Source organism: Nelumbo lutea, chromosome 1, assembly GCF_056320005.1.
Source record: "Nelumbo lutea isolate HS-2025 chromosome 1, American lotus-T2T, whole genome shotgun sequence".
Taxonomy (NCBI): Eukaryota; Viridiplantae; Streptophyta; class Magnoliopsida; order Proteales; family Nelumbonaceae; genus Nelumbo; species Nelumbo lutea.
The window spans coordinates 11,194,983-11,339,161 of record NC_142684.1 but is presented as its reverse complement, the minus strand read 5'-3'; the positions used below and the strand labels follow the sequence as shown (position 1 = coordinate 11,339,161).

The window sequence follows — 144,179 nt, the reverse complement described above, 5'->3', positions numbered from 1 at the left end:
AGAAGGGTGAGGAATCTGTTTAGAAGCCTAATTTATAAAGATCAAGTTCCCCCAATTACTAACTCTGCGATGTATCTTTAGGCCCCAAAGTGTTCTGTTAGACCTACATTCATGACTATAACGTCCAGGGCTTTGTAAACCTTAGAAGGAATTACAAGGGAAAAGACATTCCCAGGTGCTAAGAGAAATGACTTGAACCACCAAATTTAGAGAGAGAAGGGGGGATACAAATATCTAGAATTTGAACTGGCTGAATGGATGGAAATTGACATGGCAACTGGACAGCCATAAACATCTACATCTGCTAATAAAATTTGAGATGTAGGAGTGGGCTACAAAGCATTCTAGATACAAGTATAAAAAAAAAAAAGAAACATGATAGTTTATTTTCAAAACCAGTGTGTAAGGTACATAAACAAGGTAGATACCTGAGTCTGAGCATTTATCATCTCCTTTGACAATGTTTCTAACTGTTCGAAGAGCATGTATGACATCTGTATGTGACGGATGACTAGTATAAAAATTAAATGAGAAAAACTTAATCAGTAATAGTAATTTAAGTACTTCTGGAATATAAACATAACATAAACAACTGAAACAAAACCAGCTCTTTGGAGTGGGGTACAAAAATTATCATGCAAGAAGCTAAAACAGTTCGGAAGATTTGTAAACAAGCACATCTCAACCGTGTATTGGAAATATCTCTCAATGATAACTTCTGGAGATGTTCCCAATCCATGCTAAGCTGTAAATGTGGGGCGGAGGTGTGGACTCCCACCTACCATCCCACTCTTTTCTTTCTTTGGTAAATGGTAGCTAGCTACCTTGTACTTAGGGTATAGTGACACTTAGCCCTCAAACTTTGTTTTGCAACAAAGACTTCCTTGAACTTTTGGATTCCAACACTTTAACCCCGCCATTAGCATTCTATTAATTAACTTCATGGGATATTTTGTAAACATTTTAAATCCCCCATAAACTCTGAAATCCAACGGTACCAAGATCATCCAATTCCAACACCGTTAGCCCCTCCATCTTGAGACCCGAAGTTAGACTCGATCCGAGCCCTCCGTTTAGAATCTTCTTCACAATAACATCGAACCTAGGGCATTTCACGACCCAAACTTCCCCTCAACTTCTAGAAACATCTTAAAAATCTAAGAATTGACCAGCTATGGCTTCCAATTAATCAAGCCAATCACCTAAACTTGGAATGTCCAGTTCAGGTAAATTGGTGAAATCTTTCACTCTTTGTCTTGATATATTGAGAGAATCTCTCACAAAGCTGTCTTGACATCCCATTCTCTCAATCAATCTCCCTCCAAAAACCATTCAAGCATCAGCCATTGATCTCCCTTATTTTCCATCTCAGCCCTCCATTCCCCACTCAAAAAATATATAAATACTACCCCTTTCTCACATCCAAAGCACACAAGAAAGCCCATAGTGATGGACTCAGGGGTTCATTGTATTTAGTAGTGAATTCGGCCAGACCTTGTAACAGAGGCTAGGCTGAACCCATGTGGCTGATGTGTAGACCAATGATAAGGTCCCACGCCATACAAAGAGAGCCAAGCTAACCAACATTAAAGACGAAGTGAGCCTGAAAGCTTAATAGGCCTAAAAGCCCATTTCGAATTGGGTTAATTAGATTAATTAAATAGGGGTGGATCTGGGATCTGGATCAGTAGATAAGATAAGGGATTTTCCTTATCCACTTAAAGAGTCCATATCCAAATAAAGATTTGGTTCAAGGAACTTCTAATTTGATTAGGAAGGTTGATCTTTATTTGCAAATAAGATAAGAGATTATCCTTATCACTTAAAGAGTCCAGATCCAAATAAAGATTTGGATCAGGAAACTCCTAATGAGATTAGGAAGCTGTCTCTTTAAGGCTATAAATAAGAGAGTAGGGTGGACCTGAAAAACACACTCACTCAATACAGAGAGAAGACAACTCAGTTAGACTGATCTTGCCTTAATTCTTTTTCTTCCTACTCTTGTTGCCCTACCCTGTTCGATCTCCAATTCTTGGATTTGATCAATATTTGATATTGATATTGTTTATTGCCAGGATAAACAATTTAGAAGTTGTGCTCACTATCCCATTTGATTCTTGCTGAAGAATCATAAGTTCTTGGTGAAGAACTACCTACTGATCCTACCTCATCCTAAGTTGTGTCATTTTCAGTGGAGGGAGGATTTGGTACACTCTTTGGGTGTGAACACTTATGTTGGGAGGAGCATTCTTGCGTGGATTCCGTATCAGGTATATCCCTCCCTAATTTTGGTTTCATAGTTGGTCCGATTTGGTTACAAGAACGAACCTTAAAAATGCAGTTTTCTAAATTAGGAATAGGATTCCTAGATGGGAGTAAAGAAATTTTTGAAATTTCGCCCAAGCTTCCTATAGGGTTCGGTCATCCATATGATGGATTTCCCATCCCTTCACCATCGGCGTCACCCTAGGCATGTTCTTAGGCTTCGTCATTACTCAAAGAGGCATTGAGGCCAACCCTGACAAGATACAGGCCATACTAGACATGGCACCCCCTCGGTCGTAGAATGAGACTCAAGGACTCACCGGTCGAATATCTACTCTCAACCACTTCATGTCGAAGTCGGCTTACCGTTGCCTTCCCTTCTTCCATGCCATAAAAAAGTTGAAGGATTTTCAGTGGACAGAGGAATTCCAGCGTGCCTTTGACGAGCTCAAAGTATACCTCACCTCCCCTCCCCTCCTCGCTTGGCTAGCCCTAGGAGAAACACTATACTTATACTTATTGGCCGAGGATGAGGTAGTCAGCTCAGTTCTGATAAAAGAAGACGAAATGCAGAAGTTGATATACTACATCAGCATGGTCCTCTGTGACGCCGAACTAGATATCCCGAGGTGGAGAAACTGGCTTTTGCCCTCGTAGTCTCGGCTAGAAAGCTCAGGTCGTATTTTTAAGCTCACACTATAACAGTCCTAACGAATCAGCCTCTTAGGTTTGTCCTCACCAAACCCAAGACCTTAGGGCGCTTAACCAAATGGGCCATCAAGATGTCTGAATTTGACATACAGTATCAACCAAGGCTTGCTATCTAAGCACAAGCCCTAGCAGAATGCACTTTCAGTCGAACCCTTTGCCGAGCCCCCGAAAATGTTGAAGGGGACTGCCCAACTGAGGAGGCCCACCCCAAATGGACACTCTTTGTTGACGGTTCATCCAATGCTAAAGTGGACTAAGACTCATCCTCCTCACCCCAGATGATGTAGTCATTGAGTATGCATTAAGATTCGACTTCCTGGCGTCCAACAACGGAGTCGACTTCCTGGTTTGCAGCTTGCCAGGGACCTCGGCTCCCAACATGTTGAAGCATTCAGCGACTCGCAATTGGTGGTGAACCAAGTTAACGGCGAGTATGAGGCCAGAGAACAAAGCATGTCCAAATACCTCGCCAAGTTCAAGAACTAGCCTGCCACTTCTAGTACTTCGCCTTGCTGCAACTCCCGCGAGTCGAGAACACAAGAGCCGACATCCTTTCTAAGTTGTCAAGCACCTCGGATGCAGCCCTCAGCTGCACTATCCGTGTGGGGAAGTTACCTCAGGCCTCTATAGAAGAAGCCTAAGTACTTCTAGTAGAGGCCAAACCATCATGGATGTACCCCATCATCAACTTCCTACTGACAGAATGATTAACCGATGACAGGAACGAAGCCAGGCGAATCTGACGTCAGGTATCCCACTACACCTTGTTGGAAGGAAAGTTGTATCGAAGATCCTTCATCTTGCCCTACCTCCGATGCCTCCATCCAAAGGAGGGAGAGTACGTGCTCTGAGAAATTCACGAAGGCATTTGCAGTAGCCACCTCGGCAGCCGAGACCTAGCCCAAAAACACAATTAAGCTGGTGCGGAAGTGTGACCAATGCCAGAGACATGTCAACCTTTGCCATTAGCCAACCACAACCCTCTCAGATCTTAGCAGCCCCTGGCCCTTCGCCAAGTGGGGAATGGACCTCCTCGATCCTTTCCCTTAGGCAAAGGGGGGCAGGAAATACCTCTTTGTCACCATGGACTACTTCACCAAGTGGGTAGAAGCCGAACCCCTGGCTACCATCACAGCTCAAGCAATTCAGAGCTTCTTTTGTAAGAATATTATTTGCCGCTTTGGCCTCCCCCACATGCTGGTCACTAACAATGGGAAGAAATTTGATGACGCCATGTTCCGGGAGTGGTGCACCTCCCTTGGCATCAAACAACAGTACACCTAAATAGGCTACCCCCAAACAAATGGCTTAGCCGAAGTCACCAACAAAACTATACTGGATGGACTGAAGACCAGACCCGACCAAGCTAAGAGCCTATGGGCTAACAAACTAAGCAGTGCACTTTGAGCATACCGGACCACACTTCGGGATGGCCATGAGAGAAACCTCATTTGGCCTAACCTACGGTATGGAAGCTGTTATCCTAGCAAAGATTAGTTAGTCGATGCTCTGAATTGAAGCGTACGGTGAACAACAAGTGGCCCGTTACTACAACTTGAGGGTAAAAGAGAGGCACTACAAGGAGGGAGACCTCGTCCTCAAGAAAGTCATGGTCTCTGAGCCAGGTGTGGGAAAACTCGGTCCTAACTGGGAAGGCCCCTATAGAATCAAGCAAGCCATCGACCTCGGCACCTTTCGTCTCGAGCACCTAGATGGAAGACCCGTCCCTCGAACGTGGAACTCGGAGAACCTCCGGATTTATTACCAGTAAATGCAAATTTTGATGAATGAAATGCAAAGTTCCTCTTCGACCCAGTGTTTAGTGCATGTTCTCACTAAGTCCCCTTGACCCCTCGGCTTCATGACTGGTTGAAGAGCGAAGCCTCTCTCGAGGACCACGCACTCGTGTTGGATCGTCGCCAGGGCGCATAACTAGTGGCGAACACCCTAACTTAATGCCTTGCTAAACTAAAATACATCAAGACGATCGAGGCATTGAACGCCTCACCACCCGCCTCGACGGCGGATGGCCTCCTAGTCGTATATACTTAGCGTGATTAAATAAACGACAGCCTTAACCAACTCGACAATTTGCCTCAGCCCAAGTCCCCGACCTCCCTTGAGCACTACCTCAGCCTCGCCGAAGTAACCACTTGCGAAAGAGACCAGCCAGGCGAGCTACATCTTGGCTTCGACTTCCCACCCATACTTCGGCAGACCACCTTAGCCTAGCCTAAGTAAACACTTGGGAGAAAAATGAGCTAGGCAAGTTGCACCTTTGTCGCATACCTATGCCTCGGCCTCGGCCCCCTCAACAATCAAAAGCGAGCGTGTACCTAAAATGAGCCATTTTTTGAACTGTGATCTCTTCATTGGGATGGGCAGTAACCTCTTGGAAAAAGAAAAAGAAGAGAGAAAAGGAGAAAACACATCGTACAAAAAATGCTTGTATTTTTCATTCCATTCACTGTAAGCATTTACAAAAAAATTATGACCTCGAAGGCCGAGCACATTTACATCATAAAAAGGAAAGAAAAAACAAAGACAGGAAGAACCCCTCTAGGCTCCACCACCAGCCGGGGGAGGGCAAAGTCATTAGCAGCCTTAGTCTCTTCGGGGGAGTCAGGAATCACCTTCAACCCCTCAACATCAAAATAGGGCATCACCTGCGAGAGAGCCTTCTTGGTGTCCTTGATGCCATTTAGGTATGATGTGGAGGCATACTCCGCAAGGGCCTACTGGTACTCTAGCGACTTCTTGAAGGCCTCCACCACCTCGGCCACCGCCTTAGCCATCCACTTCTCTATCTCGACTACTACCTCCACAACCCTCTTCTCCACCTCGGCTGCCCACTTCTCAGTCTCAGTAGCCCGCCCTTCGGCCTGGGTCACCCACCACTCAACCTATGTGATGATGCTGTCGAGGCGGTCCCTCTCCTCTTGCTCATGGGCGAGGTGGGCCTGCGACGCCTTCATGTCGGCCTCTAGCTATGTCTGGAGCAGTTGCTCATCCTTGTGAGCCTTCCTCAAAGTGTCTCGCTTGTCCTCGGCAGCGGTGACAACAGCCTGGAGCTTCAACTTCTCCTTCTCAAGCCTACCCAGGTGTGCCAAGGTAAGGCTCATCTGGTCTCCCAGACCAACAAAGTGAAGACAGGCTTGTAACAAGAGTTATCAATAAGGATTGCAACAAAGAAAGAACCAAAAGACAAAGCAGGAGGACAAAAGCTTACCTCGGCCAAGTGGAAAAGCCCTTTGTCATGGACAGATCGAGGATCGCTCTGCATCATCCTGAAGCGATCCCTCAAGAGGATCGCCCTGCTCACCAGGGCCTACATGACCCCTTCTTCAGTTATTAAGTCCCCTCGCAAATTGACCACCGGGGAAGGAAGACCTTAGAGGATTTCTTGGCTCCTTCAGCAAGTTCTTGTGCTGACAAGGGGGGTGGATGAGGGCCCTGTGTGGTGCCCCTTAGTGGGTGTCTTCTTTGTAGTGTCCCTAACGAGACGCTCACAATGGGCCGCCTTCTTTGGTGGCTGCTCTCTCAAGGCCTCTTTGGCAAGCCTCTTCTTACCCACCTCAGCTACCTCGGCGGGCTTCTTGGCCCCCTTAGCCGACCTCTTCCCTTTGTCCTTGCGGCCTATGGGGACTTGTTGAGTGGCTCCCTTGACAGGGAGTTGTTGCTGAATGGCCCCCTTGGTGGGGACCGACGTTTGCTCATCCCTCACAAGCACGTTCTCGACAGGCCTCCTCGGCGTCTACCCTCCTGCATTCCTCCCCACCTAGGCCCTCTATTTAGTGCGGGCACTCTCGAGCAACAACTTCTTGGCAACCATTGGCACCTCTACAAAAGGAAGAGAATGAATCAATAGCATAAGACGAGGACGAAAGGAACGTGTTAAAGAAAACTATGAAACCTCTCCTACCAAGGGGGGTAGGATTGAGCCCCACGAACACCAGGGGAAGCTCCTTCTCCACCAAAGCCTTGGCCTTGACTGTCCCCAGCACAAGCAAGTGAGCCACGACAACTGCCTCCTCGTCTTGGAGCAGACAGTGACACTTCTCAACTGTCGTGCAGGCCTCCCCCTACCTCGACCTAAATGTCCAACCTTCGGTTGGCCTGTACAAGGCTGACGCGTATCGAATAGAGGGTGCCAACATATGTGTACCATGAGGATGCTCAGGGTTACCCGACATGGACCAGGTAGACTCAATCGTAGAGTGTTGTGTGGCTCTAGAACATCTTGCTAGGCCCTTGTACGGCTTGCATTTGGACCATCTGAGCCAGGCTACCCCCTGGCAGCTCTGGCTATAAATGCAAGGCACCCCCCACAATGTAAGGGATTGGAAACCTTTGTGATATCTAGTGCTCTCTCCTCCAAGGACTTAGCACTATCTAAGACCTTGTTTGGACCCCTCGGCTCCAGACTCACTACTTACCTTGCATGCATACTAACTTGACTGTCGGAGTCCTCGTCTCGGGTTCTCACCCAAGGCCTCTAACACCTCCTCCCTTGCAGATTCATCACTACGGGAACAATACTTCATCTTCCCTCGGAAGTCCTTCTCAGTACTAGCCCTCGACTTCTATAGTATATGAAGGAACGATTTGCCTTGGCCTCCAATCCTTGGCCTTCACTCATCACCTCTGGACCCTCAAAGCCTTCGGCCTTCCTTCGAAGCTTGGGAGTGAATTTACCTTGTTGCCCTCGGCCGAACCGAGCATCAACAAGAAAAAAACCAATAATTTTGGTAAAAAATTATTGATTTGGACAATCAATAACGGTGACTATTCTAACCAATCTAGAAGCCCACCTTCTTACCCATCGTAGTTTTAGATAAGAATGCAATCAAATTGAGCTTTTATCCAACAGTTTGCATTCGAATTGATGATGCACGATCTGGAAGCTCCTAGCCGGAGGGTTGTCTAGACATGCTCATGTGGTGAACTGGATCAATCTATGAAATAAGGATCAGAGAGATTGGGGTGGAAGACCCGGTGAGGTTGCTCTAATGCTTAAGTCAGTAATATGTTGTGGTTGCAAGCTAAAGTTTTGGATGCTAGAGAGCTAGAATGTAAACAATCGTGCGTCCCTGGGCCCTAGAGGGGTTGTTGCCCTTATATAGCTGAGCTACCGTGGGTCTCACGAAATGGTCTCGAGTTCTTCGGCTTGAGTAGATGAGACCCGTTTCCGCTTTAGTCGGGGAGTAACATATTAGTTAAGGAAGTCTATCGTCTTTGTCTAATTTGGGAGGGGAGAGGATAAGGCCTGCCGTTATGTGGCGTGATCCCATGAGGTTCGGAATTCGCTGGGCAGCTTCTGGATTCAATGATGTGTCACTCCCGGTCTTGAGCCTTGAACTGGATTAGGTATCGAGATGCCTTTACACCGAGGTGACTCTATGTTGAGGTGACCGAACACCCAAGTTCTGAAAATTGCTGATTAGGCTCCTTTTGCTGAGTTGTCACCCTCCGAGTAGATCGTGTCCACGTGGTCTTTACTCACTAGGACGTGTCAAATCACCCCTCATCAATTGCCCTCCACTCCTCTTGCCAGGGGTCCTGACCCGGTTCGGGGAGTTCATGACGAGCCCAGGTGGATTTGGTGCGAAGTCTAGGTGATATGGAGGGCGGATCGCTGGTCAGACCTGCTTGACCTTTTGGCTCAACCAGGAAGTGACCTATATCACGTATCAGGTACACGTGGATGTCAAGCCAATTATAGTCTTGGCGGATGGTAAAATGCACGCTAAACTAATTTCAACCTCGGGAGGCATGTAGCCTGTTTTCCTAGGAGTCGTTGGATTGTGCATATCTCAGCCATTGATTCCTGGATAAACTGGTTATAAATAGGGGCAAAAGGACACATTTTCTTTGCCAAAAACCACAAATCCAAAGTCCTTGAGGTCACGTTCAAGTCTTTCAGCTCGGTGTTAGCTATTCCTGGGTCCGAGGTCGTCTTGCTCTTTTTGGTATTCATTTGGTGAGTTTGTCTTCCTTTACTTTTGTTTCCGTTGTCCTTTCTGTTAGAATGTCTAATGCTAGCTTAGATAGCCTTCTAGGCAGGAGCGGTGAGTCCGTTGGGGCCGAGGTGGGCTCCTCGGTACAGGCCGCGGAGCCTTATCCTACCGAGGTGGCCACTTCGACATAGGATGTGGATTCCAATCCATCCAAGGCGGACTCACCTCAGTGAGAGCGAGAGGCCTCCAGAAGATTGGCCTCCACCTCGCATCGAGGTCGTTTGCTGGACAGCTTCAGTCCGTCTACCATGACAGCGAACAGGCTCCTATCTCTGGTAGCTCAGTACAGGCTTCCCGACGACATGGTATACAGTATTCCTTTAGAAAACTTCCCTTTCGACCATGATCATGACGAGATCGTGATCTTCGACGAGCAGCTCATAGCCGGGCTGCGTCTTCCACCTCACCCTTTCATAATCAAAGTGATTAAGTTCTTTGACATTTCCATAAACCAGCTACATCCGAACTCTATCCATAACATCATAGGTGCCATTGCCCTTTTCCACAATTACAACCGACCTCTAGACCTCAACATCTTCTCTTCGATCCTTTCCATAAAAAAGAATTTGTCTTGTGTTCTACCTGAGCACAAGCAAAGTTACTATATGTCTCCTTGCCCTAGGTACAAGCTATTGCATGAGCTCCCAAACAAGGTCCCGCCCTGGAAGATATGCTACTTCATGGTCCGTAACACTGAAGGGTGGCCTTTCCCGACTCACTGGAGGGCAGCCATCCAAGACCCCATTGTCAGACTGGACCCAAAGACAAGGGAGGAGGTCCGATCTTGGGCGAAGATCGACCTGAAGTTCATAAACTTTATGACCAAGGAGAAGCTCGTGCAAGTCTGTCTGAGCCCTCCTGGTAGGTCGCTAACTGTTGTACCTTTTTCCTGTTTGTTTTACTCCGGTGTCATATCTAACTTGGCTCGTCACTTGTTACAACTATCATAGACGACATCCCTGCCGATGAACTCTTCGGGAGCATGTAAAAGGGGAAGAAGAAGAAGATGGCCTCCAAGAAGGCTCGCCTTCACACCAAGAACACCACCTCTGATGCCGCTGTCTCTGCTCCCGAACATCCACCGATCGCTGAATAGCCTTCCGTGATTGACCTAGTCGAGGAAGACCCAAACAAGGCCACCCAACCCCGCATGCCCGAGGAGACCACCTCTTTAGAGCCTCAGCCCGTACCAACAACTGTCACCTCTTCGAGCAGCGATACTTCAGTCCAAAGCATTTTGATTCTGAAGTTTAGCCTTCTCAAGAGCAAGGACGTAATGTTTGCTGAGGAGGTTGCTCATTGGGCTGACTTGCCGGTAGACCAGATCGGGGCCCGAGCGGCCACGCACTGCATGGTGGTACATATTTGGCCTTCAAATTGTTTCATACTTAGATTTTTCTTCAAACTTATGCTTGTTTTCTTCTTTCGGAAAGTGAACTCCTCTATCCACGCCTTGGCCAACTAGTCCAAGGTGAATTTAAAATGAGCTCTTGAAGCCAAAGAGTCCTCCCGAAGTGCCCACTCCGTGCTCAACTTAGCTTGTAGTGAGATCAACTAGCTAAAAAATAATGCGCGAATTGCTGCCGCAGTTGGTATCAGAGCAAGTTGGCTAATTGCAGCCGCAGTTGGTTTTCAGTAGATTAGCCCAGAGCCAGCTAAAGCGGTCATTATGACAAGCAGCATTTTGTGGGGTGCGGTCCCTAGGCACTTCCACCCAGGATCGAGCAGAATTCATATCAGGCCTGGCAAGAGGCCATTCATTGTTCGTGTCCCCATTCCAATGACACTAAAACAGCTTCCCTTGCAGGGGTAGACGCATTGGTTGTTGTCCTCATGCGGGGGTAGACGCATGAGCCTTGATAGGAATGTGGGCACACTGTCTGAGCAGATTGCTTATCAGGCCTAGCAAGAGGCCATTCATTGTTTGTGTCGCCATTCTAATGACCCTAAAATAGCTTCCCTTGCGGGGGCAGACGTATTGGTTGTTGTCCTCATGCGGGGGCAGACGCGTGAGCCTTGTTAGGAATGTGGGTACACTGGCCATTGAAGCATGGTGGCCCTACACCGGCAAAGTATCAGGTGGACATGCTTAGTTTTCAAGTGGATCACTTGTAGTTGCCAGAGCTCATCACAAGGCGAGTGCATGTTTGGCAACTCATGGGTAAAAGTTGCCACACTCGTGTTTGAAGTGGTTAGGTCTCCTTGAGGCAGTAGCAGTGGAGCCCCCTCGGAGTGAAGATGTAGCCCGAGTCGGCGAGGCGAAGCATAGTTTCGAGGGCCAAGAGAGTATAAGCCATGGCTAGGTTTGAGTAACCTGAATCGGCGAGGTAAAGTCTACAGGCCAGCATGGTGAAAGGGTACCCAGGTCATCGCCAACATGAGGAATAGACCTATCAGCGTGTTCGGTAGCATCACTGAAAAGCTACCAAGAAGACGATTGAGCCTTGAGGTAATATGATACATGGGGCAGACCTCCATGAAGCACCACACACATTTCTTTGAGGGCCCTTCTTTCACAGTTCGACGGCATAGCCATTGCGCGGTTTGAGTAACCTCAACACTAGGAGGTGAAGTCCAGGCAGGGCGGCATGGTGAAATGGTTCCGTCCCCATAAATGGACACCAACATAGGCAAGACCCGGGCTAGCCAGACGAGCCCTAGAACTGGCAAGGAAGTGGATGGCGCGGGACACAGACGCCCATTCACGAGGAAGACCATTGTCGAGGACGACAATGGATTGAGTGGGGGAGCCTGTTATGGTTCGACATCACCGTCATTTTTGCTTGTAAGATTTTTGGGAGAATTGATGTTATCTTCAAGCAGACCACCAAAAGCTTAACGTACTCTTTGAGGAGGGGTGGTCGACCTCCTTGGGTGCCTAACCTTGGCACTCCTAGACCTTCATCCCCTTGCGGGGCGGCCCTGGTTAACAGCTAGCATGGCTACCAGGGTTCCTCATGGGCGCACACTTGCTCATGGGGATAGTGTTGGACCAGCACTACGCTCCCGATACTCAAGGGAGGTTTGGCATGCGGGTCTGGCTCAAGCATGACCCTTCACTACGCCAGCCCCTTGCCCAAGCTGAGTGAGCTATCCCGTTCCCTCTAGCACACGGGTGTGTTCCGGCCCAAGCGGTTGCCTATCATCATTGGCATACAGGAGACCCTTCACATCGGTGCCAAGTCACCTCATCGGTGCATAGTCGCCTTGCATTATGGTTGTCCCCTTTAGCACGTAAGAGAAGCCTCCCAAGGACCGGTCTGAGCCAGGAGAGTGCCCCGGCCATTGGACTTGAGGTCATAATCTAGTGCTACTGACTTTGGTGGAGCCATCCCATCGGGCAACTCCTAGCCTCTAAGCGCACAAAGGCTTGTCCTAGCCTACCTTGGTCTGGATGCTACACGGCTTTCTTCCGCTGTAAAACTACCCTCGTGATAGTTGGTACAGAGCAAGTTGGATAATTGCAGTCGCAGTTGGTTTTCAACAGATTAGCCCAGAGCCAGTTGAAGCGGTCATTGCGACAAGCAGCATTTTTTGGGGTGCGGTCCCTAGGCACTTCCACCCAGGATTGAGCAGAATTCATATCAGGCTTGGCAAGAGGCCATTCATTGTTCGTGTCCCCATTCCAATGACACTAAAACAGCTTCCCTTGCGGAGGCAGACGCATTGGTTGTTGTCCTCATACGGGGGAAAATGTGTGAGCCTTGATAGGAATGTGGGCACACTGTCCGAGCAGATTGCTTATCAGGCCTAGCAAGAGGCCATTCATTGTTTGTGTCCCCATTCTAATGACCCTAAAACAGCTTCCCTTGCAGGGGTAGACGCATTGGTTGTTGTCCTCGTGCGGGGGTAGACACGTGAGCCTTGTTAGGAATGTGGGTACATTGGCTGTTGGAGCATGGCGGCTCTACACCGGCAAAGTATCAGGTGGACATGCTCAGTTTTCAGGTGGATCACTTGCAGCAACAGAAGCTCATCACAAGGCGAGTGCTGTTCGGCAACTCATGGGTAAAAGTTTCCACACTCGCGTTTGAAGCGGTCAGGTCTCCTTAAGGTAGCAGCAGTGGGGCCCCCTCGGAGTGAAGATGTAGCTCGAGTCAGCGAGGTGAAGCATAGTTTCGAGGGCCAAGAGAGCATAAGCCATGGCTAGGTTTGAGTAACCCGATTCGGCGAGGTGCCCACTCTGTGCTTGTCGTAGAAGACGGAGCTTGAGGCAAAGAAAAAGTAGCTCAAGGAGCGCAAGGCGGCACTAAAGAGAAAGAATGAGAACCTCGAAGCTCGTGTGAAGGAGTGGACTGAAATCCTGCTTCAAGTGATGGAGGAGGCCAAGGTCAAGGTGGTCGAGGATCATAACTCTTCAACGGAACTTCAAGAGAGGTTGGTCAAGGCTGGGACAGCGGGCTACTACAAGGGGTTTAAGCTCAGTAGGTGGTTGACCCGACATGAATTTCTCTATCTCGACCTCAGTGCCATCACCACGTCCAAGATCACCAAGGAGATGGCTGTTGGTGCTACCAAGGATCCGGATTCCGAGGTGGAGAGCGACGATGACCTACTAGACAATGAGACGGTAGGAGAGGGAAAGGAGGTTGATGCTACCAAGGACTGCATGGAGACAGATCCGCCTGCTAAAGCCTCTGTCGGGGATGAGGAGCCCCAAGCTAACTGATGCCTCTTTTCTTGGACCCCCTTTTGTTAATACTTGATGTCTCAAGCCTCCGAGCTCGGCTAAACAATTGTGATCTTTCTTTCTTATATTTTCTTTTCTATGTACTCGAAGCATTTTATCAATGGATTATAAGTATTTTGCAAAGCACCTTATGTATAAACTTTTTCTAAGTGTAGATTTCTCTCGAACTTGCGAGCTAGACCATATAGGAGCAAAATTTTTTGAAGTATAGGTCACTCCCGAACTCGAGGTTATTCTCGAACTTGAATAGGAACAATCATTATTGTATGATGGGGTGGGCAAACACCATAGGGTATACATGCTCAACCTATCTGTACCCGGGCTACTTTGCCCTACCGATGCCAAAGCAATTGGGATTCAATGAGCCCATGCCGAAGAGACGACTGGGTCTTATACAGCCTATGCTGAAGAGAAGACTATGACTTTTCTGCCCTTGCCAAAGAGGTGACTGGGTTTTATATCGTGCCGAGGCCTTTGGTCAGCTTGGCACTATAGTCCTTAGGCTTCTGGTTGTGACATAAGGTCCTCTCTCCAGTTCATCGTCCATATGATCAGCTCGGTGATCTAAGGACTAGCCGTTTTTTGCTTGCGTTGAGATTTATAGGTAGTATCTCCTTAGGTTGTCACTGTTCCAAGATCGAGGTACCTATTTTACTTCCATGGTCTCAAGCTCATAGGTTTCTTCTCCGAACAGCCATCTCACCCGGTAAGGACCTTCCCAATTTGGACCAAGCTTACCCACACTTGGCTTGGGTACCATTACCTTGCGAAGGACAAGGTCGCCGGCTCTGATTAGTTGCTTCCTGACCTAGGCGTTATAGTACTGAGCTACTCTTTGTTGGTAAGCCGTTGTCCAAATGTAGGCCAAGTCCCATACCTCTTTTATCAGCTCCAGGTTGGTACGAAGCTCATCATCATTTGCTCCCCTATCGTAAGCCTCGAGTCGCAATGTTGGCACTTCGATCTCTATTGGGATCACTGCCTTTGTACCATAAGTGAGGTTGAAGGGTGTTTTACACATCGTGGTCTTGATGGTGGTTCAGTACACCTAAAGGACACTAGGCAACTCATCCACCCATAATCCCTTAGCTAAGGCCAGTTAAGCTTTCAGTCCACGGAGAATCACCCTGTTTGTTACTCCAGCTTGTCCTTTCGCTTGTGGGTGTGCTACCCACCTTGGCACACTAGTTCTGGAACTTGATGTCTTCGAACTACTTCTCGTTATCGGATATTAACATGCGAGGTAGTTCGAAACAACATACTATATTTTTTCAGAATGTAACGGTTACCAAGGGCTCGACCTCTACCCACTTGGTAAAGTAATCTACTACCATGACCAGAAACCTCCTTTGCCCGGTTGCTGTGGGGAAAGGTCTGAGCAAGTCTCTTCCCCATTAAGAAAAAGGCCATGGGCTGGTGAGGTATTTCAGATCGACAGCAAGTAGCCGAGGGATGTTGGCATGCCTTTGGCAGTTGTTACACTTCTTGACGAGCTCGAGGGCATTTGCCTTCATGGTAGGCCAGTAATATCCTTGACTCAGTGTCTTCTAGGCAAGTGCCCTTCCCCCCAGGTGTCCTCCATACAGTCCCTCATGAATGTTGCATAGTACTTGATCCACTTCTGAAGGCCGCAAGCAACGTAGGTATGAGAGCGTGAAGGATCTCCTATACAGCCGCCCATCAACCAGAACATATTGGGCTAACTGTCGCTCTACCCTCTGAGCAGCCTTGCATTTTGCTTGCAGGGTCCCGTGGAGCAGACAATCGATGAGTGGGTTAATCCAACTCGATTTTGTTACCGACACAAGAGCGACCTCTTCTACCCCCTGAGAATGCTAAGGTATGGCAGGTCTTTGATATATATTGCCCACTTCGTGTTTTCGCTGGTACTGGCCAATTGAGATAGTGCATCATCCTCAGCGTTCTTGGACCTCAGTATCTACTCGAGGAAGCAAGAGTGGAAGTTTGATAGAATCTCCCTAATCTTGGTAGGTATGCTACCATGGTCTGGTTGTGAGCCTCGTAAGCACTGTTAACCTGGCTGACCACCAACTGGGAATTGCTGCATAGGATGAGGTGTTTGGCTCTCATCTCCTTCGCTAGGTTGAGCCCGGTGATTAGTGCCTTGTACTCTGCCTTGTTGTTCAATGCTTTGAATCTAAACCAAAGGGCGTACTCCAGCTTCACCTCGCTTGGCCCTTATAGTATCAATCCGACACCACTTCCTCACAGATTTGACGAGCCATCTACGTGGAGGATCTAGGGCTCCTCAGCCCACATCGGCCCAACCCTGATGGGGACTGGTGCCGCACTGGTCGATGCCTCCGACATATTGGCAGGATCAGTCAATTCCGGGGTCGGCGTGCTGAATGTGCATTCTGCAATGAAATCCGCAAAGACTTGGGCATTGGTCGCTGCGGGTCTCAAATCGGATGTCGTATTCACTCAGTTCGATGGACCACTTTGTTAATCTACAGACACCTAGGGCTTGAGCAAAATCTGCCTCAGAGGCCTATTGATGAGGATGACAGTAGTGTGGGCCTAGAAGTATGGGTGTAGTTTCCGAGCTTCTATGACCAGCGCGTGTGCTAGTTTCTCGATATCAAGGTACCTGGTTTTGGCATCCTACAAAACCTTGCTAACATAGTAGACGGGTTGTTGAACCCGATCTACTTCTCTGATCAATACCTAGCTGACTACCTCGTTGCTCGCGGTGAGGTACAGCTTTGACTCATCACCTTCTTTAGGTCGGGTTAGAACCAAAGCAATACTTAGGTACCATTTCAACTCGTCAAGCGTGAGCTGGCTCTCCTCGGTCCATTCGAAATACTCGTTCTTTTCTATTGCCTTTAAGAAAGGTAGGCATCGACCTGCTGACTTAGACATGAATCGGCCTAGGACGACTACCCGACCAACCAACCTCTGGACTTTGTTTATTTTCTGGGGTGGTCTCATATCTACAATAGCTTTAATTTTTTCTGGGTTGGCTTTGATGCCATGCCGGTTCACTATATAACCTAGGAATTTACCCGATGTGATCCAAAGATGCACTTGTTCGAGTTTAATTTCATATTATATTTTCTTAAAATTTGAAAAACATCATTTAAATCAATTAATAAAGAGTTTAAAAATTGGGTCTTCACGACCTTGTCATCAACATAACACTCCACTTTATTGCCAATCAATGGCTAAAAAACTTTATTTATTAGTCACTGGAACGTTGCACTGGCGTTTTTCAAACCAAAGGGCATAACTTTATAACAATATAGCCCAAGTTCAGTTACAAATGCGGTCTTGTCCTAGTCACCTGGGTCCATCCTAATTTAGTTGTAGCTAGAGTAGGCATCTAGAAAACTCAACAACTCGTGCCCTGAGGTCGTGCCACTTTCCGTTGCAATCTTCCGGGCAGTGGGAAGCAATCTTCCGAGCAGGCTCTGTTCAGGTCGATGTAGTCGATGCACATGCGCCACTTTACGTTGGCCTTCTTCACCAGCATCGGGTTAGCAACCCAGCTCAAGTAATGGACTTCCCTAATAAAGTCTGTGGCGAGGAGCTTCCCGACCTCCTCACCGACTACCCTCCACCGCTCCGGGACGAGGTTGCATTTTCTTTGTCTTACTAGCCTGACTAGAGGGTCCACATTAAGTTTGTGAGTTATTATTTTAGGGTTGATTCCGAGCATCTCCGCCACAGACCAAGCAAAGATATCTAGATTTTTGAGTAAGAAATTTACAAGTTGAGTTCAAAGTGGTTCGCTGATCAAGGCACTGACCCCGGAAAAGTGACAATAGACATTTAGGTTCCTGGTCGTCGGGTCTCCCCGTAGCCTGGGTGGCCATCTAACGATGGAGGAGTCTTTGATGGCCATTAGGATCTCTCCTCGCTTCGTGTTTAGGGGAGTATAGTTGGTTCTCGCCACGGACAAGGTCCTGGAACGCTGACCCGACCTGTAACTTTGCGAGGGGGACTTACCCCTCGAGCTCGGGGACTTGCTTCTTTGCTTAGGGGACTTGCTTTTTTTTTTCTTTTTTTGTTGCTCATTCCTTCTTCCTTTCTCTTCCTCTTTTCTCCTGGCTGGTTGTCGGTTTTTTGTTTTATCTCCTCTTTTGTACTGATAAACTGATCGGCTAACTTGAGGAACTCGGTGATGTTGTTCGGATTGTTGGCCATGACATGCCACTTGAACTCTTTGTAAGTGATTCCTTTTCACATTGCGGTGAGACGTATTGCTGGGTCAAGGTCCGGTATCTGCAAGCATGTCTCGTTGAAGTCTTTCATGTAACTTCGGATTGACTCTCCTTCCCCCTGCACCACGTTTAGAAGGTTCTCCTGTGACTTCAGACACTTCTTACTAGTGATGAAATGGGTTGTAAACATGTACGCGAGCTGCACCCAGCTTCTGATGGAACCCAACGCAAGGTTTCTATAATAGGTCCGAACTACTCCTTTAAATGTGGTGGAGAAAGCCCATGCACATACAAGCATCGTTGGCCTCGATGAAATGCATCTGGGATTGGAATGCGTCTATGTGATCGTTAGGATCAAAAAACCCATCATACTTGTCTTGTGACGGTACCTTGAAATCTTTATGCATTGGGGCAGCTAGGACCTCGGGTGACAGGGGGATGGCCGATTCAAAAGAGCAAGCACTGTTCTTGTGTCCACTGAGCTCACCTCCTCTCTTTCTCGACCTTGATCTGCTGGATGGCTGGGCTTCGTTGGTTGATCATTCCTTACTGGTGAACGGCGAGTCTTGCGACGTCGCCACTGCTGCTTCTTGGTGGTGCAGCATTTGTTCTACCAGACTCAGTATTCTCAGGTACTTCGATCTTACTCCGAATGGTAGGGCGAGGTGGTTTAGGGGCTTTCCTCACCACCTCTTCTTCGTCACGTGTTCGGTGCTTCTTGTCGCGAGGAACCGCGGGGTCTCTTCTTGAGCCCGCACCTCGGGCCTCGAGCTAACGATCCATATGTGGAGTTTGTTGACTGAGCCTCTCGGGCTAGCTAGGTTCGGGCCTATCCCTCGAGCTCTCTCTTCGGGAACTAGGGGGAGTATGCTAGTCGCCTACTGTGCCCCACGGTGAGGTCCGTCTCAAGGGAGGACCGGTACCTGCGAAGTTCTCTCACTATGGGGGGGAGACTAGCAAACGTTCTGGTGAGCCTAGTGCTGATTCTAGTTCTGGATTTGCCCTTAACGATGGTTTGTCAGCTGGCTTGGTTGTAGTGGTGGAAACTATTGCCGATATTGCTGATAAAAGTAGTATTGTTGAAACTGTTGGAACTGATGGATCTGCTACATTTGGATCTGCATCGTTTGAATGCTCTAGATGAGATCGTTGAACTGGGAGTGCCCAACCCCCGGGGGAATCACAGAAGCCTCCGAGAATGCGATTCTCACCTGGGGGAGCGGGGAACTCACCTATTGGGTAGTGTGGGGCACAGACAGTGATAGGACCCCGAAGGTAGTTAGGGGAATGGTGAACTGGCCAATAGTTACCAAGGGTCCTTGGGGAACAACTGTTTGCTGCTCTTGCCCCCAGTAGTGTTCATGTCACTCTTTTTGTTGTGGCTGGATAATGCCATTGAGGTTCAAACTGAGACTGAGACTATAACTAGGATTGGGATGACCTATCGATTGTTCCCACAGACGGTGCCAATTGATGATATGCGATCTAGAAGCTCCTAGTTGGAGGGTTGTCTGGACGTGCTCACATTGCGAGCTGGATCAACCTGTGAAACAGGGATCAGAGAGACCGGGGTTGAAGACCCGGTGAGGTCACTCCGATGCTTAAGTCAGTAATATGTTGTGTTTGCGAGCTAAAGTTTTGGATGCTAGAGAGCTAGAATGTAAACAATCGCGCGTCCCTGGGCCCTGGAGGGGTAGTTGCCCTTATATAGATAAGCTACATTGGGTCTCACATAACGGTCCCGAGATCTTTGGCCTGAGTAGATGAGATCCGTTTCCGCTTTAGTCGGGGAGTAACATATCAGTTAAGGAAGTCTATCATCTCTGCCCGATCTGGGCATGGAGAGGATAAGGCCTACCGTTATGCGACGTGATCCTGTGAGGTTCGGAGTTTGTTGGCCAGCTTTTGGAGTTGATGATGTGTCACTTCGGGTCTTGAGCCCTGAACTAGATTAGGTGCCGAGATGCCTTTACGCCGAGATGACTCTATGCCGAGGTGGCTTTGTGCCAAGGTGACTAAACACCCGAGCTCTGAAAACTGCTGACTACGCGCCTTTTACTGAGTTGTCACCCTCTGGGCAGATCACATCCATGTGGCCTTTTCTCACTAGGTCGTGCCAAATCACCTCTCATCAGGAGGGAATGATCCATTTCCATAGTCTATTTGGTTCATACAAGAATGGGAATGAGAATTAAAATCGGTAGGAATGGTATTTTATTCCCAAGGAAGGGGCAGGGAATGGCCATTCTCTCAAATGGGGGAATGTCATTCCAGCAGAAATGGGAATAGAATTCCGATTCCTCCCAACCAAATAGTTAGAATTGAAATAAACCATTCCGATTCTGATTCCAGACCTCTATTCCAGCGAATCAAATGTGACCTTAATTAATTTTCAAAATTTGAATTCAACAAATAAAATATTTGATTTGAAAGCTCATGATCGTGGTTCTGGTGTAAGATAAAGCATTAATGTTTCTATCAGTGGACCAGAAACATTGCTTAATCTTACACCAAAGAATAAGCAAGGTCCATCAACATGGTTCAAGATACATTGACGGGCTTCTGTCATTGAATTTCTTTGTAGTAGCTCTTGAGACTACACTGAGGAGTGAGGACATTTTACTCATGGCCAAGGATCTATCTCTATAACCTTCTAACCCTGTTGCTATAGACATATATTGGCACACAGTCAAATTTGATGCTTAGTATATATATAAATATTTTTTGTCATGTTTCCCGTAATGCAACATTTGAGAGATTTCAGGTGATAAGCGAGACTAATCACAAGAAATCTGGGTGAGTCAGTTCCCTGTAAATAGAAAACCAATGTTTTCCAACCGCCATTGACTACTTTAAATTTGTTTTTTGGTCAAAAACCGTTGAATTGGTCAATGATTCATTGATTCGAATGGTTGAATTATCAATCCGTTGATTTGTTCAACATTTTTTACTATTTTTTAATTTTAATTATTTTTTTAATTTTTATTGTCAGAACGGGTTGTTCGTTCGAACCAGATAGTTGAACCAACAACCCGAAAACCGATGGCCAGAATGGTTCTATTTTTGGATCATTTTTTAAAACCATGCATAAAACATCTCAACTAGGATGAATTTGGGCATAGGGGTGTAAACCGATCAAATTGGAATTGGATAAGTCAATATTTGAATTTGAATTTGATTAGAAAATTTTATATTTGATGGATATTGAAAATCAATTGATCGATTAATTATTTTAAGCAATAAATAAATATATAAAATAAATATTTTATTTATATAAATATATAAAATTATTTATATATTTTAATTATTATATATATTATATAAAATATTTAAATATTTTATAAATTATATATAGGAATTAAATAATTGGTGGAATTTTAATAATTATCAAATCAAATCAAATCTATCCAAATTTGACAGATTATCTTATGTCGAGTCTCAAATTTGAAATTGGATTTTCAAATATGATTGGCACCCCTACTTAGGCAATCCACTTATATGGTTGTCACATGAATAGTTTACATAAGATGAGGTGGAGATATCATAATCATTGAGGTAAGACTCCAAACTGCTATATGGATTTATATACTAAATACAAAGTAATTTCATCCAACTAGCAACGTTGGATTCATTATAGGAATTTTGTTACTGTCAATAGCAAGAAACACTCAAATGCTTTTTTAGGGTAAAATACAAAAATCTCCCCTAAAATTTCTGACAATCATGAAAATCTTCCCTGTAGTTTTATTTTAACGAAACCTTCTCCTAAATATTTAAAGATCTCGACAAAAACCTCCTTTCCTTCCATCAGTGATTCAGACAAAAAGTTGATAATTAAAATTATGAAATTGCCCCTGCTTCCACTTCCTGTCGCAATAGAAGGGAATAACATTAAATTCTTTCCCCAATGATTTCTCTCACTGTCCCCGGTTGGAACAACCTGAAAGGCATTATTCATCTTCTTCACGGTGGCAACAACTATCAGCGGCGTCGTCCTTGAAGCTTTCATGAGAACTTCAGATTTTAGCTAAACCTATTAAAAATCAGTTTGAAGCTGCCACCCAGCATGAAGCAACAGAAATGAGTAGTGGACAAAAAAAAAAACCTACAATTTGCAGCAACGGCAACGAGTCCGTCACTACTTTGCCCAAGACCCTCCCAACTTCTTAGCAATATACAAGTCCTCATTCCCAAGAATCTATTGCACTGTATCTCTGTCACCCCTGGCCAACTCCTAAAGCATTTCAGCTACAGACTTCAGAAATCCTTTAACCTGATCCTTTAGGCTCTCTACTTCAGCACCATAACCTTAGATCCCCTCGACACCTATAAAATCCGCCCTTCCGTCGCCGGCGTATCTTATCCTTGTGTCCTCCACAAGGCTTGCAAGCTCCTCTCGTCATGACTTCGATGCTGTAACTTCTGACATTTATACAACATACACCCACAAACACCTAATTACAGGATCACAAACATAGAGACGACGCAGAGATGCCAAGTCGATAGCTAGAACTCATTTTTAAGCTGAAGTCGTACATCAATCATCGTAGTAGTTCCATTAGCGTGATCCAAAAATACATAAGCAGAAACCCTAGCCGACCAGCAGTTAATTAACGGACTAGATCCCTCCAAGTAAGTTAATACAAAATGGCTAAAAGGCAAAAGTATCGACACTCATTTTCTTCCCTTTGGACGGATAGACAGAGACATGGATGCTAAAATCGTTGCTGGCTTGCTGCAGGTCTATTCGTATCGAACTTCAACCGTCATCGCCATTAATGGTCGTTTAAGCTCTTCAACACTCTGATGATCAATTGCTGAAACTCTATTCACTGCCACCGTGAAGAAGATGAATAGTGGCTTTAGGTTGCTTCGACTCAATCAACGAGAAAAACCAGTTAGGGGAGATTGGGGGAAGGATTTCACGCCATTCTCTGAACCACTGACGGAAGGGAGGTTTTTGTCAAAATCTTTAAAAATTTTTATTAAAATAAAAATTCAAGGGAGGTTTTTTGCGATCCTTACACTAGCCAAATACATCTCCAAGAATTTTATACTGGTTGTGTTAATAGAGAGAGAGAGAGAAGTTGGATAAAATGCAAAAAAAAAAAAACCCATAGTGGTTTTTTAATCTTGAACCAGTTTTTCACAGTTTCGGGACCAGGCTTTCCCGGTTCTCCTCCGACCAAGATGCTTGGCCTCAAACGCATGCCTTCCGGCACCTTCTTATCTTTCATGTCTTCCACTTGCCAAACTCCAGGCATGTCCACGAATTTAATGTTGAGGTCTGTAGATTCAAGGATAGTTTTCCCCTCAGATGGATTAGTCGGAGAGAAAGTCTGAGTCTGTAGATTCAGACTCAGATTCGGCCATAGCTTTTGGCTGAACAATGGACACCACAATCAACAGACATGAGATAATTAGAAATTTAGTCCCCATGGTCCAACCAAATTAGCAAATTAAAGGTCTGTAGCTACAATTAATACTCCAGTTCCGATAGCTATGGAACTAGAATTGCGATATGAGAGGAGGGAGGTCGGCACTTAGCCACTTACCTTTATATATATATATATATACACAGCCTTCAAACTTTACACTAGTTGAATTTTCCTCCAACATTCAAGCAGAGTTTTGCGAAAGAATGTGTCAAAAGGGCTAACAAAACCGTTCATTACATGGACAAGTTTTATGTGGTGTTTGCTTGCGCTAAAATCGCCCCAAATTGCTTAAAAGCAAAAGGATGTTAACAATTGTTTGCGCTTCGTAAGATATATAGGAATTGAGTGATCTCAGGGTCAAGGATTATCTTGACATTGCCAAAGAGGTTCTCTCATGAAATACCAAAGATGACCCTCAATTAATTAATAAACTAATAAAAAAGCACTAACAATTATTAAACATATATAGTATTTCATAAATTTAAATAACTAAATAATTAATATAATTGCATACTTAATCTAAAAGTAACTAGTTAAATGAAAACTCGATTTTATAATTAACAAATTAAGTTAATAGAAATGAAACTAAAAACCAACGTAACCCTTTAATAAATAATATAGTAATTGTAGTTTAATAAATAATACATTATCCATTTGATCATTAATAATTTAACAGTTTTATTGTTAATTTCGTAACATTACATGAAATATAAATTATATTTTGTCATTTTATTAACTAATTAATATTAGTTAATGAATTATTTTGTTCATCATCATCATCACCATCCATGCATGCGTCATCCCAACTATATTGGGTTGGTTACATGAATCTTGTTTTTTCAATCCATTCTATTTAAAACCACTCTTAAATTATTAATGCTTAAATCATTTCATATTACTGCTACTATTACCACTATCAATGTTCTTTTTGGTCTACCCCTAGCTCTTTTAGCCTTTTCGACTTCTAACAAATTTTACTGAAACATTTTTGTGGCCCCAAACTTTACTCGAGGTGGAAGGGCGACCATCTAAAGCTTTTATTAATTAAACTCAAAATGACAGCATAGAACAAGGGAGGACTTAACCCGCCTTATCCCAAAACCCAAGGTTACAAATCTCCCCTTCACTAACTCATCCCAGCCCCATATAATCCAAAGACAAAACTTAATTAGATCAGTTGAAAAGCAGAATCGGTGGGCTAGTTGGTGGCTCACCGAATCAAGCAAATGGTGGCCCACCGAACTGAACTCACCACTTAATTGGTGGCACACCATTTGCAAACCACCGATTAATGCTACTTAGCTATAACACCCTTTATACCTCTCAGCTCAAGTATAAATAGGGGTCTCTCCTTTGTTATTTTTCGTTCCATTCCATTTCATTTCATTGTATAGTATATACAGTGGGTTGAGAGGAGTGAAGTGTTGGGTGTATTGGGTGCTAGGTACGGGTGTGATTCTGGTGAAGTCATTTTTGTATTTTCTCTTGTTTATAGTGAGAAGGAAAGCTCTGAACTGCTGTCCATGGACATAGGCAATTTGGTCAAACCACGTAAATCATGTGTTCTCTTTTCTTTCTTTCTTTATTACTATTTGCTTTTGTTTCTTTTTGTGCACATATAGATTACGCTATTTCCGCTATGCAATTCCAATAATTGGTATCAAAGCTTCACAGTTATGTTCTAGGATTCTGCAAAAATCTGTATTTGCTGTACTGGTATTGCACGTGTTGAAATGGCAAGTTTGATCTCTACCCGATTTGACATATTGAAATTCAACGGATCCAACTATGCAATCTGGAAGCTGAAGATGCATGCTGTGTTGGTGAAAGAAGATTGTGCAATTGCCTTAGAAAGAAAAGAGAAGAAGGCCGCTGATATGAAAGATGAAGATTTTGAGAAGAAAAACCAGATAGCCACGACTGATATTCTTCTTGCTTTAGAAGATTTGGTTCTATTTAATGTGTCCGAGGAAACCACTGCCAAAGGTTTATGGGACAAGCTGTGGAATCTCTATGAAGGGAAATCAATGTCCAATAGAATCTTTCTCTAGTGACGACTCTACAATCTGAGGATGAAGGATAAAGCCTCTTTGCAAGAACACTTGAATGAATTCAACACTCTAGTAAGCAAATTAGTAGCTGTTGAGGTACGTATTGATGATGAACAAAATGTTGCTCTTTCACTTTTCTCTACGTTGGACTCTTGGGGTAGTTTGATAATGAATTTGAGCAATACTAAAGACCTATTATTAGAATCTACTATTTCTATGTTGCTTACGGAAGAATCTCGTAGAAAAGTTGGTGAGAATTCTTCAAGTGATGAAATGATGGTACGAGGTAGATTGAATGAGAGAAATGTCTCTAACAGAAATCAAATGAGATCCAAGTCAAGAGGAAACAAGAAATGACTCAAGTGTTGGAACTGCGGTAAGAAGGGGCACCTTTTGAAAAGATTGTCGGAAATCCAAAGCATATCAAAATTGGCCCAACTTTGACAAAGATCCGGCTTCAAATAATTCCCAAGGAAACATCGTAGAAGGAAGTGATTCATCAGAAGGTGGTGAGGTACTGTCTATTGACTCATGTATAAACTTAAAGCATAACTAGATATTAGATTCTAGTGCTTCTTTCCATGTGACATCGTGTAGAGATTGGTTCTACACATACCAATTGTGCGATGGTGGGGCTGTTTACATGGGCGACAACAACACATGTAAAATAATGGGAGTTGGAGATGTAAGAATTACTATGTTTGACGGCATCACTCTTACAATCTCTAGTGTATGGTATGTTCCTAAACTACAAAAGAGTCTCCTGTCATTGGGAAAGTTTGATGAAGATGGTTACAAGTTTTTCAGAGAAAAAGGCCAATTGAAGATTAGTAAAGGAGCTATGGTAATTGCAAACGGCAAATTACAAGGAAAGCTATACCACTTGATCGGGGATACCATGGTTGGCGATGCCATCATTGCAAATGTTGTGACCGATTCCATCATGACTTGGCACAGGCGTTTCGGTCATATGAGCAAACAAGGACTTAAGGTACTTCTTGATCAAAATCTACTTCCTGGTTTAAAATCTACTTATTTGAATTTCTGTGAAGATTGTTTATTTGGGAAAGAGCACAAAGCTAGTTTTCCCATTTTTAAAACTAGAAGTAGAGAGGTATTAAATCTAATACATTCTGATACATAGGAAGCTACTATGGAATCTCTTGGAGGTTCGTTATACCTTGTCTCTTTTATTGATGATTTCTCTAGGAAAGTATGGATGTATATGCTCCGAAGGAAGAGTGGTACTTTTTCCTATTTTAAGAAATTCAAAGCTCTAGTTGAAAATTAGAAGGGAAAAAGAATTAAGTGTCTGAGAATCGATAATGGGAAGGAAGTCAAAAGTATGAAAAACACAATAGTGATTGTATTGTGTACTTTATACTTTTTGTTTTTATACTTTTAAAAGTATGAAAAACCCCAAAAGCACCAAGTCAGGTTTTTATATTCCGTGCTTTTGGCGAAATTGTGTTTTTGTTTTCGTGCAAACAGGTGGTTACCCTTTCGACCCTACCTCCATTCACCACTGCTAGAGTTGGATAGCCATCACCAGTCTCTAACCCCAAAACCACCAAAAACAGTGACTAAAAGTACAAACAGACATGCTTTTGCCAAATAGAAAATGATACTTATGTTTTGAAAAGCATGTTTTTCAAATTTTTTTATTCAAATGGTTTTCAAAACAAAAATATCAAAATAAAAGTACTTTATGTATTTTATACTTTGATATTTTTAAAAGTACAAAAGTAGAAGTCTATCCAAACAATGCCTAAATTTCTTTATGAAGAAAATACTCACTGCCATTTACGCTAACTGGATTACATTCAAAGACGAAAATTATGGATTTTTTTTTATATTTATAATTTAGCAATCTGTTGCAACTCCCCTTGGATTGTGGGGTGTGATTTCAATTATTTCATTGATTCTACTAAAAGATTTAGGGTACAATGGTTCGAAATCACTTGGACAAGTGGTCACCAGAATTGACCGAATGCTAGTGAATACCTTGTGGTTCAATTGTTTTGTTGACACTTCTGTTGAACATTTGAATGGGACTTGCTTAGATCACTCTCCTCTTATTGTTTCAATTGAAGATTGATTATACAGCAAAGGGAAAAAGTCTTGGAATGTTGAGGTAGAAGGCAATATTAATGCTCTTTTAGTTTTCTCTTACAAATTAAATAAGTTGAAATAAGGGTTAAAGTAGTGGACTAGAGAGGTCTTTGGTGATGTGCTCAGTTCAATAATATTAAGAAATCCGAATTAGAGGTAAAAATTGTTGAAGATTCCATTCAAGAAAACTTGTCCCCAGAGAACTTAAGCAACCTCATCATGAGAGCAAGAGAAGCACTAAAAAAAGATGAAAATTCCTAAGACAGAAATCAAGAATAAAAAATGGTTAAAAAGGAGACATGAACACTCATTTCTTCCACTCTTCTCTTCGTACAAGTAAAAATAGATCAAGAATAAAGAAATTGAAATAATTGGTGAGCTCACAGATGATATGGTTTCATTAAAAATCATGCGGTGGATTTCTTCTCAACCCTTCTTACAGATGAGAGTAGTACTAATCATGATATAATGCTGTGATGTATTCCTCAATGTATTTTTGCATATGATAATTTTAATGTATCTAAAGTTCCTGAGGTGGATGAAATAAAGAAAATTGTGTTTCAAACGAATGCTGACTTAGCGCTGTTGGGTGTGCCCACAATCCTAAAATTTTCATTTCCAAATTTTTGCCTAGGTACCTACTTATCCCTAAAGATGAAAAATCCTAAAATTCGTGGTTTTAAAAAATGAATCGGAAATGGAGTCATTCTAGCCACTGGTTTTTAGTTTGATGGTTCGACCATCCGGTTCAAATGGACGGCTCGTTTTGATAAAAAATTAAAAAATGGCCAAAAACCAGTGAATGGGTCAACGGGTCATTGACTGATTCAAAGGTTTTTGGCCAAGGACCGGGTTTGGGGCACTGTTTTCAAAACCGGATTGGACCGGACCAGACCGGATGGTCGGACTGGAAAAACCGGGAATCGGTTACCTGACCGGTTCTATTTTCCTCCAAAACCGCTTTTTCCCCCAAAACCGTTGATTTTGGTCAGCAAACCACTAAACCGACCGATTAACCATTTGAATGGCTATGATGAAGGTGTATGGCTGATTGAATTGGGTTTCTTTGATCAAAGTGTTTCAAAATTTTGGTTTTATGATTCCTGGATTGGTCTTACCAAAATCAATCTTTCAGTCTTTCTAATTGCTGGTTTTCGATGTTAATCAATGGATCTCTTCTGAGTTATTTCCATTTGACTAGAGGGTTGAGGCAAGGAGACATGATCTCCCTCTTCATCATAATGGAGGAGGTATTAAGTAGGGGTCTTGGTGCAATATACAACAACAATTTGGTTGATTATTTATTTATGCCAAGAAGTACGATCCCTTTTAAATCATAAGTTTATTTGTTGATGATACAATAATTCTTGTTGGAGGTTTAGAAAAGGGATTGCAAAATTTTATAAATTTCTAACTTGCTTGAAGAATTCTTGGGTCAAAAAATAAATAATAAAAATTCATGTTTTATTGTCTTCGAGAACACTCTAGAAGAATATATATGATCAAAGAAGTGACTAGGGTCATGTTTGGGAGTGTTTAAAAATAAGCATTTATTTAAAATAAGTACTTATTTGGGTAATTAAGCACTTATTGGTATTTGGGAAATAAACCCAAAATAAGTGTTTATTTTAAAAAGAAGGGCTTATTTTTTAACCCCAAATTTTCATCTTTTTAAGTGTTTATACAATAAGCATTTATTCAATTTTTCTTCCAAAATTATCCTTAGTTCAATTTTAAAATACCACTTATAAAATTATCCCTAGTTGAATTTTATAAAATTACTTTTATGAAAGCATTTTTACAAAAGTACAAAAAAGTAATTTTACGAAAACACTTTTAAAAAAGTACTTTTATAAAAATATTCTACAAAAGCACTTTTACAAAAACACTTTTACGAAAGCACTTATATAAAAGTACTTTTACGAAAATACTCTTATGAAAACACTTTTACAAAAATAATTTTACGAAAAATACTTTTATGAAAACACTTTATAAATGTTTTATAAAGATAATGTTTCATTTTGGTTTGACAATTGAACTAATCATGGACCCATGTACAAACATGCAAGAAATTCTGTTAAGGACATTTTAATGCAGGATGGTGGTTGGCACTTTGTTTAATGATAGTCCTAAAAGTAAATGAGGAAATCCTTTCCTCAAAAAGTGTAGTTATAATATAACGGTGAGGATAGGTTGATATGGACTGAATTTACTAATGGAAATTTCTCTTTTATTTCATAATAAAACCTACTTAGAAGTCAAGTGAAATTGTGGATTGGTATAAATATGTCTAGAAATCAAGCCTTCCTCCTAAAATATGTCTTCATGTGTCTTTTTATGCATAAAAGTATTACGGTGGATGAGAATATTAGAAAAAGGGCATTTATATGGTTTTCAAATGTGGTGTTGCACTTGGATTCGAATCTTTTCATCATCTTTTTGGCAATGAAGTTCTATCCTTGAAATGTTGGAAGCTGGAACTACTTTAGAAGTATTTTTGGCACATCCCAACAAAGCCAAGTGTTAATAACTTTTCTTCGATTCTACTTTGGGAAGTCTGGCTTAGGAATGGCATCGAGTACGGTACTCATGCAAATTACCCTATTCATTCCCGAACTTATCTATGTACTCTTGATTCCAAACCCATTTAACTTTTCCTCTCAATTTCCTAAATCCATTAAATCTATCCCGACCTGTTCCACCCCTTAAACCCCCCTGATCCCAACATTTTCTACTAAAAAAGGTTTATTAACGCTTACAACATGACTTGAACACAAATCAATTAATCATAGCACTTAATCTCTTAACACTACTTTAAGCCACTAAGCCATCTCACCTTTTGTGTTATTTAATGAAATAAATTAAGTTTTATTAACTTTTGGTGTTCATACAAACAATCAACACATATATAATTAACAATTCCAACTAAAAATTAAATGAAATGATATTTAAAATTAGCATTTTATAACTAAATAAAATAAAAAATCTATCATATCTAAATTTACATCAAATGATGATTTTAATACCAAGAAATTTATACAAATAAAATATTAATAGTAGAATAATTATCTTAGTACTTAAAATTTATAAACTTGTGTATGATATATATCATGCAAATTTTATATATTTTTATAATTATTAGTTGATATTTTAATCTATATTAAATAACATTATATTTGTCATTTACAAAAAATAAAAAAAATTGTTTACAAAATGTTCAAGAATATAATATAAAATTGAATCTATCAAATCCACTAATTTATATTTATATGAAAAAATAATAATTTTTAGTTTCAAAAAAATTATAGAAGTTCAAATTTTAATAATGAAATAATTATTTTAGTAATTAAAAATTATCAATTTGCATATAATATATATCTTATAAAAGTTAACAGATTTGATATATTTTGAGTAAAAATAATATATTTTTATAAATCGTTAAATGATAATTTGGTTAACCTTTTTGTTAATGTTAAAAAGTAAAAATAATAAAGTAGAAAATAATTGATATAATAATTATGATAAATATAATAGGTTCATATGTTTTGTATCTTGGACTCTTAGACCTGTTCTTGGGCCGGGTAACCCAACAGGCCGGCCCGACCCCCGCATGGGCTTGAACTTGCGTTTTAGCCCATGGGCTTGACCTCGGGCCTAAAAGCCTGAGCCCAACAATTTTACGAGTCGAGCTCGAGATTTGTCAAAAAAGCTCAACCTAACTTTTGTAAAATTTAAACCCTAAATTCCTAAACCACCAAACTCTAACCCTAAATTCTTCTCACTTTTCTTTTCATTCTCATTTCTCACTCTTAGACTCTCATAATTGGCGAACCTAGGTGCACTGTTTTCACTCTACAAACTCAAGCAATCAAGCATCGGCGGCTGGTGCCACTATAACTAGGTCCTCTCTCTCTCTCTCTCTCTCTCTCTCTCTCTCTCTCTCTCTCTCTCTCTCTCTCTCTCTCTCCAGCCGGCACCATTTTCATCTTCTATCTTCTTAGTTCTCACTTTTCTTCTAATTCTTAGTTTCTCACTCTTAGACTCTTAAAATCGGTGAACCTAGGAAAACCATTTTCACTCTTCAAACTCAGGCACTGGTGGTTGGTGCCACCAAAACTAGGTCGTCTCTCTCTCTGATGGTGAGCTCTCTCTCTTTCTCTCTCTATGGCCAATGCTGTTTTCATCTTCTATCTTCTCACTTTCTCAATTTCCATTCTCACTCTCAAACTACCAGGAATCAGCGAACTCAGTTCAGGCACCATTCTCTCAATCTCAGAGGCGAACTCAGGCACCGGTGCTCAAACTCCCAGATTGGGTTTTGGGCTTTTTATGAGGGTCGGTCTCAGAACCAAGTTGTAGGCCCATTGGTCATGCCAGGCTTGGGTTCGGGCCTAAAAAATTTCTGTTAATGAAGAGTAAAAGCTCGGCCCGGCCTGGCCCATGAACAAGTCCACTCTTAATTAATGTATTGTTTGATATTTATGTGTCATGCTAAATATAATAGGTTCATATTTATGCATCCCGGGTATTGGGTATCGGATACCTTAAAGTCAAAATCCAAATCTGTCCCAAACCCTATAGGATTTTGATAAACAGGTACTATCAGGGTCAAAACGAGTCGAATTCCCAAAATTCTCGCAAATTTACCATCACCAGTCTAGTTTTAAAAATGTTGAAGAACTTATGAAAGCATTTATATAACAACAACCAAAATTCATTGAGAAAATCAAAAGATGGATTAAGGAACTGGTTCCTCCTCATTATGAGGAATCAAATTTTCAGTTGTTTTATTTAATCCAAGTCACAAGAAAACCACTTTTAAAAAGAGCAATGATGTGGGTAAAAGGGATACCTCCCTCAGATGGTTTTGCCAAGCTTAATAGAGATAGAGATTGAGGTAATCTATGACTCTCTTGAGGAGGTGGGATCATAAGAAAGCCCAATGGTAACATGGTTCAAACTTTCTCGATGCCTTATAGTTTTTACTCTTCAATTCAAGAGGAGATCTTTGTGGTTCTATATGGGTTAATTCTTTGCCACCAACTTCAGTTGCAACATGTAATAATGGAGAGTGATAGTAAAACTTTGGGTAAAGTGATGAATGGCTTGACCTCAATTCCATGGGTCATTCATTATACCCTTCTCAAGATTAAAGATTCGGATTCTTCTATGGATGTCACTTTCATTTACACTTTCTTGTAATAATGGAGAGTGATAGTAAAACTTTGGGTAAAGTGATGAATGGCTTGACCTCAATTCCATGGGTCATTCATTATACCCTTCTCAAGATTAAAGATTCGGATTCTTCTATGGATGTCACTTTCATTTACACTTTCTGTATACTTTAGCAAATACAGGTAGCCCCCAAAAAGAACCAGAGTTTCCTTTTTAGAGGATCAAATTGGTCTTCATTTTGTTAGGATTAAATGGATGTTGTTGGAATAGCACAGCGGAAATAGCATAATATGTATGTGCCCAAAAAGAAACAAAAGCAGATAGCAATAAGAAAAGAAAGAAGAGAGAACACCAGATTTACGTGGTTCAGCCAAATTACCTACATCCGCGAGCAGCAGCTCAAAGCTTTCCTTCTCACTATAAACAGGAGAAAATACAAAAATGACTTCACCTGAATCAAACCCATACCTAGCACCCAATACACTCAACACTTTACTCCTCTCAACACACTGTATATACTATACAATGAAATGAAATGGAATGGATGGAATCGAATGAAAAATAATAGAGGGCCCCTATTTATACTTGACCTGAGGGGTATAAAGGGTATTATAGAAAATATGTCTTCATAGCTAAGCAACATTAATCGGTGGTTTGCAAATGGTGTGTCACCGATTAAGTGGTGGGCTCAGATTGGTGGGCCACCGTTTGCTTGATTCGGTGAGCCACGGACTGGCCCACCGATTAAACTTTTCAACATTCTCCCACTTGAAGACTATTTTCACAATGAAAAACCCTCTTGAGAATAGCTACGGATCATCTCTTGTTAGGTGGCATCAAGTCCTAGAGAAGTTTTGCACTAGATGAATTTCTCTCTCATCACCAGCTTTGTCAGCATATCAGCAACGTTGTCGTTAGTGTGAATCTTTTGTAATGAGATATGCCCATCCTCAACTACCTCATGAACAAAGTGGCACCATACATCAATGTGTTTAGTTCATGCATGAAAGACAGGGTTGCTTGCTAAGTGTAATGTGCTTTGACTGTCACAATGAATCGGCACCACTTCTTGCTTGATGTGAAATTCTTCAAGTAACCTCTTTAGCCAAATACTTTTTTTACATGCTTATGTAGTTGACATATATCCTGCTTCTGTTGTAGATAAGGCCACCACAGATTGCAATTTTGATGCCCAGCTAACTGCACCATTAGCTAAAGAAAACACGTAACCAGTAGTTGATTTTCTATTATCACAATCTCCTGCATAGTCTGCATCCACATAACCAACTAGCTTCAATCTTTGGCCACTATTAACAAATATAGATTTCAGAAGTACTCTTCAAATAAAGAATGACTCTTTTCACTGCAATCCAATGATCTCTTCCTGGATTTGCCATGAATTTACTGATTGCTCCCACTACTTATGCAATGTTCAATCTAGTGCACACCATGGCAAGCATAAGGCTCCCTACTACTGATGAATATGGTATGTGGGACATCTTTGTGTTCTCAGCTTCAGTGCTAGGGGATTGTTCTGAAGACAACTTGCAACCAACAAAAAATGGGATACTGGCTGGTTTGGATTCTTGCATGTTGAAACGCAACAAGATACTTTGAACATAACTTTTCTGAGTTATCCAGACTTTCTTGTTCTTTCTATCCCAATATACCATCATCCCAAGAATCTAATTAACCACCCCCAGATCCTTCATGTCAAACCCCTTAGGTAAACGAGCTTTCAGTGTTAAGATACTTCCTTTTTTAGTACCTGCAACTAGCTTGTCATTAACATATAATAGCAAAATGATAAAGTAATCATTACCAAAGTATGTGTAGGCATAATGATCTGCTTCGTATTTGCTAAAGCCCATGCTCACAATGAAGGAATCAAATCTTTTATACCAACACCTTGGCGCCTGTAAACCAGATCCTTTTTGTCATCCTCGACAAGCCTGCAAACCAGATCCTTTTTGTCATCATCGACAAAGCCTTCATGATTACCATGCAAAAAGATAGTCTTAACATCTAACTTCTCCAACTCCAAGTCAAGTACTACAGTCATACTCAATAGAATACGAATAGTACTTATTCAAACAACATGAGAAAATATTTCGTTGAAATCGATACCTGATTTTTGAACATATCCTTTTACAACTAGTCGAGCTTTGTATCTTTCAACATTCCCGCTAGTGTCCTTTTTAAGTTTGTACACCCATCTACAACCAATGGCCTTTCGATCCTTTGGTAGTTTGACTAACTCCCAAGTTATGTTTTTCTTCAAAGCTTCCATTTCTTCTTCCATAGCCATTTGCCAATGATGAGAATTTGGACATTTGCATGCTTCCTGAAGCCAGTCAGGAGGTCTTCTAACTTTCCTCGGTTAACCTTGATCATTGTGAGTCTCTCCTTCAAAAATTTCAACGTGATCTTCAGGTACATCAATAGCAGAATCAACTTGTTGCTCATGAATCTTTTGAAAAGATTCCACTTCAACTTTCTCCATTGCCTTAGTGTTTGATTCTTTCTACATCGAATTTTCATTGAAGACAACATCTTGACTAACAACTATCTTGTGGGCAGTGGGATCCCAAAATATGTACCCTTTTGTACCTTCTACATAGCCAAGAAAAATACACTTTTTAGACCTTGCATCTAGCTTGGTCATCTGCTCCTTTGGAATCTAGACATAAGCACCACAATCAAAGGTACGTAGGAAAGAATAAGCAATAGGGTTTCCTAACCATACATCTTCTAGAATTTTGCAATCAAGTGCCATAGTGGGAGAGCGATTTATTAGGTAACATGTCGTATTGACTGTTTCTGCCCAAAAGCACTTCCCTATCCCGATTGCACTTGATATGCTTCTAGCTTGATCCATAAGTGTATGGTTCATTCGTTCAGCAACTTTGTTTTGTTGTGGAGTTTGAGGAACTGTATACTATCTCAAAATGTCGTGCTCACTACAAAAATCTTCGAATTCATTCGATGTATATTTCTTCCCATTATCGGTCCTCAGACACTTAATTCTTTTCCCCTTTTAATTTTCAACGAGAGCTTTGAATTTCTTGAAACAGGAAAAAGTATCCTCAGATTGTAGAGTTGTCACTGGAGAAAGATTCTATTGGACATCGATTTCCCCTCGTAGATATTCCGCAACTTGTCCCATAAACCTTTGGCAGTGATTTCCTTGGACACATTGAATAGAACCAAATCTTCTAAAGCAAGAAGAATATCAGTTGTGGCTATCTGGTTTTTCATCTCAAAATCTTCGTCTTTCATATCAGTGGGCTTCTTCTCTTTTCTTTTTAAGGCAATTGCACAATCTTCTTTCACCAACACAGCATGCATCTTCAGCTTCCAGATTGCATAGTTGGATCTGTTGAATTTCAATATGTCAAATCGGGTAGAGATAAAACTTGCCATTTCAACACGTGTAATACCAGAACAGCAAATACAGATTTTGGTAAAATCCCGAAACATAACTGTGAAGCTTTGATACCAATTATTGGAATTGCATAGCGGAAATAGCATAATCTATATGTGCACAAAAAGAAACAAAAGCAGATAACAATAAAGAAAGGAAGAAAAGAGAACACTAGATTTACATGGTTTGACCAAATTGCCTACGTCCATGGACAACAGCTCAGAGCTTTCCTTCTCACTATAAAGAGGAGAAAATACAAAAATGACTTCATCAGAATCACACCCATTCCTAGCACCCAATACACCCAACCCTTCACTCCTCTCAACACACTGTATATACTATACAATGAAATGAAATGGAATGGAATGAAAAATAACAAAGGAGGAACCCCTATTTATACTTGAGCTGAGGGGTATAAAAGGTATTATAAAAAATATGTCTTCATAACTAAGCAACATTAATCGGTGGTTTGCAAATGGTGTGTCACCAATTAAGTGGTGAGCTCAGCTCAGTGGGCCATCGACTGGCCCACCTATTCAGCTTTTCAACGGATCTAATTAAGTTTTGTCTTTGGATTATATGGGGATTTGTAATCTTGGGTTTTGGGATAAGGCGGGCTAAGTCCTCCCTTGTTCTATGCTATCATTTTGAGTTTAATTAATAAAAGCTTTAGATGGTCGCCCTTCCACCTCGAGTAAAGTTACGTTAGTTTTTAGTTTCATTACTATTAACTTAATTTGTTAATTATAAAATCGAATTTTCATTTAACTAGTTACTTTTAGATAAAGTATGCAATTAGGTTAATTATTTAGTTATTGAAATTTATGAAATACTATATTATTTTACTATATATGTTTAATAATTGTTAGTGCTTTTTGATTATTTTATTAATTAATTGAGGGTCATTTTTGGTATTTCATGAGAGAACCTCTTTGACAATATCAAGATAATCCTTGATCCTGAGATCACTCAATTCATATATCTTACGAAGCTCAAACAATTGTTAACATCCTTTCGCTTTTAAGCAATTTGAGGCGATTTTAGCGCAAGCAAACACCACCTAAAACTTGTCCATGTAAGGAACGGTTTTGTTAGCCCTTTTGACACATTCTTTCGCAAAACTCTGCTTGAATGTTGGAGGAAAATTCAACTAGTGTAAAGTTTGAAGGCTGTGTATATATATATATATAAAGGTAAGTGGCTAAGTGCAGACCTCCCTCCTCTCATATCGCAATTCTAGTTCCATAGCTATCGGAACTGGAGTATTAATTGTAGCTACAGACCTTTAATTTGCTAATTTGGTTGGATCATGGGGACTAAATTTCTAATTATCTCATGTCTGTTGATTGTGGTGTCCATTGTTCAGCCAAAAGCTATGGCCGAATCTGAGTCTGAAAAGCAAGCGGTGGTAGATACAGAAGGCAAGGAGCTGGAAGTTGAACAGCCCTACCATATTCTTTGGGATATCACACAAATTGGAGGCAGCGCAATACCCTACAAAGTAGATGGGGCTACGAAAGTAATGCTGGGTAGCGGTGGCGAGTTTAAAAATTTGAGTTCGCCGGTGACTTTCTCTCCGGCTAATCCATCTGAGGGGAAAACTATCGTTGAATCTACAGACCTCAACATTAAATTCGTGGACATGCCTGGAGTTTGGCAAGTGGAAGACATGAAAGATAAGAAGGTGCCGGAAGGCATGCGTTTGAGGCCAAGCATCTTGGTCGGAGGAGAACCGGGAAAGCCTGGTCCCGAAACTATGAGAAATTGGTTCAAGATTGAAAAGGTCGAAACCAAAACACCAAGTGCCCGACCCGGACAACACTACCGGCTTTATTACTGCCCAAATGTGTGCCCCCAGTCATGCAATGTTGAGTGTGGGAACATTGGAGTATCAATAGATGATGAGACGGCGGGGCTAGCGCTCTCACTTTTTCGTGAGAAAGGGTTTCCTTTCGTGTTCATGAAGGCCAAGTAATTAGTAATTAGGCCAATGTAATGTACTAATAATTAAGCAACTTCATGGCATGAAAAAACATTTAAATAAAGAAAGGTTCCCTCTAACCTGCACTAGAGGCATCTGGTTATGATAAACATTCTCTCATCCAATACATCTTCTACATTTTTACATCCTTCTCTCACCGAGTACTTTATTCTTTGAAGTTATATATGTTTTCTTGTTTTTTATTTTTTTTTTCGCATTTCATCCAACTCGTGTGTGTGTATATATTACCTTTTACATTACTTATTGTATACATTCAAATATTAAAGTGAAAACAAATGATCAAATCACTTCAGTAACTAAATGGGAAAGCCAGACCATGGCCGTTATAACCATGAGTACTTGGGTTTAAATCTTTACATTCCCAAAGGTATTTTGGGGTTTATTTTAGGGCATGTTCGGTTCCAAGACAGGTTCCACCAAGGCCAAACAAGACTATTTCATCAAGTCAGTTTAGGTAGAGTAAACCACTTGACTTAGACCCGGCTTGGGTGGGAGCCATTTCCAAAAATTTAGAACCATAGCCTACTCTACAACAAATTGGGTAGGGACAGTTCAAGGCAAATTTGAGGTCAACTCCTTTTAATTCTGGGTAAAGCCCATCCCTTTACTCACTCCTACTAAAGATGTAAATCGAGCTGGATCGCCTGCGACCCAGCATGAAATTGGACCGGCCTGGCACAACATGGCACGACAGCCCGTAGGCCGTACCAGGCCTGACAAGATGGTCCATGTCGTGCTGGGCTAGGAGTTCGTAGTCCACAGGTTGACACGGCACGCCACGATTGTTCAACAAGAATAAGGCTTACTCAACTAGCTCAAATATCTCAAATTGGGAGGCTTGGACGTTGAAAGGATTTAACCATTGAAATCAAGTTGGAATTCTGAACCGGCAATCCAGGTAAGTCCAATTAAATTAATTTTTTATCTTTTTAGAATTAAAAAAATGATCGATTCTTCCCAAAACCGATTCCCCAACATGTTCACTGTTGACGATATTCAATCGCATCATGATAGTGTTAGCACTGATGCTATTGTTATTGATGGAAGTGGAACTTTCACCCCTGGTACTGATACTAGGGGAAAAAAAAAAAAAAGAGGGCCTCTAAGTTGAGTAGCCCAGTTTGGAAAATTTTTAAAGTAGAGGATATTGAGGGGAAGGGAAAAAGAGCAGATTAGCAAAAATGTAGAAAAGATGTTAGCTAGTGTAGTAAGGGTTGGGTACGGTCATTTGAGTAGACATTTGATCACACATGAGAAGGAAGAAGAAGAAGGGAGAGAAACAACACAAACACAAATTAGGAAGGGGAGTTTTGGTACATTTAAATATTCATAAGAAAAAATGAGGCAAGAATTAGCAAAGTATATTGTACATGTAGAACAACCATTTATATTAGCTAAAGAAACTAAGTTTGAAAAATGGTTGTGTAATTCTATAAATCCACAATATAAAAAAGTCTCTTGGAATACTATTAGATCAGATGCTTTAAATTTTTTTTATTCATATAAACAAAATGTAATTTATTTGTTATCAAATCTTAATTCTAAAGTTGCAATTACTTCTGATGTTTGGACATCTAAATTTAATATAAGTTATATTTGTGTTACCATTCATTTTATTGATGAAAATTGAATTTTAAATAAAAGGATTTTAAGTTTTACCAGGCTTGAAAGGCCACATACTGGCTTAGCTATTACTTCAAGTATTTTAAATACTTTACATACTTATGTAGTTTTGATAATGCCAGCAATAATGACTTTGCAATAAATATTTTAAAATCTCAATTAAAACAATGTTTAAAAGGTAAATTATTTCATATCAGATGTGCATGTCACATCTTAAATTTATGTATTCAAAATGCCTTGAATATTATTTCTACTCATATTTCTAAAATTAGAAATTGTATTATATATATTAAAAGTTCAGGGGCAAGGAAACAAAAATTTAAATATTTATGTCAAAATTATGGTTTAAAATATAAACAATTTATATTAGATGTAAAACATATGTGAAATTCTACCTATGCTACGTTAGAAAGTTGTATTTCTCATAAACAAATTCTTACTGATTTTTATAATGCAAAAATGCCTACTGATATTATATTTGAAGAAGGCTGGGAAATGATCATTTGTATAAGAGATTTTTTAAAACATTTTTATGATGCAATTAATGAATTATCAAGTATTTATTATCCAACTAGTTATAATTTACCTTATCAATTTATGATAATTAGTTATTGTTTTGCAAAATATAGAAATAATCCACAATTTAAATGTATTATTGAAAAAATGGAAAATAAATTTAAAAAATATTGGGAGAACATTTCTCCCCTTTATTGTGTAGCTACAATATTAGACCCTATGATTAGGAAATATGGTTTAGATATTTTACTTGAAACATATTGTGAAAATATGAATATTGAAATTAGAAATAAAAAAAGAAGAAATTAATAATTTGTTATTTGAAATGTATAGTTTATATGAATCTAAAATAGTAGGAAATATTCGGACAACTTGTACATCATCTTCCACTTTTGATCTTGAGCCTAGTAGTAGAAGAAAAAAACTTTTTTATTTAATAAGTAGAAGGCAGAAATCTGCTACTTCTAGTCTTCTACAACAAGTTCATTTACTGAACTTAATTTTTATTTACAAGCAATTTTTTCTAGTCTAGGTGAGGGAACAAATAATTTTGATATTTTAGCCTGGTGTTGTGAACCTTCAAAAAATTATCTAGTTCTCGCCGCCATGGCATATGATCTACTAACCCCTCTGGTGTCTACAGTTCCATCAAAGTCTTGTTTTAGTACAGGTATTAGGGTGTTGGATGACAAGAGAAGCTGTATAAATGATGAAAATATAGAGATGTGCATCTGCTTTAAGGATTGTCTAGATGCATAAGATAGATTACAAGATAAAGGAGGGCATGATACTACACCGGATATTTCACCTGAAGCAGATGATTAAAATCATGATTCATGAAGTTGACTAGTTATATAGAATTTTTTTTTCAAATTATTGTAAAACTTTTTTAATTTTATTTAATTTATTTGCTATTTTTTATTTTTTTAACAATGTAATTTTGTATTTTCAATTTTTAACTATATTATATTTTTTATATTTTATTAATTTATTCCATTTTCATATTTCATTCATCCAATGATCCAATCATTGTATTTGTAATTTGTATCATTTAAATTTGAATGAAATAAAATTCCTATTTTTCTTCCAATTTGTTATTACATCATTCTTATTTGGTTAAGCAATTTTTTTTCATTTATGTGTTAGATAACTTAGATTTCCCATTTCTCATTTTTTAATTTTTCAAATAATTCCCAAAGTTCAAAGGAAAATTAAATATTTTAGTTTTACACTTTTACTTAGAAAATAAATCAAAATTTAAAAAAAAAATGTCAAAAAAATCAGTTTATCCCGGTTCGGCCCATGCCCAAGACCCACCCTATGGCCCATCCTGACACGGCCTATAGCCCGGCCCAGCCCAGGCCTATGACATGACACGGGCTTGCATGGACCTGGGCCGTGGGCTGCGCCAGACCGACCCCCAAAATTTTCACCGGGAGGTAGGAGGGAAGCATGGCCCACTTTACACCTCTAACTCCTGCCCCCAATCATGCATGTTGAGTGTGGGAACATAGGAATATATCTAGACAATAATGTTCCATGAGAAATTGGTTCAAGTATTTGTCAAAACACGTAAGCAAAGGGTTACCTCTAACATGCACTAGAGGTACCTCGCTGTCTGCATGATACTGTCTCAAGCATAGATATCACATAAGAAAAACTTTCTAAATAAAGTTATTAATTTGTTAGAGAAATTAATTATAATTAAATTCACTGTATCTTAAAATAACTTATTTGTTTTTAGAGGACAAAGTAAACTAAAGTTCTTGTTGTATTTTATGAGAACTACGTACTGACCGTCTGTGAGGAGATAAAGAGAGACCAACTGCTCAGAAACCCACTTGTTGCAATCTCCGTGATCTCGTAGATTTACGAGATACAATGCCCCTTCTTTGTCGCATCCAGATTCCCCCTTTTGGTTAGGTACTGACAGTCTGTGAGGAGATAAAGCACTGTTCATCTTCTCCGTGATCGCATCCAGATTCCCCCTTTTGGTTAGTCTATTTAAGGCGGTATTCCTGGGCCTTTCCTTGCATGCGTTGATCTTGATCAGACTCGGCTCTTCATTTTCTGTGTATATACACCTATTTCATCTCTTCATTCTTTTCTGTGCGCGTGTTGTACTAACTTGGATCTCCACATCCCATAGCCCCTAGTTTGATCAAAGGATCTAGAGACCTTATTGGGGTCACCGACGATGGACGGCCATCGTTAGTTACTCTCAATGGTTCGAATTTCGTTGCCAACGGGCACCCCATCCTCACAGGTGTCCCTTTGGATATTGTAGCGACTCCATCTACGGACAAGGCAACAAACACGGTCGGTTGTTATGTGGGTTTTGATGTCTAAGAATCGAAGAGTGGCACGTCGTCTCTCTAGGCAAGCTCAGGGGAATTAAGTTCATGAGCATCTTTAAATTCGAAGTCTGGTGGACGACGCATTGGGTGGGAGACAAAGGCAGCGATGTCGAACACGAGACCCAGATCATGATTCTGGACAAGTCGGACTTCGGCCGTCCTTATGTTCTTCTGCTTCCCCTCATTGAAGGGTCATTCCATGCTTCTCTCCACCCAGGCGACGACGACAACTTGGACATTTGTGTAGAGAGCGGGTCGACACAAGTGACAAGCTCAAGCTTCAGGAGCTCACTGTACATGCATGCCGGAGATGATGCATATAGTCTTGTTAAAGACGCAATGAAGGTGGTGAGGGTTCACCTAGGAACCTTCAGACTCCTCCAGGAATAGTAGACAAGTTTGGTTGGTGCACCTGGGACGCCTTTTATCTTAAAGTACATCTTAAAGTACATCCCGCCGGGGCTGGTGCTCATCGACAACGGATGGCAATCCATTTGCCACGATGATGACCCATCTTTGTAGCCGCTGCTGTTCCTGAATCGCGAGGTTGAAGAAGATACACGGTACTTTTCTCCCCTCGAGTATTTATTATAAGGGTATTATGGGGATTAAAACGGTAGATTTTAACCGTAAATTAACATAAATTAAGAGGGTCTTTGTCTCACGGTTATAGTATAAGGAGATCTTTATCGCAACGCAAAGTACAGGGGGTTTTTATTACAGACCCCATAGTACAGGGGTGTCTCTTGTAACTTTAGGTAGGGGGTCTTTATCACAAACCCCATATGACAGGGGTGTCTCTTGTAACTTTAGCTTGACAACTATAATGCATCCATGTATTTGAGACATTCTCTTTAAACTAGGAGAGTACATCTCTCTAATCATACCCGTGAGAGTATGCTTAGCGATATTCCTCTTCCTCACCAAAAGTAAATATCTGCACTCCCATCTACTGTGAATGGAATCCGCATCCAAAACAAATGTAGCCTTAACAAACAGAGCCACCTCTACTAGCTTTTGTACTTGTTTCACCTTGGCAAATGGTCAAGTAGAGACAAAGACGGTTGCATGTCAGGCAGCTGGGTCGGGTTTAAACTTTAAACTAAACCAAGGCCCAACCCTAAGAGTTGGATCTATGGCCAATCTCAGTTCAAGCCTGTACTGTCCAACCTAGGCCTAGCCGCCTGTACTGGAATTTGATGCATTCAGGTTGAGTTCGGGCATAGGCCATGTTCGGGTGAGTCAATGAGCCTACACTAAAATTTGATATAAATGTATGTATTTAAGTATTTATGTATGGTTTATTAAGAATGTGCATGTAAATATATATTTATATATACATATATGTATATGTATATAGTTTGGCCAGGCTCGGATTGAAATAAGCTTGGGCTGGGTTAGGACCACCTAAGGACTAGGCCCTCACCCAGCCATAAAAATAAAATAAGTCTGAATTTTTGGGGCCAATCTAAAAACATTGTTCTTTTGGGATCAGGCCCAGCCGAAAGATCAAAAATCCAAGTCCAGAACATGTAAAATTGCAGGTTGGGTCAATCTGGACTCAGATTGGGTCCGCTGAAGTTGTGATAGAGGAATGTTGTCTACGTTCTTTCCTTGAATAATGAAAGAATAAACTGAACATTTAGCATTTTTACACAAAGAGATAGGTCACATAGTTTACCATACAAAAACATAAATCACCACAACTCGTTGAAAGTTGAAACTATTGAATCTATCAAAGCTCAATGCCTTGCATATTTGTACTATCAAAGCCAACTTTATTCTATACGCTTCAATACAAGATCAATACAATATTATTCTACAGGCTTCAATACTAACAAATAACAGTAATACCACAGGATGGTTTTGAAAACATAGAATCCAAGAACACAGAAAGATATTGAAATTTGAAAGTAGGTTATAACATGACTCCACAGTGAAATTAAAGCACAATGTGAGCAAGCAATTCTAAAATGTTCTGCAAGAAACAAGGGTGTTCAAATGTGTCAAACAATGCTCTGTTTTGAGATTCCATATCCTTTTCACCCATGGCTGTTGGGTGCTTGCTGCATAGAAGGATCTATCAACTGCAAAAACTACTAATTTGCCATTCATCAAACTACAGATCGGCTTAGCTGAACCTAGGCTTCTTGAGTTAGCTAACTTCACATCCACGTCAAGTTTAACACTGTAAAGTTTAATCCAATCCCCTTTATCAAAATCCTTCAAAACCCATATCTCAAATTCTGCTGTAGAATCAATTCGGCTTATGAATGACAAAGAACCCCCTAATTCCAACAGTTTATCTTGCTCCCCTCGACATTTCGGAAGTTTTTTCTTGTGGAAACTTTTATCAGCTGTGTCCATGGAAAGCATGTCCTCTTTGTCTCCATCATCAAAATCTCCATCTATTGAATGCAAGAAGCCATTAACAGAAGTATTATCACGAGCAAGTTGGATAAATTGTTCAGGTACATTAACAAGCTCCCATTTATCAGATCCCAATGTTAGTATCAAACATACAGCTTTTCTTTCACTGAAGCAAAAAACTTTGTACTCATTTGTGCCAGGATGCCATGTGAATCCATATTGAGATGCATAAATGCGTCTAGATGACAGCAATTTATTTGGAGCTGGGGGGAGTTTGATCCATTGTTTAGTGACAGGATTAGCCACAGACAAGTCTCCAGATTCAGGGATGTCCTCCAGCAAGATTAAACCATTGCAAGTAGCACGGATTTTAGCTCCAGATAGGAGGGGAAGCTTCAAATCTTTGGTCCTGAACCTCCCCTCTTCTAAATACAAGAAATTAACCTTGTACCTGAGCTTTTCTGTACTGAAGTCTTGAAAAATCAAACCAGACTCTGCATGAGAGAGGTGGACACTGATGAAAATAGGGTCTGATATGAACTTATGCCACATCTTGGATACCAACCTTTGTTCATATAGTGTATCAGCTGGAACATAGGTGAGGATTTCAAAGATCATACCGTCAGGAAGTTGCTGAACCATCATTGAGACTTGCCTTTCTTCAATAATAACAAACAACTTTGGCAAATCACTACAAAACAAATACAGTCATTAGTTTTTTTTTCTCTGCAACAGGTGAGTTATCATTCGACACAAGAACACAATAAGCCTCAGTTGGAACTGATACAAACGAATTCACTTCACTTGCCATGCAACACAGAAACTACAAAATTCAGGGGCGCATTCTCTATCCCTGTTTGTCCCTCCTCTTTTCGTTTGGATACATAACTTCAAATTTCAATAAAGCCACATTCCGCGCGCTTTCACCATTACTTTTTCCTACTTTTCCTTCTTTTCGTTTGTCCCTCCTCTTTTCGTTTGGATACATAACTTCAAATTTCAATAAAGCCACATTCCGCGCGCTTTCACCATTACTTTTTCCTACTTTTCCTTCTTGTCTACGAAATGTTGCAATAAGCAGAGTTTCAAAAAGCCAAATGAGCTCTAAACTGTATGCAATCAGTTTGGAATCAAACCTCCATCAGATTTGAGGGAAAGTTTGGGTGGGGTGGGAAAGGGTGGGATGAGATGGGATCATTGGGATGGGTAAGTGTAAAAATTTATACTTCCACTGTTTGTCCCTCTTCTTTTCGTTTGGATTAGACCTGTTCATGGGTTGGGTGGCCCAACGGGTCGTTCCAGCCCGGCCCAGTCCTGGACGGGCTTGAACAGGTATATAAGCCCGTGGACTTAACCTCGGGCCAAAAAGCCCGGCCCGCAATAAATTCGAATCGGCCTCGGGATTTGTCAAAATAGCCTGGCCCGACCTATAAATAAACCTAGAAAACCTAGTTGAATACCCCTCTTTTTTTTACCTATTTCCCTTTTTTTTCCAACCAAATTCTTCTTTTCCACATCCTCTTTCCCTTCTTTATATATATATATATTTTTTAATATATATTTTTTTAATGTAAATAAATTCTTATTTATATTGATTATTGAATAGGGAAAATTTCTAATTTTTTTATTAGGTCGGGCTTCGAGCTTGGGTTTGGGCTTCGGGCTTTTTATTTGGGCTGGGCTCGGGCCCAAGTTGTAGGCCTGTTGGTCGGGCCGGGCTTGGGCTCGGGCCTAACATATTTCTGTTAATGAATAGTAAAAGCTAGGCCCGAGCCCGGCCTGGCCCAGCCCATGAACAGGTCTAGTTTGGATACATGACTTCAAATCCCACATTCCGTGCGCTTTCACCATTACTTTTTCCTACTTTTCCTTCTTGTGTTGCAATAAGCAAAGTTTCAAAAAGCCAAATGCGCTCTAAACTGTATGCAATCAGTTTGGAATCAAACCTCCGTCTGGTTTGAGGGCAAGTTTGGGTGGGATGGGATGGGATGGGATGAGTAAGTGTAAAAATTTAAACTTCCACTATTTGGTTGTAGATGGTTGTAGATGTGGGAAAATAATGGAAAAGTGTAAAAAGCATTGAAGAGGAAATCGTGTGGTGCTCTGTTCATGAGGACGAACAGTAGTTCGCCGGCGTAAAGCTCGCTGAACCCACTACTATCATCACTATTTGCACATCTCGATCGATCGAAAGCTCGCTGAACCCAAATCACTGTAAGGACTGGGGGATATCCCCTCCCCCCCGAGTCTCCCTTTCACTCTCCTCCTCAAAATCCTGTAAGCTCCAAACCCAGCAATCCCGACAAAGATCAAGCTTGCTCCTACCAGCAGAACGATCTCAATAGCGTAACGCAGCAGCTGCAGTTTCTGTCAGGAACTCTAGCATTCTTCCACAGTTGTCATCTTTTCATAACCCATCAGCTCCTTGTAAGGCAGCTCAATGCAATTCCTCTTCAAAACCCAACGCTGCTCTGCTTCGAACCAGAGAAGCCGCCGCCGCTGCTTTGCTTCGAACCAGAGAAACCGTCACGAACGGGGAAGGTAACTGAAAAAATCTTTGTGGAGAATTCTGTGCCTTCATTATGCAAGATACACTCGTATATATACAATTTAGGAGATTCTGTAGTAGGAAACTACAACTAGCCAAAGATACATGTATGAAGATAAGATAAGGATTTCCCAATACTCCCCCTCAAATTGGCGCATGAAGATTTCGAATCCCCAATTTGCCGAGGAAATAGGCAATTTTTTTTTCCAAGAGCCTTCGCCAAGATGTCAGCCAACTGCTCTATGGTTCGAACATGACAAGTAACAATGTTCCCATGCCGTAGCTCATCGCGAACAAAATGACTGTCAACTTCAATATGCTTTGTTCTCTCGTGAAAACACTAGATTTGCGGCTATATGCAGAACCGCCTAATTATCGCAATACAATCGTGCATGTTCAGCATGCACCACTCCCAAGGACAAAAGGAGTTTCTTCATCCACTTCAACTCACAGCTTGTCGCAACTATTGAACGATATTCTGCTTCTGCTGAAGAGCATGACATAGTATGTTGTTTTTTCGTTTTCCAAGAAACCAGTGATTGCCCCAGCATAACAAAATAGCCGATCAACGAACGTCGTGTCAATGGGCAGTTTGCCCAATCAGAATCGCAATAAGCATACAAGCGCAAATTGCTATCAGAACGTAACAATACACCTTGTCCAGGATATCCCTTCATATATCGCACTACTCGTAGAGTTGCCTCCTAATGTTCTTGCCGTGGACTCTGCATGAACTGAACTAGGATATGAACACAATCTAGTTCCTAGCAGCTGTCACGGTTAAGAAGGTTCAGACTGTTTTCATTTTGGCCACAAGAGCAAAAGTCTCATTGTAATCTAACCCCTCAACCTGTCTATTCCCGAGAATAACTAGGTGTGCCTTATGCCTTTCAACCATCCCATCTGAATTATATTTGATCTTATAAATCCATTTACTCCCTATTGCCTGTTTCTTGTGAGGTAGAGTCTCCAATGTCCAAGTATCATTATCCTCCTGCAGCTAAGAAAGCTTGATGTCTGGCAGAGAAGTTAGTACATGTCACATAATTTGTTATGGGATAGGGAGCCGTACCTGAGGACTTTGATTCAAAGTGGGCTTGAGTGTGAATAGGGTCTTTCAAACACCGAGCAGTGTAGGTTACGTAGGGCTTTAACATAACAGACGGCATGCGATGTCGATGTCCTCTACCAAGTTGCTCTTCTAGTGTTGTTCGTGGTACTGGATCCACACTAATTCCGTCCTCACCGCCATTGATTTCCACTTCCTGCACATTCTCTCCATCGCCTTGCTCCTCCTCTCTACCATCACCATAATTTTCAAGGCTCCCCCTACCACAAATATCGGTTGTATCACTCCCCCTGTCTTTATTTCCTCTGTGGCTGTGAAAAACATCATCATCAACCACGATATCAGCCAGTGCAATGGCTGGGCCAGGGTTGTCTTCCAGAGTTGCTTTTAGATTGGTGGCATATGGAAACACATTCTCATGGAAGACTACATCATGGGAGACAAAATATTTACCTCTTTCAACATCATATACACGCCAACCTTTCTTTCCATAGGGATAACCTACAAAAACACACTTCCTACTCTTTTCTCCAAACTTATCCTTGTCTCGAGGATTCCAATGAGCATAGCAGAGACAGCCAAATACTCTCATTTGCTCGTATTGAGGTGGCATACTGAATAGTACCTCATACGGAGTCTTGCCGCCAAGTACAGAAGAAGGTGTCCTGTTTGTCAAGTATCCAGCGGTTAAGACACACTCCCCCAAAAAAACAATGGGCAAGCCTGCTTGAAATCTCAATGCTCTCGCAACATTCAAGATATGCCTGTGTTTTCTCTCCACCCGACCGTTTTGTTGCGGTGTCCCGACACACAAAGTTTGATGCAGAATGCCATGAGTCTCAAAGTATGACTTCAAGCTTTTAAATTATGTTTCATTATCACTTCGAACAGTCCTAACTTGCTTGCCAAACTGGCATTCTGCCATGGCACAAAATTTCTCAATAATATGTGCTACTTCACTTTTTTCCAGTAACAAGTAAACCCACACAGCATGAGAATAATCATCAACAATGGTTAGAAAGTAAACTGCATCACAAGAGGCAAGTACTTTATAGGCGCTCCATGTATCACAATGAATTAGATAAAAACAATCATTAGCTTTATGTTTACTTTCAAGAAAAATTTCCCGTGTTTGTTTTGCTCTGTAGCAAACATTACATGGCTTATCTCCTTTAGTTCTACTATTTAATTTATCTATTTTAGGAAGAAAAGATAATATCTGTTTAGACGGATGCCCTAATCTGCGATGCCATAACTCCCATTCATCCATACCACTTGTTCTATTTGCCCGAGCCGGTGCTGCTCCTCTAAAATGATAGACCCCATCACACTATTCACCCACTCCAATCAGAATCATCGAGATTTGGTCATGTATCACACACAGCTTGTCAGTAAAAGTGACAGTACATTTTATCTGTTGCAATAATTTTGCTATGGAGATAAGGGTGTAGTTCATTCTTGGTACAAAAGCACACGATGTAAATAAATATTTCCACCCAAATGTAAAGTCCCTTCCTTCAGCCTGGGAAATCCGCTAAGATCATGATCATTCATGGTTCCAGCCTTCTGTCCTCCGGTCTCACTCACAGCAGCTTGGGCAGCTTTTGCTCTGTTCCGAAAGGAAATTCAGTATCGTCGTTGTTGGAAGAGAGTGAAGAGTCTGGGTTCACTCGAACAGGAAAGCCTATACCCGAGGGAGATCCGAACCAACGCAGTGATTTTCGCCGCGACTCAATTCAAGAGCTCTGTAGAAACGACATCTCACGAGGGTAACGACAAGCAGCGTCGTTCGCCTAGCGTCATAGCCCAGCTTATGGGCCTCGAAGCGCTGCCCAACTCCGGGCGCGAGCCTCTCAAGAAATCAGACCAGCCTGAGTTATGAAGATCTACTTCGGAATCTAGAGTATCAAGAGATCTGCTTCAGTATCGTTTCATTGAGGAGAACAACTTCCATCTGAAGTAGCAATTCTAGACCAGCTTCGGAGTTAACGTCACCAGCAATGTGATTAGAGACAATGCAACTCCGGAAGATAATAAGTCTAACATCAGGAAACTGGATTCAATTGACTTCTGTGTGAGAGAACCAAAGCTCGAACCATCGAGACCTTCGAGCGGAGGCCTATCTACGTCAACATGGAAGACGCAGCAGCATCGTAAAAGTTTCTTTGACATGCAAGATTTCTTTCCGAAATCAAAACACACGGACTCTCTCTACGGAGAGATCGAGAAGCGGTTGAAGATGTGGGGAATTGATGAACCAGCAAAGGATCTAGAGACGCTAAAGCAGATTCTAGAAGCTTTGCAACTCAAGGGACTTCTGCATTCCAAGAAACCAGCAGAGCAGATCCGACACAAAAATTTCATATATGACCGGAAATTCTACGTGGGGGATCAATCATCCACTGTTATCTAATTGCGCAGGTTCCAGGATGTCACCGGATGCTATAATGACTGGCCGAACTTCGATGGGAGGAAGGTGGTCCACTTCTCGTTGAGGAGAAACCCAGGTTGTCTAGCATGTCAAGCACCGAAGCTGCACAGGGATTCTGTTCGAACACACCATGCTCTGATACCATGAGAAAATCTTTGTGGAGAATTTTGTGCCTTCAATATGCAAGATACACTCGTATATATACAATTTAGGAGATTCAGTTAGGAAACTACAACTAGCCAAAGATACATGTATGAAGATAAGATAAGGTTTCCCCAGTAGTAACAGAAGAAGAAAGAGAAGCTTCCGCCGCCAATAACAGTTCGTCGTTGGTTCTTTGCTTCGAACAAGAAGGTAGTAGTCTCTGCTCTGATTCTCTGCTTCGAACCAGAAAAGCCGCCACTGCTTTCAACAGGGAAGGGGAGGTAATAGTGATTTCTTTGTCAAGGTAGGAATATTCTCTTTTTTTCATCCCCATCCCACAAACCAAACAGAACATTATACATTTTGATTATGGAACTTAGAATTTTAAATGAAAAATAATTCTCCCAGATTGGTCTTACACCAAAAGAGTGAGACCTGACCAGTTGTTCACACCTGGCGCCTCACACACATTGGGAGCATCTCCTGTACTTATTTGTTATTATTCACGGGAGATGTTTCCAATGCATGGTGATGTGTATGTGAAGCGCCCATTTGCTAGGAGCAGATCCCATCACCAACAGAGCATGCGTATTTCGTCCTCACAACATTTGCATTGCAGCCATAGGGATTTTTTAGAACATCTCCTTATTTATATCTTTTCATTTATGGAAAGATTCCCAATGCATGGCTGGAAAGTGTTATGAGGATGGCATAAAGATATTCTTGCCATAACGATCTCAATTTAATTGATAGTGACGGTTCAGTTGATGAATTCACATCAGCCCATCCTAGCTGTGTATTGAAAGCATCTCCCAATGACAAGTATAGAAGATACTGCCAATATGTGAATATGGGGCAACTGTGGGGCACATTTGGCGGGGCACCAATCTGATCTTTCGGTTGATGCAATCACTGGTTGGGGGTCAAAAGTCAAAACCCATTGCCACCACACCAGGGTTGGGGGTCTTGGGTATAACCATATTGGGTTGGGTTACCCCCAGTACCCATAACCACGTGCCTGGCTCAAGGAGAAAAACCCAAACACATCCTATATAAATCCTTGGGTTGATCTTGTTCTATCTCCTACAATATATATATATATATATATATATATATATATATATATATAGCGGACATTTGTTCTGGTACATGTGATGCGTCTTTGGCCACATCTATTACTATTATGTGCTCATTTGGGAGGGCTGAGATGAGGGTTCGACTTTGATGCCAGAAATACATGGTACCAGAAAAAATTGTAATCAATGAACTGGCATCAAAAGTCAGGCTGGTTCAGGTGCATTGAGGCATTCCGAATAAGATATCTGAAGAGGTTGAAGTGGACAGTCCAAAAAAACAAAAAAAAAAAAAAGAGAAAATATGGCCAATTTGAGCTCTCCAAAATTTTCATCAAGCATAGCTTCAAGGCCGTCCATGTAAGACCCACCTCAAAAAGCCAAGAGCCGTTGTACTTCAGTTAATGTTTTAAAAGGCTTAAGCATTGAGGTGCGAAGCTTATGTCTTGAGGTGAGGCATACATATATGGGTAAAATATAAAAACCTACCTGAAGTTTCTAACAATCATAAAAACCTTCCCTATAGTTTTACTTTAGCAAAAAGCTCCCCTAAACTTTTAAAAATCTTGACAAAAACCTCCTTTTCGTCATTGATTCAGACGGAAAATCAATAAAATTATAAAATTGCCCCAAACTAATTGTCAGTCAGTAAAATATTTTAAAATGTCAGAATTGCCCATGCTTCCCCTTCCTCTCGCAATAGAAACCGCAAAGGGAACGTTATGAAATACTTCCCCCGATTTCTCCTCACTGGTTTTTCTCATTGATTTCTTCTTCTTCTTCTTCTTCTTCTTCTTCTTCTTATTCGCTCCCACTGTCTCCACTTTCTTCCATCAAATTAAATGAGTCAAAGCAACCAAAATGCACTATTCATCTACTTCATGGTAGTAGTGAATAGAGCTTCAACAACTATCAATGGCGACCTCCTTGAAGCTTTTTCATTCTCATCTGAGAACTTGAGGTTTTAACTAAACCTACTAAAAATCAATTCCAAGCTGCCACCCAACACAAAGCAATAGAACTGAGTAGTGAATGAAAAAGAACTTGCAATTGGCAACAATGGTAGTGAGTCCATCAATAGTGAAACCTTTACAAGATGAGAGGACCAAAACACTAAAATTCTTAAACAAATGCGAGATCAGTTCAAACACTTTATCAGTTATCACCATGCGCTTCAACATCAACTCCTCTAATCACAAGTAAACTTTGGCCATGGACGAGATCCAAGGGTACACGTACCCTCCCCACCCCTCCGACACGAGATTGAAATTAGCAAAATGCAATTTCCCCTTGAGCAACACAGATCGAACCTCCGAGAACCGCTTGATCAATTGTAGAGGGAGCTTATCCCTTATCCCAATCTCTCTCCTTGTTGAATGAATCAACGTATGATTTGATTTTCGTTATCCAGTTTGTCGTTTCTCTAATTTCTAAAATTTCTTAAATTCGATTCCGGTTCGAGTGGGAGTCATCTTTTTTCTCCATTTGTTTGTGTGTTTGTTTGCTTTCCTTTCTACATCTCTTGTGAATTTCAACTTTCAAGCTAATCTTGTTATTGCTTTCTAGGTTTATTGAGTTTACCCTTTACTAATTTTGAGTTGAAATTGGTTGTCTTGCTCTTGGTTTTCATAAGAAATTGTGCAAATAGTATATTTTGACCATCAATTACCTCAATTTCAATCATTCTATTAGAAACACAATCCGTAATTTTGGGTATATGAATCAATCCTTCTGAGTTCTTTCTTCTCTTAAATTGTTCATTGTTTTCTATTAATCCAGGTGCATCGATTGCTCTAACTCAATCAACTCAATGGAAGAGTGGGGATGGAAGAGAGAGAGAGAGAGAGAGAGAGAGAGAGAGAGAAAGAGAGAAGAAGAAGAAGAAGAAGAAGAAGGGGCAGTGAGGGAGAAGTAGGGGAACTAGTGAGGGGTAATTAGGGGAAGGATTTCACATTGTTCCCTTCTATTGCAAGAGGAAGGGAAAGCAAGGGTAGTTCTAACATTTTGAAATATTTTATTGACTTCCTAACAATTAATTTAAGGGCAATTTCATAATTTTATTGGTTTTTTGTCTAAATCAATGACAGTAGGGAGGTTTTGTCGAGATCTTTAAAAGTTTAGGGGAGATTTTTTCTAAAGTAAAACTAAAGGAGAGGTTTTTATGATTGTTAGAAACTTCAGGCGAGGTTTTTATATTTTACCCTACATATTTTGTCTCAAGGCTTAATCTCCCATCTTTCATCAGAATGAGGCGTAAGCCTTAAGCCTTAAGCTGCGAGGCATAGCTTGAGGCATAAAAACATGCAAGTCTCAAGTATCAATGATATTTAGTGGTTTAATGCAAAAACAAAAAAAAAAAACAAAAAAACAAAAAGCGGATGCATTTTTATAGATCAAAATATATGAAAGAACTCAAAGAAGCACTTCAATATTATAAACCAAACAAATAAAAAGTAAAAATAAAAAACCAATAGAGAAAATCAAGTTCTATTAGTTTCTCGTAGCGTTTTAGGAGAGTTAAATGAAAAAGGGGCCAATGAAGTTCTTAGTTTCTCTTGTATATCAAGTGATTTTTCTTATTATTCTAAATCTAACATCCCAGGTTTGTTATTTTTCTCATTTGTTTTCCTAATGGATTTATTTTCTTTTCTTTTCTTTTTTGCATAAATGAAATTAACTAAATCATTTTTTCTTTCAAATTATTGAATGGCAATAAATCTGATACCCATTTATATAGATGATGATTCTTCATATGTTTCCTTTCTTCTAAATTAGTCATTTGAATTATTTGAAAACTTTGCATTTAAGGCATGAAATGAAATGAAACGTAAAATGTTTTATAATTGTCAGCTAATTCGCTATTATTTTACTTAATACTTAACTGTTAAAACTTATTATGTATAAATTTTTATTTTATGGCCTCTGTCATTCTAAATTGATATATTATATGCTATTTTTATCAATTTATAAATTTTATTCTTAAAGCTTACGCCTCACCTTTTTGGACCATTACACATCAACTATGCCTTCAGCTTTTTAGAACCTTGACTTCAACCCTCCCAAATGGACATTATATGCTAGATCCACTTGGCAGGGTGGATTAGTGGTGACAGGGTACACATGCGGATGCGGGCTCACTGATAACTACACAGAAAACCTGTCTTCCTGCATGCTTGAGCCTCCGACTGCTCAAATGGAGGGATGCCAATTGCCAAGTGGCCAACTGAATTACAGTGCATCAGTGCCTAAATTAATAGGCAATGGGTGTAGCAAAAATAAGTACTCGATTTCCATGGATTGTTGAGAATCACTCGTATTGCAATTTGCAAAGATAACCCTTTTCTACAATTATATAATGATTGACTGCAAAAGAAACATGACCCATTTTGATAGGCGTGCTCCGCGTCCTCTTGTTCTTTGGTCTGCCGAGTCAGAATAGTTACATCGGCTGATAGCTGAATGTTTATCGGATGAGTGACTTAAACTTGAAATGCCTGCTAGGATCCCAAAACAGAGCCTACTCCTGTGATTAAGCCCCAATCTTCTCATGAGGATTGAAGGAGATGCATGATTTGTTTTTTGGATGAATAGAATAATCATGTCATTGTCCATTGGAAAAGATGCCACAACTCAAATGATTATGTCATTTCTAAACTTGTTTCTCCTTAAGACAAACATGTCATTAGAGTTAACCATGTGAGATCTGTATAGTACTATAGGTCAACCAGGTGTTAGAAAGGCAGCATGGTTTATGCAAGTTTTATGTGTTTAAACAAGTTAATTGATATAAAGCAGTATGTGAGTACTAGTTTGAAACTTGAAGACTGATCTTTACCCAGATTTGTCTACATGAATGTGTTTCCCTCGGATCCTGCACAAGTATACCATTTCCATCAAAACCCCAGATGAACTCAGTCCCAATGAAACGTATATATTAATGCTGTATATTTCAGTCATGAGCATTCTCCGTTTATATCATGAACCCTGAAACTTATCGTAATATAATAATAATAATAATAATAATAATAATAATAATAATAATAATAATAATAATAATAATAATAATAATAACAACAACAACAACATAGTTTATTGAAAAATATGAGAAAATACAAGGGCAAGAAGTGGCCCAAAGGCCGCCACTAGAGCACTGGACCGAATGCAGCAAGAGCCAAAATCACTTGTCTTTACACCGGCAGAAACCAAAGACAAACCACTAAAGCAAATCAAACAATAATAATAATGGGCAATCTATGTTGTACAAACAACGTTTGGAAGTATGCATACTTGGTTAATTTTGGTCATCCATAGTGGACTTGTCAATGCATTTTACCTTCCTAGAAATCAATAGCATTCAGAGTATCAAAATAGACTGAATCCTTTGACAAGAAATTGCAGAATCCACAAATGCAGTTGGTCCTTAGCTTCCAAATCCATTAAATAAACCACAATCACAAATACATGATACATCTGTAGTTTAAAAGAAAAGGAGAAAGAAAACGAATATCTCCAACAACAATAATAATAATAATGGGCAATCTATGTTGTACAAACAACGTTTGGGAGTATGCATACTTGGTTAATTTTTGTCATCCATAGTGGACTTGTTAATGCATTTTACCTTCCCAGAAATCAATAGCATTCAGAGTATCAAAATAGACTGAACCCTTTGACAAGAAATTGCAGAATCCACAAATGCAGTTGGTCCTTAGCTTTCAAATCGGTTAAATAAACCACAATCACAAATACATGATACATCTGTAGTTTAAAAGAAAAGATGGGGAAAGAAAATGGGTATCTCCACAACCACTAATAAGCAGCCAGTTAACACATGCAAATTCAGACAAGTTCTGTATAGTTTCAGTATCACAAGCAAGAGAGTTGAGCAGTCTGAGGTGAAAGATGATTACATGCATTAGACCTTTTATCTTCTTGTTTCTGATTTTTTTTTTCATTTTTCTTCTTTTTTATAAGAAACAGTAACTTTCATTGATTAGAATAACTTGAGTACAACTGTCATCACCCAAAGAATGGTGGAGAACCCTCGAGAAAGAAACATATAGTAAAATAAGTAAAAAAACACTTTCCTGCATAAGATTAAAATATGGTGTGACGCATAAAATAATGTTTTAGTAATTGATGGAAAATTGGTAAGGATTTTGGTAGAAAGATCTGAGTCTTGTGGTTGTTGGAGTATTTTATCAAGAAAACCTACAGGATTGAAGAATTATCATTTAATTCATGTAACCAAAATCTCTCTCACCTGGAAGATGGTCTTTATGGGGCAGGCCTGTGTAATAAATAAAAGTGTATTTTTTAGGAGGGGGGAGGGGGGTAAATAAGTACAAGAAGATACATGAGAAAATGATGCATGAAAAAGAATAACAAATTTTGTAAGGCTACAGAAAAATTCTTGAATTCTGAACAGGTACAGCATCAATTGGATAGGGAGTCAAAGGGTGTGAGTTATGTAGATGAATACAAGGAGAATGTTGAATCAGGAGAGACATTAAAGACAATGAGGAAGAGGTCGATATGCGAGAGGAAGATGTTGAGGTGATGATTTCTAACTGAGCTAGACAGGTAGACAAGATGATTAGTGGAAAAAGTAAATGAAAAGGAAGATCAAGTAATTAAAAACCTTGGAACTTTTTTCTTGAGAGGTGAAGATTTTGCAAATGCCTTCTTGGAGCTCAAGAAAATGGATCAAGCTGTTGTTGATTTTTCATTTATTGAGCCTGATGATGTCGTGGAAGAGTAAATTTCAAACATGCTGGAGTTGGTAGTGTGAATTTGTTTTTGATAAATTGGATACTACTGTGAACTGTTGGTAGTGTGAATTTCTATTTGGGATAATGGGAATGGGGGGGAGTTGGTTGATTAGGACGTTGAGGTTTTTTTCTTTTTTTTTTTGCTCTTCTTGTCCCGAATGTTTGAGGATTAGAGAGCCTGTAAGTGAGGGGTGTTTTGTATGCTTTTTATGCTTATTCTCCTTTCAGGTGATTTCTTATCACCTTCCTTGTACCTTCTTCTTTCAATGAAATTGTCTTTAGTATAAAAAAAAAAAAGAAATTGTTCTAAGGGGGGCATGCTGGTAGGTTGATGCAGGAGAAAACAGTAGTATCTGGAGTTATCCATGAATTCCTTCTATTGGGGACCAAAATGTCATTGGACCAAAACTGAGTCCAAATGCTCCAGAGAAAGTGGAACAATTAATTGGCTCAGACAACAGGAAATGAAACTGGAATGAAAGATAGAAGTTATTGATGAACTTATCCTACCAGCTTTCAGAAAGGAGATCCTCAAGATAAAGCTTTTGAGGTACCCATGACCCATTAATCTTTGTTGGTACCCAGATTCAAAAGGTAATTCAGTCAGATAAGCTTACAACATTGCTGAGGAGGATGGGGAAGATCAAAACTTGAGAAGTTCTATATAATCTACTTTTACTAAGGTGCATTGGAGAACAATCTGGAAGCTACCTATTTCCCCAAACAAAAAAGTTTCCTAGTTTCCTTTGTATACAGATCGACATGATGCATTAACAATGAGATCTAAGTTATTCAGAAGGAAGATGATTAACAATCCTCTTGCCCAATTTATAATTAAGAACCAAAAATCATTTCCCATGCACATTGCACATGCAAGTAACGACAATTATTAAAGGTGTGTTTAGTTTGGAAGTCCTCCTGGACCAGGCAAAAAACACTTGGGTTAAATCAAGGCTGGATGAGGAGGTCAGAGACAAAAAGATCAAGCTGGACATCCTCATTGTTCCAACTGAAATTGTGAACTGTGTGTCATATATGGAAATTGGAAAGCTAGAAATGGTATAATCTTTAATCAGAATCTACCTAAACCTCATAAGATTATCTCTGATTTTTGCAACAACTATCTGGAGGTGAGGAAAATTTTGCAGCCAGAATTGCAAAATCTTGGAAAGACAGCAAGCTTGGACAGTGGCTTTATGAGATCATGCTAAGGTGAATTTTTTTGCTCATAGTTTGGCCAGCATGTTGCATAATCTCCACAAATGGTTTAGGCATTAGCAATAAGAGATGGAACAGTTCTACTTTGCAACTCCACACTCAGAATATAGTTGTGGAAAGTTAAGGACCTGGTGATGACTCCAATCAAGAGTAGTGAAGATGGACCAAAGTATGTGCTCTTTATTTTTAAAGATATTCTGCATTTATTGAAAAATATTAACTGGTTGTTGGCATTGTTGCATTTTACTGCTAGGCTGGGAAATGCAGCCCATAGTGCTGTATTCGTGGGTTTTCAGATCCAGGGGTCACAGTAGCCGCCCCACCCCACCCCCCCACCCACCCACCCACCCAGAATATATATATAGTTTACAAAGTAGACCCAAAAACTAAAGACGCAGGGTCCTGCCAACCAGTCAAACCCATGCGCCTTTGTTCTGCTTTTTGGTTTGTTTCTGTTTGTATTTGCTATTAATGGACTTCTTTTAGCGTCCCAAGCCGTCTGTAAAAATCTTAAAACAAAACATGAACCACCTCACTAGTTTTTGTTGGTAAATATGATTAAAATACTTAACAAATTAACAAAATTAGCTTCAAGGCCCTGAAGGAAAGAAAGGTATTCAATCACAAGTTTCACAATGTTGCTAAAAAAATATGAACCACCACCACTTTGTCCATGTCAACCTTCATCATGTCTCAATGTAAGTACTCAGCCTAGAGATAGCCTGTAATGCACACAATTACTCTTACCTCCATTGACCCAAATTCTACTGAAACAGTTTGAGTTGCAATACAGTCACCAAAAGCATTCCAAATTACAACTCTAATTCCCCAAGCCTGTTTAGGATAAAAATCAGCATCAGTTGACAACAGAAATCAAGGGAAAGGTCGGTTATAAACATACGGCTTTCTTTCATGCATATGCAAAAGTTAAGAGGAAAAGTAATAGCATTAATAGAATAAAGGTGCATGAAAACTGGTTGGAAGGCCAAGCTGACATAACTCAGGCCATTAGAAGTTTTTATACGAATCTATATATAGAAAAAAAAAAAAGATCATTAGCTATTGGAAATATTTCTCTGAAATTGCTGCATAATGAATTAATGGTGAGTGAATGCATTGAAAAAGGAATTTCAGCACAGAAAAGAAAAACAAAGAGGCCTTAAAGTTGATGAATGGCAACAAAGCACCCGGTTAAGATGGATTTAACATGACATTTTATAAGATGCATTAGAATATTGTTAAAAGCTATAGTCCAGAACATGTAATAGTTTTCAGGAGAATCAATACTTGGACAAAGCTACAAATGATATATTCCTTATATTGGACCCTAAAAAGAATGGTGCAATTGAGTTGAAGGACTTCTGCCTAACTAGTTTGATTTATAGTCCCTACAAGTTAGTAGTGAAAGTGTTAGCTAAAAGACTAGAAAAGGTGGTAGTTTAGGTGGTTGGTCCTACACAGATGCTTATATGGAATGAAGGCAAATCCTATACGGGGTGTAAATTACAAGTGAATTTGTTCATGCTAGGCTCAAAAGTGGGGTTCTGGGGTTAATTTCCAAAATTGATTTGGAGATGTTGTATTACCATGTGAAATGTGGATTTTTGGAGGAAGTCTTCCAGATTACAAGGTTTGAGGAGAAGTGGAAAGAATGGATTTTCTCCTGTATATCAAAAGTTTAATTTTTTTTATCAGCAAGTAAAAATTCTTTTATTAATTTAGGAAGAAAACTTACAACCAAAAGTTTAATTTTCTATATTGGTGAATCATGAATGGATCTTCTTTGGAGTTCTTCCAAGCATTTCATGGTATCAGGCAAGGTGATCCCATTTCACCATCTTGTTTTTTGAGTGGTGGAGGTATTGAGCTATATGTTACACATGAGGGTCAGATTTAGAATGTTAGGATGTTGGTGTCTAAGGAAATGTAAGTTACCCAAATATAGGAAACATGTCTCTAATTAATGAAATCCAACTGGGTATAGGGAGAGAAGTGGTTTGTGGAAGGAGTTGGAGGATATTAGAGGACTTTGGGAGGGCCCGTGCTGCTTAATGTCACTAGATTCATAGAGGAGTCCACCAGTGTGAGAAGAGGAAACAACACATTAATAATTTTGAGTTGAAGGAGGTTCCTCTACTTAATGGCAACTTCACCTGGTCTAATTTACAAGCAAACCCGATCTGCTCAAAGTTGGATAGATTTTTATTCACAACAGATTGGAAGGAACACTAAGGGGTGATTACTTCCAGGACATTGCCTAGGGTAACATCAGATCACTGACTTATCACTTTAATGAAAGAGGAGACTGGCAATAGAGGTCCCACACCGTTCAGATTTGAGAATATGTGGCTGGCTCACACTAGCTTTATTGAGATGGTTAAGACTTGGTGGAATAGAAGTGATTCAAGGGCCAACTGGAGGGTATGAAATTCCATTGGAAGTTGAAGCAGTTAAAAGCAAAGATTAAAGAATGGAATACCCTTCATTTTGGCAGAATTGAGGAAAGAAAGCAAGAAGTGATTGGTAAAATTGAGGAGTTTATGAAATTCCATTGGAAGTTGAAGCAGTTAAAAGCAAAGATTAAAGAATGGAATACCCTTCATTTTGGCAGAATTAAGGAAAGAAAGCAAGAAGTGATTGGTAAAATTGAAGAGTTTATGAAATTCCATTGGAAGTTGAAGCAGTTAAAAGCAAAGATTAAAGAATGGAATACCCTTCATTTTGGCAGAATTGAGGAAAGAAAGCAAGAAGTGATTGGTAAAATTGAGGAGTTGGATGCCAAGGAAAGGGGGGCTCTTTTGAGGAGAGGGATAAGCAAGTGAGATGGGAACTTAGGAAACAACTTGAGGACATTTTGTATAAAGAAGTTAGTTGGAAACAGAAGTCTAGGCACAAGTGGGTGAAAGAGGGAGATAGAAACACCAAATTCTTTTATGCAATGGCCAATGGCAAGAAAAGAAAGAATCTTATTTCCAAACTGGAGGTGGATGGGGTGACACTTACACACCAAGCTAAGATTACTAGGGTCGGAGCATTTTAAGTCAATCTATTGAAGACCATTAAGTCAAAGGATTTGGTTGGAAGGACTAGACTGGCCCAAACTCTCTGAAATGCTAAGATATGGCTTGAAAGAAGCTTTGAGGTGGAGGAAATAAGAGAAGCAATCTTTGTAATGTACAGATCTAAAGCTCTAGGGCCGGATGGTTTCACAATGGCCTTTTACTAGGATTGTTGGGAGATGCTAAAACCAAATATCCTAAAAGTTTTTCATGAACTTTTTAAAAGGGGTAATAAATCCGGGGTTAAATTCAACTTTTATCACTTTAGTCCCAAAGAAAGTTGGAGCAAGTCATCCAAGAGATTTTAGACCTATCAGTTTGGTGAATAGATTGTATAAAATCATTGCTAAGGTCTTGTCTCGAAGAATTAAAGAGGTGCTTCCAAGCATAATTTCACAAAACCAAGGGGCTTTTGTGGGAAATAGGCAGATTATGGATCAAATCTTAATTGCTAATGAATGTGTGGAAGATTTAAAGAGAACAAAGAAGAAATAATTGTGTGCAAACTGGACTTGGAGAATGTTTATGATACGGTGGATTGGTCTTTTCTAATGCAAGTGATGGATTATTTTGGGTTTGGGAAGATACGGTGCAAATGGATCATGGGTTGTATGGAGACAATGTCATTAGTTCATTACTCAATTTTGGTAAATGGAGCTGTAGTAGATCACTTTCAAACCATTAGAGGAATCAGACAAGGGGATCCCCTTTCTCCTTCCCTTCATATCTTGATTACAGATGTGTTAGGGAAGTTAATGGAGAGGGCAGATTCGAGGAACCTAATGAAGGGGTGGAGGGTTGGGCAAGATAAAATACCTATCACTCACCTACAATTTGTTGATGACACAATTCTTTTCTGTGAAGGGGAGGATATCAGATGGATGAGAAATTTGAAGTTGGAAGTTCAAACCTTTGAGAAAATGTCAAACATGAAGGTGAATTTTGATAAGAGCTGTGTGGTGGGGATTAATTATTGGGGTGTATGGTATCACAATGGCCTTTGTAGTATTTGGGGATGCCCTTAGGGGATAATCCAAGGAAGGATAGCTTTTGGAGCCCAGTAATTGATAGATTCACAATAAGGTTGGCCTCTTGGAAGAAGAACTACCTATCTCTGGGTGGTAGAATCACTTCTATTAAGGCCACCTTGTCTAGCTTGCCAGTTTACCATCTTTCTTTCAGGATTCTAAATAAAGTAAGCAAAATGTTGGAAATTTTGATGAGAGATTTCTTGTGGGAACCAAGGGAAGACAGGGAAGTCCATAGGGTGAAGTGGGAAATAGTGTCTAGGAGTATGGCTGATGGAGGCTTGGGATTAGGCAACATTTAGAAGAGAAATGAAGCTTTCTAGGAAAAGTGGTTGTGAAAGCTAGCAAGAGAAAGCGACAAATTGTGGGGTAAGGTAATGCTGAGCATTCATGGGCAGGCAGATGGTGGTTGGGACTCTAGGGTCTTGGCAAGGACTACTAGTACCTCTCCTTGGCGATCCATAAATACCATTCTTCCCTCTTTTCTGCAGCACATCAAGTATGATCTTTGTTCTGGAAACTAGGTGAAGTTCTAGGAGCATCTTTGGGTGGGTGATATGCCTTCAAAAGACCAAATCCCTTCTGTTTTCTCTCTCCTAATATAAAGGGAAAACTGTGTCTAACATCTCGGTCCCTTCTGAGTCCAACTTTGGTTTTGATTGAGATTTGGGCCTAGGGAATAGGGATTCAGAACTTGAAAATGTTTTGGGGTTAATTCAGGTTTTAAAGGGGGTGGTTTTAGATCTTTCAAAACGGGACAGCAGAATTTGGACCTTATCTCCTTTCGGTGTCTTTTCTTGTGCATCTTTCTTTAAGCCTTTGGTGCAACCTGCTAGTTCCATTGCCCAAACTTTTCTAGTAAAAGAAGTATGGGGTAAACCAATCCCTCCAAGGGTTGGAGCTTTTTGTTGGGAATTCTTCTTGGAAAGTTGTAATACCTGTGACTTACTCTTTCAGCTGTGAGCCCTCAGTGGTCACCACCAATTCCAGGTTTTATAAAATTAAACTTTGATGATAGTAGCGAATAGAATCCAGGACCGTCAGGAGTTGGAGGTGTATTCAGAGATGAAAATGGGAAGGTGGTTGCTATGTACACAAGCCCCATTGGGGTTGGTGAGTCCCTTAGAGCTGAGATGTTTTCTGTTTTGGAAGGGTTAAGAAAGGCAATGAAGCTGAACGTTCAAAAGTTAGTGGTTGAAGGAGACTCAAAGTTGATTGTAAACTGGTTAGGGTAGGATAGTGGTTTATGGAAATTTTCCAATGAAAGGAGGGAGGTTAAGTGGTTATCCAATGGGCTGGAAGTTCAGTATCGTTGGGTGAAGAGAACTGCAAATACATTGGCAAAGCAAGGGGTGGGAAGGGAGCAAATGTTTTGGGCTATTTTGTAATTTCCTTCTTGTTCTCTTGGGGAGAGAAGTCATTTTACCTCTTCCCAGAGTGCTGTATGCAATCCATTCTTTTCTTAATATATGAGTTTCTGTTATTGATCCAAAAATAAATCCACTGTTATTTATCAAAAAAAAAAAATATAGGAAACATTTCAGAAATGTCATATGGAGATATTAAAAAATATAGACATGGTGGAAATATTGTGAAATATGCAGAAATATATAATAATATTTTATAAAACGACAAAATAAACATAGATGCACCCTTTTAGATTATTATCTTGTTCAAAACCATCAAACAAAGCCAAGAAACTGTAGTTAATAGACATCATAAGACACTGTGAAGTTCTGCAGAATTCAAGGGTTAAAAATACATAATAGATCAAGTTCAAGAAAAATTTGAACTCATAGAAAGGGCAAATGATTCTAATAGATCAAGTAATAATCTACTACAAACTAAACAGACAAAAACTAATTTAAAATCACATCCAAAAAGAATTTTGAGATGGCTCAAAGTGACCATCCTCTTCACTAAGCACTAACCAGGCAAAAATACTACTACTTGGGTAAGAGAATGACGATTAGTAATGTGTCAATCAGAGTACCCTTGGTAGTTTTCACTAGAAAATGTGTCAATCATAGTAATATTTCAAACGGGTACCCATGGAAATAGAAATATGCTGCAGAAGTATTAGGAAATATGTCAACATTTTAAACTATGCATAAGATTGCAATTAGGATTTACTGAAGGCTTCCGATTGGGGGAGAATGGTCCTATAATTTCTCTTTACAATATGTTGATGACAAGCTAACTTTTATCAATGTTTTGGTGGACCAAGCACTCAATTTGCGGGCTATTGGGAAAAAAAATGAAGCCATGTCCAATCTTAAGTTCAATTTGGGTAAGGCCATGATGATTGGTAATGGCAAGTTGGCTACATAAATGGGGACCTTCTTGAACATTGTGCTGATGTTTTCAGATGTCAAGACTGTCAAGTTAGGTATTTGCCTTTTTTTTATAAATGAGAGTAATTTTATTGAAATAAATATCAGAAATACAAACAGCCTAGGAAGAGGCACGAGATGTTACCTCCCCCAAGGACTGAATCATAAACACTAAACATGCCCAAACCTAGGAATCTCCTTCTACTAACAAATTGTTCACTCCTAATTGACTAGCCATTTGTATACCTTGTACCGCTGCTAGTAGCTCTGCCCTTACAGAATCACCTTCACCCACTGGTCCTGAGAAAAGAGACAACATATTGCTGTCTTTATCTCTCAGAATTCCTCCAATTCTGGATGGACCTAGGTTACCTTGGCAGCTGCCATCAAAGTCCAATTAGGTGTTTACCTTTACACATCTTGGAAATCCAATTGGAGCAAAAGATTTGGCTTTACCTACTTAATCATTGGGAGGAAGAACCACTCCTATCAAGAGTATTTTGGTCAGTCTTCCAGGGTAATTTTTTATCAATTGTGAATGTTCCAACTTCCAACAATAATAACAGACAAGATGAAAAAGAACTCAAAAGAGATTTCTTGTTGGGTGGAGGGAGAAATGGAAAGAGGCTGAATTACATGCCCTCATTATAATTGGGTTGAGATGAGTTTGATTTTTGATTATGCATGCATATATATAGGAATATTACACAGATACCCCCAGTCTAATGCCTTGTTTATCAGCAATACGGAAAACCATTCATTCATTAAGATCTTAAAATGAAAGGATTACAACAAGTTGTGAGAAACTAGCATAATCCATTACAAAACAAACCACCCAACACTGTATTACAACTGTGCCCAGTACACATGTTGTCTTTGAACCCCTTGCTTAGCCAAGCCATCTGACAAGCTGTTAGCAGATGGTCATTTGAAGCACCTGAATTCATTTCTAAGATGCCAAATTACCACCTCATCTTCTTTTCAATCACCCCACTACTAGCTTTGAATCACCTTCAATGATCAAACTACCAATTCCCTACTCTTTAGCTTTTTCAACCTTAAAGACTGTTGCTAAAAATTCTGCCCTTACTGAATCACCTTGCTCAATTGGGTCTGAATACAAGGCACATTTAATACCAGCCTCATCCTTAATCACCCCTCCAAATCCTGAGGGACCAAGATTGCCCACAAAAATCAAATTTCAGTTTCTTCCAACCAGCCACTGGGGGTGACCAAACCTCTAGGATCTTTTGTATCCTAGAGGAAAAGCCAACTATTGGCCCCCAACTCCTGAAGAAGTTCTCCACCTTAAAGTCTGAAAACAGTTTTGAGGTCTTTACCCATGTGCAACTCCTAGAGTTATGAATTCTATCACAGTCTAATACCTATTTTTCTCATGACATGCTTGTAATATTTTATTTATTTTTTTGATAAGTAAAGAGTCATATTCCATTAATTCAAAGATCGGTTACATGAAAATCCCCTTAGAGAGGCACGAGGTGCTGCCTTCATACAGAAAACACAAAAACTACATCAAAAAGTGCATGACTGTTAAAAAGACACAAATTACAGTTGCACCCAAAACAATGTTTCCTTGTTTGTCCCTTGTTTTGCCAAGACATCAGCAAATGCATTAGCTGATCTCCCAACCCACTGTACTGTTACAGACATATTCCTTGTCAGCCATTTGAATTTCTTTATCTCACTCTTGTAGTCCCACGTGAAATCCTCCAGATTATTTAACCAGTTCACCACTGTCTTAGCGTCCCCTTCAACCAGAAGCTGCTCCACACCCATTTCTTTTGCAAGAATTATTCCTTGTATTGCAGCTAACAGCTCTGCCTGAATAGAGTTCCCAACACCTAAAGGACTAGAGTATAGTAAGACAGCCTCTCCAGCCTCATTCCTCAGTACACCTCCCAAAGCAGAGGGACCCGGGTTGCCCTGGCTACTTCCATCAAAATTCAGCTTCAAAGAACCGTGAGGAGGGGGGACCCAGCTTGTCATTACCTTTATCCTTGAGGAGCAACAACTTGCTACTGATAACCAATCCCTCCAACAGTCAGTAAAGGAGAAATGATCAAACAAATCTAGAGTCTTTAACCAATGTATTGCCCTATACAAAATGCAGCCCTTCAAGGCCTGACTGCTTCTCCCCTTTTCCTGGAAGATCCTGGCATTCCTTTCTTCCCAAATTTTCCATAACAGGGCTGCTCGTGCACACCTCCACATCTTCCTTCCTCTTTTATGGGGCCAATAGAACATAGAAGGGTTAAAGATTGTAGTTACTTCTGTTGGCATATCCCATCTACACCCAAACAATGATAGAAGCCAAGGAAGTAACTGTTGTATAGGTTATGTGTATCTGTCCAAAGTTGTATAGGTTGTGTATCTGTCCAAAGATGTGAAGGCAATCTAGGGTTGTGTGTTAAGCCATTCATCTTCTCAAAATACACCCTACTTTCATCTCCCACCAAAAACTTCATTACCCTTTGGACAGATATACATAACTTATACAACTTCATTCAGTCCTTTTTATTCAAAAAGCACCGCTTAGCACAGAACCCTAGACTACCTATCACATCTCTTTCCTTCTAACTGAAGATTTTAGAATTTCTCTCCACCCAAACCATCCAAACGAGAGTAGACCTAGAACATTTCCACAAGATTCCACCCGTTCTCTTTGGCCACATGACGAAGGTCACAAGATCAAATACGCCACTAATCACAAAAGTATATTCCACCTGCATGGCTGCATCCAAACAGAATAAAAAACCTTTCTCAAATGCCTACAACAAAAGGGCAAGAGATTAGAAGGTCATAACAACTCTCACCACTATCTTTGCATGGAAAACACCTATTAGGGGATATGCAAAGGAAGGTTCTTCTTTTTTGAAGATTGTCCACGGTATTTAACCTCCAAAGAAAAGCTTCCCAACAGAGAGAACCAATCTTTTAAAATTAATCCTTCTGTATTTCTTATGTATTTTTTCCAAAACTTTGTACCTTGCTTCATTTGGGTGCACACCTGACCTGACCTTATATATTGGACCTTGGGCACTAGAAGGCCTTTGCACTTTCCCATGCCTCTCACTTTTAAACACTAGATGCAACTCTCTTATCTCCTAGTTTTGGTTTTGTTATTTTTAATTAAATTATAATGAAAATGTTTGGCCATTTTTTTCTGGGATAATCATAAGATGAACCACACATATGCTACTTATTTTAAGGAACAAGATAATGTTAAATCTCAGACTAATGTCTAGCATGAATCGCATACTTAACTATGATAAGGTTCGAAAAGTATTCCAAGTTCCAACCATCATAAACTCAAGCATCTACTTGCAGAATAAAACAAAAGCTTAGGGTTGTATAGGAAGTTCAAAACTTCAAATGCAAGAACATATAGAATGAAAATTAAAAACAGAATGCAATAATACCAAGACATGAAGAGTCTAAGAAAGATACCTCAAAAGGGGCTCTAAAATGTTTTGCAAGAAACAAGGCTATTTACATGCGGTAGAAGTTTTGCAAACCGGAGCTTCCAAATCCTCTTCACTATCTTCAATTCAACATCAGCTGCATAGAAGGATATGGTGTCTGTAAAGACTATTATTTTTCCATCTTTCAAGCTTCCAACCGGATAAATCACGCTAAGGCTTCTCTTACGGGCAAACTTTACACCTTCAAGAACAACAGTGTGCTGTTTAACCCAACCACCCCCACAGAAATCCTTCAAAACCCATATGTCAAACTGCGCCGTGGAGTCAACTCGAGTCGCAAATGCTAAAAATCCCCCACATTCCAACAGTCTATCTTGCCTTCCACATACAGGGAGTGGTGTCCTGTGAAAAGTTTCATCAGCTGTATCTATGGAACACATGTAATCCTTGTCCTCTTCCAAAGAATTCGTCAAGTAATGCAGGAAGCCTTTAGTAGAAATATGCTCATTAGTGCGTGGGTAAAATTCCTCAAGCACAGTAACATGTCTCCATGTAGCAGAACCTAGGGTGAGTATTTCACACATGCGGAAATCCTTGTTCATATGAAAGATTAAGACTTTATAATCTCCTGTGACGGGATGAAATGTGAATCCATACCGAAATGAGTATGAAGAATTAGACAATCTATCGTTAGCAGGGATCTTTACACATTCTTTGGTGATGGGGTTACCGACGAATAAATCTCCACTCTGGTGGTGGATGTCGTCCAACAAGATTAAGCCATTGCAACTGGCACAAATTCGAAATCGATATGGGAGGTCAATACTCAAATCCCGAACCCTGAACTTCTCTCCCTTCTTCTCCAGACAAGCGGTGCTCAATATGTACCACTCCTTAGTGGGATCACGGTATTGACCAAGTAAAGCAGATTCAGAACGGGAGAGATGTTGATCGATGAAGGAGGGTTCCGATATCAGCTTAGTCCAGAGCTTGCATACTGGCCGTAAGCCATAAAGCACATGGGCTGGGATGTTAACGAGGATTAGGAAAATGATTTCCTCCGGCACGTTTTCGAAATCCACCTTCCGATTCTTCTTCCTTCTACTTCTCTTTCCATCGTTTCTGGTTTCAGACATCCCTGCTCCCACTGCCTTCCTTGCTCAAACCTTTTTTCAGGCAGGCGTCGCTCCAGCTTTTTTTTTTTTACTGTTTGTCTTTTGACTCCGGGCTTGACTCTGAATGCTCTTTCTTGCGCTGGAAGCAAGAAGCCACCTTCCTTTTTGGTGAGAGGACGAGCCGCTCTTACGCCATTAGATTGGAATATATATTTAACTGCAATGAACAATGGCCTACCCTGTAGTTATTGATCTTTTTCCGCCCTTTTCTTCTTCTCTGCTGCGGCCTGCGAGTGACGAGTGACGACGGTTCTGCTTTCTCACACTGTTTAATCGTTGGAGTGGAGACGGAGCAGGGTGGACGTGAGACCGACTGGCCAGAAGCCATTCTACGGAGAGCTTAAAGTTCCGCGGTGGTGAGGCCCCCACAGACCAAGATCCCATTGGAAAGGCTGCAATCTCGCGGGATGATTCCCCCGCTTCCGCCACTCCAGGAGTGATGTGTCGTGGAGGGACCTTCCAAATGGGTAGCGTTCGGTTCGGTTCAATCAATCATTCTCTTTTAATGGGAATTAATGGGAATTGGAAACTGGAGAGAAGGATATGATTTTATAAATGGATTAGAGGTTTTTTGAATTCTTATCTATATACTAAAGCAAAACAAGGAATTTTATCTTTTTTTTATTTTATTTTATTCCATATCATTTTTACAAATAACTAATAGATAAATACACCATTATTCTCTCCTAAATTATCTCTAATTCCTATTTATCTTCTCCCCCACTTATAATCTATATATATTTAAATAAATTTTGAATTAAAAATTTTAAATATTAGAATAAAATTATGTAATAACTTTAAAATATTTATTAAAAACACAAAAATAACTATAATAGATTTAATAATATTCAGATTGTTAATAATTTTATATTTTTACAATATTCATAATGAAATTATGTAATAACAATATAAATTTTAATAACTAAATAATGTTTTAAATTTTAATAATAATTTATTTAATTGGATTTAAATACAAGTAGTCCATTCTGGATTGGGACAATACAAGTAGTCCATTCTCCAAAATGGTAGTTCTACAGTCTTTTTGGGAAGATCTTCTAGTAGTTCTTACAGTCAAGATACATTAAGCTTTTGCATGAAGATTTAAGTAGCCTGAAACTAATTTGGCTACTATGCATCTTTTTGTGTCTTTCCGTACAAGAATAAAGCGAGAAAGATGCAAAAAACTCCATTTGGAGTTTCCCGAAATCAGCCCAAAATGGACTTATTGCATCTTTTTGACACACCGACTTTGGCGATTAAATCTATTACGAACCAAACGAAAAAAGACTGGCATGGTCTACCTCGACTTATAAACAGCTGAAAGACTGCATGAAAGACACGCCAAACAGGTCTTATATTATCGTAGGTCTTCACTAGGACCAGCAGTCAATAAGAGACGTTACTGGTGATGTAAAATAATATTGGTGACCTATTTTGCCTTAACTTTTGTGAATTTGCGAGATGACAAAAATATGTGATACATTCATGTAGTTTCTATTAATGTCCATCTTTAAGTGATGGTAAGCATGTATTTCTTCGTCATAGACACAATTTCCAATTTTTGTAACCTAAGTTTTCCTAGAAAATACCTTCTTCAGTCTGCATTAGTTTTCCTTAAAATGGAAACCAAATTTGCAGATTAAAATGTTTCAACTATTATTATTTGTTCTCTTTTTTAACTGTGAAAAAATTTTAACCCCCCTGGCCCCTTCTATATGTAGAAACGACAAAGAAAACTAGATTTTCAGTATAACAGGAACACAAATTTAGCTTAGATATTTCGGTCTAAGAAGGTTCTCTGACAATGTTTAAATGGAGCCCTAATTGCATGAGTATGTAGTGTATGACATTACTTTGCTTGGACCACTTTCCAGTAAAAAAGGGTATGTATGAAGAATTGATCCAAGGTTGTTGTAGTCTTGTAGAAATATTTTTCCTTCACAAATAAAAGGCAACACTATGAAATCTTGAAACGCCTACTTTATTGCTGAAATCAACAAACTAGATTATCAGTGAAAGCCATTGGGAATTCACTTGACTCAAATTGCAACCCAGAGAATTGTCTTTGGATAGGGTTTAAGTGGCCTCAGATCAACATACCCACAATGGCACTACAACTTAATTGTATAAGGTAATTAACCAAGATGTTTTCTTGATTCTATTTATGTAATGATCTCTAAATTGCTTGACATTTGTGCTCATTGATGCTGATGAAAAGTTGTGGGTAGTCGGAGGATGCCGATTGAAGTGGATAATCAAAGATTTTTCTTGTTTGCTTTTTGAGGTAGAAGTAGACGTTATACATGCTGTTGGTCCCTAGAGGTCTCATTCATACAAGCAAATGTTACAACTTCTTTTGGGCTGTTTGGGGGGGGGGGCTTGACGCCTGAGTTGGGTTAGGCCTAAGTCTGGTCTGATATGTAGGGCGAAAGATCTTCTGGTAGTTCTGATAGTCAAAAGATACATTGAGCTTTTGCATGAAGATCTGAGCAGCCTGAAATACATTTGATAGGCATACGTCATTTTATGCGTCTTTCCGTGTCTTTCAGTGTGAGAATAAAACACGAAAAACTTCATTTGGATCTTCCCATAATTAGTCCAAAATTGGCTTTTCGCATCTCTTCGGCGCTCTAGCTTTTAACAGCTAAATCTTCCACGCGCCAAATGGAAATAGACCAAAAATCGGACTGCCTGGCTTATAAACAACCGAAAGACCGCGCGGAAAGACATGCCAAACAGGCCCTTAATTTGTAACCATCTTATTGTATTTAACAAAATTTGAAAAAAGCCTAATTATTTTTAATTTATATATATAGTAAATGTATAAATATAAAATATTAAACTTATCAATTGTAAACTTTATATAATTATAAATAACATATATATAAACATAATTATACTACATATATACACGAAATAATAATTTTTATTAGATTCAAATTTTAATTGGATCAAAAGGGGTTAAAACTACATCCGATCAGATTATTAATTGGATGCAAATTCTAACATCCAAATCCAAGATATTCGGATTTGGAATCAAATCGGGCATTGGACTTTCAAAGTCCATTGATAGTTGTAGTTGCAACTTTAATGAGAATGCAAGAACTTAAAACAAGTTGGTATAAATTTGGTGTAAGCAATATCTAAAAGCAAGGTTCAAAGTATCGATACGTATTGGCCGATATGTATCATGCCGATGGGTTCCCGATACACCCCTCCAGGGGTTGTATTGGGTCAGATACTTGTTCAGAGGTAGTCGAGCCTTAAACCAACCTCTTTGAACCGGTTTTGAAAAAAATAAAAATAAAACCTAATAAAAGTACCGATACAGGCCGATACGCCCTACCGACATATCGACCTGTATTGATACTTTGAACCTTGTCCAAAAGCCAAATGAAAATGCCCCAACTCTTCCCAAATAACAAGTCCTAATACAAAAAGAGGGCATAATCATTAGGATTGAGATACTTGCATTTGCCGTACTTCAGAGACTTAATTCGGATGAATTTTGTGATTCTGAGAATTGCTTTATTATGAAATTTTTTAAAACTAGTTCTTTTTTTTAGGCACAAAATTCGTTTTAAGGAAGGTTCAAAGTATCAAAACACTTGATACTAATTTTTTTTCACTACTAAAATTTGAGTATCAAACATTTTAATCACTTAAATATATTTTACTTTTTTTTTAATTTTTTAGTGTGATAATTTGTAGATATGTTAGGATGAAAATTAACATTTGAATCTATTAAATAGGTCTAACTCTAAGTATTTCAACATATCCATGATCCTGAAACCTGATACCTACTATATGATACATACCAATATGTTGTGAATTATGATACTTTGAATCTTGGTTCTAAGAATTGATCCTTTGTAATTACCTTCGGCACTGAATTCATTCTCTAAAAAGTGATTAATTGGAGCAGAGTTTTAATGAAACATAACAGACATTAATCTTTTCTGTTTTTTTCCTAATGCTTGGGAGGAACCTGGAGATGTTCCCTATGAGAGAGACTCGATGCCCTTGCTTTTAGAGTGTATGAAGAGTTTTTGCCTGCAGAAGATTCTGTGGTGTTTGGGAGGCATAAAATGCAATGGCTTTGGCTTTCCAAAGTAGGCCCCACACAGACAGCTGCTTATAATCTATATTTGGTGAAAAATCCAGAGAGCCCCAATCAGCTGTTAGTCAGCCATTTGAAAGATTAAACTGAACCAACTTAGCTGAACCTTCAGCTCAGCCCTCCCAAACGGGCCTCAGATTTATACAGTAATTTAAGTCTCTTGCTTTTTAAGTTTGGTTGAACTTTTTTTTTTTTCTTTTCATGCCAAGTAGAAAGCAACTTATTTTTGGCTTTGTGTATCTTTTTAAAATAAAAAGCTACAATGTTCTCTTCTTTTTCAAAGGAACCATGTCAAAAGGAGCCAAAAATTTACACCTTTTCCCCATAACCATTAAATAATAGCTTTTGTCTACCCACGAGATAAAGAGAAATTTACCTTCCTACTTTATCTTATCTTTCTTTTCTATTTGCTTTTCTTTGTCATCCAAACTTTCTATCTTTTCTATTTGATTTTCTTTTGTCAGCCAAACTTAAAAAGTCATTATTTCTGCATCCAAACACACACTTTAGGCTATTATAAAGATGGGAAAATCTAATATGCAAAGAGTTTTAACCAATCAAAACCCACCCAAGGTTCTAAACATCGATATGCTCAATACACCAGGCAGTATCGGTATTGTTTTTTTATTTATTTTTTATTTTTTTCAAATCCAGTTCAGGGGGACTGGTTTAAGGTTCCTCCACCCTCTGAACTGTTCAAAACCCCGATACACCCTCTATAGGGACGTATCGGGTGCTTCCGATATGATAAATATCTACTGATACAGGCCGATACGTAAAGATTTTTTGAACCTTGAACCCACCCATGAATTTTGATATATAACACCTTATTTGTTACCACATTTATGATTTCCGTTTATTGGTCAGTTGTTTTTCCGATATCTGAACTAGATTCGGTCTGGGTCTATTAGTAACAAAACAACACTAGGCACATTAACATTTTTTTCGTTATCTATAAGGGATGGCCACGAGTCGAGCTTTTTATGAACTATTCATGAGGCTCATACATACATATAAAAAAAATAATATATATAACATTTTTATTTTTTATATATAATAATAACTAGTTTTTATAATTTTTAATTTTTATATGTCGAATAAAAATTATTTTTTTATTTTTATAAAGCGTTTGGCTTACAGGAGCTCGAACCAAGCCAAGCTCAAACTTATGAGCTTTTAGCTCAAGCCAAATTCAAGCTCAAGTCTCTAACTCAAATTGATAGCTCAAGCTCATAATTTATTGGTGAGATAAGATCGAATAGCTAGATATTCTGCTCTGCATGGCTCATATCCACCCTAATCATCTATAATATTCCATCTATCCTCAACACATGAGAAAATTCACTGAGACAGGAGTTTGTTCTGCCTAGCATTGTTTGTTATTGTCCGATTATGGTTTTGCCAATGTCACTGGGACAAAGCTTAGATGATGATGGTGATTATGATTCATATTGTAAAACAACCCCTATATAATTGTACAAAAACCTTATGCTACAGAACCTCTACACTGGGCTAAAAGCCTAAAACCAAAACAAATTATGCACTTTTAGGCTCGGTTGGGGGAGAGTGAAAATACAAATAAAAAAACAATTATTTAACTGTGTTTGGTAAGAATACATTTGTGTGTTACGAATTCCGAAACATATTTATAGTCAAAATCCAAACTTGACACTCAAAGTTGATCAATATAGAAAAGGTAAATTCCAGTCTTGGGATTCGTTTTTTACACATCACAACCAAAACCAAGTTCAAAATATTGATACGCCAGTAAGAGCGTATCGGGTGAATTAATACCCTTTTTTTACTTTTTTTTTTCTCAAAACTGGTTCAGAGAGCCGGTTTAGGGCTCCACCCCCAGAACCAGTCAGACCCCCGATACACCCACTATAAGGGCATATCAGAAAGGTCCCAGAACGATACATATCAACTGATACGGGCCGATAATTATTGATATTTTGAACCTTGACCAAAACTGTTTGACATGAATACAAAACTAAACTAGCTTTGCATTTTCATAAACTTTAGATATTTGCATTTTCATTGAACATACTTGTATTTGCACTATTACCAAATGCAGTCGAGTGCAAATACAAGATTTAGAAATACGAATATGGGCCATATACAAGGTTTTGCATTGAACGTATTTGTATTTGCACTCATCCCAAATGGTGCCTTGGCAATTCGAAATGCTTGGCTTTCACTTACATAGAATAACATGCTTGACACTACAGATTGCCCAATCTTTGTGTTAAGTTTAGGATGAACCTTAATTTACAAGTCATGAAGGTTGTGTTTGGTTTGAAAGAAAAGGTAGTGAGGGGATATAGGTACCCCTACCTTTCCCTTCCTTTCCCTACCTTTTCTTTCAAACCAAAAACAGCCTAAAAAACAAATAGGACTCTGAGCAATCTGAGCAATCAAATCAAAATATATAACAAAAATTGCAATTAGAAGTTAGAATTGACAAAAAACAAATTCATATACCTGCTCAAATCAAAGTGGCAGATTGATGGGTGAATTTAATACCATATTTATTTTATATATTGCCTCTGAAGAGAAAGACTTATAGGAGGGCCGAGCTTAGGCATAACCATTTACATTTAATAATGGCAGCCAAGGATCCGTAGCTAGAAGAAAGTCAAGCAGTTTTCGATAAGCACTTTGGCACTTCTGTCATCAAGAAAAGATGATAAGTGCATAAAACGAATAAAATTGAGTTAAAGGAAGCGAAAAGGAAATTGTGCTTGATGGATGCAAGCATCCTGTCATAGACTGAACGGAAGTGCAATAAAGTGGAAGAAAAAAGGGTAGGAGATGTAGAGGTGATCGGGTTGAACATCAGCCTAAAAAAGGAAAAGGAAATCAAACCTTAATACAATGCTGGTTGCAGGTCCATCAGTGAGATGCTCCTTCATTCAAATGGTTAAATGACTACCAACAATGACTCTCTGTTTTTCACTAAAAATTTCTTTTTGGCTTTGCCTCAAAATCCATGAAAGATGAAAACCATGGTTTGATAGCTCTTGAAATGTGTACTTGGAGCCACTTTTGGTGTTTGGATGAGGGCCATTTTTTCTCCTGTTTTTTAATTTCTATTTTTTTTAGTTTGTATGCCCTTCAAAATTGAACTAAGGGCATATTTTGTGTGTTTTCTAGTCCTCCTCTCTTTTCATTTGAATCTTGATTGAATGCTCACATTTGTAATTAGAACTTGTTCATTGTGGACTTGATACTTTTGATTTCTTTATGAATAAACAAATTTTAATATAACTACCAGAGTAATTAGAATCATAGTTCAGAACATTCTTCAACCATTCAGGGGGTTGATCAAAACAAAAGCCTCCCTATTAGTAGATTTTGAAAACTGAGCTATGGGCAGCCTTGTTTCCCTGTAATCAATACTATAGTTGTCAAAAGATTTTACCCATTGTTTAATATTATCCATAATACTCTAGAAAAATCAAGGAACATAAGCAAGATGGCCTTTTAAGAGTTTTAATTCACTGTGAACTGTCATATTTAATTATTATTCTTTTCCAACCATCACTTCTGGCCCACTCCGCTGCAAAATAAATGGCTACAATCAAGTTTCTCCAATTGTTAAGTGCCACCGGTTTTAGACCTTGAATTACACCCAGCAATTCACCTGGGTTGCCTAGATCACAACCATCAAAATTTAATTTTAATCTTCCCACTTTCAAAGGATCCCAAACCACTATTCTGGATTGGTTCTTGATTGTTGAACCACCACTAGTTTTTTTAATAGTAAAAGTAAAAAATTTCATTAAAAAGGAAGAAAGATACAATCTGACCAGGTGTTAAGGCAACACCTTGGAACACCATGAACAACAAAACAGACAACAGATCAGATCATGTTGGCCAAATTACAAATTTGAAATCCCAACACTTCCCAAACCTGTGCCCAAGGTCTTCTTTCTTAACTTGTGTAAAATCAGGCAGCTCTATTTCCTCACCATATTCCTTAACAAAACTCTTCTTCATTCTCTCAAACATTAAACTTTCCAGGATAACAGTTTCATTTCTCACTTCAGTCTCCCCTCACCCCTCCCCTCTTTAATCTTTTGACAACTCTCCTTACTTTTCCTCCGAAAAATTCTCTTCCCTCCCTTTCCTTCCTCCCATACCTCATCCCCTTCCCCTACAGCCTTCTTTTTGTTATGCTCTTCTCTCCTGCTCATTCTGCTCCTTTCAAAATGCTCAATTGCCTTTCTAATCACACTCTCCCCACCCAGAAAAAATAACCCAAGTGATTTTCCAACCTCCACCTATCTCTCTGCTAGTTGTTCAATATCCACCCTTCCTTTAACAGTATTTTCCTCCCTTACTCCCCCCCAATTCCACTTGTTCTTCCACTTCCCCCTTTCAACCCCAACTCCTTCATTCCACAGTGTTGTAATTCTTCTCTTTCTATTGTACATGCTTTCCTGTTGCTCGACCCTTTCACCCACTTTAGAAAATTTTCTCTTCATTTTGCTTCCCCAATCTTCCTCTTCTCCAACACTGAAACCTTCATCCGCCTATTTTTATTTGAGGCCTCCAGCACAGTCAGAGAAGCAGAAGTAATAGAACTAACCTCAGTGTTTAGACAGGCAACTATCTCGAGAGCTTTTGAACTAGGCAAGAATCTTTTCATGTTCTCCACCATTGCTACCTCCTGACTAGCACTAACTCGAGCCGCTTCAGCTATTGTTCCCCAACTCAAGTCTAGTCTTCTAGCAACTAAATGAGATACCACAACCTGGTTCTCAAACATCGAGCTATTCTGGTCTGCAGTGTTCTCTCCCCAACTTTTTCTTGCAAATTTAAACAGGTCCTTACTCTCCCAACTCTGAAGTTCCTTCTGGCTGCAGATCTTCACAACACGGGTTTCCCTTCCTAGGGTCCTTGGCTTCATTTCCTCAACTGTTACAGTCATCCTACCTTCAACTTTTGATGTCCCCTCTCCTCTCCTTTTCCTTCTGACGTTCTGAAATCCCAAGCCCTTCAATCCAGACCTTGCATTTCCAAAGAAATACCCCTTAGACTCTGCAACCTCTTATTCCAGTTTCTCTCCTTGAAACCCTTAATAAGTGTTTTAAAGTATTGGTCCCCACTCCTCTTTCTCTTTATAATTACCCACCATTGCCTGTTTCGCACCTTCCCCCAAACTTTTCACCCAACTCTTGGGCTTCCATCAATTTACTTAGCTCAGCCACCACATGTCCTTCATCCCCTGGTCCACTTAGCCTAAGTTCATCCACGTTTCATTCTTTGACCTTCAAAACTGCCACCTCACCCTCTTCTCATAGTTGTCAAGGCGCCTAGGCGACACCTAGGCAATGGAATCTGAAGGCATAAAATCTAAGGATCCCTGCTTCTCCTAAGCTACTTTAACATACCTGTATACTACCTATTAGCAATAAAACCATTCAAATGAGTAACTAACTATAAATTTCATATAAAAATATAAAAATGCCATCATAAATACATCATTTAAATATATTAACCCACTGTTTAATAAAAAAAAAAAGAAAAGAAAAACAACAAGGAAAAGAGACAAATAAGGGGGCTCTGTTTCGTTCCTAAAACAGAATAAAAAAATAAAAATCCACGAATAAGAGGACAACTTGGGCTGGGGCAGAGACCTTGTTTCAGGCCAATAATAAGGTTGAATGCAGCAAAAAAATGAGAAAAATAAGGGGACGGAGCCCCTGTTTCGTTCCAAAATAAGGGGTCGAAGAAGAAGAGCCCCCGTCTTGTTCCCAAAAGTATTTAAAAAGAAAAAGAGTAATAGGACCATTCGAAGAAGAAGGGGTGTGGGGCATCAGCGAAGCCCCTGTTTTTCCAATAATATTTCTTATAAAAACATAAGAAAAAAAACATACAGGAGCACAGGATGACTTACCTGGAGGTCTTGGATGACTTAGACTGAAAAACCCTTCTCAGTCGTCGGTCTTCTTTGTCTTCTCTTCTCAACCGTCAGTCTTCTCTTCTCAATCTTGGTTGAGACTGAAACTCTTCTGTCGGTCTTCTCTGTCTTCTCAGTCATCAGTCTTTTCTCTCTCTTCTCAGTCTCAGTTTAGAACCCAAAAAAGTTGTAACATACGCATAAATCTAATAAAAAACTATTTTAATAAAAAAATTATAACATACAACAGGGTGTATGTTAATAAACTAAAACCAGCCAATAAAATGACATAAATATATATGAGCATACAATAAATGATAGGGAGAATGACAGTTCAGCCCAGGGTCAGAATTTGTAGGCCCAAAGTACTGTTGGGGTAGGTGCCAGCTCGGAATTGATGCCAATTCATGGGCGGGGGTTGGTGCATAGAGTGTGGGTTATTGACATTTTGAATGTTTATAGCTCTGCAGTGGAAATCAGAAATATGCACTGGGCCTGTCCACACTTTCCCGTAAATGATATGGTAATAATGAAAACCATATATGCGACTGGGCGAGACGAGCCTCCAGGGGAGCCTTGACAACTATACCTCTTCTCCTTCCTCACGACTCTTCATCTCCCTAACTTCCTCCGTCTTCTCCTCTGGCCTAAAGCTAGAGCCCTCCACAGCTCAAGCTCTTCCCCACCTCCATTCCCAATGCCTCACATTCCACCTCTTCTCCCCTGGATCTCTCTTCCTCCGTTCTCAAAAAAGTTCCATCTTCACCTTCAACTATAACTCACAATTCATAACTATCCCCTACAAATTTAAAAACCAGATTGCTTGGGATAATAGAGATGCCCACCACTTTGACCAAAATCCTTGCCATATCCAACTTCTCCCAAGTTCTATTTTTATCATCGAATTTTGGAAATCTTCCACAACAGTTGCCAGTTTTTTCAAATGTTAGAATACTCCACACATGCAGTGGGATACCAACCACCCCAATCCACATCGCTTGTCTTCTTCTACCTTCAGAAACCTCTCTTGCTGCCGGGAACCACCAGTCTAATCTCAAATCTCTGTCTCTCTTCTTTAGTCTTTCAGATTCTAGCACCCACTCCACCCCTGGCCTACTATGAGACATGAATAACATCAATCCTTCATTCAGCTTCCTCACCTCCATGTACCTTTCCTTTCCCTATTCTAGGATCACCCAGGTTTCAACTTTCTCTGCCTCCAATTCTCTCCCCACAATTCTGCCAACCAGACTTGCCTGCAGCACCCACAATCTTTCCTTCATCTTGTCAATCCCCCTGACATCAATGAAGACCTCCATCTTGCCTTCCAGTTTGCCAAACATGGTCCTTTCTGGACCATGTTAATTTGTTATGCATCACTTTTCACCCACCATTATTTGCAACGTCTCAATAAACCATCCACTGTGACTCCCTTAAATTCTTCACTTATTAGCACCCAATGGGCTATTCTCACATTAATGAGCTCTATTAAAGATTGTGCATCTTGTTCTTTGTTCTCAAAAAATCTAGTGTTTCTTTCACAGTTTTACCCCAAATACTCCATAGGATAGCTGCCTTTGTACTGTAGCATAAATTCATCATTCTTGTGCAACAGTTTACTAGGCTTGCCATGAAAAGATCCATGGCAGTCCAAAATGTCCCAAAGAGTGATAGAAAATGATTCCAATCCTGAGATGTGAATTGAAAAGACAATATTTTTGTGCTTTCTCCACTCTTATGATAAAGAAACACACATGTGGTGATATATACCAAGTTTTCCATTTCCTTTGGATCCTTTGTCATGTCTTAATGATTTGAAGTGTAGACTCCCAACAAAATATTTTGACTTTTGGAGGAGAGGGACTATTCCAAATTGCTTTCATAGGGAAAGGAGATAATGGAACAATGTTTTGTTGTAGGGTCTAATGATAAATGCACAAAAACACTTCGTGCCAGAGAGAATATCTTTGAGGGAAGAGGATGGTGCCAACTGAAAGTATCTTAGTCCTGATATTCATGGTATTGGGTCTCCACTGACATTAATTAAGCTGAAATATTTCCCAATCCATGGTAATCGATGTGAAACTTCAATGGGTTGAAGTTTAGATTATACTTTCACAAATTTTGGTCAAATTTCAGTAAGTTTGAATAGTTCCAATCAACATATTACACTGAAAACATAAAAAATACACTATTTTAGCAAAACATGAAATAGTTTTTGAATTAATTAAAACTCTAAAAGAACAATAGAGAAAGAAGGGTCTTTTTGTCAACAGTAATAAAAAGAAACATGTGTCTATAAAACTTTCTTTTTCAGGTCTATATCTATAAAACTTAAGAAACCAACAGACTAAAGAATGTCAAACATGTGAAATGGCATATTTTCTATATTTTGTATTTCCTTTTTTAAATAGTTGTGTGGTTGTATCATGATCCAAAGTGTTGCAATTGGACCCGCATCTTTGACAATAGATGGACCTTGGCAACTTAGACATCTTATAAGGGAAGCTAAGCTTTTAGCTGTAAACCTGAATAGCTTCTGCAGGCAGATTCTCCAAGAGGTTCACTATGGCAAGCAGGGTTCACCTTCATGATTTTTTCCAATGCTATTATGGCAACTCTGCTCCTTATTTACCTACTGGGGTTCCTTGAACTCTTTTTCACTTTCATCACTCCTAAAACAATCCTTAAGCTGACTTCATTTCATCCATCTCCATAGATGGCATCTCTCTACTAAGCTAGAAACCATCCCTTCTCCCAAGTACCACAGCTTAGGCATGCAGGTCCCTTTAAAAGTTCATTAACTACCTCATGCCAAGTCTTGTTTGAAATCATATGATCAATGGCAAAGCCCTACGGTTTTGTGACGAAACTGGCAGGACATCTAGAGCTAGGGGAGCAACTTGGGTAGCCCCAACCCAAGCCTGAACCAACCCAAACCAAAATTCGACATGGGCTGGACCTAGGCCTAAGACCCTGTTTTTTATTTATTGTTTGGGCTGGGCTTGGACGTGGCCCTTGGGTAGCTAGAGCCCAGCTCAATCCTAGCTCAACTCTAGCTTGTCTTAGGGATGAATTGGGTTGAATTAAACCTAGACCAACCCACCCGACCCAAGTTGCACCCCTAGCTAGAGCACGAGTTGGGGCCACATCAATGTCATAATTTGAATTATCTGCAAACATAGCTCCATTGTAGCTATCCTCCACTGGAGACTTCCTTGATTAAATACCACCTCTGACCACTTAGAAACCTCTATTGATGCAATAAATCTCTTTCTATTAGATTGGCACTGTCCATCTGCTTCACTAATCTATATAACAGTCACAACCTTCTTATTGACTTCTCCCTCATCTTTTACCAACACCTCTTTTCTTCCTTCAACATTTTCATCCCAAGTCTTTCTGTCCACATCAATGAACGACCACCAAAACCATTGATTCATTGGAAACTCATTGATCAGCACCTCCTCTTGTTTTCCATCAAGATTTTCATGCTGTCTTGCCATCCACCTACAACGATTGACCAACAACATCATTGATAACCAGTGCCAAAGGATTACTTATCATGGTATGATGCTTGAGGGGCTACTTGTTGAAGACCTTAACCCCTTCCAACAATTCTTTCTCTTGATCATCTGAATTTAATTGAGAAAAAAGAGTTAACGGTATTATTTGATGACCTAGACCCACTCTTCTTGTTTCTCAAAGTCTTCAAAAGTCCCTAATTAAAAACCTTCACATCCTTAACAGAACATTCAATTCCCCCCTATTTGGATTAGCAATCAGGTCCATTTTGTCCAGCCCAGAATTGCCTGAACTAAATCTACTTATGTGCCCTTGACCTAAGCCTCTATTTACTATACCTTGGCCACCCTGAACTGTACAAAACCCCTCTATCAGCTCCACAATTGGGATCTCCAGCCTCTAGTTTTCTATTGATGGAACTCCTAACCAACCATGTACTACATTGGGGCTCCTTGAGTCTTTTGTCCACCCTTCAGGGAATTAATCTCGACAGTACCACATTTCTATCTTCTTGCCCATAATGCCACATTGAGTGCAACTCATCACTAGAGTCGTCTCTCACATCTATATAACCCTTCTTCCTCTCATTAAAATTATTCCTTACCTGGATAGCCATACATGCCTAGTGTACCGGTGTTGGATACGATACTTATTGGATACAATATCAAATATTGCACTGATACTTCCATATATACTTCAAAGCATTAACACTTCTAAAATATGTAAACTGGTATGTTCTAACAAATTACGCTGTAAAAAGTCAGCACATATTAGAAATTTAATTGAACTTGGGAAAACATAAGTCTTGAGTAAAGACATTAGCTTCAAAAACTAGATATAAACTCATGATATAAGTATATTACGAGATACCCCATACCCATATCCGTGTCTAGGTCCTAGGAGTTTAGGAAATGGAGTCATATCCTTGTTCTCGTATCCACGTCTGTGTCTGTATCCATATTTGGGCATTGTGTAGCTCATAAGTGTACAATTTACCTCTTTGATCCCATCCTAAGAACCAATTCTTCTCCGTCCAATATCCATCATCCAGCAAACACCTAAACTTCCTATGGTCCTGTATGAAAAATCAAAACTTCCCCTAACATCTGCCACATCATCACATCAATCTCCCACCCTTCCAATTTTTTTATTTCCATTCCAATTTCTTGGTTCATTGTTTCAACAACCAAGTCTTCTCCTTCCAACATGATTCTAACCTCAAATTACTACCCAACAAAGACTGGATTGATATCTATAGGGTTAGAAATTGTATTCATGTCTGAGATTTCTGTGAGAATACTCACATGCGGAATTTCTACCCATCTCAAGTTCTTCCTATCAACATATAAGAAATGACCACATGTGTCACAAATAACTATGAATATTTGAAAATACCAAGCTTGAAGAGGAGTGCAAAATACTAAAATCCAAGACAGCTTTGAAAACCTATCATTTCTAATGCATCCTACCACAATAACCCAATAACCTACCCTGAGCTCTGCTACATGGCATTGAAGAAAGAACAAGAAAATCCCACATTCAATGGATTTGATATCTACCATGTACCCAAGTCTCCATTCTCATGAAGCTAAATCAATGACCACTTCTTCCTTTGGATCAATCCCAACAAACCTTCCAACCAAAGATCACTCTAAAAACTTTAATTGATCTCTTAGAAGACCTGATATCCCTAACTTTAACAGTCTTCACTATTACCATGATGTCCTTTAAAAGGCACATGAATCTCCCATTTTTAAGGTTTCAGATGGGAATGTGCTTTCCTAACCTTTTCCAAATTCTCCCACATGATAGAGAGGTACCTACATTGAACTTTGTTAAAGGAAGAGAGTCAACTGATCACCATTAATTGCCTGGATCTTCCCCTATAGTCAATTAAGCACAACTCTAAGAGGATCCCACCTCTATCTAATAGAGTTCCCTTGCTAGTAGGATCAATATACTATGATGCAACTGACTAAGCCATCCCTGAAGACACTTGCACTATCTAAAGGCCCTAGGTTACCAGGCATAACTACTAATGTTTAGGGACTTTTTTTTTGGGTACAAAGGAAGAACAAAACAAAACTAAAAGAATCCTAGGAAAAGCACTCCCTGATATATATCCACTAACAAAATGTAATTCAACTCCCAGGAAATATTAGAGTTTGTGATCAATGATCTGTTGTGCCCTTTGTTTGCGAGCCAATCTGCAGCTTGGTTCCCTTCCCTACGGATATGTCTAAATATTTAGGGGCTGTTTAGCCTAACTGAATTATTTGTTGCCTTGTCTTTTTGTGGATAAAACAATTAAATAATAGAATATTTGAGGGCATAGTAATTGACTCGACTTCAGCTTCAGCCATAAGGAACTCTAAACTCCTGAAAAACTTATTCACTAAAAGACAGCGGTAAGTCATTCAGTTCAGCCACTTCAGCTGTCAGTAAATAACTCCTTGGACTGAACAGATAAGGGGGTAGGAAAGGCACATGCAATACCTAAAAGACCTCGATTTATTTATCAATGCTAAAAGCATCCTAATAATAACAAAGAAAGGAAAAAATATGGTAGTCCAATCCAAGGGGCCATTTTTCAATTATCTTATTTGAATTTGCTAAAGTAATTTTATTCTCTTTCTGGCTTGCTTGTTTTGGTTCAGACAGTTCTGAACGTGGCTGCATTTTCTTTGGATGTTTTGATTGTTAGGATCCTAAAATGCTCATCACCCAATGTTTTTTTTAAGCAGTAACCTGACTTGGATATCATCATGCAATGTTGGTGACCTGGTTTTGGCTATCTGAAGTTTTGGGAAGGGTGGACTTAATATCAACCTAACGCTAGACATTTTTTGCACCAAAGTGTCGGTTCTCAGACTTGAAACTGTTTCTAATGCTTGTCAGCCCAAGATTTTATTACTATACCAAGCAATGGCTCTTTGTAGATATTCTTATTACTAGGAGGTGATGTAACATCTCTTAATAGTGATTCATGAGCAAAAGGAAAGAAGAGATGATTGAACACTTCATCTTCCATTAGGAGTACATGAAGAGACACGAGCATAGGTTCATTCTACAATTGAAATCCTATAGGTTTTCCCTAAGATTTTGCCATATCTTAGCATTCATCAAGTGCAGAATTTTATATAACAGGTCTATTAGTTTTTTGATTGCTATTTTTTTTATCAATCATTTGGAGATTGCTATTATTTTTTATTTTTTATTTTTCTTTAGATGTGGAAGAAAAGTAACAGCCCAATTTTATATAACAGGTCTATGCAATTGTAGAAACCTAATTAAGAGAAAGCATAACCATCTTTCTAAATATCCTATTGCAAGCTGGGTCCCCCCTTGTCATGGTTCTTTGAAGCTGAATTTTGATGGAAGTAGCCAGGGCAACCTGCGTCCCTCTGCTTTGGGAGGTGTACTGAGGAATGAGGCTGGAGAGGCTGTCTTACTATACTCTGGCCCTTTAGGTGTTGGTAACTCTATCCGGGCAGAGCTGTTAGCTGCAATACAAGGAATAATTCTTGCAAAAGAAATGGGTGTGGAGCAGCTTCTGGTTGAAGGGGACTCTAAGACAGTGGTGAACTGGTTAAATAATCCGGAGAATGTCACGTGGGACTACAAGAATGAGATAAAGAAATTCAAAAGGCTGACAAAGAATATGTCTGTAACAGTACAGTGGATTGGGAGATCAGCTAATGCATTTGCTGATGTCTTGGCAAAACAAGGGACAAACAGGGAAACATTATTCTGGGTGCAACTGTAATTTGTGTCTTTTGTAACAGTCATGCACTTTTTGATGTAGTTTTTGTGTTTTCTGTATGGAGAGGCAGCACCTCGCGCCTCTCTAAGGGGATTTTCACGTAACCAATCTTTGAATTAATGGAATATGATTCCTTACTTATCAAAAAAAGCTCCCTGTCTAGTTTGGAGTTGGCAAATTCAGGGTATAGTTTATAATTCTGTTTTGACCTTTAGCATTGCTTTGGATGTGGAGTTACTTCTTTTTGCTTCAATATTTTCTACATGACTACATGTCTTGTATCTTTGGGAAGATTTTCTCCTCATTCTTCTCATCTTTGATATATGCTCATTACTTAACAGAAATATCAAGGAGGAGAACAACTGCAACATCAACAATAAAGTAGATGGCTAAGGGAAGATAAAGTTCTATCATGAAATAGAAGATCAGGATTCAAACATAGCAATGTCGATCTCAATATTCTGATTTTAAATTGACTGCAGCCCAGAAATAAAAGCAACTGGATAGGCACATTCATCCAAACAAGGAACTCTTTCTTAAGCATCCAACCAAGAGCCCAAAGCATACAGGTAAAGGATACATCTACTAATATCCTTGAATTTGACATATTCTTTGGCTGGGGTTATCATAACATAAACTGAACATTTACTGCTACATGAAAGAAATTCATGTGACATCAGTCTAAAACTTAGCATTAATCATACAACTGTGATAAGATACCAAAAGTATTCCAAACCACTGAATAAGTAACAATTGTACTGTATAGGTTCCAAAACAATAATAGCAGACTAAGATCGTATAGAAAGGTTGAATAAAAAAATTAAAAACGGGAAGGAGCTATGATACCATAAGTTGGGGAGACCAGAGAGAGATCTCAAAAAATGGTCCTAAAATGCATTGCAGGAAATGAGACTGTTAACATGTGGTAGAACATCATCGGCCCGGAGTTTCCAAATCCTCCTTACCCACTTCAGTTCAACATCAGTTGCATAGAAGGATACATAGTCCGTAAAGATTATCACCTTGCCATTTTTCAAGCTGCCAACCGGTTTTACCATACTAAGGCTTCTCTTGTTAGCAAACCTAACACCTTCAAGGACAACACTATGTTGTTTAACCCAATTTCCCTTGTGGAAATCCTTCAAAACCCATATATCAAAACGCGACGTGGTTTCAATTCGAGTCGTGAATGCTAGAAAACCCCCCAATTCAAACAGTCTATCTTGTTTCCCACATGCAGATACGGGGAGACGTGTCCTGTGAAAAGTCTCATGAACCATGTCCATGGAATGCATATATTCTTTATCTTCTCCATTATAAGAATCCGTTATGTTATGCAAAAACCCTTTAGTGGCAAGATATAGGGAATTGGATCTCCGAAATTCCTGAGGTACAAGAACATGCCTCCATGAATCAGAACCTAGGGTAAGTATATCACAAATACAGCTATCTCCTTGTCGATTAAGGGTTAACACTTTGTACACTCTTGTGCCTGGATGATTAGCAAATCCATAGAACAATGAATATGGTCCACTTCTAGGGGGGAGCTTCATGCATTGTTTGGTCACAGGGTTAGCGACGAACAATCCTCCAGCTTGATTGACGCCCTCCAACAAGATTAAACCATTGCAACTAGCATGAATTCGACTTCCAAATCGGAGTTTAAGATTCAAATCACGAACCCTGAACCTCTCTCCTTTCATCTCCAAAAACACGGTCATGTACCTCCAGTGATGGTATTGAACAAGCAACCCAGGTTCAGAGCGAGAGAGATGTTGATCGATGAAATTGGGTTCTGATATAAGCTTAAACCATTGCTTGCAAACCGGCCTTAATTCGTAAAGCTTATGAGCCGGGATGTTAACCAGTATGCTGGAGATGATTTCTTCCGGGATGTTTTCCAAATCCACCTTGGAATTCTTCTTCCTCCTCCTCTTCCTTCCCTGGTCAACCATCTCCACAACGCTATCTGGCTTTCTTCTCTGCACTCTCTCTCTCTCTCTCTCTGTGTTTTGACTCCCCCCAACCTTCGTCTCTTTTGACAACTGCTTAAAATTAAAAGTTGGCTTCTTTTTTACTACATGAGAGGCCACTCACTTCAGATTTCAGAAGAGATTCTGGGTCGTCGGATTAGAATCCGATAACATCAGTGGCCCACCTCTAGATATATTGACAGAATCTTTCCTGTTTCACTTCTCAACCTCCCGCGCTTTTTCCACCGTCCCGCGGTTCTTTCATCGTTCTTCTGTTATCGGCTCTGCAGAGAGAGAGAGAGAGAGAGAGAGAGAAAAGCTTTCTTTTGTCATCTGAAAATCAAATTGCCCTCTCTTTTGATGGGAACCGAGTTCCTCTCTTTCTCTCTGTTCCGATTTTCTGATCAACGCCGTTGATTTGGAGAAGCTAGCGGATAAGATTGTCGACAAGGCCAAGGAGACCCTGCTATATGTTGGTAATGATCGGATCTCAGTCTTTTCTAACAAAATCTTTCTGAGATGGATTCTTCTAAATGAACTCTTTTCCTTTCTTCCTTCTTCATTAATATTGAAATGTAGATAGATTTTTCTTTTTTCGTTCCGATGTGTAATGAAGTTTAGCATTTGTCTTTCAATGTTACAATCTCTAATTGTGTAGGAAATCACCCATTTACCTTTCATTGCCCTTTGCACTTCATACTCAATGTCGACGCCTCCCAAAACCTCTGAGATCCATGAAGCTCTTCCCGCCATTCAAGGGCATAAGTCTCGACGGGCTTTGTGCGTTTCAAGCCTTATCTCTGGCCAAAGAGTCACAGCATACTACATATCCCTATGAACCACATTAAGCGTCCTTTCAATCGAATCCATTCTGTGGTCTCCCTAAGTTGTCGAGCTCGACACAACCCGTATAGAGATCGTTCACCTTGGTGACTACGGTAGCCCTCCACAGATGGAGGGGCAGCCCAAAAATTCGAATACACACTTCTTAAGGTTTGTCTTTGTGATTCCAACACTAGCAGACCTTCTGTGGCTCCCAAGATAAGGTAAAACAAAGTCCCATTCAAACTCCTTGACCTTATTTTCCATACGGTATTACCATTTCTACCTCCACCATCGACAGAAAGATGAAGAGAAATTAAGCTTCCATAAACCTCCTCAGTCTCACCCTGAGAGGGATTTTCCATTTCCTTCTCACCCACTCCTGAATCTTGCTGACTGCCAAACCTTCTATTATCATAAGTGCCTAGCAAACAAAGCTGCTCAAGAGCTACTTGCCTCTGTTGTTTAGAGGAAGTTTGCAATGAATATGTAAACGAGCAATTTTGGGGGTATTTTGGTCAATTGATACTCCAATATTGTCATCCGTGGAATCCAGGAACCATTTCTTTTGGGAGCTTATAAAAAACATCATTTCTTTGGGGACTAATCCCCCAAGTGGGGAGTTGTAAACTTCTATTTATATTGGGGACTAATTCCCCAAAGGAGGGAGATAACTTGGGAGTTGTGTGCCATTTGCAGTATGCTGGGAGTTATGGAAGGAGAGAAATAGAAGAATTTCTGAAGACTAACACAAATGTTACGACTGTCTTGTTTCGATCACTGGGAAAAAAATTTCGGATTGGGTTATGAGTTTTCCAGAATTTGAAGATGATTGTAATAACTCTTTTAGATCTGGTTTTTGGTCAGTTCTAGAACTGGATTGGGGGGGGGGAGCTGATGTTAGCTTAAATTTGATAAGTTTTCTATCATTGTTTTTCTGAGTGATCCCTCATCATCCCTCTTTGTACTCATCTTCTTTTTCATCTAATATATTTTTTTTATTCACTACCAAAAAAAATCCTTAAAGGGAGAGCGTTGTTACTTTGGTATTGACTATTATAGTGCTGGTTAACTGTGATTAACCACCAAAGTGGCCTTTTCTTTGGATCTCATGTAACAAACTTTTATGCTTTAATAATCATGTTATTTTTCAAAAAAAAAAAATTGTCATCCATGGGCAAACTGAGAATTTTAAAGTGTTCACAATCATGACATCATCATACTCAATTAGGTTCTTAACATCAAACTAACAGAAGGGGCCTATTTGTATAATTTCTCTGAAATGTCAAAGGAGAAATTTGGAGAGGTAAAAGTTAGGGGAGGTTAAAGTATTTGTCAAAAAACAGAGGGGTGGTTTAAATTATTTACCTTTTAATTTATGATTCACTTTTTCTACGGAATTGAAATTTGCAGTAAATTCAATTTAATAAGACATAACTTGGTTTTGTTTTACCACCTGTGTTCTAGAATTGCTTTCATATTTGTCTTGTCATTTTCTTGAGATTTAAAATTTACACATCAAATTACTTTGTTGTCACACATCAGGATTGGTGGTGCTCCCAATGCAAAAAATTAGTAGAACGATAAGGTAGTAAGAACAATTTGAGCTAGAACTATCAATTCGTCATGCATTGGTGCTCCCCTTGCAAGCTTATTGCAGGGGTTGATGAACCATGATTTTGTGCTAGGATAATGGTTGCTGGAGATTTTCAGACATAGTTGTCAGAACTCAGAACTGCCAGTTGAGTGGCCATCAGAGGTCAAATAATCACTGGAGAAGACAGTTGAGATGGGCTGAAAATGAGAATTCGACTGCCATAGCTTGGAGGAGGTGGGGCCAAGTTATACAAAGGTCATAACAGTAGACAAATCTGGACTGTAATCAGTCCAATTCTTGATGCAGATTAAGAAGAAAAAACTAGCAAAGAGAAGAAGAAGAAGAAGGAAGAAAGAAGAGAGAAGAGAAAGATAAGAGAAAGGAGTGATAGGCTATATTTGCTGCCCCACTCATCTATTTATAATAATATTAAAAGGATTACAATTACATTAGAACCCCTACTGCTTACATAGGCAAATAACTAATAAACTTGTTAGACAATGTATGCCCTTAGCTCCAATCAGAATGGTGTACATTATGACATTTAATGTAAATGAATAAAGTACATATTTGATTCATGTTATTATGGTGTGTCTGTGTAATACTCTTAAACTAGACACATATGAAACTCGTGTTAGTTTAGAATCTTTACAGCCATTGGATAGATCTGGGGAGATTTATCCTGTCAAAGCTAACACTGATGTGCTGCCAAGTTGGTTGGGGTGTCTTGCCTCAGTTGCTAGGATGAGACCTGAGGTACATGCAGTGTGGGCTTTCTTGATACCCTGAACCGGACCAGAATTCCAGTATTGCCCTGGACCTTGGAGATAGATGGGCAAAACTGGAATGTTACACCTGACCCCTAGACTCGATTATGATACTGCACTAGGTGCTGGATTGGGCTGTCTTTGATATGTTAATCAGTGAGATCCTTATAGGGGGTCAAAACCTGGGTATGTTGGGATAGTCTGAGAATTCATCTGAGTGGGTGATCATAGTGACAGGATCAGCCCCTTTGTCAGACAAAGTGAATGATCGAGGGTGCACTCTCTCTGATGGAAACCAAAACTTCCGGCAGTCTATTTCAACCGTTGAAATTTGTTTTGCAAAACATGTTTATATATATATATATATTATTGTTTCGAAATGTTTGCAAAAAATGTTTTAATTCTTGGGATCCATGTGAGTAGAGAGTGCAGCATTGTACCTTGCAGTCGAGGGAGAGGTCCTCTCTTGTCGGGCAGTGTTTGATCATTATGGGTTGAGAGGTTAAATGTAAAACCATTGATGGTAATACCTGATGGGCTAATCTTGCATCCATCCACAGTCCTTGTGTTTTTATAAGGTGGCTTGACCCAGGGACCATTTGGTGTAAATGTTGGGCCCATTAAGAGCCCATGGTGATGGACTCAGGGGTCCACTGTCCCCTACAGTGAATTCGGCCAAGCCTTATAACAGAGGCTGGGCTGAACCCATGTGGCTGGTGTGTAGATCAATACTTGGGTCCCATGCCACACAAGGATATCCAACTGTGAAGCAGATAGGAGGGTAAGTGAGCAAATGGACTTAATGAGCCTAAAGCCCAAACCGAACCAGCTTAATGTGATTGATTAAAAGAGGGTGATTTTGGGATTCAGATCAGCAGATAGGATAAAGGATTATCCCTATCCATTCAGAGTCCAGATCCAAATAAAGATTTGGATCAGGAAACTCCTAATTAGATTATGGGGGCTGATCTTTATTTGCAGATAAGATAAGGGATTATACTTATCTCTTAAAGAGAGTCCAGATCCAAATACAAGATTTGGATTAGAAAACTCCTAATGGGATTAGGAGAACCTCTCTTTAAAGGCTATAAATAGAGCAGCAAGGGGCGAACCAAAAATAGACAGAAAAGAAGAGAGATCTTCTGATTCACAGATCACAAGAAAGAAATCTTGTAGTTCGACTACTTTAGATTCTACCCTTTCCTGCTCTTGCCGCCTCTACTAGTTCGATCTCCACCTGTAGGAGCGATCAAGAAGAGTTCTTGATATTATCTTTTGGGAGAAAAGGTAATCAGAAGTCGTGCTCACCTGCCCCTCATCGAGTTCTTGCTGAAGAATTTGGTTCTTGCTAAAGAACCATCCTGTTGATTCTGTTCCACCTTACACTGTGTCATCTTCAGTGGGAGCAGTCTTTGGTATTCTCCTTGGGCGTGAACACCTTCGTTGGGGGTTACTACTACTTCGTATCAGGTATATACTTCTCATACCTTTGGTTTCAGATCTGGTCTGGTTTAGGTTCAAGATTGATCATTGAAAATGCAGTTTTTTAAAATAGGGAATGTGATTCCCACATGGGAGATAGAGAAAATTTTGAAATTTCGCCCAACCTACCTGCAGGGTTCGGCCATCCATATGATGGATCTCTCATCCATTCAAAACTAACAATGCTAACAGCAGCCTAACAACAAATATAAAAAAGGACTAACTAACAACAGCAATGGGGACCACAATAAATAAAATAACAGCAGTAGTCATTGCTCTACATCTCTATACTCCCCTTCAAGATGGGAATAGATGTTTATCATTCCCAACTTGCGTAAATCTGTTTCCAACTTAGCTTTTGGAACTGCCTTGGTGAAGAAATCAGCAAGCTGCATATCGGAGGCAATATATGGAAGACACACTTCTTGGGAGGCAACTCTCTCTCTGATAAAGTGTCGATCCACCTCAATATATTTAGTTTTGCCATATTGTACTGGATTGTGGGCGATGTTAATAGCAGCTTGATTATCACAATATAGCATCAAGGGTTTCTCATAAGCAATTCCCAGTTCCTTAAACAAGGATTTCAACCATAATACTTTAGCCACACCATGTGCCATAGATTTGTATTCTACTTCAGCATTGGAACGTGCTACAACATTTTGTTTCTTACTCCTCCAAGAGACAAGGTTACCCCCTACAAAGGCACAATGCCCAGAAGTAGACCTCCTGTCATCAACACACCCCGCTCAATTAGCATCCGTGTAGACTTCTATCTTCATGTGACCATTATTTTTGAAGAGTATGCCCCTGCTCGGACATCTCTTCAGGTAAGCAAGATTCCTCTCAACTGCAAGAAGATGAGTGGTTGTGGGGTAATGCATGTACTGGCTAACTACACTGATTGCATATGAAATGTTTGGTCGGGTGAGGCATAGATAAAGTAGTTTCCCTATCAACCTCTGAAATAGCCTTGTCTTCAAGAGGCTCCCCACCTTCAATTCTAATCTTGTGGTTCTGTTCAATTGGTGTGTTAGCTGATTTAACCCCTAGCTCTCTAGTTTCCTCTAGAAGGTCAAGGACATACTTCCTTTGAGAGACAAAAATTCCATGTTTTGATTGAGCTACTTCAATACCCAATAAATAATGTAGTTCTCCCAAGTCTTTGACTTCAAATTCTTTGTGAAGCAGTTGTTTAAGAGAGTCAATCTCATGGGTATCACTCCCTGTCACCACAATATCATCCACATAAATAGCAAGTAGAGTCAAGGAAGAGTCTGTCTTCTTAATGAAAAGAGTGTGATCTGATTGGGCTTGGGCATAGCCGAATTTTCCAAGAGCTGGTCTAAATCTGTCAAACCATGCTCTTGGTGACTGTTTTAGTCCATATAAGGCTTTATTCAACCGGCAGACCTTCTTCCCTGCTTCTATACTGTAGAATTTGGGAGGTAACTCCATGTATACCTCTTCTTGTAGGTCACCATTAAGGAAGGCATTTTTAACATCCATCTGGAACAATGGCTAAGAGAAATTTGCTGCAATGGACAATAACACTCTGATAGTGTTCATCTTGGCTACCGATGCAAAAGTCTCCAAGTAGTTTATGCCACAAGTCTGATAAATCCTTTTACAACTAATCTGGCCTTATACCTCTCAATAAAGCCATCAGTATTATGTTTTATTGTAAACACCCATCTACACTCAACCGGTTTCTTCCCTTTCGGCTGATTAACTAGTTCCCATGTATTATTTTTGAGAAGAGCATCCATTTCTACCTTCATGGCATCCTTCCATTCTGGTATTGACAAGGCTTCTTGCATTGTCCTATGAATGGGAGTGGCAGAGTTAGATGCTAAAAAGGACTTATAGGATGGAGACAAATGATCATAAGTCAGATACTGAGAAATACAATGTGCTGTAGATGAAGTGCAACGGCGTTTCCCTTTCCAGATAGCAATTGGAAGATCAAGATCATCCAAAGGAGGTGAAGGCTCAGTAGTAGGAGGCATCTCATCTGTAGTAGGATGTGAGGGAGCTGTGGTACCTGGATCTGGAGTTGCAGAGGAAACTGAAGCTGACCTGGACTGTTGAGTACCGAAATCAACCTGTCTTTACCGCCTATGAAACACCCTAAGCTCCCTACACTTTGGACAACCCTCCTCATTACAATCCCCTTCAGTGATTGGGATAGGTAAAGGAATTTCTGATGTGGATAAACCCATTTCACTACTCTCTCCCTGAGAAGAAACTCTGTGATAGTAGGGAACATCCTAAAAAAAAGTCACATCCATAGAAATAAATCGTTTTCCAGACATAGGTTCATAGTAGCAATATCCCTTTTGATTTTGTGCATACCCAAGAAATATGCATTTGGAAGCTTTAGGGTCAAACTTAGAACGATGGGGTCCAAGAATCTGGGCAAAGTAAGTACATTCAAAGGTTTTAAGGGGAATGGTGAACAAGTCTTTATTAGGATATAAGAGGATGAATGGAACTTTTATGTCTAAGACCCGAGAAGGAACCCTATTGATGAGGTACATGGCTGTATGGGTGGCATCCCCCCAGAAGCGTATAGGAACATTGGAGTTTAGCATAATGCTTCTAGCTACCTCCAATATATGCGTATTCTTTCTCTTGGCAACTGCATTTTGCTGAGGTGTGTGGGGACAAGTGCTTTGATGAATAATCCCATGGTCAAGGAAATATGAGGTCAAGGGTTTTGCAAAATACTCTTTGGCACTATCTGATCTAAAAACCTTGATTTTGACTCCAAGTTGGGTTAGGACCATTTGATGGAAGTTCCGAGTCAAAGTAGGGACCTCATCTCGAGAGTGCATAAGATAAACCTATGAAAAATGAGTGTAGTCATCAACAAACAGTAGAAAGTATTAGTACCCCCCCTAGCAGTGACCTGATAGGGTCCCCAAACATCGATATGCACAATTTCAAAAGGAATAATACTTCTTTTATTGCTCAAAGGATAGGTTGCTCTACAATGCTTTGCGAGTTCACAACTTTCACATTTTAAACTAGACATCTGGACTGACTCAAACAAACTGGGAAACAGACTCCTTAAAGACTTAAAAGACAAATGGCCCAACCTATTATGCCAAAGCATAATCTGACTCAGACTGAGAAATAAATGACCTTTCAACTTTTTTATCTTCCCCATGTAGATACCCTCCAATCAGGTAGATTCCATTCATCTCACGGCCAGTCCCAATCACCTTCCTTATCTCTAGATCCTGAAAAACACATCGATCAGGGAAAAAAGTCATTGAACAGTTTTGATTTTTAGTAATGCTACTAACATTAGGTTAGTACTAAGTTTTGGAACATGCAAAACTGAGGACAAGGAGATGGCATCGGATAATCTAATGTCTCCCTTCCCAGAGATGGGAACAAGAGATCCATCAGCAATGGATACTCTATCTCTGCCAGAGGATAAGCAATAGGTAGTAAACAGAGAAGATAAGCTTGTCATGTGGTCAGATGCACTTGAATCTATGACCCAGCAAGGTCCATTATTACCTGGGCCTGAAACATGGTATGCTGATGCCCGTGTACCTGAATGAGGAAATGCTGAAGTGGGAGTAGTAGAAGTAATCGATGGATGAGATGACAGAGCTGAAGTACCAACTTCACTTTCTAACTGAGTTAGAGCAGCCTGGACAACAGCTAAAGTGTCTAGGGATGTGGTTCTTGTGCTGGAAGAAGAAACACCATCAGTAGTCATAGCCATATTGGCATTCCCTCTTTTATTTCTGATCTTTGCTGTCATTAAATGAGGATATAACTTCCAACAAGTATCCTTGGTGTCCTTTGGCTTCTTACAATGGTCACAAACTAGGTCCTTCTTATCCTCCTTCTTTGTGTCCCTTTCCTTGTCAAGCCCAAATTTTGGTTTTACGACTGTCAAGGCTGAATCCATAGGCTGAAACTGCAACATTACCTTCCTCCTACTTTCCTCACTATGCACTAAGGAATAGGCTTGAGGTAAGGTCACACTCTCTCTTGATCTGAATTCAAACCAGCTAGGAATTCAAAAACCCTATTGGTCTCAACTTGTTTTTTATAAGTTTGTGCATCCTTCTGACTTTCCCACTCAATAGTTTCTAGATGATCAATTTCATGCCATAAGGATTTCAAAGTTGAAAAGTAAACTGAAATCGGCTTCTTCCCTTGTTTGAGATTATTTACTTCACATTTCAGTTCATAGGCCCTAACAACATTGAGAGGCTGAGAGTAGGTTTCCTTCATCACTTCCCAAATTTCTTTAGCTGTTTTTGCCCACAAATAATTTCGGCTAATATGGGGCTGCATAGAGTTGCACAGCCAAGTCATGACCAAATAGTTCTCTTGAACCCATTTGGCATATGAAGGGTCTTCCTTTGTTGTTGTTTTTACATCTCCACTCACATAGCCTAACTTCCCTTTGCCCCCAATCGCTATCATGGCTGACTGAGCCCATTGCAAGTAGTTAGAACCATCAAATTTAACAGTAGTGATCTGAAAATTGTTTTCCCCCACATTTCCAGCCCCCCAAAAACCTTCCCCTTGAGTCTTAAACTCAACTCCTGCCATTTCTGTAATAGGTTTATCAAGAGAAACCAGTTCTCAGTAAAGGGATTCCCCAAAAAACTGGTTTGGAAGCTGAAACAAGTCTAGAAACACTCAGAAAACAATTTTGAATGATGAAACAGATTTAGGGACCAGCCAAAGAAGGATAAAGATCAGGTCTGATCGTAGGGTTAAGGAAAACTTGTGAGAACAACAGCAATTCTCAGCCACACCCTCCAAAAAGGTTCACAGTCAGTTTTTTTTTTTTTCAGACCGCACCCTCCAAATAAGGCTCACAGTCAATTCTGGTCGTAGGGTTAAGAATAAACCCTAGAAAAAACTCTGAGAAAATAAGGGAAGCTCTGCCGCCCCTTCTGGATAGGTCCATCCTATCTCTTACTGCTGCCGGCCTCAAGAAAAGATGAAATCTTACCCAGAAAACTCTGATCGCCACCTTCAATCTTGGTCGAAACCTAATCTTGATCCTTTTAACCTTCTCTGATTCTTCCTGATTACCAAAAACACTCTCCAATCTTCGGACAGCTGCTAAAACTTCTGGTAGCCTCCAAGAATCTGCTGAAAAAAATTTTCTTTCTAAACTTCCAGCCCTAGGCAATTCTCATGTGGTCGGCTAGATTAGACTCACATGAGAAGCCCTAGATCTTGCTCTGATACCAAGTAGACAAATCTGGACTGTAATCAGTCCAATTGTTGATGCAGATTAAGAAGAAAAAACTGGCCAAGAGAAGAAGAAGAAGAAGAGAAAGGAAGAAAGAAGAGAGAAGAGAAAGATAAGAGAAAGGAGTGATAGGCTATATCTGCCGCCCCACTCATCTTTTATAATAATATTAAAAAGATAACAATTACATTAAAGCCCCTACTACTTACATAGGCAAATAACTAATAAACTAACAATGCTAACGGCAGCCTAACAACAAATATAAAAAAGGACTAACTAACAGCAGCAGTGGGGACCACAATAAATAAAATAACAGCAGTAGTCATTGCTCTACATCTCTACAATAATATTCACAGGTGGAAGCTGATAGAGATGAGAGAAATAGGAAGGCAGGTTTCCCTACCTTGAAGCTGTCGAAACCTCTTCATGACTGTAGAATGGGGATTGCAAAATCATCCAAGGAGCAAAAGCTCTATACATTTCATCAAATGAGAAATGGGATGTGGAGAATAGCACCTGAAATGTAGATTGGTCCGGAAGTTCAAGGTCAACCCTCCTTTCTCTTTATCTGAGCTTGCATTGAAACTAAGGAATGGGGGCTTTTGGTTCAGCTTGAGGTGAGGAGAATTACAAATGGGATGTTGTTATTTCCTTACTCCATATGAATCTGAAGCAAATATTATCACAAAACAGTGGCCACAAGGGACTACGATGGACAGTCATCTTCTTTGGATTGGTGCATGGCATTCAGCAGTAAGGTGTATCATGGAAGATGAATGAACAGCGTAGACATGTTGGATTAGGGCTTTTGGCCTGCCAATGCTGCAATGCATTTCTTGAGTGGAAACTTGTGGAAGTAGTTTTTGGGGGAGGTGTTGTATGTAATTTCCATATAGCTGTAGTTCCATCCTAGTGTCTCTTTGTTGTTGAAGAAGAAACAAAATTACCATCCAATTATGCCAAATTAGATTTGACCACATCACTAAGTACTGTAATGGAGAGGACAACCTTTGGATAAGACCTTCTCTAAATGATAAGCTGGGCCAAAGGATCTCAGAAGAGGTAATCAGGGAAGTAGTTTCAAGTCAGAGCTTTTGCAGAGGCTAGTGAAAAAATTTCACCCCTAAAGGTGGGTATGAAGTTGGTGAAGCTCCCCAAGTTCCTCTTGGCATTGAGTAGATAGTGCCAAGTTGACTAAGTTAGTCAAGAAAGGAGGTGGCAACATTAGTCTTATGCAGTCAGGAAAGAAGGTAAGCCAAACAATCAAATCAGTTGTGTATTAATAGAGTAAACCTCTTCAAAAGACCAATAATCCAGGGTGTACACGTGGATGATAATGGAGATCAAACTATCAACACCTATGTAGAGACAAGTTTAAATTTCAAAATAAAAAGGCCCTTAGAAGCTTCCAAAAACCTTTTAAAATCAACTATGTAAAGGATATTAGTGGAAATGCAAGTAAGCTACTAGATCCCAATTTGGCAATGCCTAGTTGTGGGTTCTGTGATGAGGAGCTGAATTGTGAGTCAACTTGGAAACCAGGAGTGTGCAGTAAAACTTTAGTGATGTGAATGATGTGCAAGTTACTGCTACTTTTGTAGCTCTTGTTCCCAAGAAGGCTGTTGCTAAGCATCCTAAGGACTTTAGACCAATTAGCCTGGTGACTAGTGTTTACAAAATTTTGGCTAAGGTCTTATCCTTGAGGATCAAAGTGGTACTCCCTTCTCTAGTTACTCAGGCTCAAGGTGCTTTTGTACAAGGCAAACCAATATTAGATCAGATTTTGATAGCTAATGAATGTGTGGAGGAGATGAAGAGATCAGGTAAAAAAGGTTTTGTTTGCAAATTGGATCTTGAAAAAGCCTACAATTTGGTGGACTGGAGCTTCCTCTTAGAGGTTCTAAGAAAGTGTGGGTTTGGGGAAAGATGGTGCAAGTGGATTAAGGGTTGTCTTACTTCTTGCCATTATTCTATCCTTGTCAATGGAGTAGTTAAGGACTTCTTCCCAACTTGTAGAGGCCTTAGACAAGGTGATCCACTCTCCCCCTTTTTATTCACTCTTGTGGCTGATGTGGCTGATGTGTTAAGTAGATTGATTTCAAAAGCAGATAGGGAGGAGGTAGTGAGTGATTGGAGAATAGGAAAAAATAGTGTGCCTGTGACTCACCTTCAGTTTGCAGATGATACTATAATCTTTTGTGAAGGAAGTGACTTGAGGAAGGTTGGGAACCTTAAGAACCTTAAGAACCAAACCTTCAGTTTGCAGATGATACTATAATCTTTTTTTGAAAAGGCCTCAAATCTAAAAATCAACTTTGAAAAAAGTTGTCTGGTGGGAATCAATATGGATGCTCAAGAAATAGAGGCTATTGCAGGTTGCTTAAAGTGCTCCACCTCATCCTGGCCCTTAACTTATCTAGGTCTTTCCCTAGGAGCTAACCCAAAGGAAAGCCAGTTTTGGATCCCTGTTGTGGAAAAGTTTGGAAAGAAGTTGGCAAGCTGGAAAAAGAATTATATCTCTGTGGGGTAGAGTGACTTTGATTAAATCCACACTTGCTAATTTTCCTGTTTACTTTCAGTCTATCTTTAAGATTCCTACTAAGGAAACTAAGAGGATAGAGAAGATGATGAGGGGCTTTTTGTGGGAGCCGGGGCAAGAGAAGAAGAATCATTTGATTAGATGGGAGTTAGTTAGTCGAAGTAAGGAGGAAGGAGGATTAGGATTAGGGAATATCACTTTTAAGAATGTAGCTCTTCTAGGTAAGTGGTTGTGGAGATGGCCTTTTGAGAGGGAGAGATTATGGCATGAAGTGGTGGCAAGTATCCATGGCTGTTCCGGAAATGGTTGGGATGCAGGGGTATCTAGACGGGCAACTCTTGCAACACCTTGGAAGGCAATTCATGGCATCCTCCCACAGTTCCTACGCTTTGTAAGGTATGATGCTTGCTCTGAGACTCGAGTTCTTTTATGGGAAGACACTTGGGTGGGAAATTTGCCCCTTAGGGATTTGTTTCCTTCTCTCTTCTCTATTTCCCTTTATAAAAAAGAACCTACGTCTTCCTTTCTTTCGTTCCAGTATACCCCTTTGTTGACAAATTGGGACCTTGGCTTCCGTAGAGGGTTGAGGGATGAGGAATCCCTATAAGTTTTTGAGCTCTTATTGCTATTTGATTCTGTTTGCCTGGACCCACTCATTTCTGATAGGAGGATTTGGACTTTGACTCCGAAAGGGTCGTTTACTTGTGCTTCTTTCTTTAATTCCCTTTGCTCCGGTTCCTCTCCTCGGGCTTTCCTAGTTAAGGAAGTTTGGTATAGGCCTGTTCCCCCAAAAATAACCATGTTTTGTTGGGAAGTTTACTATGGTAAAATCAATACGATGAATAACCTTAGAAGAAAAGACCTTTCTTGTGTTTATCCCCTAACTGGTGTATTTTGTGCAAAGCGCAGAATGAGAACTGTTACCACTTATTGATTTCTTGTCCTTTTGTTGCAGCCATTTGGAATTGGGTATTTGATTTGTTTGAGTGCAGGTGGAACTTGCCAGTTGAGGTAAATTTGCTATTTTCCCCTTTTACCTTTGTGTGGACCACAAGAAGAGGGAGAATCATGTTAAAGTGTATAAGAACAGCTCTCCTTTGGACTATTTGGGAAGAGAGAAATTCCAGAATTTTTCAGGAGAAGGAAATAAGTATTCTTGAGGTCAAAGAGTGTATTATTACAAGGACTATTTTGTGGCTGAAATCCTTAAAACTCTTTGAAGATTATTCCTTTGAGGATTTAATGAGGAATTGATGTGCAGTTGCCCTCACTTCCTCTAGGAAGCCTAGAGTTCAAGTAACTTGAACTCCGTCGATGGAGGGTTTTGTTAAGCTGAACTTTGACGGAAGTAGTCAGGGTCACCTAGGACCGTCTGGGATTGGTGGTGTATTGGGAGATGAGAACAACAACATCATTGCTTTCTTTTTTCGGGACCGGTTGGAATAGGAGACTTTGTGAGGGCTGAACTCCTAGCTGTGGCACAGGGGGTACAGATTGCTTATCAACTTGGAGTGCAAAACTTAATTATTGAAGGAGACTCCAAAGTGGTAGTAGGATGGTTGGCTGACCTGGGTACTGTCACTTGGAACTTTAAGGATATCCTAAAAAAGGTCAAATGGCTATTGAGGGGCATGACAGTTAGAGTTCAGTGGTTGGGTAGATTGGCTAATGCCTTGGCTGATTATCTTGCTAAAACAAGGGGCTACTCGGGTTTCATTGTATTGGGCTTCTCTGTAATTTTCTTTTTCCATTGTTTTGTTCTTTAACTAAAGGGTTGATGGTTTCTTCCATCTCCCCTCCTTAAAGGGGAGGTAGCATCTTGTGCCTCTCCCTAAATTGTACTATCTTTGGCTTGGATTTAATAAATCTGACAATTCATTGATAAAAAAAAAATGATGTGCAAGTTACTTGAGCCATGAGTCTTCTTAGGAACCACCTTTTTGACAACAACCTAATCTCTTTCCTCAACCTTCCTCCTACCCCCGAATCTACACCTAACTTACCAACCACCACTTCCTTAAAAGAAGAAGAAAAATAATTCAATGGCAGCTTATCTTTTGATTTGCAACATCAATTGTACCTTTATTAGACATGTCACTACTTTCTGCAACTCTCAAACAACCATCTTTAGCAAGTTCACTCTCCTTTGCTCCACCCCTCTGCCCAATCTCCACCCCCTCTTTCCTTCTTATGGATCATTCACCAATGTCACCACCGAGGCATAAATGACTTCTTGAGATGGGGCAACATTGTCCTTCTAAGAAATTGAAGCACCAAAAACCTTAATTTTCTCACTATTTTCTTGATCGAGAGCCCTTGGAGGACAACCAATTGGAGACCTACTTCAATCAAAACTAAAATCTTCACATTTTTTTTTTATAAATAAACTAAACTCTTCACATTTCTCAACACATGCCTTAATCTTTCGCTTAACAACTCTGTCATATTTGGTAATCACCTAGATCCAAAAATCTTCCTTTCCCCTTCGTCCCTTAAATGAGATCTTTTTGGTTGAAACCCCAAACTCTCTAAACTTTGGACCCTTGAAAATAAAGTGGCTCCCATTATCAACTGGTAACTTAGTCAGCTGATTAAAAACACTAACCTTTTTATATTTTCTCCTTTTAAATAGCTTCATCCATCCGTACACCCCAAAATGACTCTTTGGATTCAGAAATCACATGTTTCTCACTTCCCTTGTTCATTCCCACCCTCTAATCCTCTATTAGACAATGTATGCCCTTAGCTCCAATCAGATTGGTGTACATAAACATTTATCTGTAAATGAATAAAGTACATTATTGTTTCATGTTAATGATGGTATGTTTTCTGTGAATTACCCCTTAAACTGGACACTTACGAGATTCGTGTTAGTTTAGAATGTTCTCAACCATTGGATAGATTTGGGGAGTTTATCTTGACAAGGCTGACACTGGTGTGTTGCCAAATAGTTGGGGTAGCTTGTCTCAATTGCTAGGATTAGACCCCAAGCACAGGCAGTGGGTGTTTGGAAGAAACATTGAACCTAGACCAATTTTCGGTTATGCCTTGGACCTTGGAGATGGGCAAAATTGGAAAGTTACACATAACCCAAAACTTGATTATGATACTGCACTAAGTAGTGAACCAGGCTGCCTTTGTTGTATCAACTAGTGAGATCCATCATGGGTCAAAATATCTGGGCATGTTGGGGCAATTTGGGAAATTACGTGAGTGGGTGATCATAGTGATATGATCAACCCCTTTCTTAGACAAAGTGAACATTAGGCTTTGCACTCTCTCTGATGGAAACCTAAATTATCGGCAATGGATTTCATCTGTGTTTGAGACCTTTGTGTGCTTGAACCCTCATGGACTTGTGTAAGACTTTTGTGGGGTTCCACACCATACAATATCAGGCCCAAAGTGGCCATGCAACACCTAGGGACATGAGCCATTAAAGAACCACTACAAGTTGATCCTTAGCCAACTCGCTCCCAACGTTGTTAAGACAATTGTGGTTGTCTTGGTGATGGCTCATCTCCGAGGGGTATCCATAATAGTGAACATATTTCGGGCCATGTTTGCTTTAAGGAAGCATCCCGATGGTGAAGGGCTATGGTATTTCCAAGGTCGACAGGGAAAAGTAGTGGACAACTCATCGTTCGTTCATAATTGGAAGAAGAAATTCTTCTTTATCAACTGTCCTGAGGGTTGGTCCTTCCAAACCTGCTACGGGCGCCTAGATACGTTGGCCAAGAGGATTGCGCCACGTAGCAGTGACCAGGAGAAGGCCTTGATGAATTGGCTTTTGTTGGGTGGAATGATTCATGTTAGACCCTTGGTGAAGGAGGAAGCCTTGGTGAAGGCTGGCCTTAGTCCTGCCCCCCTTGGTCTGGACACTCCTGTTGCTTGCTAGCTATGGCTACGATTCAGCCTTGACAAACTTTTCTAATATCTTGTTGGTACAATTTTGCAGATATGAAGGGCAACATGAAGGCGATATTGTTAGCTGAGGTGGTCGTAGAGAAGAAAACCACAAAAAAGGGAGGGGCCGAGGGTACTCCCCAAAGGCAACCAGAAGAGGCAACGACCAAGGCGAGGGCCAATGCCGAGGTGTCCAAGAAGAAGGCTTCTGTGCAAAAGCACCCGTTTGAAGGTGTTTGTGATCCGTCCACCACCAAAAATCTCCAAGTGAGGGATCGTCGAGCTAAGGGGACGACGGGTCTTGTTCCACTTTGCCACGCTCCTCTGATCCTTAGGATCACAACCCTCTAACTACACGTCGGGTCTTTAGGCCATCATGGAATGTTAGGGAAGGGGATACCCTCTCGACAACAAGCATCGACCGATAACTTGCTGTAGGGATGGTGCTCTTGAAGGGATGGGAGATCCATCATATGGATGGCTGAACCATGCAGGGTGGCTGGGTGAAATTTCAAAAATTTCTTTCTCCCATCTGGGAATTCTATTCCCTAATTTAGAAAACAGCATTTTCAAGGTTCGTTCTTGAAACAAACCGGACTAAATCTGAAACCAAAGGAAGCAAGTAGGGATGTACCTGATATGGAATAACAGTAACTCCCAACGTAGGTGTTCACGCCCAAAGAGGTGACCAAAGCCCACCTCCACTGAAGATGACACAACATATGATGAGGTAGGATTGGCAAAGTGGTTCTTCAACAAGAACCCTAACTCTTCAGCAAGAATCACGCAAGGGGCTGGTGAGCATGACTTTAGATTATTTCTTCTAGCAAGAAACAATATCAAGAACTATTCTTGATCAGATCCAAGAGTGGAGATCGAATTGGGTAGGGGTGGCAAGAACTGAGGAGGAATTTTGTAGATTGTTGAGTGTATAAATTGGTGAATTCGCCCCCTATTTATAGCCTTTGTTGGATCAGCTTCCTAATCCAACTAGGAAAGAGTTTCCTGATCCAAATATAATATTTGGATCTGGACTCTTAAATGGATACGACTTATCTTATCCTTTAGCTAATCATGATCAGATTATAAATCAGAATTCGCCCCCTTTTAGTTAACTGACTTAAGCCCAGTTCGAAAAGGGCTTTAGGCCCATTTAGTTACATAGCTCACTTTCCCTTTAAATGCTGGCTAGCTTGGCTCTCTTTGTATGGCGTGGGACCCTAGCATTGATCTTCACATCATCCACATGGGTTTAGCCCAACCTCTGTTACAAGGCCTGGCCAAATTCACTATAGAACACAGTGAACCCTTGAGTCCATCACTATGGGCTCTTAATGGGCCCAACATTTACACTAAATGGTCATTGGGTCTAGCCACCTTATGAAGGCCCAAGGACTGTAGGCAGATGCAAGATTAACCAATTAGTAGACCTGTTCATGGGCCGGCCGGGCCGGGCTCGGGCCAGGCTTGGGTTGGGCTTTTACTCATCATTAATGGAAATACGTTAGGCCCGAGCCCGAGCCTGGCCCGACCAATGGGCCTATAACTTGGGCCTGAGCCCGACCCTGATAAAAAGCCTGAAGCCCGACCTGAGCCCGAGCCCGAAGCCCGACCTAATAAAAAAATTACAATTTTCCCTATTCAAATTAGAATTAAAAATTCAGATGTTTTTTTTTTCCTATTTAAATGAACAATGGGCCTACAAGATGGTTTTTTTCCTTTTCTTTTACGTTTTAAAACACAGTTTTACATTCTTAAATAAAAAAATTTATTCAAATGGACATAATCACATAACCCATTTTAAGTCTAATTTTAGGTCGGGCCGAGCCGGGCTCGGGTCGGGCTATTTTGACAAAACCTGAGCCCCGGCTCGAATTTATTGCGGGCCAGGCTTTTTGGCCCGAGTTTAAGCCCGCAGGCCTATAAACATGTTCAAGCCCGTCCAGGGGCCGGGCCGGGCTGGGCTGGCCCGTCGGGCCACTCGGCCCATGAACAGGTCTACCCATTTGGTATTACCCTCAATGGTTTTACACTTAACCTCTCAGCCCATAATGATCAAATACTGCCCGACAAGAGAGGACCTCTCCCTCGGCTGCAAGGTACAGTGTTGCACTCTCTACTCACATGGATCTCGGGAATTAAGACCTTTTGCAAACATTTTGAAACCATAATATATATAAGTATATCTCTATATAAATATATTTTGCAAAAACAAATTTCAACGGTTGAAATCAACTACCGACAGTTTAGGTTTCCATATGAGAGAGTGCAGTCCTCGTTCATTCACTTTGCCCGACAAAGGGGCTGATTCTGTCACTATGATCACCCACTCAGGTGAATTCTCAGACTGTCCCAACATACCCAGGCTTTGACCCCCTCTAAGGATCTCACTGATTGGCATATCAAAGACAGCCCAATCCACCACCTAGTGCAGTACCATAATCGAGTCTAGGGGTCAGGTGTAACATTCTAGTTTTGCCCATCTATCTCCAAGGTCCAAGGCAATACTGGAATTTAGTCTGGTTCAGGGTTTTAAGAAAATCACATTGCATGTACATCAGGTCTCACCCTGGCAGCTGAGACAAGCCACCCCAACCCACTTGGCGGTACATCAGTGTTAGCCTTGGCAAGATAAATCTCCCTAGATCTATCCAACGGCTGTGAAGATTTTAAACTAACACGAGTCTCATAAGTGTCCGGTTTAAGGGTATTACACAGAAACACACCAAAATAACATGAATCAATTATGCACTTTATTCATTTACAATAAATGACAATAAGTACATCAATCTGATTGGAGAATTGCTGTGAAAGCCATACTTTCACTGTAGTTAACATTCCTACATCATTCCCAATGAGTAGGATGCCATCTACATGCAAAACCATGAACATAACCTTATCTCCCACTGTCTTCCTGTAAACACAGGGCTCATCCGGATTTTGCTCAAAGTCAAACTGTTTGATGGTAGAGTCAAACCCGATGTTTCAGCTCCTAGAAGCTTGCTTAAGTCCATATATGGATCGATTAAGTTTACATTGCTATGTGTTCCTGTCCTGCAGCTATAAAACCTTGCAGTTGTTGCATATAGATTTCTTCAGTAAGATCTTCATTTAGGAGCGCGGTTTTGACATTCATTTGCCAAATCTTGTAATCATGGTATGCTGCTACAGCTAGCAGGATCCTAATAGACTTAAGCATGGCCACTGGCGAAAAGGTTTTCTCATAGTCAATTCTCTCTTTCTAAGTGTACCCTTTCGCCACAAGACGAGCTTTATAGGTCTCAATGTTACCATCTGGGCCCTTCTTCCTCTTGTAAATCCATTTGCAACCAATTGCTTTCACCCCAGGGGGCAGGTCTACAAGAGTCCAGACCTTGTTGGTCTCCATCGAGTCCATCTCGGCTTTCATGGCGTCTACCCACTTCAAGGAATCTATGTCCAACATAGCTTCCATATAAGTCACGGGATCTTCCTCACTGGTCGTGGCTTCCACCAAGTAACTTTCTTGGTCATAGCCGTAATGAATTGGAGGCCTGGATACCCGGGTAGACCTTCTAGGTTGGTTATTATCTGGAGCTTGTGGGACATCTCCCATTACTTCTGAGCTCTCCTCATCAAGAACAACTTCCTGATGATGTTTGTTCAGGATGTAATCTTCTTCCAAGAAATAGGCATTTCGACTGCAAAACACATTTTGCTCTTTTGGGTCATAGAATAAATATCCTACAGAGCCTTTGGGGTAGCTTACAAATAGGCAACGACTGGTCTTGGATTCCAATTTGTCAGCACTTGTTCTTTTAACATGTGTTGGACAATCCTAAATCTCCAAGTGTCTTACACTTGGTTTCTTACCGGTCCATAGCTCATATGGAGTCTTAGGAACGGATTTGGTTGGAACCCGGTTCAGCACGTAAATCGCAGTCTCTAATGCGTACCCCCAAAAGGATGTAGGCAGTTCCAAGTGTACGAGAAGTGATCAGACCATATCCAATAAAGTCCGGTTCCTCCTCTCTAACACACCATTTGTGGTGTAGTAGGAGGAGCTAACTGTGAAACAATCCCATTGTCCCTTAGGTAGTCTTTGAATTTGTCGGAGAGATATTCACCTCCTCAATCTGATCGAAGGGATTTGATTTGTCTCCCCAACTATTTCTCGACCTCTTGCCTGAACTCTTTGAACATTTCAAAGGATTCAGACTTATGTCTCATTAGGTACATGTAACTATACCGTGAATGATCATCGGTAAATGTTATGAAATAAACGTGCTGGTTACGTGTCCTAACATTCAGGGGACTACATACATCAATATGTATTAGGTCAAGCGTGCCTGTAGATCTTTAGGCTTACCTGTAAATGGTCGTTTCGTCATCTTACCCTGAAGGCAAGGTTCACAGGTTGGAAGATCTTCTACAGTTAGAAAATCCAAAGGACCATCATTTACCAACCTTGCGATACGATCTATGTTAATGTGGCCAAGTTGGTAATGGCACAGGCACGTGGGATTAACTGCTTCATGTGTTCTCTTCTTGGGGATTATTTTCGACATAGTTTCAGTTAAGTTTGTTTCCAGAGAAGGATGGAGAACATAGAGACTATTCTCGAGTTCTCCGTAAGTGAGGAATTTGTTATTCTGTTTAATAGTAAGCACATTACTGAATAAAATAGAATAACCATCCAAACACAACTTTGAGACAGAAATCAAATTTATTCTTAAGTTTGGTACATAAAGACAATCTTTCAGTACAATAATTCCTTCTCTGAAAATTAACTCTACAGTTCCTATAGTTGTAGCTGCAACACTTGTAGAAGTCCCCAAGTAAAGAGTCACCTCTCCGTCACTCAGTCTTCTGCTTGTCCTGAACCCCTGTAGTGAGTTACACGCATGAGTTGAAGCCCCAGAGTCAATATACCAGGAAGCAGAATTGACCAACAAATTGGTCTCTATGACAAATTTCTTTTTAAGGAGAGGTGGGAGGGCGAGGTACACTTTCAATTCTTCGAAGGCTTTCTAGTAGTCCTCCGTCCATTGAAAGTCTTTCATCTTCTTCATGGCCCAGAAGAAAGGTATATACCTGTCGGCCGATTTGAACATGAATCGGTTGAGAGCTGTAATTTGACCGGTGAGATTATGTGGTTTTTTGATTGACCGAGGGGGCTCCATGTCCAATATGGCTTGTATCTTCTCAAGGTTGGCTTCAATGCCTTGTTGGGTGACCATAAAGCCGAGAAATTTCCCTAAGGTGACCTCGAAGGCGCACTTGGTAGGATTCAATTTCATGTTTTGTTTCCTTAGCACCCCAAACATCTCATCTAGGTATGCGATGTGTTGGCTTGCCTTGGGCTCTTCACAACCATGTCATCATCATAGGCTTCAATGTTCCGTCCGATCTGTTCTTTAAAGATTTTGTTCACCAGCCTTTGTTATGTTGCACTGGCATTCTTTAGTCTAAAAGGCATCACTCTATAATAGTAAATGTCGTGCTCGGTAATGAATGACGTCTTCTCCTCATTGCCCGGGTGCATTCTTATCTGATTATAGCCTGAAAAGGTGTCCATAAAACTCAATAGCTCGTATCATGTCGTGGCATCGACCAAGTAATCTATTCTTGGTAAAGGAAAGCTATCTTTGGGACATGCTTTGTTGAGATTTGTGAAGTCAATATATATTCGCCATTTCCCATTAGTTTTTTTAACCATGACCATGTTAGATAGCCATTTAGGATAGTGTACCTCTCTAATGAAGTCGGCGTTGAGTAATTTGTCCACCTCCTCTCTGATAGCTTTCCAACATTCTGGTGCAAAGTTCCTCTTCTTTTTCCGAACTGCCTTACAGCTCAGGTCCACACTCAGCTTGTGACTCATGACTGAAGGGTCAATTCCTGGCATATCAGCGGCATACCAAGCAAATACGTCGGCATTAGCCTTTAGGAAACTTACCAGTTCGAAAAATGCATCCTGAGGGAGGAGTGATCCGACTTGCACTGTTTTTCCGAGCTCAGCCTCGTCCAGGGGAACTACGGTGAGGTCCTCAACTGGGTGACCTCGGCTGGCAAGTTTGTCCCTAAGGTCGAGCCCTTCTACCAGTAGGGCTTCTTTATTTTTGCCTTTTAGTGCTGCAACGTAGCACTGTCTGACAACTTATTGATTTCCCCTAACCACTCCTATGCCATGCTCTATGGGGAACTTCATGGCGAGATGATAAGCGGAGATGACGTTCTTGAGAGCATGAAGGGTCGGCCGACCGATGATGGCATTGTAAGGTGAACCGGTCTTCACGACCAAGAACTCTATCATTCGAGCGACGTGTCGGGATTCAGTTCTTACCGTGATTGGTAGAGCTATTCTTCCTTTTGGTCTGACAGTTGCTCCAAAAAACCCAACTAAAGGCAAGTCAATGGGAAGCCATCACTCTAGTGTCAGTTGCATTTTCTCGAATGCCTCATAAAGCAAGATGTCAGTCGAGGAACTGTTGTCTATGAGGACTCTTCTTACTTCACAGTTGGCGATGATCATTGACACCACCAACGCGTCATGGCGTACAGTTACCCCCTCAAATCGTCATCTGAAAAGGAGATGAGGTCTTCTGGCCTCGGTCTCTTTGGCGCCTGGTGCTGGACATTGTACTGATTGGCGTGTGCCTTTCAAGACGATGCGGTCGTGCCCCTTGCGGCCGAGCCTCCAATAATGACTTCGATAATCCCGGTGAGAGGATGGTTGGGTCTGGGATCGGCTGGCGTTGGTGCGGATGACGACGTTGGGTTTTCACTCCCGACAATCTTTTAAGTGTCCCTGCCTAATGAGGGACTTGATCTCATCTTTGAGATCATAACAATCTTTAGTATCGTGGCTCATGCCGCGGTGAAACTTATAATACTTTTTAGGATTTCCCCTTCTGGGGTTCCTCTTGAGTTTGGCAAGCCACTTCATGTACTCCTGCTTCCCTTCTTGCATGAGAATATTAGTTCAGGAAGCGTTCAAAGGAGTGTATTTGTCAAAGGATGGGGTCGACGGCTTCTTCTCCTTATTCTCATTGCTTGGGCCATCGACCGGCTCGTCTCTGTCTTCCTCTTCTTTTTACTGGGACTTGTTTCTGGGTTCTCGAGGTGTTTGTTGGCCTCGGCCTCCTCAACTGCTATGTACTTTTGCACCTTTTTCAGGAACTTCGCCTTGTTTTTGGGCAGGGTTTTGGAGATGGACCAGCTGAGGGGCCTTGGATGAAGGTCATTGATGGCGACAGTCATAGACACCAAGGGGTTCAGGTCCTTAACTTCAAGTTCTTCCTAATTGAATCTCTTCCTATAATCTGAAGGCTTTCCCCGTGTTTCTGCTTAATGGACATTAGGGAAGTGACGGTCTTCTGGCATCGTCGGTTGCTCACGAAGTGCCCTAGAAAGAGATCTGCAAACTGATCCTAGGCTGATGGACCGAGGTGGGAGCGTGGAGAACTGTCTGCGGGCCACTCCCTTGAAAGTGTCCTAAAAGGCCTTGCACATCAGTGCGTTGGAGTAGCTGTGGAGGAGCATTAGGGCACGGATGTCATAGGTTTCGAGAGTAGGCACTTTGAAGTTCGGCAAGAGGGGCTCCGAGGTGATGGAGTCAACAAAGGCCTCTGTTTGAGACAACAAGGCTGGTCGACTGGTGGACACATCATCTCGGCCTTCTTTAATCTGCTTAAGCTCGTCTTGCATGGTGCGTATCTGTGCCTGGAGGTCCTCGATACGTTGGTCAATCTAAGGGAGGGGGACCTCGGATGGGTCCCGGGGCTCTCTTACCTGGGAGAAATTTGCTCGGTTTCTAGAGTTCTCTGACTCAACTTGATCCCGAGCTCTATGGGTGCGGCGATCGTTAAAGTGATCATGGAGGTTGGACACAGGTCGGGAGAGGCGTGGTGTTGGCCAGCCTCTGATTGGTGAGTGGAATTGTAGTGGCCCAACCGCCCATCGTCGTCCCTGTTGTGATTCGAGGCGAAGCGGTTGGCGTGACAGTCTTAACGGTCTTCTGGTACGTCGCAGGCATATGTATCCTGTCGGTTTCTTTGGCTGGGAGGAAGCCGAGATGTGTTGGACCGGTGTTTGCTTGCCCAACAACTACTGCTGCCAAAATCCGACTAGTCATCAGCGATGTGTGTGCCTAAGCGCTGGCTCACCGATACATGGGCGGAACTTGTGTCGTGTTGATCTTGGCCCCTGACGAGGGCGTCCCCTGAGTGGGAGGCCTCCTGTCTGGCGCCACAACTCGTCCAACTGCTGGGGTAGGCCGTCTAGGCGTTGGAGCACCACGCTAAAAACTGCTCTTGGGTGACCAAGTTATGAGCATGAGGGACATTGTCTTAGTTATCAGCCATTTTCCTTCTTTCGGAAATCTTAGATGATTTGTTATGGTTTGTTTAAGGGAATGATCTAAGTCGCTCCCACAGACGATGCCAAATGATGCTGCCAAATTTGGAGTAGAGGGCAACTAAGTAATTTTCGAGGTTCGAAGGCTGATGCCCCACCTATCAACAGTGAAAAGACGTTAGAGGCCCCAGGAGTGTACCCAGGGGCAGGGACTCCGGCGGTCAAGTTAGCCTAGGGCTCAAGGAGAACAGAGATCACCACAAGAGTGCAAGTGATAGCTTCAGTAAGTGTAAGTACCTCTGGTTGCAGTGTCCCTTTTATAGTAGGAGTTGCCCGACAGGGGAGTAATGCACAACATGTAACTGTTCCCTATATCGTGGTCACGTAAGGGGATATGAAGGGGCATTGGCCGGTCACGACCCCATGCTACTGGCCAAGGAGTAAATGCACCTAGGACATGTGCCCACATTAAGTGCTCTGTGAAGCATTAAGGGTAGGAATTACCCGAGTGCCCTTAATGAAAAGTCGCTAGTTGGTAATACCCCTGGCCGATGCCACGTGTCAGGATCCGGCAAGCCGACTAAATATACCCACACTAGAAACCTTCCCGATTTGGTGTGTTTACTTGTGCTTCTTTCTATAATATTCTTCTTCAATCAACTAACCATGCAAGGAACTTTCCTTCAAAGGAGGTGTGGTGTAGTCATGTACTTCCAAAAATTTGGGCTTTTTTGTTCGGAGGTGGTTCTCCAAAAAATAATACCCTGGATGTGTTGCAAAGAAAGAGGTTAACTTTTTGCCTCTTAACTCCATGTTTGTAGTCTCTGCTTGGGTTCTGGTGAGACGATAACACACTTATTTCTCTCTTGTTATTTTGTACTTACTATTTGGACTTGGTTGTCCTCTCTCTTTATTTATAGGTGGTCACCTCCTTTGGATGTGGTGAGCCTATTCAACCCAAGTTTTTTCTAGCAATCAAAGAGGCGTGGAAGAATTATGTGGAGAGCCACAAGAGCAGCTATTCTCTAGTCAGTTTGGGAAGAAAGAAATAATAGGATTTTTAATGGAGTGGAGAAATCCAAGGAGGAAAATGTTGAAAGAAAATCCATTATCCACTGGTTGAAATCAATAGATTTGTTTAAAGATTTCTCAGATGAGGACATATTTAGAAATTGGAGAGAAGTAGCAACTACAACTTCCCCTAGGACTATTGTACAGGAACTGTGGTCCCCACCAACACAACACAGAATGAAGTTGAATTTTGATGGGAGCTCTATAGGCAACCCGGGCCCTTGAGGTATAGGGGGAGTTTTCAGAGATGGAGATGGCAAAATTGTTGCTATGTTCTCGGCCTCTCGAGGCCTATAGGAATAGATGTACAGTGTTTCTATACCCAGGGCTTCTATAGTTAGCCCTCTTTTTGTTATTTTGAGGGGCTCTCTCACCCCTTTAATTTAATCAGTACAATGATATTTTACTTTCAAAAACGAAAAAAAAAATCACTTTGTTGTCATTTACCACCTTTCTACTTGTGTATATTTGCAATCATTTGGAGTTCATTGCTGTCCACTTACTCTGCTGCTTGACTTCGGTTTTTGAGCACGCATGATCTTTTTCTGATTGGTATTAAGTATGATGTGCCACATCTAAGCCCACATTAATCATTTTGTTAATAGCCAATTATAACTTTATAGTGCAATTGTTTTACAACCATTTGGGCATATGTATGTATGTATATTCTCTCTCCATGTGTGTGGATTGGTCAAGTCCAAAAGTGCCTATGTTGCTGGATCAGTCTTTGGACATATAAGTGTTTTTATTTTTTTTGGACAAGTGTTTGGAAGCTAGGACCTGCAGTTATGAATCAGTATCTAGATATAAAAGTGTACTTGCTATTTTTTATTTCTTTTGTAATACACGTCCTTCATACTATATATAAATAATCCATGATAGTTGGAAGACTGACTATGATGGTAGTTGTTGTAGAACAAGTGTAGTTAATCCACACATGGTAGAAGTGTTTGTTTTTTCCCCCTTTGGATGAGCATTTGGAGGCCAGAGGGCCTATATTGATGGTTGGATGTTTTGGTATAGATGAGTATTTTTATACCCTTCATGGTAGATAAGAATATTCCATGATAGTTGGGGGATCAGTAAGGGCTAATTGGGTCTAAAATGGTTATCCTTGATATTGCTTTATTGATGCTAGGAATGGCACCCGAAGACAGGACTAGAGCTAGTTGGAGAGACCTAAATCTTTTGAAGTTCTTTATTAATCAATGTATCAACGAGGTTGCTAAGGCTGGGAGACAGGGAGGATCCTTAAGGAAAGAGTCATGGATGCACATAGGTGCACAAATAAAAGAAAAGTTTGGCATAGAAATGAAACAAAAACAGCTAAAGAATGAGTATGACTTCCTAAAGAGAAAATATCAGATGTGGGTGTCTCTCACCAAGACTGTGAGTGGATTTAACCCAGTTACAGGGACTATGGATTGGAGTGCTGAACAATGGGATGCATACTTAAAGGTAAAATATTTAATCCTTTGCATTGTTAGATATTTTATGAAGTAGAGATCAAATTCTAAAACCCTAATATTTGTTTGAAAATAGGTTAACCCAAAAGCATCAGTGTTCAAGAACTCAAGATTGGCATTTGCCAATGAGTGTAAGATTTTGTTTGATAGGGCGTGTGCAACTAGAGACCTTGGATTAGTCCCTAAATCCTCTATGTCACGCTGTAATGCATCAATTCCCATTCCACATAACGAGAGTGTATCATCTGCTTCCTCAAAAGCTCCAGGATTAGATGCCATACCCTCATCATGTGATGAGGATGAGCCATCTGCTACCCCATCTACAGATTCATTGGTTAGTGACTCCCAATTGCAAAGTGACAGGCCTAGGAAGAGGCAGAAGTGCAGAAGTGAAGTTGTGCAGAGGATAGTAGCACTGATTGACAAGATAACAAACCAAGAAATAGGGCCTACTGTGTCTGAGTGCTTAAAGAAGCTCACTGATAAGGGATGGGACAGGACAAAGCCACTTTATGCCAAGGCATCTGTCATTTTCACTGATAGTGCAAAGTACAGAAGAGAATGGCTGAGGTGGTGTGAAGAGGATGATACAGATGAGGCTGCAATGACTTTATGGTTGGAGCTTGTTGCCAAGAAGATGAGATTAGATTGATATAGGGCCTTCTTTTTCTTAATTTTTTGGGGTTGCTGGACATGTTTGATTGTTATATTCTACTCCTATATTTGTCTGTATATGGTAGTATCATTTTGAACCATTTTTTGAACTTTGGCAAGGTGCCAACTGGGTAGTTGGTAAGGTCTCTGGCAGGTTGTAGTGGAGACTTGGGATCGAATCCTGCCTGCACCAGGGTTGGGGGATGGGCTACCTCCTGTTGTGTAGCCCCATGGAGCCAAAAAAATATTTTAAACTTCGGTAGTATCAAGCTAGATTTGACTACTTGATTATCCATTTTGAATCATTAACTGTCTTATGTTCTGGAATATTATTTTTCAAGATCTTGATCTCTGTTTCTTTTTCCTCCACTCATCATCTTCAAACAATCTCTCTCTTGAAGCCTTAAAATGATTTGTCTAGCATGTCAGCCCCTCCTAAACCCAAAAAGATAAAGGAGAAAAGAAAACCTCTTGCATGTTTGCTGATCTTTACATCTTGGATTGCAGATTTCAGTATCTAACATGATTAACTTAATCTTGTCTGAATCATTTTCATCATATTATCAAATGCTTCTGATAACAGTCATAAAAAAAAAAAAAAAAAAAACCTAGCTTCATGGTTATCAGTCATTGTTCAGATGGTTGGGCTAAGAATCTGAAGTGTTTAAAAACTCATCCTAATCCATTGAGCAAGTACCCGTTGGATTGCAAAACTTGCAGGAAACTCCCTTTTACCCTGAAGAAACTATATCTGCAAGGGTAAAGCCTTTTACATCTGTAGTGGTGCAAATGGACCAGATCATGATCCGATCTGAATTTTAATCTGTCTATTTTGTCGGATTTAGATATACCCTGATCTGATTTTTGGATCGAATGATAGGATCCAATTAAAAATTTGATTGAATTCGAATTGCCCCCTATAAAAGACATGTATATATATGGTAAAAAATAGTTGAAAAATGCGCATAGTTCTTGTTTTTCTTTTTATAGACTTTTATGTTTCTTTTTTTCTTTTAACAATTTGTTAAATTTTACAAAAATTAAATTGAATCGGATCAGATTCAAATGGATTCAACTATGATGTACAAAAGACATTATATTGAAATAAATTTATAGCCAACTAACCGGTATCATAAAAGTAGTAACCAATCAGGTGGATTTACATCATAGATTTTTCCGATTCAAATACCCGACATCTTAATGGATTCAAATTCAAATTGACCTATATGAGATCCGATCATTGGATATAAGTTTTATATTATTGGATTGGATTTGGATATAGCCCATTTTGAATCTAATCTGACGTTTACATTCTTATACGCCTGTCCCTCCCTAGACCCCGGAATGGCGGAAGCCTTGTATACTTGGCTGCTCTTAAGCTATACCTATCTAGGAGTCAGCTAGATCATAGGTAGAAGATTTATCCAGCGTTTAGATGCAAAATTAACTGTTGGTTAAATATGTTTGAACAGATTACAGCTTTGCAGGTGTATCGTGTATATATAGGAATTATGGATCCTGAAGGTGGTAATGGGTAAAAAGCGACTCCTAATAATTTATGTTGGTGGTGGTATGAAAAAGCATAGAATGGAAGGATTTATACTTGGATCCTTTGTGCCATAAATGTTCAAAGAAATGCCCTAGAATCTTTGTAGCCAAAAAGAAAAAGATCATATGTTGCTAGACTCGGCCAGACCATCCGCACTTGAACCTGTGCCCAGTAACCTTTTTGAGTCATGGTTAATGATTTTTATGGTTTAAATGTGCTAATTGTCAACAACTACCCATTAACATTCTGGTTTTTTGCCTGGCCCCGTTTTGAATTATATTCTAGAGAAGATAAACATTCTAGACGGTTGTGTTTGATTTGATAGAACTTGTGTTAGACAGTTATGCCCTTAGCTCCAATCAGATTGATGTATCTTTTGACATTTATTGTAAATGAATAAAGTACATAATTGATTTATGCCATTGTGGTGTATTTCTGTGTAATACCCTCAAATTAGACATTTATGAAACTCGTGTTAGTTTAGAATCTTCATAACCGTTGGATAGATCTTGGGAGATTTATCCTACTAAGGCTGGCACTGATGTACCACCAAGTTGGTTGGGGTGGTTTGTCTCAACTGCCAATGTGAGACCTGAGGTACATGTGTGAATTTTCTTGAAACTCTAAACTGAACCAAAATTCTAATATTGCCCTGGACCTTGGAGATAGATGGATAAAATTGGAATCTTACACCTGACCCTTAGACTCGATTATGGTATTACACTAGGTGCCGGATTGGGCTGTTTTTGATATACCAATTAGTGAGATCCTTAGAGGGGGTCAAAACCTAGGTATGTTGGGACAGTCCGAGAATTCATTTGAGTGAGTGATAATAGTGATAGGATCAGTCCCTTTGTCAGACAAAGTGAATGATCGGGGAATGCACTCTCTCTGATGGAAACCTAAACTGTCGGTAATTGATTTCAACCGTTGAAATTTGTTTTTGCAAAATATATTTATATAGAGATATACTTATATATATTATGGTTTCAAAATGTTTGCAAAAAGTTTTAATTCCCGGGATCCATGTGAGTAGAGAATGTAGCATTGTACATTGCAGCCGAAGGAGGGGTCATCTCTTGTCGGGCAGTGTTTGATCATTATGGGCTGAGAGGTTAAGTGTAAGACCATTGAGGGTAATACCTGATGGGTTAATCTTGCATCTGCCCATAGTCCTTGGGTTTTCATAAGGTAGTTGAACCCAATGACCATTTAGTGTAAATGTTGGGCCCATTAAGAGCCCATGGCGATAGACTCAGGGGTTCGCTGTTTCCTATAGTAAATTCGGCCATGCTTTTTAACAAAGGCTAGGCTGAACCTATGGCTGATGTGTATATCAATGTTTGGGTCCCACGCCATACAAAGAGTGTCAACTGGGCAGTAGGTTAAGGGGTAAGTGAACACAAGCTTAATGGGCCTAAAACCTAATTTAAACTGGGCTTAAGTTAGTTAATTAAAATGAGGAAAGATATGATTTATAATCTGATTAGGATTAGCTAAAGGATAAGATAGGTCTTATCCATTCAAGAGTCCATATCCAAATATCAGATTTGGATTAAGGAACTCTTTCCTAATTAGATTAGGAGGCTGATCCTGAGAAGGCTATAAATAAAGGGGGCAAATTCCTCAGTTACATAACACAACAACCTACAGAATTCTTTCATATTCTTGCCATTCCTACCCAGTTTGATCTCCTCTTGAGGAATTGATCAAGAAAGGTTCTTGATATTGTTTCTTGGCTGAAGAAATAATTTGAAGTCATGCTCACCAGACCTTGTTCGATTCTTGCTGAAGGATCCTGGTTCTTGTTGAAGAGCTATCCTACTGATCCTATTTCATTACACACTGTGTCATCTTCGGTGGAAGCGAGTTTTGGTATTCTCCTTGGGCGTGAATACCTTCATTGGGAGTTACTGCTACTTCGTATCAAGTATATCCCTCTCCTCTCTTTTGGTTTCAGATCTGGTCCGGTTTTGGATTCAATAACGATCATTGAAAATGCAGTTTTCTAAAATAGGGAATGTGATTCCTAGATGGGAGAGAAATTTTTGAAAATTTGCCCAACCTTCTTGTAGGGTTCGATCATCCATATAATGGATCTCTCATCCCTTCAACTTGAGGGACAAATAGAAAGTTGTTAGAAAGTTCATAAAGCGACGTTTGTTTGCAATACAAATCTGAATCGCATGCAAATTTTACACTTGGTTCAGTTTTGCATTGTTTGTCTGCAAACATGATTTATATTTTATACTGTTACCTGATGCAAAATTTGCACTTTTTGTTTCATTTGCCAGGTTGTGTTTGATTTGACAGAAATTAAGAGAGAAATAGAAAGTTGGGTTGAGCCCAGTTCAGAAATTTTGGGCTTGAGCCTAGGTTTTGTGTTCAAGCCCAACCTTGCATCAGGCTTGTAAATTTTGAATTCAGATTGGTTGAATGCTTTGGCTGTTCAGCGGGTTGTGGAATCAATGATGAGGTTCCATGTCTGTAATAAATTCATGGGCTCCACTGTGAAAGGTGCAGGCCCCATGTATTTTATTACTGGCGTGGAACTTCATCATTGGTTCCACAGCCTGCTAAACAGCCAAAGTGTTTAGCTAAACCTTGCTTGTAAATTTCAAGACCAAGCCAAGGTCAAAGTAATTCAAGCCTAGGCCTGACCTCCCCCACATATATTTAAATATGTGTATTGCACATATAATATATACATATTGATAAAACTCAGATTAGATGTTCATATATGTTCAAATCAGAAGAAAGAGAAGGAGAAGGAGAAAGAGAAGAAAAAAAGGAGAAAAGTCATAGCCGAACTAGAGAGAAAAATCTCAAAACCTCTAGTTGGTCTGTCTTTTATTTATACTCTTATAAGATATACAAGGATTACCATTGTGCCCTTAAGTGATGGCCACATCAGCAAAGCAATACATATATAACTAAACATAAAAGGACTGTACTACCCTTGTACAGCCGATTCTAACACATATTATTTATAATATTTGAAATGATTTGAGTATTAATAATTTGATAGAAAATATAGTTTTAAATAGAATGAATTGATGAAATAGGATTCATTTGGTTGACCCCATATAGTTGGGATGAACATGAATAATGATGTTATATATATAAATCAAGGTTGTCCACATCACCCTTATTCTTCTTTCTCCCTCACCCTTTCTTGCTTCCTCCTTTAACTCTCTCTCCTTCCTCCATTCTCCCTTCCCAGTCCTCCCAGCTCTCCCATTATGTCACATCATCATGTCTATCAACCAATCATAAAGATTCTAAAAAGGAACCTTGCCAAAACCTAGCTACGTATAAGGAAAAGTTTCCTTCCCATTCTTCCAAACTCAAACTCCTCCCCATTTCATAAATCATTGAGTTTTCCAGGTATGCTTTATTTTATTTTTGTTTAGCCAAAGAAAAAGATTGGTATGCTCTATTTTATTTTTGTTCAAGCGAGCTAAACAAAGATCAAAGAAATCAATTTTGATTGAAGTGAATGGTAAAAATTTTATAGGGACTTTGAGTTTTTACAAGTGGCAAACCATGAGAAAATATGACTGTTTGGTGGTTAACCTGACCTTATGAATATGCAGTTATCAATTTCCATCAACTTATGAATATGCAGTTATCGGCTGTTGATAATGCCCTCTGCAACCACTCCATGCGACATTTTCTGCACTTCGATGGTTAACCTGACCTTTGATTCTTAAGATTCAGTTTCGAAGGAGTAAAATTTAATATTTTGTATTATTTTGTATGTATTTGCATTATTTGTATTTGTATTTGTACTCCTTTTTAATTGAGCCTAAACTGTTTATTTAAACCCGTTGAGGTCATCGGTTTTTGGGTTAATGGTCCGACCATTTGATTTGACCGGACAACCTGTTCTGACAAATAAATTAAAAAATAAAAAATGGTCAAAACCCGTTGAATGGGTCAACAATTCGACTACCCAGGTTAATGAGTTGCTGACTTTTCCAATGATTTTTAACCAAAGTCCGGGTTTGGGGTAAAATGGAACCGATTACTTGAACGATTCCCGAGCCGAATAGTCCGATCGTTCGGATCAACAATGGTTCAAAAACCTTGCTTAAAACCCATTAGCAGTATATCCCAGTGCCCCACAAGGTAACATTTTGGCATATATATAAGGTAACTTTGTTAATTAAGTTAATCTTATTTCATAAAATAATAATCTAAAAAAATATGAAGCTAGATTTCATCAATTAATTTGACCGTTAATTCACTTCATTAATTCATAATATTAGTGTAAAAGCCAAAGACATCAGTGTAATTTGGTTAAGTTAAAAAGTTGACACTTGATTCACTTCATGAAGTTAAATATTAATTCACTTAAACAATTGATGCATATGAGAATGAGAAGAATTAATGCGTTAATGTAGTTAGGGTAATTTGATTAATTTGATTTATAACTAAATTAATTTTAAGAAGCCCAAATTAATTTAACTAAATTAATTAATATGGTTAAATAATTGATTTCACTTAAGGAAATTAGTTAATTATTATATAATTAAGTTGGGTGTCTTTAATTCAGTTAGTTAATTTAGATAATATAAATTTAATTGGGTAAATTAATTATACTTTTTTATCAATAACAGAAACTCATATTATTAAAAAAAAACAGCATTACATACAGCATTCCGGGTAGAGATAAAATGAGTAAATTAATTAAATTTAGATATGTAATTAATTTAAATTGATCCGAATGGATCAATTTTTTAGGTAGAATGACCCGGGTCCATAAACTAAATTTATTAATTCTATTTAACTTGGACATAGTTAAATAATTGGTATAGTCAAGTGATTTACTTAATTCATTAAATTAAAGATATAGTTAATTAAAATAATTAATATAGTTGAAAAATCATTCAATTAAGCGAATCACTTAATTTATTAATTAGTAAATTAATAGAATCAATTTCACATTAATTAGACAAAGAAAACATATCACCAAAATATGAAGTATTTATTAAACATAATAAATTGTTAAAATTAATTTACATGAATTAATTATTTATGTTTGTCCATATTAGATTTACATTTCTTCCTTTCCTTACTTAATTAGATGCATTGGATAAAGTTCTGAATCTGGTAATACCTAATAGATAAGGATCATTTTATGATTACTATTAGGCTATGTTTGGTTTGAAGGAAAAGGTAGGGAAAGGCAGGAAACCTATATAAGGTTTGTAGAAGTTTCCTTGCCTTTCCCTTCCTATTCCTACCTTTTCTTTCAAACCAAACACAACCTTAAGGAAAGTGAAAATATACAATTACGGAAAAAGAAGTACATGCTATAGATTGGTTCAAACAATTAATAAAATTAAGATAATTCTCCAATGAATCCTGTTCATCACATGAGGCTCTTTCAATTTCAACTTTCCATAAAATGCTCACGCATTGCACGGGTCCTCACTAGTTTTATATATAAAAGCTATAGGCCTGGAATCAGTTCTTGCTTGACCTGGTTCAATAATCAAAATTTGTGTATTGAGAGTCTTGCATGCCTTCATCAAAAATCCTTTTATATATATACTAGCAGAAGGGCATGCTCTATACATGTTCAAGTAAAGATAGGGTAGGCCAAGAGGCCCAAGACTCTAATTGAGAGTTGAGATTTGATTCCTGGATTGGACTCAAACAATACACTGCCACATAAAAAGCCCTATTCCTATGTCAATATTAGGGGTGATCATAAAAAACCAAAAGAACAAATCATACTAATAGGATCGAATAAAAAATTTCAGTTAACTAAACCGACCGGTATACACATATTTATATATATTATGTGTATTATATATATTATTTATATATATTTTATATTATCTATATATTGCAGATGAATATATTTGCATTAAACTGACGATTAACCGAACCGATTGACTTTGATTCAATTTCGATTACTGATTTTACAAAAATCAGTAGTACTCCGAACCATGAGCACCCCTAGTTAATATCATTACATTAAAATGGTAATTCATTCTCAAGATTCAATCAATCACATATGTTCTCAGGATTCCATAAACCTCAGTGATGCATATTTGGTTTGCCCAATTTTTGCTTGCTAGAGTATTATATATATATATATATATATATATATATATATATATATATATATATATATATATATATATATATATTAAAATTGGTCTGTCACCATACCTTTGAAATTTAATTTATTGTATGTATTGTATTTTTGTTATAAATTTATTTTTCTTAACTATATATTTTTTATAATTTATAGATTAATACTTATTAGAGATTAAACTATTATTTGAGATTACACTATTTATTGACTAATTTAGTATATTTTCAGTATTTATTATATTTTTGTAATTATTGTATTTTTATTATATATCTATTATATTTTCATTATAAACTTATTTTCAATGATTGTGTACGTTTGCTATAAATTTTCAATAATTATTGGAGATTAAACTATTGTTATTTATTAGATACTAGACTATAAATTTAGTTGAAATTAAGAGTTTTCAATGATTGGTTTAGTTCAGTTGTAGGTTGTTTCGCTAACCAAATTGATTTAGTCAAGTCCGTAGTTTGTCACTTGAAACCAATTGACCATTAGTGAAAACCCACTAACTTGGGTTGTATTGATTTGGGTCTATTTTCCATTTAGTTTGTTTGTTCAAAAGATTTAAACCTAAAAATTAACTTTAAATTTCATAAATTACAATGATATTATTAAAAAATAAATTACAAAAAGTAAATCTATGATATAAAATATTTTAGACTAATAAATATGAGAATTTTCCTACTTTTTCATATTAAAAAATTAAATTTAAAATATAAAATATTAATATATATTTGTTAAACCAAAGCCAATCAGAAATACTAGAAAACCGACCAACTCGAGTTGAGTTTGATTAGATTGTTTATTAAAAAGTTAAAATATAAAACAATTATATACTCTTATGTATTTCTATTGTTTAGCTTTTGCTTAACAAAGCTTGTGCATCGCACTGGTCCCCGTCACCATGTCTCTCCTTGCTCCATTATCCCCTCCCTGCATTCTCTTTGACTTTCTCTCCTCTCCCCTTCCCACCACTCTCATTAAGTCGTGTCACCCAACCACCTAAAAATATTCCTACAATCTCTCTCCTAAGGTATCTCATTTAAACCAATAGAAATTATCATGTTGCCCAACTCCCTAACCAATTCCTAAAATGCATCCCCCCAATCTATATCCACTCTCCCTCATTTAAAATATTCATACTAATTAATAAGTAGTTAAATATGGTTAATATTTAATACCACCCATATTCAATGAGTATTAAATAGTGTTATTACCAAAAGTTAATAAATACGGTTAGTAAATTACCAAAAATTAAATTTTCTTATTAGTATGGTTAATAAATTACCAAAAATTAATAAATATTGTTATTAATTAACCCATTAACAACATTTTATAGAAATTGAAAACTCTTTAACTAATTTCTATGAAATGAAATTATTAATTAATTTATATTGAAAAATAAAATATAAGTTAGTGTAATTTTGTTAGTAAACTACCAAATAAAAAAATATATTTAATAAAAATTTAAAAACTTTCAATAAATCCCCATAGTTACACAAATGCAATAATTTTTTCAAAATTTTTCGTAAAACTACATTTTCGTAAAATAACATTTTTGAAATGAAAAGATATAAAGTATTTGAAAGTTTATTTAAAATGCATTAAATAATTATTGAAAATTATTAGAATATTTTGAAAAAACTTATTACATTTGATAGATTTTGGAAAACCATTGAAAAATTATGTAATTTTCATTGAAAATTATTAAAGATAAATGTCTATGGGAAATGTAAAACTATAATTTGAACAAATAATTACACAAATTATTAAGAAAAATTAGTATAATATTGGAACAAGGAAATTATTGGTTAGTTTATATTAGAAATTATAAGATAAATTAGTATAATTCTATAAGTAAACCATTTAAAAAGAAAATAAATTATTTTATAAAAATTTAAAAATTTTTTAATAAATTTTCAAAATTATACAAGTACAATAAATTTTCCAAAATTTTCATAAAATTACATTTTTGAATGTTAAAGACAATTTAGTGTATTTTTAGAAATTTACCATGTGGTTGATACTCAATATCCTTTTGATCATTTCTATCATCAAATTGAATATTGGGTTGACGGGGATAGTATTTTCAAAACTAGATCAAACTAGATGGTTAGACCGAAAAAATTGGGAATCGGACACCATTTCACCTCAAAACCGCTTTTTGTCCAAAAACCGTTTATTTGGTTAGCGAACTGCTGACCTGGGAGGTTGAACCGTCAATCCGAACAATAATTTTTGGCATTTTTTTGTTTTTCTAATTTTTTTGTCAGAGCGAGTCATCCGTTCGGACCAAACAGTCGAACCATTCGACCCCATAACGGTTCCCTATCTGGTCCAATTTTAAAAACCTTGGGCAGGGAGTGAGTGCCTTGCCTTGAGCTTGGCTTGGTGTATGGCATGGCCTGGCCCAAGGCCCGGCCCATGGACCAGCCCGACTCATGGCACGACATGAGCCCATGTGGGTTCGGGCCATGGGCCGTGCCAAACCGACCCCCAAATTATCCTAGAGGAGGGAGGCACGGCCCGGGTTGCCTCATGGGCTAGCATGGCACGACTCGCACTTTGTGCGGGCCACATGCGGGTTGTGTCATGTCGACCTAGCACGACCCAATTTACACCTCTACTTGAACCTACCCAATACTGGGGACGGGGCAGGGAAATTCGAGGATTCTCCATCCTTGATGAGGAATGGGGTGCCTTGCCCCTAAACTCGCCTGACATTGAGGAGTGATTATCTTGCCTTGAACCCGCGTGACACTAAAGACAAGGCGGGGATGCAATAGAGTGTATTGACTATAGAGTAGGGAAAGGGATGGGGTGCCCTGCCCTGAACCCACCCCGTTGTCATTCATATATAATTGTTAATTATTAGTGGAATTAATAAAAATGTTAACTTTTATAATTATTTTTATTTATTTAAAATTAATCAAAATTTCATTTAAAAATAACAAAAAAGATAAAAATTATTAAAATTACTATAAATTATTAATAAAACTAAATTTATTAAAAAATATTTGATTAACAATAATTATTTTTTATAAATTAATATTAAATGAAAAATAAAATTATTAAATCTTTCAGACTTTCCCATACATCGCACGAGTCCCTGCTTGTACTATTTGTAAGGGGGATGTAGGGAGGGTTGGGTTAATTGAAGACAACCTACCCGTTAACAAGCCACACCAATTTATGTAGCAACATATGGATTCAATCGATCAGAATTGGATCCAACCAAACCATTTAAATGAACACATCGGATCACTCAACCCATTTCCAGCCTGCTTCATGTAATTTATATTTGATGATGTCTTAAGAGAGAGATTCCTTCTACACTTATGGTATGTGTCAATATCACAGACAACATCTTACCAAATGAGTTTCCGTTAGTTTTTTGGGTCATTCTGGCTTCTCGTCTTTCATTGCCAAATGGAAAAAGATCAAATTTTGGTATTTTTAACTTTGAAAAACCGTATAAAAAGATTTGTCAAATTATACGGGCCCATTCGGAGATGGCCTTTTCATCAAACCATATATTTGGTTAATTTGGTAAGCCGTTTATTTCATATCAGGTGGCATGACTCATTAGTTGATCCTACTATAATTAGTTTTCTGTATTAAGGTTTATTTCCTTAATAAATTGGATTAAAAAAAAAAAAAACTTGCAGATGTCAGACAATGACTTCCTATGGTTAGATAACTATATTGCCCAATCATCTTGGTATTCTTCAACAAGACTTCAGGTTGGTGATGATGTGGGTCAAATGCATTGTTGATCCTCTATTTTCTAATGGGAGAGAGAAAGACATAGTAAGTAGGTTTCTCTTGGTATTCTATCCGGTGTTTCTTTTGATCTCTTGGGGTTCTGAGTCTTTCCTCTTGCAATGGAGGAATACAAAGCTTATTCTTTATCAGAGGTCTTTCTCCATTCCTCCAAGAAAGATTGTTGGTTGATCATAAATGACAAGGTAAATTATTTTCTTATATAAAATGTATCTGCTTTAGAAATGACAAGTACCTAGTCTCCAGTTTGCTATGTTTAGGTATTTTATTTGGTTCTTCAGGGTCTGTTTTGATGATTATTTCTAGTTTAATTCAGGTTTATGATGTAACCAAGTTCTTGGAAGATCATCCAGGAGGTGAAGATGTTCTTTTAGAGGCATCAGGTAGAGAAAATCCTAATTCTATGAGAATTATATAATTCTGCTTTTATTAATGATTATAAGAAATTAACAATTTGAGCCAGACAAAACTTATTGGAGAGATCAGCTACATGGCTTTTGAAGGCCCTATCTTCTCTCTAGATAGATGCCATCTTCTCAACACTGACAAGCTTAAGAATCTTAATTTGAATGATTTTTTTTTTTTTAATTTCAGTGATTGAATTCCAAGAGGTGAAAAGGCTAGAAGGCAAGTGATTCAGTGAAAATAATAGTGACATGTGAACCACCTCTGGGTGTTGGTTTAAACTAACAGACAACTGGGTGTCCTGACTGTTGTTCATTACATATTTTACATTTTTTTTAGATGTTTCAACTAAGAAACAAACAGAAAAAAGGGGTTTTGCAAATCCAGAGAGAATTGGTCTAATTTGATCAATTCTTTGGTAGATATGTGAATGTCTAATAATTACCCAGCTTTTTTTGAGGTCTAATACATGCAGTTGAACATAACTCAACTGAGCCTCAATTCCAACTACTTGGGTCTGGTTACATAAATCCTGTCCCACCATTGTGTTCTATCAAGAGTTAACCATGTTTTCTAATGCCCTGTAACTGAAAAAAAAAAAAAAAAACAATTTAGGATTTGTGTTCATGTTGGATTGGATAAAGGCTTTTGTGTTGGTTGCCAATCTGAAACAGTCCTCTTTTACATGAGCTTTGAACCAATCCTTTCATAGTGGTTAAATATAAGAAGTGACTAATCTACAATGTCCAGATTGTAAATCAATACCAAGGGGTTATCTTCATCTTGTTTTCTCCTTTTTATTTTTCAGTTAATAGCCTTTTGAAAACCATGTGGAATTGTATCACTTTATCCTAGTTTCATAGCATTTGAAATCATGGGCTTGTGTTCATCATCCAAAATGATACCATGGACCAAATGCTAATAGAAAGTAGAAATGAAATCAGTTTGAAGAGCTAAAATGAGTTAATTTTATCATTCCATGTTAAGTGATATAAAATCTTCCAAATGCTAAGCAAACCCAAGATGAAATGATTTCTTTCTGTTTGGTTTTCAAAAGCCATAATAAATAATGATTTGATTTTAGAAAATTTCATCATTTTCTACTAATGATGTTTGTTTTTGAACTTACTATTGAAAATTCAAGCCAATGGAGATGCCACAGAAGCTTTTGATGATGTGGGTCATAGTTCCACAGCCACCAGCATGATGAATAGTTATCTCATTGGTTTTCTGGAGGGTTCTGATGCTGGAAAAGACATTGGAGGTTTGCAGACTATGAGGGAAAAGAAAGAAAAGGGATCTGCTTTGGCCAAAGCCAAAAAGGAAATGAAGCCATCTGTTGTCATCAACTTAATGCAGTACAGTATCCCTCTTATCATCTTTGGTGTGGCATTCGGAGCTTGGTATTTTCTTAATAAAGCCAACTAGTCTTGATTCTCATCTTTAAGCCATTTTTGTCACACAATAAAAGTAATTAATGTTGCGAACTTATGTGTCAATATCTGGAAGCCTATGTAATATTTTTTTATTTTTATCTATCTATCTATCTATATATATCTGCTTTATATGATATAGAAATATAGATAGATAAATAAAATATGAATCTATAGAATTCAATCAAAATTCGACTTTGTTTTTTTTTTATAATTAGAAGCATATATATATATATATACACATATATGAGATATGTATGAGGCAATAAGCAAAGACACATGCTTAGTCTTTTAACCAAGTTTGGGCCCCATGCATTTGTACTAATGCAATAAAAATTGCACTGCAACCAAACACAGCCCTAATTAATTAGGACCCGTGGCTTTTTAGAACTAGGCCAAGGATTTCTACACAAGTTTCCTAGAGCTCGTGGGGGTTGGTAATGACCCATCTAGCTGTCAGGTTATGATATGATATTAAGTCGTCCTATCGATTGATTTCAATTATTCTATTTCATTTATTTATTTATTTTTTGTGGTTAAGATTTCAATCAACCATCTGTATTTTGGCTATGTATGGGTGAGTGGGACAGAATTTAGTTGACTAATTTGCTTCACCTAAACAATGTCCACATCAGCTGGATAGAGACTTGAGAACTTCATATACGACTTCTAAACCTCTAATTATCTTTAGAAGCGGGATTTGTTCCTCACAAATGGCGCTAGGAACATCTCCCGTGAATATCTAATAAGCACGGAAAATGACTGGTAGGATGTGTGTGTGAGGCGCCTGTGAGACGTCAGGTGTAAGGAACAGATCTGATCTCGACTACCACCGATAACAATGACTTGGCATGCTTCCAAACAGTGGAGTGGAGATCATGATTTTGCTTCATTTGTAAGAAGTTGACATAGATCCGTTAACTAATCCGATCCGTTAATTTGATCCGCTGAATCATAGTAACTAAAACAAACCAACCCTATTCAGGATCCGGAATCGTCAAGTTCATGGGGTTAAGTGTTACAATCCCCAAATTACAAGGTGGTTATCTATAATTTGTCATATTATGTATGTTAGCATATTAATATAGTCACCCCACTCTAAGTACTTGTGTATGTGCAATAGGTTTTTTGGCTTTGACAACCTTTGAATTTAGCTAAAAAAAAATACTCTAAAGAATTAAAATGACCATTTTCACCCTCAAACTATGATGGGAAGGCTACTTTAAGGCAAAAACAAACAACGTTAGAGATGTCAATGGATTCGTTAGACAATGAATAAAACAATAAAGGATGCTTATGTGACACTACTCAACATTGAAATGCCACTTTAGACCCTAAATTTTGAAAATGTCACTTTAATCAAGTTAATTAAATAAGTTATTTCAAGGTCTATAAAGTAAATTAAGTAAATTACACTAATTAAGATAATTAAATAAATTATGTAACTGAATAAGTAATAAGTAAATCAAATTAATTAAGGAAACTAATGATTAAGTAAATTAAATAAATAAAGCTAACCAAATCTAAATAACTAAATTAAGCCAATTAAGTGAATTAATTGATTGATTAAGTAAATTAAGCTAGGTAAATAGAGTAATTAAATAATCAAAACTAATTTATGTAAATAAGTAACTTAAGTTATTGTTAATTAAGTAAATTAAGATTATAAGTAAATAAAAGTAATTAAAGAAAGTATGTAAATTAGTTTGATTAAGGAGATTGAGTTACAAAGTTAACTAAGTAAATTAAGCGATTGCTAATTTACTATTAATTAAGCTAATGAAATTAGTTTTAAGTAATAATTTATTCTTATTTTTTAATTAGTTTTAAGTAATAATTTATTCTTATTTTTTAATTATTTATTGATAAATTAACTACTGTTAATTTAATGACCTTAATTTGACAAAATCTTTAAAGTAATTTACTTCAAAGTTAATAAAATTTATTTTTTAATTAATATATTTTTTAACATCTAAAGCGGCTTTTTTTTCAAAATTTAGGGTCCAAAGTAACATGCCATTACCATTTTTTTTTTTTACTTAAGTAGTACCACATGCGCATGCTTTATTGTATTATTCTTTCGATGAAATCTATTTTTTTCTTAAAGCGTCCTTTCGATCATAGTTTGAGGGAAAAAATGGCCCTTTTAATTCTTTAGCGTCTAAAGTAGTTTTTTTTTTCAAATTTCAAGGGTTATCAGAGACAAAATCCAAGTATAAAATCATCATATTATCATATGTCTAGAGGTGTCAATTTAATAAATGAGCATATTATTTTATGGAATAATAGGTTATACCAATTATATAACTGTGTCTTTTTGGATTATACTCAACAGACCCAATTAATAGCTCAATTAATAATTGGGTTGATTTTGTGTCTGCTATTATAGATAAAGATTAAAATATTGATATGGGGTATCGAATTCGTATTCATAGATCCCAAAACACATGGATACATTGAAACAAATTAAATAGTGCTGGGGTTTTTGAAATTTTGGGAATAAAAAAAAAAAGCCATCTCTCTCTCATGCATTTAAAATAAAAAATAAAAAAGTAAAAAATATGGGCAAATATTGATATGCACCAATACTAAAAGATGGGTATCGAGTGTATTGATATTTTGATCCTTGATTACAGACCTTATTGGTTAGGGATTGGTTCTGCATATATATATATATATATATATACATGTTATCAGTTTGAGGCAAGGTCCACCATTATACAGATCAGACCTGATCCATGAACAACACTAATCTTCTACGGAGTTTACAATTTGGTTAGGGTTGCTTTGTACAACTTCCATTCAGGGCTGCAAATCGAGTTGTTCAATTTAAAGAATTTCAACGACATCAGACTTGGGTTAGGGTTCGGCCCATATAAAATTTGACAAAATTTCCATCCGAACCCTGTTATGATGTAGTACTCAACCCATCTGCTTGAGCCTAAAGGTCCCATTGGCCAACTCAAGGAAATCTACTCCAATACAAGAGCAGTTATCAGAATGATGTAGATTTCAATCTGATGGTTGACAGTATATTTATAGGCAAGCACCAAGGATTAAAATGCATATAAATTTAATTGATACTTTCTTTTAACCTTTATATCAATGTATCCATATCTATCTGGATGCATTGGTATGGGACATATCATATCGATATTCCAATTATTGGCAATTACTTATTAGTAGAAGAAATATTCCATGCTTTAATAATTTAAGAATAGCCAGGATATTAAGATGACCCCAATCAAATGACACTGTATGATGCTTACAATTTCGGTAGAATATCAAATATGAAGAATAGTTGATGAACAAAGATAGTTCAAGAATCTATAGGAGATTGAATCTTCTTTACATCACAAGAGATAAAAACAAGAGAAATTATTATGATGTTTCATTCTTAATAGAGTTGATGCAAATATTTCAATGTTTTTCATATGTTCCATTATGTGGGGCAAAAATTTTGTTCCTTGGTAATCAAATACTAAAGTTACATTTTTTTTTTTTAATTGATGTCTCTTTCAAATGCATATTTATTTAATTTGGAATGGCCAAAAGGAATACACCCAAACGATTCAGTTAGTGCTTGGCTCAGTTTGGGAAGAGTACAACTACAAATATTCTGTGCAAAATGCTTGTATATATACGGTATTTTTAAATATTGTATTTGTATAAAAAATGTTTGCATTTGCACTCATCTCAAGCTTAGGGCGATTGTAAATTCTGGTTTGTTTTTGCTTCAGATTTACTCTTTAATTTATGAAAAGTATAAAGCAAAATGATATGGTCTCTACCTTATAGGAAAGAGAATGAAAATAAGGCTCAATTTGGTAGGAGTACAAATACAAATATGTAGAGTGCAAACCCTTATATTTTGTATGTATTTGCACTGTACATATTTGTATTCGTGCTCTTACCAAATGAAGCCTAAGGGAAATATTATTGTTTGGGTGAAGTAGGAAGAAAAGTTGATGTGGTCTCCCTTTTATGAGAGAGAAATGAGGTAGGAGCAAGGTTGTGCAAATTTTATATTAGTTTGTGAGATACAAAATTTACATTCACAATAATTGCACATAAATGTGTTCGGTTGCAATGCAAATATATTTGTGCTGATGCAAAACTAAGGCAATTCAAATGATTTGAGTGTTAATTCTAATCCATTTTTGTTTTAAATTTTAGCTTATTTTATTTGATTAGAATAGAAAAGAAGTAAATTAAGACATCAAACAGAATAAATTAAAACTCAAAACAAAATTAAACAAGAATTTACAAACAAAATTAGTACAAATAAAATTGCACTGCAATCAAATGCAGCCAAAAAGTACACATGTCGTATTGGATAGAGGTACGAACCATAATTACAAACAAGAAGATAAAAAACTTAACCGTTGTAGAATTTATATTCGATTTATATTTATTCATTTATACAACAAATAGACATAACCTAAGGCTCTGTTTGAAAAGAATATAAATACAAATATGTAAAGTGCAAAACTTTGTATTTTGAATTATTTTGTATATAGTACAAATATAAATATGGTTTTTTGGTATTCGGTTGGTGCAATGCACCATTAATAACTTCCCCTGATCCTTTTTTGCCCAAAGTACTGGTTGTGGGTTTTGATTCCACATCAACATTGGAACAAACCAACTAACACACCAACGAGCCAACCCTCGGTTGTTAGTACAAATGCAAATAGATAGACTACAAAACCTTGTATTGAATATTATTTTGTGTATAATGTATTTACACTATGCATATTTATATTATCTCGATTGTTACGTTCGAAACTCCCAAAATTTCACCCAAATCCATGGTTTTCAAAAACTGGATGGTCAGACCGAAAAATCGAGAACCGATCACCATTTTACCCTAGAACCATCTTTTTAACCCAAAACCGTTGATTTGGTTAACAAACCGTTGACCTGAACGATCAAACCGTTCAAACTGTTCAAACTATTCGAACCATCCAGTGGTTCTTGGCCATTTTTTATTTTTATTTTTTATTTTTTATTTCTTTTGTTATAACAAGTCATCCATTCGATTCAAATGATCTAACTGTTCGACCGAAAAACCAGATCTCTCAACCGTTCGTTGTCCAATTCAATTTTGAAAACCTTATCCTAATCCATGCAGATGGAACCCACACCACCATAACATTGGGCCAGCTGCACCAGGCCAGGTCCAAGGAAAAGGCGGTCAAATAATTGGAAAAATTATGATGGGGGCCTATTTATTAAACCATAAAGATGGTTAATCTGATGGGCCTTTATACAATTTGAATTTGCAATAATAATTGTGATTTGCAAATGATGCAACATTGGAAAAAAAATATATAAATATTTACATGATTGCGGTCAGCAATAAATATATTAAGAATCATTACTAAAATATTCCTTATAATTTCATAGATTTATTAAATCTCACTCTATATTTTGCAACCGATTTATTTTATTTGACTTTTTATTAGAAAAAAAAAAGTAAAAATGACAATTTTGACCCTCTTGCTCATTAAAAAATGTTTAATCAAAATAAAATAAAAATGAAACTATCTTTTTTGTCCCTATTGAAACATGGACAACTATATATTTCGTTTGGTCACATTTGTTGTTCTCTATTTGAAGAAATGCTAGGGGTATTTATAGAATTAAAAACCAGGGGTCCATGCCCTTAAACACAATTTCCACTTGATTTATGTAAGTGACCATTTCCAGACAACACAAATGATTATTAATAAAGGTGGATTAAGAAAATCAGTCGAAAAGGGGTATTTTAATGAAATAAAAAGGTAGGTTTCACTATTTTAGTAAATCCGTGAAGCTACAGGGGAGGTTGAGTAGAATTCAGGCTTCTAAAGTTACAGACAAGGACTGCCTTAAGTTAAAGCCATGGTCATGGCTAGAGATAGTAAACTGAGAAAACATATTATGCTCCGCAGCACTGAAAGTGATGTAATAAACTGACCCACAAAACCAATGATGAGGGATGTGATGCACCCAAACGATCAAATTGACTACTGGGTTAGCCGAGCCGATGATCAAATTGAAATTTGCCTCTGGTTTGTCACTGCTCCATGATGAATCTTTCAGATTAATTTAGCAGTAGGTGGGTCACATGTATGATGATGACATTAATGGAAGTAAAAAGGGCAAAGAGCGCGCTTAAAGAAGCTCTGTGTTTGTTAACTCTTCTCTTTGTTTCGTTCAGCTACTCTGTTCTTTCTATGCTGAAATGGAAGAGCCCAAAGTTTACTCTCTGTCAGAGATCTCCCGCCATACCTCCAATAAAGATTGCTGGGTTCTCATCAAGGGAAAGGTGATTTTGATCTTTCACATAATTATCTGCAAATGGCTTCCCATTTCTTTAGACCACTTTTGTTTTTCACTGAGATCTCATGGAATCTCAAGGCCTGTCTTAATGGGTATTTAGTTATAAAATTTTCAGGTTTATGATGTAACCGATTTTTTGGAAGAACATCCAGGAGGAGAAGCGGCTCTTTTAGAGGCATCAGGTAGAAAAGTTTTCATTCCCCAAGAATTATATAACTTAATGTTAGGCAGTGAAGTTGAACCAGGCAGAGCTTCTTTCTAAAAGATAGTTTTTTGATATTCATTAGTTTGGATTCACTCTTTTAGTGAGGCACAAAACATGACCATTTCCTGTTTGGGGATTTTACCAAATGGATTCTTCAAACTTGAAATGTTCATGCACTTCAATGGAAAAGTGCTGATTTTAGGTGAGTTGGTTTCAGTAGTCGGTATTATCCTATTAGAATCCTACATGTGGCAAGTTATTGGGTCCCAAACCTGCTAAGGTTCCCCTTTTTTTCAATTTTACTCTACTGTTGAGAGGGGATTTGATTTCTCCCCTGTTTTGTTTTTCACATGTTCCCTTTTCTAGCCAGAGGAATGAATTCCTTCAGAGGGTAACTTTTTGTTACTTTGACAGGATCTGCAGATATACCTATACATGTTCAATTTGCCATTGGTTAGGTGATCTTCATAAGATGCTTCCATCAGCTCATGGCTGGATAAAACTGAACACTGATAGCAATTGTTAAGGAAACTACTTGCTAGTTGCTTTTATATGGGATCCCCTAATAACTGCCTGCACTATAAATGCAATTTACAAGTACTGAGTCATTGCAAATTGGGGATTGTCTTTGATTCAAGTTGTTCTATGATCTCCACTGTCAACCTTTCACTCCCAGTAGAAGCTTGTTTCTTTTCAAGGATTGCATGCACTATAGACACAATTTACAACTGAATCATTGCAAATTGGGGCTTGTCTTTGCTTCAACTTGTTCTATGAGCTCCATTGTCAACCTTTCACTCCCAATAGAAGCTTGTTTCTTTTCAAGGATTGTGAGCTGCTGATGGCTCCTCCAATGGCTGTGTCTTCAACATATATTAGGCAAACTATGCTATTGAGTTTCTGTTTAAATTGAGGCTTAGTCTTAATTCTGTGAGCAATTATTTGTACGTATCCTCCATGCTCTAGGTGAATTTATGTCAGTTCCATTCTGAAGATGTACTAGATCACAATATGCCCTATCTTCTTAAGTAAAATAGATCATTTTATTTTGGCCGGAAAAAGAATTTATTTCTTGAAATCTAAGATGATCTACTTTTATATAATGAAATTAAGATTCTCATGCCAAGAGAAAATCACAATAAAATGATTTCATGCAACATTGTTCTGAGTGCCCCGTTACTGCTATGGTTAATTTTCTAACCATATTTCCTTTTCTGATTCAAGCCAAAGGAGATGCTACAGAGGATTTTGAGTATGTGGGTCATACCGTTAAGGCAATCCGGATGATGAGTAAATACTGTATTGGTGCTCTAGAGGGTTGTGATGCTTCCCAAGACACTGGAATTTCTGGAACTGTGAAAGAAGAAAATGAATGGGCTTCTCTTGCAGCCAAGTCAAAACATGGAAAGAAGCCCCTTGTTTCTATGAACTTGTTTGAATACCTTCTTGCTATTTTCATCTTTGTTGTGGCTTTTGTAGCTTGGTATAATCTCAACAAAGCCAGCTCCTAAGGTATTCTTTGCTGAGTGACTTTTAGTAAACAAAGGTAATAAGATAAAAATATCAATACAATCCTATTAGATAAGATATTCCATTTCTGGATGCTGGATATTGCATATTTTGTATGGATTTGTATGACAGTGTACTGAATTCATATAAGACATGAGTATATATGACAATCCCATAAATCTCTTTTGTGGTTTCATTTTTCTTTTCTAATAACAAGATGTATGTTAATAAACCAAAGACAAAAGAGGCATATGAATGGATCACTCAGAAAATAAGATAGCCATCTAGGATGGGGACATTTGATACTTAGATCCACAAGTAATGGGTTGATGTGCCACAGAATGAACTACCTGGTTCTCTAGACCATTTATACTCAAAAATATGAAGAAAAAGATAACTAAAACTCCAATTCAAGGATGAGTTGTCTGCATTTAAGGCTTGAATGATCTGGACTGAAAGTTCAACAAACCAAAAATGATATTTCCCATGCTTCTATGCTCTAGAAGTTAAAAAAGAAAGTCTTGAACCATCCTTCAAGTTTTCTTCTTTACTTCCATGCATTTGAGATGTAGAACATATAAGACTCAATAAACTAATCAATTAATAGGGAAAGTAAGATTTTCCAAATAATTCTTATTACCATCACTATCTAGGACTATTTCCATTAACAATTTGAATTGGTAATTGGAGTCAGACTTCCTTAGTTTGATTATCCATATACTAATTACTCATTGTGAAGACCACAACATCAGAAGGTTTTGTGGTAGTGAAGCGGAAAGTGAGGGTTTGACCCATCGAATTTGCACTTAGCTACACCCATACAATTCATTTCTCTATTTTCCCTTTGAATAACTGTTGAGATTCTTGAGAATTTCTCAGTACTATGAGATAACCAGAATTGAAATCCATGGTTGTTCAAATGATTAGGTGAGTTTATTGACTTCCAGTCTGCTCAATCAGAATGAACAATCCTAACCTTGCCATGATGGTCAACACAGATAGATTTCTCCCCCTGAACATTTTACCATGTCAGATTTCTAGATCTGTTGGTCATGAAGTCCATTTCTTTTAGTTTTAATTTTGATCAAGAGTATGTCAAAAAAGATTAAAATATCAGCAATTACAGGTTTAACCCCTCATCTCTCTGTTATAATAGTTATACAAGACTTACAAGTATGTTATGGCTAGCTTTCTTGATCAGGTTGAATTGCAGAAAGCCCAAGCTTGGAAGTTTGTTATCCCAAGATCAGCCTTGGATCATGAGCCTGATCCAAGATGTGTAAAAGCTCTTTTTTTAAGAGGCTGAAACCGGAAGTTGATTTCCATCCATATAATGCTCAGAGTCTCCACTTTTGATGTTGGGAACTGAATAAACACTTCTATTATTTAAGTTTACTTGTCAGTTTGGAAAGCTGCTATGTGTGAGTCATTCCAGGCTGTCATGTGTTGGTAGGCCTTGCTAGCAAGGAACACTGTCTGCAAAGATGTTCTTTCTCTTTCTGGCATTACATATTAATTTTGTCTGTAATCTCATTAGCCCCTAGTCCTTACCCTTGTTGGAGGCCCCAAATTCTTCTATACAAGATCATATGTTGTATTTCCCCTTGGTTCCATAATCTTCTTTTCAACTTGTCAAATTTTCCTGTTGTAATAATATTAACAAGTAGAATCAAGTTTTTGTTCTTAATTATTTTTTTCTCTGTTCTTTTTTTAACTACCTTGGGGGCTTGGAGCCGTAGATTTGGAAATATAGGTTCTGTTGATCGTCATGCAACTTAGTCTATTTGAGTTATATTAATTAGTATACTATTGAACAAGATCAAAATATCGGGTGTATTGACGCACCCAGATATCCATGGCACATCAATACAAATATATTTTAAAACTTTTAAAACCTTGGGGATGGTGGAAGGCATACTTGAAAGAATGGTAGGATCCATCTAATGGACGCCAAAAGGTTGCGGAATGGGTGGGCGAATTTCAAAAATTTTCCTACCTTCTCCAAACTGGAAATCATATTCCCTGAATTTAGAATACTATATTCAATGATCTTACTTGAATCATAATCGAACCAGATCTGAACCAAAAAGCAAAAGGGAGGAATATACCTGATCTAGAGAAGCAGTATCTCCCAAAGTTGGTGTTCACCCCCAAAGAAGAAACCAAGATCCGCTCCTACTGAAGATGACACAACTGTGGATGGAACGGAACCAGCAGGGTGCGTCCTACACACTGGATCCTTCGCAAGAATCCTATGGAAATTCTGAACATTGAATCTTTCTTAGTCTTTTCGCAAGATTAATGTCAAGAACTGATTTCTTGACTCCCTATTGCTGCAAAGATCAAATTTTGCAAGAGGGAATGGTGGCGGCTGGAGGAGAACTCCTGGGACGAAGATGGCTGAACTGCTTCTCTTCTCTCTGGAGTTTTGTATGAGATCTAATCTTTGATTGCAGGATAATTTCTTGAACCAAAAACCCTTGGTTCGAAATCTGATATATTTCTCTTGGGTTTCTCCTCCTTTCTTCTTGATTAAGAAACCTTCTAATTATGAGTTATTCCAATCCAAATCTGTATTTGGATAGGGATTATCTTAATCCTATCTACAGATTAAGTTAGCTTACTCCTAATCTTATCAAGAGGTTACCAGATTCAAATCTGTTCTGAATTTGGTCTCCCAGAGTGGATAAGGTTAAAGGCCCTATCCTTTTACTAACATTAATCTCAAATTCGCCCCATAGATGGGTGATCATATCAGCCCAGCTCGAAATGGGCTTTTGGCCCATTAAGTGTTCAGTGTTTAACTAGTTTCCAATCTGCTGTCCAGTTGGGCTTCTTTGTATCGCATGGGACCCAAGCATTGATCTACACACCAGCCACATGGGTTTGGCCCAACCTTTAATACAAGGCCCAGCCGAATTCACTGAAAAACTCAGTGAACCCCTGAGTCCATCACATGGACCCTATGGGCCCAACACTTACATTAAGTGGTCCCTGGGCCAAGCCATCTTATAAAAACCCAGGGACTGTGGGCAGGTGCAAGATTAGCCCATCAGGTATTATCCTAAATGGTCTTACACTTAACCTCTCAGCCCTTAATGATCAAGCACTGCCCGAAAAGAGATGACCTCTCCCTCGGCTGCAAGGAATAGTGCCGCACTCTCCACTCACATGGATCCCGGGAATTAAAACCATTTGCAAACATTTTGAAACCGTACATATATATATATATATAAATATATTAATTTTGCAAAACAAAATTCTAACGATTGAAATCAATTGCCGGCAGTTTGGTTTCCATCAGAGAGAGTGCATTCCCGATCATTACCTTTGTCCGACAAAGGGGTTGATCCTGTCACTATGATCACCCACTCAGATGAATTCTTAGACTGTCCCAACATACCCAGGTTTTGATCCCCATCTAAGGATCTCACTGATTGGCATATCAAAGACAGCCCGATCCGACACCTAGTGAAGTGTCATAATCGAGTCTAGGGGTCAGGTGTAACTTTTCAGTTTTGCCCATCTATCTCCAAGGTCCAAGGTAATACTGGAAATCTGGTCCGGTTCAAGGATTTGAGTAATCCTATACTGCATGTGCCTTGGGTCTTACCCTGGTGGCCGAGACAAGCCATCCCAACACTTGGTGGCACACCAGTATCAGCCTTTGGTAGGATAAATCTCCCCAGGCTTATCCAATGGCTGTGAACATTTAAAACTAACACAAGTCTCTATAAGTGTTCAGTTTTAGGGTTTTACACAGAATTAAACCAAACAACATGAATCAAGCATGCACTTTATTTATTTCCACTAAATAACAAAAGTACATCAAATCGGATTGAAGCTAAGGGCATACAAAACTATCTAACAATACTGTAATCATTATATATTAAAAAATAAAATATTCATCATATCGATATGCACCAATACCCAACTTTGGGTCAACATGGGTGACATGGGGTGGGTTGCAACCAAGGTTAAAAGTACTGATACATATCTGTTTTTGGACCACCAGAGTTGGTATTTGTGGCCACTTTTAAAGGTTAATATCTTTTCTAGAGATGGCCCGGCTTAATTCTTGAAACTATTAAAATTTTAAGCTTGATTGTATTGCCCCTTTGTTGCAACCTATGTACATATTAAAACCATGGGTTATCAATGGATGTGGGTGGTTGGTGGATGATTTGGCCTTCGACCTTCATTAGTGGCATAAGTTGGGTGCCCTATTTGAATACATTGGGCCTAGATTTTTGGGCCAGGTTTATTCAAATTTTGACAAAACTCCAACTGAAGCCTACCCAAATTACACCCCTAATCCTCATTCAACCCAATCCACCCTTGATACTATTGCACCATTCTGCTCTATCGAATGCCACATATATTGTTACTTTTGAGTCAATGAGTCTTGAATAGGGCTGTCAAGGGATCTAGGAATCTAAAGCCTGATCCAACATCCAATCCAATCATATAAAATTCAGATGGTCCATTTACATAATTGGATTGGATTTGCATTTACAATCTATATCCAATTAATAATTGGAGCAGATGTGGATTTAATCCCACCCATCTGATTAAAATCAGAGTCCAATTATTTTAAATATTATATTAATTTAATATATAAAATTTATATAATTATATATAAATATGAAGATATATAATTATATAAAATAAATTCAGTATTTTATGATTATATTAATTTATTATATAAAGTAAAGCATAATTGATTTTCTATTTCTTTTAATTTTTTCTTTTTTTAAAAAAATTATAAAGTAGAATTGAATTAAATCCAAATCCCATCAAGTCCAACACAATTCAAATCCAATCCGAGATCCCCAAATCCATTAAGATTTCAAATTGAATTTGGATTTTAAATTTCATTGGTAGGGAGGTCCTATTCTTTGAACATATAATTGGTCAAATTACAGGCTGCCACAGGCCTACATCCTTGAAGAAATTGAAAATTGAACTTGGATTTAGTCCTCACAAATCACTGCTTACATGCACTGTAAGAATAAGAATATCCCCATACTTTATGTTTTTATTCATGTGGCAATATTCCCAACGTACAACTGCAAGTGGCTGTGAATACAGTGTGAGCATCGCTTGGTAGGGAGGTGCCCTGAATTTTTGGATTCCATCATTTTGCCCCTACTCTGTTAATGGGTCGACAGTAAAGGTTACATTAATAAATTGCTCATTATCAGATTTGATGGATTGAGAGAAAAAGCTATCAGAATAATGGAAATGGGCATATGTTAAATCACAATATCTCTTTTGGGCTGGGTACTGCGCTTCTAAACCCTCGCCAATGGCATCTGTTGAATCTTTGGTAAGGGTTTGACAGAACAATGACCCAATATTGTGTATTAGCGAGCCCATTTTTGTCTTTTTTCATAGCTTATCTCTTAGTAAAATTTTGAATGAACAATTTATTAATTTTATCTTTATTAAGCT

At 39.0% G+C, this 144,179-nt stretch overlaps 7 protein-coding genes and 1 long non-coding RNA gene across 20 annotated transcripts in view; 5 read left to right on the top strand and 3 right to left on the bottom strand.

The window, feature by feature from the left end:
* The first annotated feature begins 37,445 nt into the window (after window positions 1-37,445).
* LOC148873520 (miraculin-like) lies at window positions 37,446-38,045 on the top strand. The gene has a single exon (XM_088983536.1). It carries the CDS (start codon window positions 37,446-37,448, stop codon window positions 38,043-38,045), a length of 600 nt encoding a protein of 199 aa, XP_088839662.1.
* Window positions 38,046-41,979: 3,934 nt separating this feature from the next.
* LOC148873519 (uncharacterized) lies at window positions 41,980-45,626 on the top strand. The gene is made up of 3 exons (XR_016112484.1): window positions 41,980-43,131; window positions 44,870-45,039; window positions 45,139-45,626. It is a non-coding gene; the product is annotated as an uncharacterized LOC148873519 (long non-coding RNA).
* Window positions 44,326-45,887, bottom strand: LOC148873518 (F-box/kelch-repeat protein At2g43270-like). 3 transcript variants are annotated; one of them, XM_088982796.1, is made up of 2 exons: window positions 45,747-45,887; window positions 44,326-45,629 (listed from the first exon to the last, which is right to left on the bottom strand). In XM_088982796.1, exon 2 carries the CDS (start codon window positions 45,581-45,583, stop codon window positions 44,537-44,539), a length of 1,047 nt encoding a protein of 348 aa, XP_088838922.1. In that variant the 5' UTR covers window positions 45,584-45,629; window positions 45,747-45,887; the 3' UTR covers window positions 44,326-44,536. The 3 variants fall into 3 exon arrangements, with proteins under 3 accessions (XP_088838922.1, XP_088838914.1, XP_088838927.1); XM_088982788.1 differs by having other exon boundaries at window positions 45,730-45,873; XM_088982801.1 differs by lacking the exon at window positions 45,747-45,887 and having other exon boundaries at window positions 44,326-45,432; window positions 45,504-45,624.
* Window positions 45,888-55,774: 9,887 nt separating this feature from the next.
* LOC148873517 (F-box protein At3g07870-like) lies at window positions 55,775-70,706 on the bottom strand. Of its 2 annotated transcripts, XR_016105929.1 has the most exons (3): window positions 69,081-70,706; window positions 59,940-60,026; window positions 55,775-56,074 (listed from the first exon to the last, which is right to left on the bottom strand). XR_016105929.1 is itself a non-coding variant. In XM_088966875.1 (2 exons), the coding sequence occupies exon 1, from the start codon at window positions 70,189-70,191 to the stop codon at window positions 69,094-69,096; it is 1,098 nt and encodes a 365-aa protein (XP_088823001.1). In that variant the 5' UTR covers window positions 70,192-70,541; the 3' UTR covers window positions 55,825-56,074; window positions 69,081-69,093. The 2 variants fall into 2 exon arrangements, 1 of the variants encoding a protein (XP_088823001.1); XM_088966875.1 differs by lacking the exon at window positions 59,940-60,026 and having other exon boundaries at window positions 55,825-56,074; window positions 69,081-70,541.
* Window positions 70,707-76,760: 6,054 nt separating this feature from the next.
* Window positions 76,761-89,602, bottom strand: LOC148873516 (F-box protein At3g07870-like). 3 transcript variants are annotated; one of them, XM_088962204.1, is made up of 2 exons: window positions 88,393-89,602; window positions 76,761-77,020 (listed from the first exon to the last, which is right to left on the bottom strand). In XM_088962204.1, exon 1 carries the CDS (start codon window positions 89,499-89,501, stop codon window positions 88,434-88,436), a length of 1,068 nt encoding a protein of 355 aa, XP_088818330.1. In that variant the 5' UTR covers window positions 89,502-89,602; the 3' UTR covers window positions 76,761-77,020; window positions 88,393-88,433. The 3 variants fall into 3 exon arrangements, with proteins under 3 accessions (XP_088818330.1, XP_088818332.1, XP_088818331.1); XM_088962206.1 differs by having other exon boundaries at window positions 76,761-77,017; XM_088962205.1 differs by lacking the exon at window positions 76,761-77,020 and adding an exon at window positions 79,526-80,464.
* Window positions 89,603-89,663: 61 nt separating this feature from the next.
* Window positions 89,664-122,774, top strand: LOC148873515 (uncharacterized). Of its 2 annotated transcripts, XM_088962207.1 has the most exons (3): window positions 89,739-89,995; window positions 116,418-116,737; window positions 116,822-117,703. In XM_088962207.1, the coding sequence occupies exons 2-3, from the start codon at window positions 116,420-116,422 to the stop codon at window positions 117,395-117,397; spliced, it is 894 nt and encodes a 297-aa protein (XP_088818333.1). In that variant the 5' UTR covers window positions 89,739-89,995; window positions 116,418-116,419; the 3' UTR covers window positions 117,398-117,703. The 2 variants fall into 2 exon arrangements, 1 of the variants encoding a protein (XP_088818333.1); XR_016104535.1 differs by lacking the exons at window positions 116,418-116,737; window positions 116,822-117,703 and adding an exon at window positions 122,545-122,774 and having other exon boundaries at window positions 89,664-89,995.
* Window positions 122,775-128,817: 6,043 nt separating this feature from the next.
* On the top strand, window positions 128,818-130,874 carry LOC148873514 (uncharacterized). The gene is made up of 3 exons (XM_088962203.1): window positions 128,818-129,031; window positions 129,163-129,229; window positions 130,396-130,874. The coding sequence occupies exons 1-3, from the start codon at window positions 128,948-128,950 to the stop codon at window positions 130,677-130,679; spliced, it is 435 nt and encodes a 144-aa protein (XP_088818329.1). The 5' UTR covers window positions 128,818-128,947; the 3' UTR covers window positions 130,680-130,874.
* Window positions 130,875-136,299: 5,425 nt separating this feature from the next.
* The window catches only part of LOC148873513 (uncharacterized), a 9,804-nt gene continuing 1,924 nt past the window's right edge, over window positions 136,300-144,179 (top strand). The window contains exons 1-5 of one of the 7 annotated variants that reach the window (XM_088962202.1): window positions 136,300-136,740; window positions 136,890-136,997; window positions 137,127-137,193; window positions 138,441-138,762; window positions 139,914-140,412. In XM_088962202.1, coding sequence (XP_088818328.1) covers window positions 136,914-136,997; window positions 137,127-137,193; window positions 138,441-138,727 — 438 coding nt within the window. In that variant the 5' untranslated portion in view covers window positions 136,300-136,740; window positions 136,890-136,913 and the 3' untranslated portion in view covers window positions 138,728-138,762; window positions 139,914-140,412. Of the gene's footprint in view, window positions 136,788-136,807; window positions 136,998-137,126; window positions 137,194-138,440; window positions 138,905-139,913; window positions 140,413-144,179 lie in introns of those variants that run through there. The other 6 variants (XM_088962198.1, XM_088962197.1, XM_088962201.1 and 3 more) reach the window with 6 other exon arrangements.

What these genes read in the sequence shown, in the direction of transcription:
- LOC148873520 (XM_088983536.1), top strand. Translation starts at nt 37,446, where the DNA reads ATGGCCGAATCTGAGTCTGAAAAGCAAGCGGTGGTAGATACAGAAGGC.
- LOC148873518 (XM_088982788.1), bottom strand. Translation starts at nt 45,749, where the DNA reads ATGGCAAGTGAAGTGAATTC. An exon ending in ATGGCAAGTGAAGTGAATTC is followed by an intron (nt 45,630 to 45,729) that starts GTTTGTATCAGT and finishes TTTGTTTTGTAG; the next exon opens with TGATTTGCCAAAGTTGTTTG.
- LOC148873517 (XM_088966875.1), bottom strand. Translation starts at nt 70,191, where the DNA reads ATGTCTGAAACCAGAAACGATGGAAAGAGAAGTAGAAGGAAGAAGAAT.
- LOC148873516 (XM_088962204.1), bottom strand. Translation starts at nt 89,501, where the DNA reads ATGGTTGACCAGGGAAGGAAGAGGAGGAGGAAGAAGAATTCCAAGGTG.
- LOC148873515 (XM_088962207.1), top strand. Translation starts at nt 116,420, where the DNA reads ATGGCACCCGAAGACAGGACTAGAGCTAGTTGGAGAGACCTAAATCTT. An exon ending in AATGGGATGCATACTTAAAG is followed by an intron (nt 116,738 to 116,821) that starts GTAAAATATTTA and finishes GTTTGAAAATAG; the next exon opens with GTTAACCCAAAAGCATCAGT.
- LOC148873514 (XM_088962203.1), top strand. Translation starts at nt 128,948, where the DNA reads ATGGAGGAATACAAAGCTTATTCTTTATCAGAGGTCTTTCTCCATTCC. An exon ending in GGTTGATCATAAATGACAAG is followed by an intron (nt 129,032 to 129,162) that starts GTAAATTATTTT and finishes AGTTTAATTCAG; the next exon opens with GTTTATGATGTAACCAAGTT. An exon ending in TGTTCTTTTAGAGGCATCAG is followed by an intron (nt 129,230 to 130,395) that starts GTAGAGAAAATC and finishes TGAAAATTCAAG; the next exon opens with CCAATGGAGATGCCACAGAA.